This window comes from Ornithodoros turicata, chromosome 2 (assembly GCF_037126465.1).
Source record: "Ornithodoros turicata isolate Travis chromosome 2, ASM3712646v1, whole genome shotgun sequence".
NCBI lineage: Eukaryota > Metazoa > Arthropoda > Arachnida > Ixodida > Argasidae > Ornithodoros > Ornithodoros turicata.
Window position 1 is genome coordinate 27,219,703 of NC_088202.1, and position 144,179 is coordinate 27,363,881.

A 144,179-nucleotide genomic window follows, 5' to 3' on the forward strand; every position below is an offset into this window, starting at 1 on the left:
GTCGTGTTCCTGATTTGAACTGTTGATATTGCGGTAGGCTGCACGCTCATAGTATCGTTGCTGCCGCTGCTTCGCACAAACTGGAAACGCGCGGCAATGACACGGCCGTGCAAGAATCCTCGGCAACCACGGAGTTGCGGTCGGAATCGGTCCGCAATCTGCGTCGGCGGCTGGCGAGATAGAAACGGTAAGTTGTAACCAAGTGCTTGTAACTTTGTACTGGTGCAGTGCGCTTATTTATTTGTTCTTCCCCGTAGGCAATCCAAGCTGTGGTCTTTGCCCCCCTTGTATGGTCTCAGGCATCAGTGGTCTTAGTCTAGTGTCATTGTCTTGACTCTGGGGGTATGACTGAGAAGCACCTGTTTTAGGACTCTCCTCCGATGATTTTTTTTAATATATAGTATGAGGTACAGCACAGGAGTAAAAGGGTGAGAATGGACAGTGTTTTCTAGGTTTGGAACAGCTGTCTTCTGCTGTGAACCCTATTTTTGCGCCTAGAGAGCAATACGTGCGTGTAGTGTGCCTGTGGACCAAATCCTGCGGTACAATGAACGACTGTATAATTTCATGCAGCACTATCTTCGGTACGCAAGCAGCCATGGTCTCAAGGGAATATAAAACTGTAATCGGTATCATCAACATAATTATCGTAATGAACCTAATTATCGCAATACTTCTGAATAATAGCAATTGCGCACCTCGCTGCGTATGCATGCGCTGCGTAGCAATCATATTCAGTTACTGCACTGTCACTGACATCCTGCGTGTTAGATAAAGCTGTTAGGGGCAACAAGCAGGCTCCTACAAAAAAATTGTCACTGCTAGGCAATGAACATGAACACAGAAAAGACTACGAGCTAATTCTCTTCCGTCTCCCAAACACACGCTTCTTCGTCTTGTTCCTTTATTTTTTCTATTTTTTGCTTCATTGTTTTCTAATCGAACGGAAGGAACCGGGTTATGCACCAGCTTGTCTGTGTCCTGCCCTTCGGTCGACAGTTAGGTAGCGGAGTACCGCTATTCGCTACTCCTCTGAAACGCCGCTACTCATTCCGAAACGTAGCGCGGTACCGCTCCCTGAAGGAAATATGTACCGGCGCTACTGCCAAGCTGCCTCGTAAGATATTTTTTGTATGACGAACATGTAACCATGATGAGTAGAGCCCACACAACGCTTAGGCAATAAAATAATGTTTTATGCAGGAACAATAAGCAGGAAAAATGTCGATACCAGCTGTGAAAACTTTATTTTAGGCAGAATAAGAGCGCACAGAAATTAGAAAATATCACTTTGGTCATGCCGGATTATGAGACTTCAGAGTTCGGACACGGATACTGCCTTGTCGAAGTGAAATGGCGTGGAACACAAGTTACTTCTTTTGTCTTGCCCACTAAAGTAGCGGGAAGGTAGCGGTAGCAGCATCGGACACGTTGCCAAAATTTGTTGCGGGATTTATTTTTCCGCTATTGGTTAGAAATTTAGCGCGATCGCTCCTCCACTACTGAAGTATCCAGAAGATGTGGGTTCGATCCCTACAGCTGGCTAACCTTTTCAGTGACTTTCATCTTTCATCGTTAATTTTTTAGCGAAAACAGCTGCGCTGGTAGAAGCGCCGCTGCTAGCGCCGGGCAATCTTAACGCCGGGCAATCGTTTTGCCCGTTCTTTTTTTATGAAACGAGTGCAACACACAAACAGAGTGTTCCAGTAGCCACATCAGTTTTTGACGTGAATATGTCTTATAAATTTTCAACCACACGGTATGGTTTCTTGTAGCTTTCGGACTTTCTCATGAAACGGTTCATCTTGTTGGACAAACTCCTGCTAACCCTGATGGAGATAGAGCTCTCCAGAAGGTAGTTCCGTGCACATTGTCCAGCTGAGTTCAAAGGCTTTCCAAACCGTTGTCATGTTTGAGAAAATGAAAGAGAAAGACAGACACCGAGGTAAAATGTGGGACAGGGACGCTTACAGAGTGCCCTGGATTACTGAGCCTCAACGTAAGAAATGACAAAAATGTGGTGGGACAGCCAAATAAATGTCGACAATTATGTACAGCCATCAAGTCCGCGAAAGAGCCAGGGCACAAATAAGTATGCAGTCCGCTGTTTTACGCGTTGGCTGTAGCACGATCCCCCCGTCCTAACGCCCCCGTCTCCTCTCCCCCACGCCGTCTCCCCCGTGTGTCAATTCCCCCTGGCCGAATTCTCCCGTGTCAATTCCCCCGTGACAGTTTCCGCGTAGTCTGCGTTTCAAAAAGCAAAGGAAGACTTTGTTAGGCGTCAACTGTGACCCATTTAGGGGTTGAGCGGTCGGTATCTAATATTAAGTGATCTCATCCAGGCAAAGAGGTATTTGAGGTTGAAAAGGGTATTTAAATTCTCAGCATAAATACTTCTCGATATGAGTATTTCAATACCAAATATAAATACAGTATTTAAATACCATAAATACTGTGAGGAATATGTCATCTGGAATTACAGAAATAATGACGGTCGTAACAACAAATCAGCAAGGAACAAATAGCATTTATTTGTTAGATTAGATTATCATGGCGATTTTAATATTAGAAGTTTCTCGAAGGCTGCGTCTTCTAGATATCTTCTGTTCGGCCGTAGAATTAGATTCGCAAATGAGAACACCTCTCCACAGGTGCCTTCGTACAACAAGGTAGTCGGGTAGTCCCGACCGTTGTCCGCAACAACAGTGAAAAACTCGCCATCTGAAATGGCTTGTCGCATGTGCGTGCCTGCGAAAACACGGCATAATTGCGCGGTTCATCCAAACTCTGCTTTGCGCTTCTTACCGACAGGTCAAATGCAGGATAATTAGCAGTATTTATAAAGTATTAACAAAAATAAATACCCAAAAATAGGCATTTAAACATAATTATAAATACATTTTTCAAATCTGTGTTGAAATACAAAATATACATGCATTGATATTTTAAATACTATTTTAATTACGATGTATTTAAATACTGCCCATCCCCGATCTCATCAATGGTCAGCTATACGGACCCTTTTTGGCGGTACTCAGCATTCCTTGAGCACGTCTTCCCAGAAATATCTTGACAAAACCACCAATCACATGAAGGTACAGCCACTATGATGATTAGGGCCTGCATGTTTAGGCAGGAAAAAATGTTGGTTTTAGGCGCCTATAAAAGGCAGAACAACAACATATATGTTCTGATGATGAAGCAGGGAATAAAAGGCAGAAAAAGCCCTTGTAAGGCACTAAGAACGGAGTCATAGACATTACAAATTACGTCTCATTTTTTCGTGCTCTACTTAGAGCCCAACTCTACGAATGTGGAAAGCTGAGAAAGGAGTGGATCGTGATATAACTTGAAAGACAAAAATGAGCCCTTCAACTACGGTCGCACCTCTATTATCAGGGCTGTTGCTAGCAACATAAATGACTCGTTGCGTCACATCTGTACATAACACTAAAAATGCTCGAACACATTGCTTTTAACGCCAAGTGACCCGTTCCATCAAATGACGCTATATTGACAGTAAGAAATAAACGACTGACCTCCAATCAAACCCCAAGGAATAAATGAGTCTGAGAAGGCGCGACCAGGTATCGTAAAGCCTTCCACAAGCCTTATCGGTTTTTGCTGCAGAAACGTAGGAATAAAGCTAGCTACAGGCGTTTATGTCAAAACAGGCACTAACGCAGAGAGAGAGTTCCACAACAAAATTCGGCATTTTTGCTGCATATAGGCACGACACGCTTTAGCCTCGCCATTTAAAAATAAGGGACGAGAAAAGTGTTTAGTCTCCCAAGCCATTCTTCTGTTGTAATCTTTGCGGGTCGCTACACTAAGGCGGGGGAAACGCGACGGATGAATTGGGGGCTATGGGGACGAGCCGGTTGCTTCGTACCGGGGGAATCGGGACGGGGGAGTTTAAATCGGGGGAATCGTGCACCACCCTACGCGTTGTGCACCACCCACACAGAGTGCTTGGCTAACAATGTCAAACCGGTAAAAGAAATAGAAAAAGCGCGTCACGGATAATATATGGACAACGACATTCGTCTGTTGGGAATATAACAAGGAAATTTGATTTCAATAGCTAAATTTCGAAACTTGTCCAATCAACATGTTCTCTTCTTTTCGTCACAAACAGAAAGCGCGAGTAGGGCGCGTGTAGGGAAAGACCATGTAACTGTGTAACTGTCGTTCGCCTTCAAATTATATCAAGCAGCCACACGAGGAAGACTCAGTATTATCTTAATGCTGAAGCAAGCAAGGTAGCAAGCAAAACAACAGGTATCTGAAACAACAGCGAGAAAAGAAACGCCGCTCATAACCCTAGTTGCTTCGGGGCGCTAACACGTAATAAAAAAATCGAAAAAATATGAAGAGGACAGGTCAAATGTTTCCATGCTTCGCAGTATTACGCATTTGTCTCTTTCTCTTCTTTCTTTTCCTTTTTTTTTTTTTTTCAAAGGTTACCGTCGCGCTTTCTGATATTGAAAGGAGTATGTCGGACAAATCCTTTTTTATAGCAAGAAGCAAAACAAAGGAAAGAGAGAGAAAACAAGCGATAGCAAATCGTGATGAAATTTACTTTTTTTTAGAAACTGATAAAATTACATGAGGCATATGCTGTGATTGTATCTCATTACGGCCGAAGTCTCAATACGGCCGATAATCCTTTAATCCCCAAGTGTCTCATTACGGCCAAAGTCTCAATACGGCCGAAGGTAGTCTCATTACGGCCGAAGATGTCTCATAACGGCCAAAAGTCAAAATGTGTATTGTAACGTGCATTGACATGCAATGTTGCTGCCAGGTATGGATATACATTCCAGAGGACATAAGCCATGCAATGTGCCCTTAGGGCTCTTATCATATATATAAACATATTGTTTGACAATCAGTATGTTATCGTACCACAGCACAATGCAGCATATTGTTTAATGTGTACACCCCAAAGGTAGTGTTGATGTTGCTGTGAAGCAGCAGGCTACTAGGTGGAGTTAGCTGCTTGTGGAGAGTTAGATGAACATCGGCTTTGTTGTGACGTTTTTGGGAGACATCCTACAGTCATTGGCCAAGAAGGAACACCTATCTCAGTCGACGCCAGTTTATTTCCATTCGCTTTACAATGGTACAATTCTTGCTTCTGGAATGAGTAGACCTGCAATAAGCAAAGCGCAAGCGTGAATAGGCTAGAATATTTAAAAAAAAACAGGCATTTGACTCTACATGGCTGGTTTTAATGTGCACAAACTGCATACATGTTGATATGTGTCTGTTATTTCATACAAGGCTAACATAAACCTTCATCTAGACAAAAAAATGAAAAATATGACTTCCAGGTAAACACAATGCATAGCCATGAGATGAATTTAGTTGCATTAGTTCATTCACTTAATGGAAACATGTGAATATGAAACAGTGATACATTACAATTCATGAAATGATGCATGCATGACTTTCCTTTTCTCGTTTCTTCTTATAAAAGTAGTGCACGAATTAACTCTCGTGCACTACTATACACAATTTTCCACTTCACAACAGAACCGTATGATACAATTGGTAATCTTAACAGCTCACCTCTTCAGCCAAGACTCCCTGGGCAGCAACATCCTGTTAGCCATGTTGTTGTTTTTTCTTTTTCGGAATCCTTCGCGTACCCACATAACATGACTGAAATGGAAAATAGCTATAAATAACAATGTACTTAAATGACTTCCTCTTGAAATATTTATTGTAATCAGATGTGCTTTTGCGCTTAGTACAGTGCAAGAGCCTGCGCAACATTTGCAGATGTTCGCGGTAAGCAATTCGAGGAGATCAAGTATGCCGACTTGTGCTTTTATTTTTGAACAAATATGTCGACAAATTTAAACAAATAAAATATAGCTCACAATGATAAATGTTGCTGTACGGTGCGGCATTATCGGTGTTTTAACTTCGAATGAATTTGTTGTTCCTAAACGCGCAACGAACCACAAACGGTGGAAATCTACTAACACATACCCACCTACATCTATTACAGGCACTTCGGCTGTTTCGATTCAGTCAAATTACTCGTATGAGAATGCAACTATGTGTGATAACACACTGCTAAGCCAGACAGTCTACGAAAGCATAACTCACCAGAATTCTTTGTTCTCGGTCTTAGTCAACACAGCGCGATATACGTTGGGACTATGACGATTCATTCAACTCAATTTTCGCCGGAACAATACGCGCTGCTCGAAAGACAACGACGGAAAATAAAGTGCCGCTTAAGTCCGCTAATTTGCACGTTACAGCACTACAAATCGATAGATAATATTATTGCGTCGTAAACTTCAACTGATCGCTAACACATGGATGGATGGATGGAGCTTAACACAAGAAACGAGATACCCAACGTTGCTAGACACCATCCGAACTTCCGAAGTGAGAGCGCGAGAGTATATATAATAAGATATCAAAACATGAAAGGAAGAGTATTGATCGCCCCTCCAGCATGCAAAACGTGATTAGCTCTGAGATGAACATGTATGTCCATGACGCGAGTGATTTTCACTGATCAAAAAGAGGTCACGTGGGATTGCGTGACGCTTGCGAAATGTGCGGTGAGCATCATGGCGAAACGAAACTTTTAAATCGTGCATTGCACTTCATGGTAGTTGCAGGAAACGAAGCAAACTTAATAATAATTGGGTGTTTACGTCGCGAGACAACTGAGATCATGAGCGACGCCACAGCGGTCGGTCTGTGGATTGCTTTTGCCCACCTGAGGGTTCTTTAACGTGCGATGAAAGCTCATCACACGGCACCCCGTATTTAACGTCCCTCGCGGAAGACGGCGTGTCTAAGCAACTTGCACCCTGCCACCAAGTTGCTGGCGTCCTCGGCCGGGTTCGAACCCGCGATCTCGAGTTCAGAAGGCGAACACGCTACCGACTGAGCCACCGAGGCCGGTCGAAGCAAACTTATGAGACACTGGATTACAGGTATATTGGCATCTTTAACATTCCTGCATATCATTTCACATTACACTATACGTGGATACACGGTGTCATGTCATGGGTGTCATGTCTCACGATGCTGGGGAAGTAGTTGCATGGGGAAGTGTGCATGGTTCTAGAATTTTAATTTTTGATCGCGTAATCGAAATATCGGCACCTCTCGCATTGTGGCTTGCATGTGACCAACCAAGGGCTGTTCCCTTACTAGCGCTTCCTACAAACGACAAAACGAAACATGTGGGAATGCATATTTTTGATTACTCCTAAATAACAAGAAAATGTATCGTTTTCAGGTTGCTGCCACTACTCCATGTGCCTGCAATTGTCTTGCGTGTATGATTAGACTAACGACGACACCCACCACGGCGGAAGTGTGTTGCGCACACGCGTTTCCGCATGAAGCCTGCAGGTAACATCTGATGCTTACCCTTCGGATATTCTGAATTTACGTATTGTAGCTTAGAGGAATTCCGAATGCCCAGAGTGACACACACTTATAACATTGTGACATCAGTGCAGTGGCATAAGCTCTAATGTAGTGCTCCATGAAAATGAACAAGGGGCAGTGGTTTATCCAGAATCCCAAGCACGAGAGGGGTGTTGGAAAAAATTGTGGGGGGAGGTCATCATTATAGTTACGTCATTACAGCTTAACATATCATTACAGACGTATCTGAAGCTGAAATCGCAAGGGCACCCCCTGTAGGGGGTGCACAGGCAAAAAAGTTAGGGGGGTGTAGGGGGGTCTGGATAAAGCCCTGACGAGGGGGACTCCTTCACCCCATGTCAAGCCTCATAAAACACCTCCTGAAATATTTTCCTCGCTAGGTAGCTGCATCATTATGACGTAATTGTCATTGTTGTCCATAATTCTTGAATATGTTTTGAATATATGGATGAATATGCTTGACAGCATACGTCTTATGGTCATCATCAAACAAGAGCATATGTCATTTTGTTCAGTGCTTTATGTACTTTTTTTAAATTTCAGGTGGACGTAAATTGTAGAAGGCAGCTAGTGGGGGAGAATATCATGGTCATAGGTCATGTGGCTCCTGGGAGTGGGCTCCCTTGTGGAGTACTTTTCAAAACACACACACAGTTTGCTCACAGAACCAACGAGTAGGATGTTGCTTGAATACTGAGAGGAAATGGCGTAACACATGCAAATATCGTGTGACACATATGACAATAAAAACATTTTTCACGAGGGATGCATGAAACACTATCGCAATATTGTGTGCATGAACCGTTGTGTGTGACACAAGCCGTGGGGGCACACCGCCTCGGACACATTTTGGGAAGCATAAAACACAGTATATACACAGCTAATATGGTGGATGCTTCTTTTTTCTTTTTGGCCGTTATGAGACATCTTCGGCCGTAACGAGACACTTGGGGATTAAAGGATTTTCGGCCGTAATGAGGCTTTCGGCCGTAATGAGACATCGGCCGTAATGAGATGTTACCTATGCGATTATACTGCCTTAGGCGGCAACCGCATGGAGCACTTTTGCCAACTGAATGGCAGCAGAACTTGAAAGGAACGGTGACCTACTAAGCGAACAATAGACGACGGACCGATGAACCGGTTTCTGCCAAGGATAGACATTTAGTCTGAGGAGAGGAAGTGACACCCCCCGACGGAACCGTGTGCGCCAATGGAAACACGCTTCACAGGAAATGCCACAAGCACGTGACAAAGTCACCTGTGTCCATGCCTGTGACCGCTTTTTCTTTTTTTTTTCTTTTTTTGCGGCCTTTGCTTTCTTCGCCCTGCCTCCTAGAAGGACACGTAGATGGCCCGTCGCGCGGACTTCGACGTGGATATATTAATATCGGAGGTTTCAAGGAGGCCACCCCTTTGGAACGTCAAACTTGTTGAGTATGGACATCAACTTCAAATATATCCTTTGGCAGGAGGTGGCAATAAGGTGTGTGCACGGCGAAGGTGAGTAAATTAAACATCAAAATATTATTTGTGGCACATGGGAAATCGGAAATGTGTGAGGAGATAGCGGTAACAAAAATGCAATCTGATATTTCTTTAGTGAGCATTGCTAGAAACACTCATAAGCCAACATTCTCTTCGTATCTCAAAATTTCTTGTAAACACCTGATTTCTAGATGTTATTAGCACCGTACTTTTTCAAGAACCGCTAAAATATAATTTATGTTACTAAACAATGCGTACAGCAATTTACTACAATAAGCATTGCCATATCGTCTTTTTTCCTTTTCGGCTAACAAATATCTTCCCCCCCCCCCCCTATTGCCACATCGCGTGCAACAAGCGGTGGTAAACGCTAGGCCGACGCTTCCCCATGACAACCTGAACGTGGCGGTTGCGTAGCTTCGATACCGCTCCGTTCACGCTGAGTTGGCGCTCCGTTGGCCCGATTCAGTTGGCAAAAGTTGCTCCATGCGTTGAAGTATTCTCTGAAGGATCTCGCAAACCTTTCGTAAAACGTTCCTTCCGTCTGCCAACGCCCTTGACTCTTGCCTTTGGGAAGGGATAATAGGCTCGTGGGGTAGCCCAAGTCCGAAGGGCTATTTTGGGAGTACGGATTTTCTAGGGAACCTGTTTAGAGAAAGCAGAGTTCCTGCTGGCCGGTCCCAGAAAAACGGTCCCGGAAAAAATGGTCCCGGAAGAAAGGGTCCCGGAAAGAAGGGTCCCACTGGCAAAAGGCGGAAAAAAAGGTCCCGCAGGCATGGAATGGTTTTGCCATCGCTTGTGCACAAAAGCACATCTTTGGTGTGACAGATGATGCTCCTCAGACAGAGATACTTATCATGTCTTGTGAATACGATGTTTTATTTGCTCTTTTTTTTTCTTGCTTTGAATTGCCTAGTTGTAGGACCTGGCTACCCCGCTTGAACTAAAATTCCTACCCCAAAGTCGGCAATAACTCGATCGGTAGCTGACTTCGGGTAGTAGCTTCGGTTGGCGCTTACACTTGACGTCATTCTCTTTTCTGGCTTTGGCCGGAGTTCTTAGACCTAGGTCAGTGAACTTTTTGTCTGTGTAACCTATTCTAGCCTAAGCATGGTACTGGTGAAAAGCTTTCTGTCCTTCGGTTAGCGCTTACACTTGACGTTATTCTCTTTTCCGGCTTTGACCGAAGTTCTTTTTGTCTGTGTAATCTACTCTATCCTAGGCGTGGTCAGGAAGAGGCCTCGAATAAAAGTATGCAGGTTATACCAGTGGGGTGGGTGTATATGTTTACTGGAAAAAAAATACTAATAATGATAACTACAAGGAAAGGTCAGCCAGGTGCGAAGCCGGTTTGCTACTCCTTAAACACAGAATAGAACACGGGAGTGACAATAAAAAACATGTGTACGAATGTACACGAATGCACACGAAAACGAATGTACAAAGAGTATTCAGAAGAATGTGCGGGAGAAAGAAAATAACGGCTGGGTCCGGTACCATTTTTTCCTGTCTTACTATAACAGTGTGACATGTAATTGCCCGCTGTTTTTGATCTTGAATAAATCCAAGCGTATTTGTGCACTAATGTCATCTGTCCCGCAACGATCGAGTTACTGCCAACTTTGGGGTAGCAATTTTAATCAAGAGGGGTGGCCATGTGCTACTACTACGCAATTCACTACGCAATTTATAATTTGTAATGTATTGAATGTCTAAATAAAGGACTTATCTATCTAAAAATTCAAAGCAAAAAAAAGAAACAGGAAAATAAAACACCGTGTTCACAAAATATAATACATATATCACTGTCACACCAAAGATGTTTGTTTAAGCGTTGGCAAAGCTATATCGCCTGCCTGCGGGACCATTTTTTCCGCCGTGTGCCAGCGGGACCCTTCTTTCCGGGACCCTTTTTTCCGGAACCATTTTTTCCGGGACCGTTTTTTCCGGATCCTTGGACAAGCTACCAAAGACTTCCGACGGTGCTGACGTAATTGACACTGGATATCACAACAATCAATTGCAAAACTAGTGTGAGTGTGTTGATAGTTTGGCGGCCAAGCCACGGAGATGACGAGGAAGTCTGGTGCCTCCTCGTGGCACGAATTTTTGAATGCTTAGCTGACGTGGCTGCCGTGGCTAGCTGCCTTCGGATAACAAATCAGTTTGATTGACCCATGAGGTAGTCGTTTCGTGCTCCTAATTTTTTGGTGACCCGGACCCGCGCAATTAAAACTGTGTTTTGCAGCTTTTTTTTTAATTCCGTGTTAGCGCCGCGAAGCAACTGTGGCTATGAGCGGCGTACACACGTGGACAGAGGGAGAGGACAGCAGGAAGGAGTTGTGAGACAGGGGGGCTAGTATGCCTCCTGGGCAAACTTTTGCAGCCTTATTGTTCGCAGCAGATAAACAGGGTGTCGTGTCTTTTGGAACAGGAATACGAAAATATATCAGAAACACAATGAGATACCGCTATTCGCGATTCCAATGAATTATAGGTGGCGCCGCGAACTTCCAAGATGGCGGACGAAAGGAGGTCTCCTGAGCGAAGCAAGCGTAGTCGGCAAGGTGTCGGCCTAATTATGTTATGATCTGTTTCAGTTTTTAATACCCAAAAATGGGCATGTTTCATGAAAAAGGAATTAACTTTATCATCTGGTCATCTCATACTGTGCAGTTCAACTCAGAGAAGTAGGCAAAAGTTCCCGTCCTCGAAGTTTGTTTACAAACGTCGGGAGTCGAGTGAACAAAGGAGGCATTTTAGAATTTAAGAAGGCAAAGCAGGGATATGTTTCCAAGAAGAGTGACATTTCATGTGTTTTCGAGTGTGGATTACTAGTCTGCTCTTAATTATTAATGCTCTTTGCTTACTTGCTTGGTGGCGGTACACATCGATTAACCTTAGAACAATATTGATTGTTGACAGCGTTTGATATGTTCAGGGAAACGATACATTATATTTTTTCTCTCTCTCTCTCTCTGAATGTATCATTACGGATGTGATCTCGCTCCCGGAAGAAGGGAAGCAGGGGTTAGGCAACAACATTAACTCCTAAGTCCTGTGAGACCTAAGCATTGGTGCAGAATGCGAACAGCTATGGTCCTGGCGAGAGCAAACATTATGCCATTCGTTTGATGTTTTCACCTCATGGTAGCCACTTATTGTGCGGTCGCTCGGATTACGCGTGGTCGGTTATCATGGCATTTGCGCCGCTTGATCAGACTGCTGAATCCGTCGGCAGGAAGCAGACGGAAGAGCTTGAGGTTGGGATCCACGGATATCTCGGACAAAATACTATCACTGCAGAAAAATCGTCTTGTGCTTCAAACATTCTGACGGGACAATTCTTAGATGCACACATGCGCTATGTGCATTAACCTATGTCTTAAATGCGCATCATCTCAAGCTCAAGATCAATGTGAAATAATATATATTGGCTGTAGGTAGCGGTATATTTTATATTGTATGTCATCTATGTGAGGGAACTTAAATGTTGCACCTTCTTTAGATACATTCGACAACGAGATGCCTACACTCTTAGAAATGAACTTCACCGCACGACGCGCTCCTAGCCAACCACAAACTCGAATGATACCGTTATCTGCCATGATTTGTTGACAACGCGAGGCGTGCGCCTTTTCTGTGACAATTATGAACAGCATAAATGTCACAAAAAGGCGTACGCCTCCCGTTTTCAACAAATCCTGGCAGATAACGATATCATTCGAGATGATGGTTGGCTAGGAACGTGCTATGCGGTGAAGTTCATTTTTAAGAGTGTACGGTAAGGTGTTCCATAGAGAAGGGTACGGTAGAGGATAAGTAGCGGCATAGTATTTACGTTTCTTTTATTTGGTAGCGGTAGCGGTATCTGGTTACTTTTTCAAATTTGTAGCGACGCTAGCATTGCGTTACTTTTCTGTGGAGTAGCGGGTAGCGGTAATTCGTTACTTAGTTTGGGTTCGGGGTACAACACAGCCCCTGAGAAAGATATACACAGGAGAAACGACGGTACAGGGCATTTACAGATCGAGTAGTAAACATCGTTTCTTTCTTTCTTTTCTGTTTGAAAGTGAACGTTTTCTCACGTCATGCTCACGTATGGTCCTTGAGACCTCGACTTTTGAAGTATTTTTCGAGAAGCATGTGCGGCAAAAGTAGAAGTAACAGACTTGTAATTACTGTTCTAATTAGATTATTCGTAATTAATTACTTCCACAATTACATTCAGTAATATGTAATTGTAACTGTAATTGAGTTACTTTCGCAAGTAATGTGTAGTGCACTCGGAATTACATTTGGAACTGCTTTGCGTGTGATTTGGGATACAGCATCATTTGAAATGTTGAATCTCCTTCACCATGTCCGCGATTCGAAAGATTCAAAGATTTGAAAGACAAGATTATCGCGGCTGTAAGGTGTATACGGATGCAACGCAAGCCAAGAGTCAAAGTCAAGACAATCCGATCCTGGGCGTGTTTGTTGAGATTTGTCGTCGGCGTATGATTGAGTGGCATTGAGGAGGACAGATGACCGATACAAATAATGGGAAAGCGCGCCCGTTCACATTCCTTCGGTTGTTGTACCACCTGTCTAATTGTAAAAGAAAATTGTGGGAGAACGCATAAGACTGTTATTCGAAACGTGTCTCTTGTGTGCTTCCTTGTTTGCCTTTCTCGTATTCTTGCAACGTTTCGTCGGCCTAACGTATTGGCCTTGGATCATAATCGTTGTTGTGGACGAACTAAAAATCGTAGAACCCTATTTTTGCGCCTAGAGAGCAATACGTGCGTGTAGTGTGCCTGTGGACCAAATCCTGCGGTACAATGAACGACTGTATAAATTCATGCTGCACTATCTTCGGTACGCAAGCAGCCATGGTCTCAAGGGAATATAAAACTGTAATCGGTATCATCAACATAATTATCGTAATGAACCTAATTATCGCAATACTTTTGAATAATAGCAATTGCGCACCTCGCTGCGTATGCTGAATCATATTCAGTTACTGCAGTGTCACTGACATCCTGCGTGTTAGATAAAGCTGTTAGGGGCAACAAGCAGGCTCCTACAAAAAATTGTTACTGCTAGGCAATGAACATGAACACAGAAAAGGCTACGAGCTAATTCTCTTCCGTCTCCCAAACACACGCTTCTTCGTCTTGTTCCTTCATTTTTTCTATTTTTTGCTTCATTGTTTTCTAATCGAACGGAAGGAACCGGGTTATGCACCAGCTTGTCTGTGTCCTGCCCTTCGGTCGACAGTTAGGTAGCGGAGTACCGCTATTCGCTACTCCTCTGAAACGCCGCTACTCATTCCGAAATGTAGCGCGGTACCGCTCCCGGAAGGAAATATGTACCGGCGCTACTGCCAAGCTGCCTCGTAAGATATTTTTTGTATGACGAACATGTAACCATGATGAGTAGAGCCCACACAACGCTTAGGCAATAAAATATTGTTTTATGCAGGAACAATAAGCAGGAAAAATGTCGATACCAGCTGTGAAAACTTTATTTTAGGCAGAATAAGAGCGTACAGAAATTAGAAAATATCACTTTGGTCATGTCAGATTATGAGACTTCAGAGTTCGGACACGGATACTGCCTTGTCGAAGTGAAATGGCGTGGAATACAAGTTACTTCTTTTGTCTTGCCCAGTAAAGTAGCGGGAAAGTAGCGGTAGCAGCATCGGACACGTTGCCAAAATTTGTAGCGGGATTTATTTTTCCGCTATTGGTTAGAAATTTAGCGCGACCGCTCCTCCACTACTGAAGCATCCAGAAGATGTGGGTTCGATCCCTACAGCTGGCTAACCTTTTCAGTGACTTTCATCTTTCATCGTTAATTTTTTAGCGAAAACAGCTGCGCTGGTAGTAGCGCCACTGCTAGCGCCGGGCAATCGTTTTGCCCGTTCTTTTTTTATGAAACGAGTGCAACACACAAACAGAGTGTTCCAGTAGCCACATCAGTTTTTGACGTGAATATGTCTTATAAATTTTCAACCACACGGTATGGTTTCTTGCAGCTTTCGGACTTTCCCATGAAACGGTTCATCTTGTTGGACAAACTCCTGCTAACCCTGATGGAGATAGAGCTCTCCGGAAGGTAGTTCCGTGCACATTGTCCAGCTGAGTTCAAAGGCTTTCCAAACCGTTGTCATGTTTGAGAAAATGAAAGAGAAAGACAGACACCGAGGTAAAATGTGGGACAGGGACGCTTACAGAGTGTCCTGGATTGTTGCGCCTCAACGTAAGAAATGACAAAAATGTGGTGGGACAGCCAAATAAATGTCGACAATTATGTACAGCCATCAAGTCCGCGAAAGAGCCAGGGCACAAAATATGCAGTCCGCTTTTTTACGCGTTGGCTGTAGCACGATCCCCCCGTCCTAACTCCCCCGTCTCCTCTCCCCCGTGTGTCAATTCCCCCTGGCCGAATTCTCCCGTGTCAATTCCCCCGTGACAGTTTCCTCGTAGTCTGCGTTTCAAAAAGCAAAGGAAGACTTTGTTAGGCGTCAACTGTGACCCCTTTAGGGGTTGAGCGGTCGGTATCTAATATTAAGTGACCTCATCCAGGCAAAGAGGTATTTGAGGTTGAAAGAGGTATTTAAATTCTCAGCATAAATACTTCTCGATATGAGTATTTAAATACCAAATATAAATACAGTATTTAAATACCATAAATACTGTGAGGAATATGTCATCTGGAATTACAGAAATAATGACGGTCGTAACAACAAATCAGCAGGGAACAAATAGCATTTATTTGTTAGATTATCATGGCGATTTTAATATTAGAAGTTTCTCGAAGGCTGCGTCTTCTAGATATCTTCTGTTCTGCCGTAGAATTAGATTCGCAAATGAGAACACCTCTCCACAGGTGCCTTCGTACAACAAGGTAGTCGGGTAGTCCCGACCGTTGTCCGCAACAACAGTGAAAAACTCGCCATCTGAAATGGCTTGTCGCATGTGCGTGCCTGCGAAAACACGGCATAATTGCGCGGTTCATCCAAACTCTGCTTTGCGCTTCATTCCGACAGGTCAAATGCAGGATAATTAGCAGTATTTATAAAGTATTAACAAAAATAAATAACCAGAAATTGGCATGTAAACATAATTATAAATACATTTTTCAAATCTGTGTTGAAATACAAAATATACATGCATTGATACTTTAAATACTATTTTAATTACAATGTATTTAAATACTGCCCATCCCCGATCTCATCAATGGCCAGCTATACGGACCCTTTTTGGCGGTACTCAGCATTCCATGAGCACGTCTTCCCAGAAATATCTTGAGAAAACCACCAATCACATGAAGGTACAGCCACTGTGATGATTAGGGCCTGCATGTTTAGGCAGGAAAAAATGTTGGTTTTAGGCGCCTATAAAAGGCAGAACAACAACATATATGTTCTGATGATGAAGCAGGGAATAAAAGGTAGAAAAAGCCCTTGTAAGGCACTAAGAACGGAGTTATAGGCATTACAAATTACGTCTCATTTTTTCGTGCTCTACTTAGAGCCCAACTCTACGAATGTGGAAAGCTGAGAAAGGAGTGGATCGTGATATAACTTGAAAGACAAAAATGAGCCCTTCAACTACGGTCGCACTTCTTTTATCAGGGCTGTTGCTAGCAATATAAATGACTCGTTACGTCACATCTGTACATAACACTAAAAATGCTCGAACACATTGCTTTTAACGCCAAGTGACCCGTTCCATCAAATGACGCTATATTGACAGTAAGGAATAAACGACTGACCTCCAATCAAACCCCAAGGAATAAATGAGTCTGAGAAGACGCGACCAGGTGTCGTCAAGCCTTCCACAAGCCTTATCGGTTTTTGCTGCAGAAACGTAGGAATAAAGCTAGCTACAGGCGTTTATGTCAAAACAGGCACTAACGCAGAGAGAGAGTTCCACAACAAAATTCGGCATTTTTGCTGCATACAGGCATGACACGCTTTAGCCTCGCCATTTAAAAATAAGGGACGAAAAAAGTGTTTAGTCTCCCAAGCCATTCTTCTGTTGTAATCTTTGCGGGTCGCTACACTAAGGCGGGGGAAACGCGACGGGTGAATTGGGGGCTGTGGGGATGAGCCGGTTGTTTCGTACCGGGGGAATCGGGACGGGGGAGTTTAAATCGGGGGGAATCGTGCACCACCCTAGGCGTTGTGCACCACCCACACAGAGTGCTTCGCTAACAATGTCAAACCGATAAAAGAAATAGAAAAAGCGCGTCACGGATAATATATGGACAACGACATTCGTCTGTTGGGAATATAACAAGGAAATTTGGTTTCAATAGCTAAATTTCTAAACTTACCCAATCAACATGTTCTCTTCTTTTCTGTCCCTTGACTCTTGCCTTTGTGAAGGGATAATAGGCTCGTGGGGTGATTGTATCTCATTACGGCCGAAGTCTCATTACGGCCAATGTCTCAATACGGCCGATAATCCTTTAATCCCCAAGTGTCTCATTACGGCCAAAGTCTCAATACGGCCGAAGGCAGTCTCATTACGGCCGAAGATGTCTCAAAACGGCCAAATGTGAAAATGTGTATTGTAACCTGCATTGATATGCAATGTCGCAGCCAGGTATGGATATATATTCAGCAGGGTATAAGGCATGCACTGTGCCCTTAGGGCCCTTATCATATTTATATACACATATTGCGAGACAAACGGTATGCTATCATACCACAGCACAATGCAACACATTGTGTAATGTGTACTCCCATAAGGTAGTGTTGATGTTGCTGTGAAGCAGGCTACTATGTGGAGTTAGCTACTTGTAGAGAGCTAGATGAATATTGGCTTTGTTGTGACGCTTTTGGAGCCATCCTACAGTCACTGGCCAAGACGGAACACCTATCTCAGTCGATGTCAGTTTATTTCCATTCGCCTTACAATTGTACAATTCTTGCTTCTGGAATTAGTAAACCTGCAAGAAGGGACGAGCAACCATGAATAGGCTAGAATATAAAAAAAAACAAAAAAAACACACAAGCATTTGTCTCTACATGGTTGGTTTTAATGTGCACAATCTGCACATGTGTTGATACGTGTCTGTTATTTCATACAAGGTTAACATAAATCTTCATCTAGACAAAAGAATGACAAGCCTTAAAAATGTGACAGGTAAACACAGAGCATGACCATGATATGAATATAGGTTCAGTAGTTCATTCCTTTAATGGAAACATGTGAATATCAAATAGTGATACATTACAATTCATCAAATGATGCATGCATAACTTTCCATTTCTGGTTTCTTTTTTATAAAGGTAGTGCACTAATTAACATTCGTGCACTACTACAAAATTTCTCACTTCACAACAGAACCTTATGATGATCTTAACAGCTCACCTCTTCGGCCAGGACTCCCTGGGCAGCAACATCCTATTAGCCATGTTGTTGTTTTTCTTTTTCGGAATCCTCCGTGCAGCCACATACCATGCCTGGAATGGAAAACCAGCTATAAATAACAATGTATTTGAATGACTTCCTCTTGAAGTATTTATTCTAATAAGATATGCTTTTCTGCCTAGTATGGTGCGCGAAGGCACATAAGTACAATATTTGCAGACGTTCGACGTAAGCAGTTCAAGGAGATCAATTCAAGTACGCCGACTTGCGCTTTTATTTTTGAAGAAATACGACGACAAATTTTAACAAATTAAATATGGCTCACAACGATACGAGTAAATGCTGCTGTACGGTGATGCATTGTCGGTATCTCATCGTCTTCGAATAAATTTGTTGTTCCTAACCGCGCAACCAACTAGAAACAACGCAAACCTACGAACAGATACCGAGTTACATCTATTACAGGCACTTCGGCTGTTTTGATTCATTTAAATTACTCGTATGAGAATCCAACTATGTGTGGACAGCACACTACTAATCCAGACAATCTACGAAAGCATTACTCACCAGAATTCCTGCTGCACTTGGTCAACACTGCGCGATATACGTTGGGGTTGTGGCGATTCATTCAACTCGATTTTTACCGGAACAACAGGCGCTGCTCGAAAGACAACGACGGAAAATAGAGAGCCGCTATAAAGTCCGCTAATTTGCACATTACAGCACTACAAATCGATATATGAACACGTCGTAAACAGCAACCACTCGCTCACACAAGAAACGAGGTACCCAACGTTGCTAGACACCATCCGAACTCCAAAGTGAGAGTAGCAAAACAACAAGATATCAAAACACGAAAGGAAGAGTATTTATCCCCCCTCCCTTCTATAGCATGCAAAACGTGATTTGCGCTGAGATGAACATATATGTTCATGACGTGAGTAATTTTCACTTTTCACTGATCCAAAGGAGGTCACGTGGGATTGCTTGGCGTTTGCGAAATTAACAGCAATGAAAATGGCGAAACGAAACTTGTGAATCGTGCATTTGCTCTTCATGGTAGCTGCCAGAAACTCGAATCGAGCTTATGGGACACTGGATTCCAGGTATGTTAGCATCTTTTTCATTCCTGCATATCATTTCACATTACATTATACGTGAATACATGGTGTCATGTCATGGGTGTCGTGTCTCACGATGCTGGGGAAGTAGTTGCATAGGGAAGTGTGCATGGTTGTAGACTTTTAATTTTTGATCGCGTAATCGAAATATCGGCACCTTTCGCATTGTGGCTTGCATGTGACCAACCAAGTGCTGTTCCCTTACTAGCGCTTCCTGCAAACGACAAAACGAAACATGCGGGAATGTATATTTTTGATTACTCATATATAACAAGAAAATGTATCGTTTTCAGGTTGCTGCCACTACTCCATGTGCCCGCAATTGTCTTGCGTGTATGATTACACAACGACGTCGCCCACCACGGCGGAAGTGTTTTGCGTACACGCGTTTCAGCATGAAGCCTGCAGGTAACATCTGATGCTTACCCTTCGGGTATTCTGAATTTACATATTGTAGCTTAGAGGAATTCCGAATGCCCAGAGTGACACACACTTATAACATTGTGACATCAGTGCAGTGGCATAAGCCCTAATGTAGTGCCCCACGAAAATGAACGAGGGGCAGTGGTTTATCCAGAAACCACGAGAAACCACGAGAGGGGTGTTGGAAAAAATTGTGGGGGGAGGTCATCATTATAGTTAAGTCATTACAGCTTAACATATCATTACAGACGTATCTGAAGCTGAAATCACAAGGGCACCCCCTGTAGGGGGTGCACAGGCAAAAAAGTTAGGGGGTGTAGGGGGGTCTGGGTAAAGCACTGACGAGGGGGACTCCTCCGCCCCATGTCAAGCCTCATAAAACACCTCCTGAAATATTTTCCTGACTATGCAGCTGCATCATTATGACGTAATTGTCATTGTTGTTCATAATTCTTGAATATGTTTTGAATATATGGAAAAAAAAGTCTGCTTGACAGCATATGTCTCATGGTCATCATCAAACAAAAGCATATGTCATTTTGTTCTGTGCCTTATGTACTTTTTTTAAATTTCAGGTGGACGTAAATTGTAGAAGGCAGCTAGTGGGGGAGAAGATCATGGTCATAGGTCATATGGCTCCTGGAGCTCCCAGTGGGCTCCCTTGTGGAGTACTTTTCAGAACACACACACAGTTCGCTCACAGAACCAACGAGTAGGATGTTGCTTGAATACTGAGAGAAAATGGCGTAACACATACAAATATCGTGTGACACATATGACAATAAAAACATTTTTCACGAGGGATGCATGAAACACTGTCCCAATATTCTGTGCATGAACCATTGTGTGTGACACAAGCCGTGGGGGCACACCGCCTCGGACACATTTTGGAAAGCATAAAACACAGTATATACACAGCTAATATGGTGGATGCTTCTTTTTTCTTTTTGGCCGTTATGAGACATCTTCGGCCGTAATGAGACTACCTTCGGCCGTATTGAGACTTTGGCCGTAACGAGACACTTGGGGATTAAAGGATTTTCGCCCGTAATGAGACTTTCGGCCGTAATGAGACTTCGGCCGTAATGAGATGTTACCCGTGGGATAGCCCAAGCCCGAAGGGCTATTTTGGGAGTACGGATTTTCTAGGGAACCTGTTTAGAGAAAGCAGAGTTCCTGCTGGCCGCTAACCGACAAGATGAGGATGGTGGCGCCGCGTAGTAGCGGCTGGTTCGACGTGATGGGGAACGGAAATGGTGGGACCGTAGCCTTAAACACTAGATAGCATATCAAGGGAATAGCGGCGCAGTGATATTGGACAAGCGGGTGTAGGAAAAAACTGTCCCAGAAATAACGGTCCCGGGAGAAAGGGTCCCAGAATGAAGGGTCCCATTGGCAAAAGGCGGAAAAAAAGGTCCCGCAGGCATGGAATGGTTTTGCCATCGCTTGTGCACAAAAGCACATCTTTGGTGTGGCAGATGATGCTCCTCAGACAGAGATAGTTATCATGTCTTGTGAATACGATATTTTATTTGCTCTTTTTTTTTCTCTTGCTTTGAATTGCCTAGTTGTAGGACCTGGCTACCCCGCTTGACTAAAATTCCTACCCCAAAGTCGGCAATAACTCGATTGGTAGCTGGCTTCGGGTAGTAGCTTCGGTTGGCGCTTACACTTGACGTCATTCTGTTTTCTGGCTTTGGCCGGAGTTCTTAGACCTAGGTCAGTGAGCTTTTTGTCTGTGTAACCTACTCTAGATTAAGCATGGTACTGGTGAAAAGCTTTCTGTCCTTCGGTTAGCGCTTACGCTTGACGTTATTCTCTTTTCCGGCTTTGGCCGGAGTTCTTTTTGTCTGTGTAATCTACTCTATCCTAGGCGTGGTCAGGAGGAAGCCTCGAATAAAAGTATGCGGGTTATTCCAGTGGGGTGGGGGTATATGTTTACTGAAAAAAAAATACTAATAATGGTAACTACAAGAAAAGGTCAGCCAGGTGCGAAGCCGGTTTGCTACTCCTTAAACACAGAATAGAACACGGGAGTGACAATAAAAAACTTGTTTCAGCACTAGTTCATAGACTGTTCATGCACGGTATGCACGAATGTACAAAGAGTATTCAGAAGAATGTGCGGGAAGAAAATAACGGCTGGGTCCGGTACCATTTTTTCCTGTCTTACTATAGCAGTGTGACATGTAAATGCCCGCTGTTTTTGATCTTGAATGAGTCTAAGCGTATTTGTGCACTAATGTCATCTGTCCCGCACCGATCGAGTTACTGCCAACTTTGGGGTAGCAATTTTAATCAAGCGGGGTAGTCATGAACTACTACTACGCAATTCACTACCCAATTTATAATTTGTAATGTATTGAATGTCTAAATAAAGCACTTATCTATCTAAAAACTCAAAGCAAAAAAAAGAAACAGGAAAATAAAACACCGTGTTCACAAAATATAATACATATATCACTGTCACACCAAAGATGTGTGTTTAAGCGATGGCAAAGCTATAGCGCCTGCTGCGGGACCATTTTTTCCGCCTTGTGCCAGCGGGACCTTTCTTTCCGGGACCATTTTTTCCGGGACCGTTTTTTCCGGATCCCTGGACAAGCTACCACAGCCTTCCGACGGTGCTGACGTAATTGACACTGGATATCACAACAATCAATTGCAAAACTAGTGTGAGCGTGTTGATAGTTTGGCGGCCAAGCCACGGAGATGACGAGGAAGTCTGGTGCGTCCTCGTGGCACGAATGTTTGAATGGCTAGCTGACGTGGCTGCCGTGGCTAGCTGCCGACGGAGAATAAATCAGTTTATTGACCCATGAGGTAGTCGTTTCGTGCTCGTCATTTTTTGGTGACCCGGACCCGCACAACTAAAACTGTGTTTTGCAGCTTTTTTTTAAATTCTGTGTTAGCGCCGCGAAGCAACTGTGGCTATGAGCGGCGTACACACGTGGACAGAGGGAGAGGACAGCAGGAAGGAGTTGTGAGACAGGGGAACTAGTATGCGTCCTGGGCAAACTTTTGCAGCCTTATTGTTCGCAGCAGATAAACAGGGTGTCGTGTCTTTTGGAACAGGAATACGAAAATATATCAGAAACCCAATGAGATACCGCTATTCGCGATCCCAATGAATTATAGGTGGCGCCGCGACCTTCCAAGATGGCGGACGAAAGGAGGTCTCCCGAGCGAAGCAAGCGTAGTCGGCAAGGTGTCGGCCTAATTATGTTATGATCTGTTTCAGTTTTTAATACCCACAAATGGGCATGTTTCATGGAAAAGGAATTAACTTTATCATCTGGTCATCTCATACTGTGCAGTTCAACTCAGAGAAGTAGGCAAAAAGTTCCCGTCCTCGAAGTTTGTTTACAAACGTCGGGAGTCGAGTGAACAAAGGAGGCATTTTAGAATTTAAGAAGGCAAAGCAGGGATATGTTTCCAAGAAGAGTGACATTTCATGTGTTTTCGAGTGTGGATTACTAGTCTGCTCTTAGTTATTAATGCTCTTTGCTTACTTGCTTGGTGGCGGTACACATCGATTAACCTTAGAACAATATTGATTGTTGACAGCATTTGATATGTTCAGGGAAACGATACATGATATTTTTTTTCTCTCTCTCTCTCTGAACGTGTCATTACGGATGTGATCTCGCTCCCGGAAGAAGGGAAGCAGGGGTTAGGCAACAACGTTAACTCCTAAGTCCTGTGAGACCTAAGCATTGGTGCAGTATGCGAACAGCCATGGTCCTGGCGAGAGCAAACATTATGCCATTCGTTTGATGTTTTCACCTCATGGTAGCCACTTATTGTGCGGTCGCTCGGATTACGCGTGGTCGGTTATCATGGCATTTGCGCCGCTTGATCAGACTGATCAATCCGTCAGCAGGAAGCAGACGGAAGAGCTTGAGGTTGGGATCCACGGATATCTCGGACAAAATACTATCACTGCAGAAAAATCGTCTTGTGCTTCAAACATTCTGACGGGACAATTCTTAGATGCACACATGCGCTATGTGCATTAGCCTATGTCTTAAATGCGCACCATCTCAAGCTCAAGATCAATGTGAAATAATATATATTGGCTGTAGGTAGCGGTATATTTTATATTGTATGTCATCTATGTGAGGGAACTTAAATGTTGCGCCTTCTTTAGATACATTCGACAACGAGATGCCTACGGTAAGGTGTTCCATAGAGAAGGGTACGGTAGAGCATAAGTAGCGGCATAGTATTTACGTTTCTTTTATTTGGTAGCGGTAGCGGTATCTGATTACTTTTTCAAATTTGTAGCGACGCTAGTATTGCGTTACTTTTCTGTGGAGTAGCGGGTAGCGGTAATTCGTTACTTAGTTTGGGTTCCGGGTACAACACAGCCCCTGAGAAAGATATACACAGGAGAAACGATGATGCAGGGCATTTACAGATGGAGTAGTAAACACCTTTTCTTTCTTTCTTTTCTGTTTGAAAGTGAACGTTTTCTCACGTCATGCTCACGTATGGTCCTTGAGACCTCGACTTTTGAAGTATTTTTCGAGAAGCATGTGCGGCAAAAGTAGAAGTAACAGACTTGTAAAGTAATTAGCTACAGCTAATTCAATTACTGTTCTAATTAGATTATTCGTAATTAATTACTTCCACAATTACATTCAGTAATATGTAATTGTAACTGTAATTGAGTTACTTTCGCAAGTAATGTGTATAGTACACTCGGAATTACATTTGGAACTGCTTTGCGTGTGATTTGGGATACAGCATCATTTCAAATGTTGAATCTCCTTCACCATGTCCGATTTGAGAGACAAGATTATCGCGGCTGTAAGGTGTATACGGATGCAACGCAAGCCAACAGTCAAAGCCAAGACAATCCGATCCTGGGCGTGTTTGTTGAGATTTGTCGTCGGCGCATGATTGAGTGGCATCGCTTCCAACAAAGTGGAGAGCCAATGTTAGACAAGGATCTCATGACATCTTCTATCGCGCGTTCCAGTTTCAAGATACACCCGTATCCATGTGACAACCTAAAACAGTCTTCAATGACAAATTTTACAAATGCTATGAGAGCTGCAGCTAAAATAGTGGAAGTTCGTAAGTCATCTCATGAAGACGCTACTGAAAAATTTACATTTCACTTTGGCAAAAACAAAAGTGCTGCACCATGAGAGAAATTATTTGAAAGGCACCCGTTAACCCGGTTGAAGCCTTAATGAAGCATAACGTAGGGCTACCCAGCAGTGCCCCAATGTATTCTCTTGGCGGTATGTTCATGGCCAGAAGTCGCAGTGGTATAACGAACAAGAACTTTAAGAATGCCCTAGTTCTGAAGGACAACCGACCATGTATAAGCTGACGCATCAGCAGCACTCCCTCACTACACCAAGTCTGCAATTTCACTAGTGTTTGCATGACTTGAAAACGCAACTTTTCACTAATGTTCCTGCTAAGTAATAAGCAGATTTACCCTGCAATTGTAAGACTGTACAGTTCTATGTACTGTGCTCTATACTGCCACCAGTCTTTTTCCTCTCTTTTATCTACCCCACTAGTCATTTGCCTTTTTTATTGAATGTTACAGTAAAGTTATACAGCAAAAGTATGTATTGAAATCAAAGTCATTAAGAGGAACTTTTCAAAATTAAGAGTAACTCAACTACTTTTTATAGCGAATTGTAGTTATAATTTTGTTACAATTCTTATTTTGTAATCGCAACTGTGATACTTTTATGAACATGTAGTTGTAATCGTAATCCAATTACTTTTGAAGAGTAATTTTTGTATGCCTGGAAAGGAACAGGTGTACTTGACAAAATTCCAATATCACAGTAGTCCGCGAAGGAGTAACGAGATCATGTGCTGTCGAGACCCAATAGGAATGAGCCTTTCTATGTCTGTCAAGAAAGTGACAACGTCATTGGTGGACAAATCAGCACACGGCAGCCCCAGGAGTGTAATCAACCAGATGAAACAACGGAGAGTTTTTACGCGTCATCACATGACACTTTATTAAAAAGACAATGAGGAAATTTGAGACATCAGAGTTCGACGTAGGTGGCCTGTGTGGCGACACCACAGTTGTTGTCCTTCTGGCTCATTAGGACATATCCGTCGTTTCCCCAGTAAGTTGACCACGAATTCTTGACTAACCAATACTGTTGATCATTTTGCACTCCGTAACCCACAGCCAGAACAGAGTGATCCAATCCGTCAGCATCGTTACCTAAAACATGACAATACACTTAGTCATGCGACAACCATTAGATAGTGTACACTATAAAAACACAAAAAAAACACGTAATTTTATTGCACAAGTGAAATGCTGCCGTAACCTACATGCGGCACAAAATTCCTTTGGAGTGCACAATGTACAGTTCCGGACAAGGTTTTCACAGTCTCATATCCCTTTAATGCAAGTGACATACTTTTTGCTTATGGGAGCTGTGCCGCGTGCACTCCAAACAATTTTTTTGCAACATCTAGGTCACGGCACATATGCCGACAACAGAGTTAGCAGTCATTTTTCTGTAAAATTACGATTTTTCTTCTTGTTTTTTTTTTTTAAGTTTAGGTCCTGTTCATTCGCTCCTTAATTTTCGGCGTCTTCTAAGGGGATTAGAAGGAAAACCGCAACTTTCCGTAACGCCGCAGCAAGAAAAGTATATTTTTGGAAAACGGTGGAGATTTGAACTTGTTTCTCATTTTTGAAAGTTTTAGCACTGAAGTTGTAACACCTAAGGCCGGTTCCCACATATAGCGATTTGCTACACAGCACTGCACAAACGCGCTATCTATGTCCTCCTCTCAGTGCAGCGAACCGCTATATAACAGCGCTTGTCGAAGTAGAGTCCCCTTGAACTTTTCCAGCGCTGGTGGTGGCGGTGGCGGCGCTACTTTGAGCGCTAAGTCTGCGTTAACCAATCGGGGGCTTCTTTCAGCGGTGACGTCGCGGAAGCTGGGGTATGTTTTGCTTCTCGCCACTCGAAGCAGCAAGGCGGGAAGGCGACGACGACGACGTGAAAATGGCCACGAGTTTCATCTGTCACAAAAGTGTCACCGACGATGGTGCTGCGGGTACACGACGCGAACAGTAAGCAATCACGGTAGTAGTGGTGGTAGTGGTGCACCACGTCGCAACGAGATTTTCTGTGACCCGCGCAGGATAGCGCTATGTACTCGGTTGTTTGTGAGAACGGCAAACAGAAAAACAGCGCTAGGTTTCTAGTGCTGTTTTCTATCGCTATAGAGCGAAGCGTTGTATGTGGGAGCTGGCCTTGAGAACATGAATATCAATGGTTCTTGTCGCGTGCGAGTCATGTTGAGGACTTACGGCATTTGGGTTCATAGTAGACGCCATTGGAGTAGAAGCTGAAACTCTTGTGGGAGGCATCGATAGAGACTGAGATGGGACCCACATTAGCGAGGGCCTTGCGAAGTTCTTCCACCGTCGTTACATTCACGTAACTCTTGATTGTTGCGATCGTCTTGTTCACTTTCGTATCGTGGCAGATCCCATCCTAAAGATAAAAACGAGAATAAAGAGAAGGCTGATACCTGGGAGTATATACGCACCTGTCCCAGGTAGCTTCCGTAGTCCTCGTCCGATGCTAGCCCATGTGCCTGAATGTAGTGATACGCCCGGAAGTCTTCGCCCCCATCGCAACCGTTATTGCCATCGAGCCAACTGCAGTCGATCAGCTGCTGCTCCGCCAGACGGACCAATCGCCCTGTCTGGAACATCATACGTTAAAGAATGGTCGAATCCCTGAACCCAGAAAGCTTACCTTGACGAAAAGCGCTCCTTCCAGGTGTCCCACTGTACCGAAGCTCCAGCACGAACCACATACCGCTTGGTCCTTTACTGGTGTTACAGCACCTGCACACCCATCTGTCATACACATGTTCTATACAAGTCACGGTCTCACCGAGAAGCCACCAGTTAACGCTCTCCGGCAGTTGGTGGGAAAATTTATCCATGGGAAAGGAACGACCTCGACTTGGAAAGGCTCTGGAAGACTTGAGTTTCCCACGGAGATAAAGTAGTTCTTCATCAGTTTGGTCTGCCAGGTGGTTGACAGCAACGTTGTAGCCCAGGTTAGCACGGTTTGTTGAGTGGATGAATCTGTGATAATCTTCCAGTTACATGGCAGAGTAATAAACGCACTTAAGCGGGATTCCACACACCAACCACATGCAGTTCCCACTCCCTCATTGGTGGCCGTCTGCGGAGAGGGTCTTGAGAATGCCGGGAATTTCGGCTGCATAGCCCCGTTCCTTGCTTTTGGAACATTCAACTAAAGCTAATACGAAGGCGGTATCGCGACAAAGCTACTGGGGCAGTAGCGTCTCTAAAGGGTGCGAGGGGGTTCCGCGTTCATGCAATCCGCGTTCATGCAAGCATTCGTGTTTACAACGACGAACTAATTCTCTGCAAAATTATCAAACTAGAAGCCTGAAGTAAGAAAAGTCAAGCGATACAGAGGGCCTGTGTGATGTGATGTGATGTGAATAAAGAAAAAATGGGGATGTGAGTTTCGACGAAGTCAAACTCGCTACCCCAGTACACTTAATACAGAAAGTTCAATGCGATGATGAGATGATGAAAACGCGAAAGGGTGATGTCCAGAGACGAACAGAGTTGATAATGGAGTTCAACATGTAGGTCAAAAGTTCAAGAGCTGCGCCCAAGTTAGAGTAAAGTGGCGGAATCACCGGGGGCACACACAGGACACATCACACATTCACCGTGTCATAGGATGTCCATAAGCCCGGTTGCATGCAAAAAGTCTTCAAGTGCCCTTAGCGCCTTGTCGGACGAAGGAGGACCTAATAGTTTCGTGATGTCGAAGGCTCGGGAGTCCAAACGAGAGAGGCTTGTCTCTAATGCCCTTCGAGCATCGACGTACTTCTGACACCTGAGAAGGATGTGTTCTACATCCTCTACAACGCCACACTCACTACAGTTCGGAGAGTCTCGCTTTCCGATTTTGAAGACGAGACGTGCGCTGCACGGTACATTGAGCCGTAGCCTATGTAGGACAGGTGTCGTTTGTCGCGTAAAGGAAGGAGGTACTCGAAAGCGTAACCCTGGGTCGACCTTGTACAGAAGCGAATCCCGAGCCGATCCTGTTAACCAGGAGGTATTGCACATTCGTTGTTTGAACTCGTTCAGCATTCGCCCCGCGTCACCCTTGGTGAAATAAATGGGCAACACGTGGGCGCGCCTTAGTTGAAGAGCCCGGCGTGCAGCAACGTCCACAGCCTCGTTACCTGCAATGCCACAGTGGCTAGGGATCCACTGCATTTGGATGTCGTGACCTTTTAAAACTGCTGCATGGTGTGCGTGTAAGACATCTTGTGCTGCTGTCGCCAGAGATCCCGTAGTAAACATGGTAGCTAGGGTCTGTAACGCACATTTTGAGTCGCTATAGATGGTCCAGCGAGCAGCTGAAGATTGTGAGTTGATGAAACTTATTGCCAAGAGGACTCCATAAAGTTCAGCGGCCGTTGCAGAGGTGACGTGAGACAGCCGCACCGCTCTCTCAATATTCACCTCCGGGATAACAAATGCACACGAGGAGCCGGATTATGTCGTAGAGGCATCCGTGAAAATCTGCATCCTGCCTGCAGAGCTGTTTAGTAGCTCAAGACTGAACTGACGAAGAACATGCGTTGGTATATCCTTCTTTCCCGGGAGTCCAGGCATACTAGTTCTTACGTCAGGAGGCTGCAGGACCCATGTTGGGATATCTGGTAATGCATGTGGCTTGTGTTTCGGAATAAGACCACGTTGTGTCTGGATAGCTTGGGTAAAAGAAGAGTGGTGACGACTCATAATGGCTCGAAGCTGAGGATGGCGATGGTGACGCGTTGCCAACCGCACGTAGTGGCGGAACGTTTCTTGCATCCTGAGAGCTGATACAGGGGTTCCCGTGCTTCTGCCATGGCTGAAGCGTTTGACGTTGTTCGAGGAAGGCCAAGACAGAGCTTGACGCCCTTTGCTAGGATAGACTCTAACACCTTCTCTGTGGTAACAGGGAGGTTGTGTAGCAAGGGAATGTGATGCGCAACCATCTGACTTATAAGAGATCGGTGAACGCTGAGCATTGCCCGATGAGATGTGCCCCACCGGGAACCGCATAAGTAACGAAGAACATTAAGACGACTCTCAGCTCTTGCGTTTAGACAGCGCACCTCCGCTACCCATGACAAACTCCGTTCGAGAGTAACGCCGAGAAAGCGGTGATGTGGTACACGACGTACCTGATGATGACCAATTTGTAGCTGAAATCGTTTAAGATGGCGGCGCGTAAAAGGCAGCATTACAGTCTTTTCTGAAGACAGGTCCATGCCTCTCTCCAGCAGGAAGTGCACTACGCGATCAAGTGAAGTCTGAAGGCGACGCTGTAAAGCAGGCCACTGCTTTCCCGATGACCATATGCAGATGTCATCTGCGTAGAGACTAACAAATACCCATTTGGGCAAGAGACGAGGCAGGGCAGCCATGACAGCATTGAAAACTAAAGGACGGAGTACGCTCCCCTGTGGTACCCCTGCTGACAATGTATGCAAACTCGTGTCGCGTTTTGCTGTTCTCACGAAAACAGACCGACCATTAAGAAAAGCAGCAATCCAGCGAAGAGCCCGGCCAGTGACGTTGGAACTGTATAGGTCGTAAAGGACATGGTTGTAGCTCGTCGTATCATATGCTCTCTTTATGTCCAAGAAAACAGCTGCTGTAAGCTCACCCCGAAATCTAGCTTCTTCAATGTGAGTGACCAAGTTTATGATGCAGTCTATCGAGGTCCGAGCCTTTCTGAAACCTGCCATTTCGGGAGGTAGCAGACGCCGGAACTCTAAGAACCACCCTATTCGGCGTAGGATAATCCTTTCCATGATCTTACACACGCAGCTTGTAAGACTGATGGGCCGAAATGACGTCAACTCTCTAGGTGATTTTCCAGGCTTCAGGACTGGCACAACTTGCGACGTCTTCCATGACGGAGGGACAAAGCCGCGTCTCCAAGAGTCGTTGATCAAATTCAAAAGTAAAGTGCACGACGTCGGTCCCAAGGAGGCTATAGCTTTGTATGAGACCCCATCGGGCCCTGGAGCTGACCGCTTCGTGGACAGGTGGATGGCAGCCTCCAATTCCTGTATCGTGATGTCACTGTCCATATAGGGGTCTTCAGCTGGCTGTGTAAAAACAACCGCCCTATACGCGGCTTGTGCCGAGTCCCTGTGGGATGTTGTGCATGACGCATCTGAGGGCCAAATAAAAAGCCTACAAAAGTCTTCCCCAACAGATTTTTCGGTCGTGCCCTGATGAACGGCTAGTGCTCCAAACGGCTTAACTTGGTCAACCGGGGAGCTTAGGCCCTTGATGATCCGCCAGACATGTCCCGTAGGTGTGTATGGAGATAATGTAGAACAGAGTGCTGTCCATCTCTGCTTGGCTAGACGTTGAAGATGAGTGCGAATTAGTGATCGTAGCCTGCAAAGCTCGCGATAATCCTCAGTGCAACCCGATCTTCGCAGTCTTCTTTCCGCCCGACGAGGTATTGTGCGAAACCTTTCGAACTCGGCGTCTACGCTGCGATATTTGATCGGGCACGATATCTTTTTTGTTGCAGCTGCAATACTAGATGGCAGCGCCTCGTTGAATTCGTCAAAAGTGGTGACATTCTGTAGAAGTTCCTCTGTCCTGCGTTTGAATACTTTCGAGTCTGTGACTCTTTCTTGTCGTGATCCGGCAACCATTGGGGAGTAAGATATGAGTATAGGTATGTGATCGCTTCCTAGTGTATCTAAATCCGTCCTCCAGTGCATGCGAGAAACCAGATCGGGAGAGCAGACTGTAATATCCAGGCAGATTGAATAAGAGGGACCCCGGAAATATGTCGGTGAGCCGTCATTTAACACCACAGCACTGCAGTCTTCAATACATTGTTGAATCAGTCGCGCCCTTGAATCGGCATGTTGACTTCCCCAGCTGTTGCCATGGGCGTTGAAGTCGCCACATATGATAAAACAGGAAGGAAGTCGCTGGAAGAACTCCCTCATAGCATCTTCCGGGATGCGAATAGAAGGGGCGATGTATACACTAGCCACAGCAATCCTTCGTGTGCGGAGGAGAACACTGCAGACAACAAACTCGAAGTCCCCATAGCTAGAGGTGCACAAAAGGCTGCGCTAGGAATGTCCTTTCTAACACAGAACATAGCCCGGCTGGACCCCGTCGTCGAGGCAGAGACGTACGTAACGTAGTTTGAAAGCCGGGAAGAAGGATCCATTCGATGCTCGCTGATAGCCAACACAGGGAAATTGTGCCTATACACAAAATTGCGAAAGTCGCCTAATTTAGTTCGCATGCCATTGATATTCCATTGAAATACAGTAGTATGTTTGTACCTATCGCTCATTACTGGTCAGTGTGGTACGCTTGTTCAGCATCGGCTCCAGGGAGAGCAGAGCTTGCACCTCCGGAAGTTTAGATGCTCCAGGTATCGCTTTCAAGATTGAGTGCAGAGCAAGAATGGTCAATGGCACGAGCATCTCAAGATTGACATTCGCTTGCGTCTCAGTGTGATGGGAGCTCTGTTTGCCGTGTTCCTGTTGGAGCGCAGGAGCTGGAGTCGCTGGCGTGGCTGTTGCTATAGGCTCAGAAGGCACTTCTGGACTATTCTTCCCCTTCGCTGCAGCTTCAGCAAATGATTTTTTCCCTTTAGGGCGTGTGTGTTTCTGGTCACGTATGTTTTTGTGCACCTCTGCTGGAGGAGGAGTCTCCCTTGGTGGCTGCTTAACGTAGGTAGCATTTGGACGAGTGAATACTTTGGTCGCTTCCGTAAAAGCCCTCCGAGCGTGTGTAGCCGCCGCTGCCCGTGCAACTCTACACGCTCCGTACGACGCTGTATGTTTCTCTCCGCAGTTAACGCACCTTGGTTCACGACGCGCCGTGCAGGTTTTAAAGTGGTGCGCTCCTGCGCATATCTTACACTTATGTGTTCCCCTGCAATCCTTCGCATAATGGCCTAATCTCTGACACTGGAAACATCGAATCGGAGGAGCCACGTACTCTGTTACCACATGCGTCGTAAATCCCAGGCTGACTTCCTCCGGCAAGGCCTGACCGGGACCAAATGTGAGGATGACACTTGACTTATGGTAGGGCGTGGACGACCCATCGTCTTCTCTCTTATAGACAATTTCCCGTCGTACTGCCGTAACTCCGAACGGCTGAAAATATTCTAGTAGTTCTTCTTCTGAGTACCACCTTGGGATGTTTTGGATCCTTCCCATTGATCTCAAGTAGGAACCCGGTATCGAAGTTTGCACCTCGATTCCAGCCACGGTTGACAACTGCAGAAGACTTCTGGCCGAGCCTTCTGAGGGTACACTGATGACGAGATTCCCTTCTCTCGTGATCCGGTGGGATAAAATTTTCTGCTGCGTCGCATGAACAATATCCTTCGCAATCAGATTGGGGTTGACTTTCCAGAAGGATTTCTCTGGGTTTATAGGCTTCAAAATTATTGGGATTCCTGTAGGCCGATTCTTCTTATATGTTACGACTTGGAAGGGTCGAGGGTCAACTTCGATCTCCTCTATTGCTTCAGGATCTAGAAAAGTTTCGTCTTGCGCATTAACAATGGTGTCCTCAGAAGAAAGATTGTCGTCCTCCAAATCCTCTCTGGGGCGCTTACACCCTTGCTTGTCTTTCTTGAGACGTGGGGGTTCCAGCGCTGGGGTGGTAACCTTTGGGGTGACCGGCGTTGCCGGTGGCTCAGCCATCCCGGACGCCAAACAGAACGCAGACGCCAAGCTGCGATGACTCAATCGTCTACGATGTGCGAAAAATCGAAAATGAGCCGGTAATTAATTGGATCTACGGACCAGAAAAATTAAGTTCGTTCGGCGCAAAGACTTCTGCTTCCTCCAGAGGGCCTGTAAACATGGGCGTACCCAGAATTTGTTCCAAGGGGCGGGGCAATGTGCTTCCCCCGGGGGGGGGGGATTCCACGTCAAGAGATCCAATGGGTCAAGAGATCCATCGAGCCAAGAGTCCATCCACCGATGGATCTCTTGACTCGATGGATCTCTTGACCCGTTGGATCTCTTGACCCGGTTGGATCTCTTGACTCGTCTGAGGGTTCCCCAGGCTTGGATCTTTTGACCCCTTTGTGTTACGTCGTTAACTCTAACATCGCTAAGCAGAAATTACCCGTATCGAACTTCGAGGGACTTGTTTTACGTGAGGTATAAATAGAATACAAATGCAGGTGGCAAAACAAGATCTCATTTTTATTGACTTAGTTACTTACTTTGTAACACATAGCGCAGTCAAAGAAAAGCCGACAGTTCTCTTATGTCATTTGTGTTAAAAACAGGTGGTTGCTTTGTAAGATCGACCTGTTTGTAACACAGGATTTATAGGAGTGCTGTCTTCTGTTTTGTTTTTTTGTTTTTTCAGCGCTTCGTGTTAGAGATTATTTCTATAGTTAGCGTGGGCTACGTACACTCACATTGGGTAGGCCGGCTGCTGTTTCAAACACGTTGATTATTCAAACACTTCTCGTATCACAGCACGCTCGTAGTCGAAGAGCCAAGTCGCTGTTGTGGACACACGTTCTACATGGCGGAACCGTCTGATCATGGACTCTCTCAGGGTACGAAAGATAGCTTCATATGCCCGAACATCTTTCTTTGTGTGTGTGTGTGTTTCTGTATCAAGTTTTCCCTTAATTTTTCCCGCCGTCCACAAAAGGACAAAGACAAAGCACTTTGGGGCTGGGCCCATTATTATTGGTAACAAACTTCAGTCCTGGCATAACGTGGGGACGGCTGCGCAAATGGACACAAAAGTACAAAGACAGCTCTGAGTCCAGCAGTATGCCCTGCATTTTGGGGTTGAGGTCAATGAACGTGACAGGTCAATGTTGATTGGAAAGAACAGTCAGACAGTATTTTCCCGCACGGTCAGTAAAAGAATAGAATAACGTGACAAGGGTGGGGACCAATGAAAAGAACGCTACAAGGATAAGTTTTATGCTCTGCGGCCTACGATTCTTTGTAAGTTGAGCTCAATATTCTTGGTAACAAGCATCCGTTCTGGCATAGCGTGTTACGGCGCTAGGAGCAATGGACATAAACGTGCAAAGGCAAAAGGGGGACTCGACTCGCCGCCGTAACCTACAGCGCAAGCACAGGATCTTCTCGCTTACTTTTTTTGTGCGTGTGTGGTAAGAAGAGAGAAAACACCGAAAAATCTCCACTGTTACCGGCCATATTACTTCCTAACTTAATACTACGTACAGCGCAATCGTTCTGCAATGAACATGGTAAGGGATAGACTTTCTTTTCTGTCGGGAATCCTGACCAGTATAACGCTTTGACTGGTTGGATCTCTGTACTCGCCTGTCATGTGACCGGTTGGATCTCCTGACTCGATGCATATCTTGACTCGTTGGATCTCTTGACCGGAAGCGGGGGGGCTAGCGTGCAAACCCCCTACCACCTCTTTTTCTGGAGGCGGACGTTGCGGACTGTGCGGGCGTTTAGAGGTTCCTATTATGACATTTGGACTAAAGAACGCACTTTTTCACAAGCGACCCTGGGGCTCCAGGGAAGGGGCACGGCCCCATTTGCACCCCTCTCGGTACGCCCATGCCCGTAAATGAAGCTTGTGCTGTGCACAAAATCGCACCAGTCTTTTGTTTTGCGGTTGCCTATTCGACGTCATGTAGTTACTCATGGCTCAAATAACCTTTCAACTCAGCAAATAGGAGCTCGGAACTTTATGTCTATCTTCATCGTTTCGCCATATGGAGCACGCAATGCTACCACTTACATGTGGTTAGCTTCATGGATCGCTGCCCTCTACATACCACAATCCGGACGCGAATACGTTGCAATTGTAGCTATGAGACACGAACATAAGGACAACCAAATATCGAAATTGCGTCTCATTTAACTCAATTACGAAGCTTGATAGCTTAGGGACAGCCTTAATTAAGTGCTGCTTCGTTTCCCTGATGAATTGTCAAATATCGATTCAGAAAATGCTTTTAGCAGTATATATATGGCAATATATTTAGCAAAAATATTTTTTCTGAAACATTTTTAGCTCGCACTGATATATTTAGACGCCACAGAACTCAAGCTTCCTCATCAGTCTCCTGATATCCTCCAATGCGGTCTTCAATTCAAAAGGCATGTACTTGAACTGGTGTAAGCCACTTGTGGTGGCAAAGGCTGTCTTTTCTTTTGAGGAATCCGATTCCTTACTTCTCATATCCCCATTGGGACATTTTTATTCAAAGGTATTAATTCACATATTTAGTAACGTATGTCTGTAAATCAACATCAGTAGGCAGTCGTCAAAAGTGTTGTTTTTTTATGAAAAAGCTCCTGCGCTATTTCTTTTGTTTCTTTTGAGCGAAGCATTCCGTGAATACCCACTATTTCATGCCATTAAATTCTGGAGGGGAAAAAATTACCCCTATTTTTCAATTAGCAATTCCTTTGTTCTTTCGTCGGAGTGAAAGAAGAGGACCACCTTTTTTGCTTACCTGTCCCCCACTCCTTCCTGCTGACCTCTGTCCACGACTGGACACCACTCGTAGCCATAGTTGTTTCGCGGTTCTAACATAAAACTTAAAAAAATACTTTTTTGCGTACCTTCCTTAGCTATCCTTGTGGTCGTGGACCTACGTGCGCAAATTCACCAAGGAAATGAGGCAAGCGGAGCTCTATTGATACGTGATTGGAATTCGGGGAGAATTCGGCCCGAACATGGGGCAATATCAAGTTTAAGCGGAGTAGTACCAAAGACGCATTTTATGCGACGGGCGGGCACTGACATTCCCGCTTTGCGCACCTATTCAACTTGATGTCGACAACCAGAAAAATCGCTTGTGAGTACGAAACCTGAGGTTCTGGCGGAAGATGTTCATTCGCTTCTCGTGTTCCTGAGAGTCAGTGTATCGCTTTCCGTGCACCTCCTTGAATTCATCAAATGCCTGATGGACGTGGGCGTCGTGGTTGTTCATGAACTCCGCCATGGGGTTGTGGAGTGCGAGGCTCTCGGCTCCCGGACCCGGAAACCCTCGGCACTTTGCCGCTGAAAAGAACGCAGTCGAATTAATCTCAATGTCCCGTACTTTAAGAAACCACACAACGTACACGCTGCAACAGTGGCAAAAAAAAATTCGGCGCAAGTCTTTCCATCAGGCTGTTGTGTCATAGGAAGGGAAGCTTCGTGAGGACACTTTACCAACGTGTCAAAAAGCGACATCAAGAAGGCATGAGACAAGAAGAATTCTTGCTAGCACACCATCACGTGACACGCCTACCGAACGACGAGTCAGTGCGTAAGCACAGCCCGGTGTACAAGAGTAGCGCTCGATGCCGAGCAGGGCAGTGTACAAAGAAGGAGAGGAAGAAGCGCTTACTGGTGAGAGAAGAGATATTGAAGACATCGGGGTTGAAGGGGCCCTTCTGGAAATTGCTGTAGAGGACCTCGTACTTGTCGTAGTGGGAACCCAGTAAGGTATTGTAGCCGTGCATCAGGTACCGTCGCGGCACCGCATCGCCTGCTTCGTCTAAGGACACCCATAAGGTGTACCTGTTTACTTTGGCTCCGATCGTTTCCACGAGGTCGTAACGATCGCAAACTTGTGTGTCTCTTGACCACTGGCCGTCACTCATGCAGGGTTCACTGCCAGAGAACTGAAGCAAAATTGGAATAGTTTTAAGTTCGTTTCCACACCTGGTACAGACACACCTGCCTACAATACAGAGACAGGGTGTTTCACTTAAAAGTGACCCCTAATTATTAAAAGAAATGTACTTGAGATCAAAATTAGAAACCTTCTGCGTCATACTTGTGAAGGTTTTTGCCGCCCAAACAGGTGCCCCCCCGTTTGCAATCTTGCCATCTCTGCAAGTCCGTTTCCGGATTTCATCAGTGGTGGCGCTATCGGCAAGGCCAGAACAGTGCCGTGTATGCCAAAGGGAGTCTGGCCATTAATGGGACCTGCCTATACCTGGAGCTCCACCTACTTTTTGAGCTCTCTGGCCAATCACGATCCAAAATACAGTTCGCTATAATCCCAGGCTATCCAAGCTATATATTACCTGTATTTACTGGGTGCCGACATTTTCAGGAAACTGGATTGGATTAGATTGAATAGGATATTCACTGACGACCTACCAACATAACGGATTTTGCGTCCACTTTTAAAGGCGCCATCTGGGTAGAGAGGGGCATGTCGGGAAAACTCAGAATAGCAGAAGTGCTTGCTAGCAGAACTGATTGGCCGGAAGAACCGCTTGTTGGAACAGACTGCCGGTATTATACATATTTTAACTATGAAACATAACAAGATTAAATCAAGAACGGGCAAAGGTGAATGACATGAAGGTGACATGAATAAAAGTATGTCATAAATGCATATTTTTGGCCATCCGTAGCGTTTTTGTTTTGTTTTTTTTTTTGCAATTTGCCTGTGATCACTGTCTTTACTAGGCCTAACAAGGACGACGAAACATATTCTTTTCAGGTAAACATCAACACTGGAGCGTAATTTAGAGGTGATTTGCAAGATAATTGCAACAGAATGTACACTTACGGAATAAAATTGAAGTAATTTGTAAAAAAAATTTGCCATGAAATCCTCGCTTCGCCGTTCCAAGCTACGCCGCCATTTTCGGGAAAATTTTGGTGTCATGGTGGCCCGCATAGAAAACGGCAGCCAATGAAAAACGCTCAATTTGATTGACAGGTCGAGCCTCTTTTTTAGGCTCCTCCTAATGGCCAGACTCCATTTCGCATACACGGCACTGGGCTAGAAGACACTCCCACTGCGCATGGAAAGAGCATGAGAAAAACAGAAAAAAAAAGGAGGGCGGGGACCGGCCCAATCACGTATTTTGTCATCGCAAACTTGACTGTTCGCAACCATCAGTTACCGATAATCACCGACATAGGATGTTCTGTGCTGTTTCCTGTGTTGTCCTTTCCTCCTCCCCATACTTTAGGCGGGGCAACCTGAACGAGCGCGCCTTCATGAGCGACGGTTTTTCGGGCAGTTTTTACGTGTTTTCGGGTGTCAAATTTTTGTGGAAAGACTGTGAAACATCCTGTAATTGTGACTGAAATGGGGTGTTGTGGCCATGGGGTTTCTAATTAGCGAAAAAAAACGTTACCTTTCCTTGGGAATTTTTTGAGTTCAATTAAGCTAATTAGACAAATTAGTGAGGTACACTGATGGAAACCGCCTGTTTGGGCGGCAAAAACCTTCACAAGTATGATGCAGAAGGTTTCTAATTTTTATCAAAAGTACATTTTTTTAATAATTACTGGAGTACTCTTAAGTGAAACACCGTGTATAATTTCAATTTCACGTGCGTTTCCTTTTTTTTTTTTTTCGAATGGCTTTTTCTAGATCAGTGAAAGCGACCACAGCCGCGATACTCACGGTAAAGTTCCGCACGTCTGGCAGAACAGACTGAATCGTGACGGTGATGTTCTCCGTTCCATTGACCTGAAAGCAGGTGCGCTCGGGTTCCCAGGTCGCCTTGTTAGGCATGTAGGCGATCTTGTAGACGACACCGTTGCACAGCGTACTGCAGTTTTCCCGATTGCCAGCAACCTGCACTGTCTGGACCATATCTGCGCAAACCACAACAGACTTTCATCCATTCTACTGTTCACGAGGCCATCAAAAGTTATGTCCAATATATTATACCGCCGTAGTAGTCGACTCGGCTAAGGTTCCTGGTCGCATCGAAATAGCCCATAAAGGGTTCTTTGATCTCTGCATAGGGAAGATGGAGAACTCCCTGGACGGTGTATGTCGAACCCCATTGGACCTGGCCGGAGCAAACGCCTGTGGGGAGAATCACCAATCCATGTTACGTTATCTGTTATCTGTTGCAAATGTTACCATTCCACAAGAAGCGATCCAATTGCGTGGCTCGATCACCACGAATTTTGTTGAATTTCTTTTTACAGGTTGGAAGAGTAGTGAGATGAATTGTTGCGCCTCTCTTGTTCTTGAAGTATTTTCGCCGGAGGCGGCGGCATTCTCACGTTAGGTGGCGCTAAACGTCGGTGGTAGTCAGTGCCGTGTATGCCAAAGGGGGTCTGCATTGCCATTAATGGGACCTGCCTATACCTGAGGCTCCACCCACTTTTTGAGGTATCTAGCCAATCACAGGTCGAAATACAGTTGTCTCTTATTACATCCATCCAGTACTTATACATCACCCTTATTTACTGGGTGCCACCATTTTGGAGAAACTCGGCGATTGATTTGGATTGAAATTGATATCACTGGTGACAGACCAAAACGACGGATTTTGCGCCCACTTTTATCAACGCCACCTGCATGGAGAGAGGCATGTTGGGAAGGCTCAGAATTGCAGAAATGGTTGTTGGCAGAAGTGATTGGCCAGGAGAGCGGAACAACCGCTTCTTCGTAGCAGACGACTGCCGGCATGAAGTTTTACATCACGTAATGTAAGTGGATCGAATCAAAAATGAGCAAATATGTATGTATAAATAAAATGCAATTATATAATGCAAAGTTTTACGTATAAGGTTCGTCCTTCTTCCTATTTTCTTGGTATGACGGTCTTAACTAGGCCTAATGTTAGCGACGAAACATCCCATACATCGCGTAAATAACGATGGCGGAGCGAAAGTTGGAGCTGATTTTGCCGATGTGTACATGAGGATATATACTCACAGTATGAAATTAAAGTAGTCTGTGAAATTTTTTTGTCACGAAATCTCCGCTTCGCCGTTTCAAGCACCATCCTCCATCTTGGAGAAAATTTGGTGTCATGGCAGCTCCCATGGAAAACAGTAACCAATGAAATGCGCCTAAGTTTGATTGACAGGTCGAGCCTCTTTTTTAGGCTCCTCCTAATGGCCAGACTCCCTTTGGCATACACGGCACTGGTGGAAGTCTCCAAAGTTAGGACTTTCGATGAGTCCTCCACAGAAAACGGCGCAATGTATTTTATATCAAAAAACGTCAGGGTGTTCATAAACGATGACTCGTTTATTGTAAACAAAGCAGCCGTCGCTTTGACGTGTTGTTGTTGTTGTTGGTGGTTGGGTAAATAACAAGGGGAGGTTGAATTCGCGCAAGCGAATTCTGCTACCCCACCTCAAAAAAAAAAAAAAAAGAAACGGTACGATCGCACCACGGAAGGTGCGAGCGCACCGCAAAAGTTCACCGGGGCGAGCGTCTGGACCGCGACCACGCAGGACCGAGCGCGCCGTTCACGTCAAGGATCATAGTAATGTCCACGCATAGTCTAGTATAGGGTTTCCAGTCCAGATTTCACAATGGAATTGACAAGAGCATTGAAGGCCGCGTCCCTGTGCTTAGCGTCCCATACGCCTAAGGCTTTCTCTATGCTGAAATCCCTGCTGTCGAGATGGCCAAGGGTCTGCCTCAAGGTGCATCTTTGTGCAGCATGTTTTGGACAATGCATGGCGATACGTATGTTCAGTGTTTTCTACTGTCCCGCACAGTAAACAGTCGGCCGCGTCCACCTTCCCCCCTTTATGAAAAAACTGGCGACCATAGAGCACATTTAGGCGTAGACGATGCAGGAGAGAGAGAGAGAAAGAAATACATGATGATGATGATATGGGGATGACTTCCGCTGATTGAGCAGAATGCTACCACATTGCTATTGGGGAAAAATGAGAGGACGGTGATGAGGATGATGCTGACGACGCTGACAGGCAGTTTTAGAGAGAGTCGATCAGGCCGGTAGTTTGCGGGAATTTGATGAAGGGTCTCAAGACGGATATCTGCTTTCGTGGGTCCCATGGTCCCAAAATGAGTCTGAGGTCAAGGGGTCGGCTGTCAATCCGCGCAAAGTCGTTTGCCAACAAGTGACGCTCCCTCCTATATGTGGCACATGCGATGATCACATGGTCCGCGGTCACTGGCACACCACACTCCGGGCACAAGCGTGCCCGGGCTCCGGGCACAAGCATTCAGCCGTAAGCGATGTAGGAGGGACTTAATGACGCGCGGTAAAGATGTCGGTAAGTGACACGAGAATGTTGGGTCCACAATTCCCAGCATGGTACTGACCGGGACATCCCGACGCCATTGTTCGACGGATGAGGAGGCAGCCCAGTCACGAAGAAGGGACCGTCTGTCCCCCCTTGGGAGAACAATCGGGACACACTTGCCCTGGTGGTGAGCGGCCGCTGCCGCAGCGTCGGCAACTGGGTTGCCAGAGATTCCGCAATGACCCGGAATCCATTGAAAAACGATGGTGTGGCCGTGGGCAGTTATGGACTTCAGTAGGCGTAGAATGTTTATCACAAGTGTGGCCAGTGAGCCTGAGACCTGAGGTTTTCAGGAATCGAAGAGCTGACTTGGAGTCCGTACAGACTACCCATCGCCTGGGTCACAGGTGGCCGCATATTGTAAGAACAGCAGGATTCCGTACAGCTCGGCTGAGGTCGAAGAGGTGCGATGGGACAACCGGCAGCCCCGGGTGAGCTGTATCGAGGGTATCACAAAAGATGAGGATGACGAAGTTTTCGTTGAGGAGCTATCCGTGAAGACCGTGCAGAACCCGTCATATGCGGTGCCGATGAAATCCATAGTCAGTTGCTGTAGTACGAGGTCGGGGTAGCTCCTTTTGTTGTCCGTGATCCCTGGGACAGAGGCGGTGACGCTTGGCAACGGAAGTGTCCACGGGGCCGAGCTTTCAGCGGCGGGGCTGATCACGAATTTCGGAACGCGGGATTTGAATGACATTATACATCCGTGGATGGGTAGAAATCCAGCGAACCGGTAGAGATGTAGGAAGGGAGTTGCCTCAGGACAGAAGCCGCCGATATTTCGAACAGAGACTGTTCTTCTTCTGGGCACCGTCCTCATCATTGGCATGGTATTTAAAGGGTTAGGTGTGACGTGTTTAAAGGTTCATGCGAATTGTGGGTCAACAGCCCGGAGGGAAGAAAGGTCCCTACGGGTTTTTACGGCGGGAGTGAATGGCTGCTTTGTTAGAGTGTGGAGGGGATTATGTGAACGTAGTGATCTAGGCTACAGACCGGTTGCAGAAAAATGGAAGGTTCACGAACACGTGGACGAAACGGGACAACAGACAAGAATTCGCAAGCATAGCGAAAGATAAGGAGGTTAGTGGTTACGTGGGGAAAATTCCAGAACGAGCAAATTTTTTATTTTTTTTTAAATATATATTTGTAATACAAAGTTGTGGCATGCAATAAAGAGAGCAGAAAGCAGTGGCCATGCAGAACATAACAGATGATAATGGAGGTAGATGGGAAAAGCATATTTTATTTGTGAAGTGTTTCTAGGGTGCCTTGTGATTTGTTGATACCGGACGGGTGAAGAGCGTTGAACTTGTATATGAGATAAGACTCCCTATCACGTCTGTCACGTGTGGATCTAAACCCGGTTTCTAGAATATATAGTTTAATGTTGTCAAAATTGTGACCAGGAACGTTAAAGTGTTCGGCGACTGCTTTGGGGAGTTTGTTGGACGTGTCGGTTCTGTGTCCGGTAAGGCGGTTGTTCATTTGTTGGCCGGTTTCACCAATGTATTGCATAGAGCAGTCGCCGCATTCAATGCAGTATATAACATTGGAGCTTGTGCATGTGAATGCGTGGTTAACGGGGTGGGTGTAATTGCTCGCAGTGCTTTTGATGGAGTTAGCGTGTTGAACGTGCTTGCATGTTTTGCAGCGCGGGAGGTTGCAGGGTCGTGTTCCCGTGTACGGGGCGCTCGTTTTGCTTATTTTGGCATTGACCAAGGAGTCTGCCAGGTTTCTTGCGCGTCGGTATGTCACCTGTATGGGATTTGTGAATATGTTGTTAAGTCGGTCACTGCTTTGGAGGAGGGGCTCGTGCTTCTGTAGAATGGCTTTGATGTTTGGAAGTGCGTTGGAATATCTTGTGATGAAGCTTATTTGGCACGCGTCGGGATTTACATCCGTGGATCGGCGTGCTGCGCCTTGCCCGAAGTTTACGGATGAGCGCGTGGTGGCGATAGTGTGCAATCAGGCGGAGATACTGGCGCACAGTTTCTGTGTTTCGGAGAACTTCAAAAGGGATGTCGCGGGCTTCCGCAACCAGTAGCCTTGTCTCGGCCCCGCGGGGGACACCGAGGCACACCCGTAGGCTCGGTGCCAGCATAGCGCGGATCCTCTGTGCTAAGGTGCTGGGGAGATCGTGAAGCACAGGCAGACTGTAGGCGACTGTGGCCCGAATCAAGGCGTTATGCAGCATCAGGAGGTCCTTCTCATCGCGTCCCCACCTCATTCCAGCGAAGTGACGGATGACAGCGGTCCAGCGCAACTTTCTTCTCCATGCCATCGATGTGGCGTTTCCAAGAGAGGCTAGTGGTTAGAGCTACGCCGAGGAATTTGTGGTGCTGGGCATTTATAAGTGGCCTCTCCCCAATGTGCAGACGGCATCGCTGCATGAATTTGCGGGAGAAGGCGAGTGCCGCACTTTTCTCCGCTGATATTTCCATCCCTGCTCGGAGCAGGTAAGTGTGAATGTCGTCCAAAGTAGCCTGGAGGCGTTGTCGAATGGCAGGGCGAGATGTACCAGTGGACCAGATGCATATGTCGTCGGCAGGAGAGTTTCTATGTGTCTGGGCGTTTTTGAAGGTATGGTGAAATTCAGCTCCGGGTCTAGCGTGCGTAGCAGTGACGGACCACTGTTGGCGTGGTACCATTTTGTCCTGCGGATGTCATCAGTCATAGATTTTAGGAGAGATTTGATGTCCTGCTTAGAAAACGTGACTAGAGCACTGCACGGGCCGACTTTTCCGGGCCCGACCCGGCCCGGGCGCCACTAAAAATGGCCCGGCCCGACCCGGGCCCGGACCTTCATATTTTTATGCGCCCCGGCCCGGCCCGGCCCGGTGACCCAGTGACTAGAGCCCGGCCCGGCCCGGCGTCTAAGCAAATAGAGCCCGTCCCGGCCCGGTGACCCGGCGAGTAGATCCCGGCCTAGTATTTCCAGCCGCGAGGTACGCGTTTCTGGCGATTATCAAACAAATTTATAAGTAAATTTATAAGGAGAGAAGACAAACATACAAGTGATGGCGGTTTAACACCGTAACCGCACGAGACCAAATTAAATCCAGAACGCGCGGGGCGTTATCGTTACACTGTCAAGATTTTGCGGAGATAGAGCATGCTGTCGACAAACTGCTTCTCCCAGTCCCTATCCCTCTCACCAAGCTTTGCCATAGTGATTGTGAAATATGTGAGGAGCAATGTAGAGTGGCTTGGAGAATGTTCTAGAGGGTCGAATCATATGCATAATGCAGTACCCTTTGCTTGTCTTTGCAAAATATGCACAGGAATGACGCAAGCGCATGAAGATATGAACTAATGCATCTCCAATGTGTGGAATTAGCTGCGTGGCCCGGCCGGGCCTGACTCTCGGGAACATATTTGTCGGCCCGGGCCCGGCCCGGCCCGCGGTGGTGGCGTATTTTAACGGCCCGGCCCGGCCCGCGGTGCTGGCGTATTTTGTCGGCCTGGGCTCGGCCCGGCCTGGAGCACACAGCCAATAACAAGCCCGGCCCGGCCCGCGGGCCGGGTCGGGGGCCCGGGCCCGTGCAATGCTCTAAACGTGACTAGATGTTCTGTCGATGACAGGTGTGCGATGTTCGCCATTTGGTCCGCCTTCTCGTTACCACTTATGCCAACATGGCCAGGCATCCACTGAAGAATGACGTCGTGGCCGATATCTGTGCACTTGCGATACGCTAACAGGAGGTCTCGTACTGTTGACGCCGTACGGCCTTTTTCCCAAGAACAATGAGATAGCTTCAAGGCCGGCTTTGGAGTCGCAGTATACACTATCCATTGCACAGGCAGCTCGAGCGTGGCAAGGTAAGTCATGGCTAGCTGTACGGCTACCAGCTCCGCTGTCGTCGATGTGTCGCGGCTTTGACGTGTCTTGTGTGCTGTGCCATAGGCTTGAACATGTTTTTGGTGCATGTTCCATTTTTTGTTTGTCCGAAGTGGCTGCACGTAGATAGTTAAGATGGCCAGCCATGTGGCTCGTTGCGAAAACTTAAAATATGTTGTGAAATGTACAGAATATGAGAAATTTGCTGTGCTGCGAAAAGATCGATGTGGCCAATACCATACGAACATTCTGTCAAAGTTAAAATGAAGACGAATCTGTCCACTTGAACATAATGAAATTAGAAAAGGTAACTTTTCGTTTCGTTTTTTAGTAATGAGTTTTTATTTTTAAGGTCCACGTGGCCATCACCATGCTAACATTCTGTCAACGCTAAAATAAAGATGAATCTCTCCACTTAAATATAATAAACGTAGACAAGGTACTTCTTGTTTCTTAGTAATGAGTTTTTATTTGTCAGATCTGTGTGGCCGCCACCAAACGAACATTCTGTCAACGCTAAAATGAACATGAATCTGTCCACCTAAACATATAAAAATAGAAAAGGTACTTTTTGTTTTGTTTTTAGTAATGATATTTTCATTTATAAGATTCATGTGACCATCTTCGCAACATTCTGTCAACGCTAAAATGAAGATGAAGCTGTCCACTTGAATATAACACAACTAGAAAAGGGTGCATTGTGTTTGTTTCTAGCAATGAATTTTTGTTTTTCAGTTCAGTGTTAGCGCCGCGAAGCAAGTGTGGTTGTGAGCGGCGTACAGACGTGGGTAGATGGAAAGCGTACAGCAGGAAGGAGTGGGGACAGTGTGGTTCGCTTGCGTCCTGGACTGACCTCAGGAGGGAACTGTGCCGACAGTTTCGTTTGGAAAGTCGGCCGGAAATCCCAGGGAAAACCTCGGACAATACAGCCGCTGACGAGATTCGAACCCGCGTCACGTGCAGAATATGGACGCTTATCGCGCCACGACAGTTAAAAATTATATGTTGAATATGATTCTCGTATTTGACGCGGTGCTCTAGAAGATCTGGGGCATATTCTTCTTCATTGCCCACACTACCAACTTTCAAGAACCGCACTCTCCGGGTTTCTTAGTCAGCTGGACTCATTATTAAGCCCAACTTTCTCTATCAAAATTTCTTGGTCCCTGGTCGAATCCGGCGCTCTGCGCTCAAAGCTCTTTTTACCTTTTTGGACACAATAGGACTTCGATCGTTATTGTGAAGGGGCCCCTGGCGATGGAACTTTCCAATCATCATCTTAAAATAAAGTTGTTGTTGTCATGTTTGACGTCTGTTCTGAGCTTATATTGACACAAGGTAGCACAAGGTACAAGGTGGCAGCTCCGCAGCAAAGATACCAAAGTCGTAAACCAATTAGGCAGGCCACTTCTGGAGGCCGTGTGAGCCGTTCTCTCTATGTGTCTGCTGGTGGGAGAAGTGCCCGAATTTGATGGACTTAAAAAAAATCCATCTACGCTCTACGCATCTACGCTCTAAGCTCTACGCATGCACATGTAGGTGCTCAGGAGCAAGATGAGCCACAATGAAAGGCCCGATGCAAGGCCGCCCAGGATTAGGTTACTGACATCAGCACAGGGAACAGAATTTGTACCATCAACGGCACCGTTTTGTACGGACGGCACGTACTTTGTACCATCAGATCGACCGCCCGCAACCTTAAACCGGCAAAACAATTCCTTTGACATTCTGCAGGCTTCCAAACAGCCAAGGTGCACAACGTGAGTCTCCGAAATTACTTGCAATGTAATTATTTAAGCATTTTCCGATCACTTGATTGTTTTAATGTCACCGCTGCAATAAAATATATTTTTCTCTGTTGCTCCATGTATGTTTAATCATTTTACTGAGGGAATATCACAGAGTGGCACCAAGCTCGTTCAGCGTAACCACATGTTGCTCTGAAAAAAAATCATTACTAAAAGCAACGGTTACCCTTTCCCATTTTTATCATGTTCAGTTGGAGAGATTCATCTTCATTGTAGCGTTGACAGAAAGTTCCTATGGTGATGACCGCATCAATTTACTTCGCTGCAGTACAACAGATTTGTCGAATTCTCATTATTTCACAAAATATTTCCAGTTTTCTTTTACAGACAGAGAAATATTTTTTTCTACGCATTGATCACGCAACAACAACGACAAATAACTCGTGACTATGACCTGGGGTGATTCACCCCATGACGAGCAGTACACTACCCCATTACGCGCGAAATATTAGATGTCAGATAATGTTTCGCGCAACGAGCTCATAGCTAGCGATTTTTGTATCTCCACGTGTGCAGCGAGTCAGAAAATATACGAAACGGGCACCCAAAACGTTAATGTTTAAGCCTATATGGTATAGTATAAAAGACACATCAAGTTATTTAGAATAAAGCAAGCGTTCTTTATGGCCGTCCTGACGTTTTATGATCTAGAATACCTTGAGACCTAGAATACCTGGAATACCTCCGTGAAGTAGTAGTCAAAAGCAACTCGCTTTGAAAACAGACACAGGTGTTAACCGCAACGTCACTTGGGAATACACTGCTCTCGGCGAAAATACTTTCTAAGCTGTTATCTCTCTACAATACCATCCATTAAACAACACGAAAATTCAACAAAATTTGTGGTGGTCGAACCACGTGTTTGGGTCGCTTCGTGTGGGATGACCACCACCACCAATTTAATCAACTCAATTGTATTTCTGGACATATCATTACTACAAAACTCGAAGCGTGCAAAACTTTATGAAAAAGGATTCATGATATGATGTGTATTACACGCAGGCGTATAGATATTTTTTTTCGACAAAACTCCACTAATCCATCGAGTTGTGATGTCGCATTCCAACTGTTCTGTAAGCACGTGACCACCTCACTGTCACCTGCCATCCCACTTTGCTGTAGAACATGGGCTGCTAGAAGCTGTGTTTTCAGTTTGTGCGTAATATAATAACATGAATCACAGGCCCTTTAATATCATCCAGTCATCGTTCATTTTGATTGAATTAGCAAGTACTAAATGATTCCATTATATAAAGTCAGATGGAGTGAAACTTACGGGTGGCGACGACGGCCAAAAGACAACGCAGCAGTAGCGTCTTCATACTTGAATGCGGTGACTGCTGACGAGTTGCTGTTACTTATCGGGAACGGCATTGTGGACTTTGGTTTGGAAGATAGCACGTTCATACAGCGGTGTCATACTGAATGAATGCTTAGGAAACCAGTTTCAAAATGAGCTCTGCTACGACGTTCCCTCCCACACATCTCATACGTGGAATTTTTAATGGGTGCTCGAAAATTCCGGGATGGAAAATCGTGAGACCGGGGAACAACCCTTTTATCCGAGTTGTCTTTTCCTGTATTTCTAGTAATTTTCTGTGTCTCTGCTGCTTCATCTTCGTTTCTTTTTTTTTTTGGGGGGGGTGGAATAGCAAGCCTACATCATGGCTGACCTTTCCCTTCTTTCTCCTTTTCTTTTTTTTATCAGCATATCCCCCCCTCTTTCAACCGCGGCAAATAAAGCGGCCGTACGCGTTATGAAAGAAATGCTTTGTAATCCAGCTTCCTAATTGTGCTCAGTATGTGTACGCATCCGACAGTTATACAGGGTGTTTCAAAAAACGTGTCATTCGGACTTTATAAAAAAACGGGGCGACCAAAAATACGGGGTAAACGGCACTTGTGTGGCAACTGAATTTGCCATCTTGCAAAAATATTTTCATCTGATTTTAATGAAAATAAATTGAATTTCTTTAATTGAACTTCAAAATTTCCCAAGTCAACCTAACGTTGTTTTTACAGAATTAGAGAGCCCGTAGCGAACTTAGTCAGATCCACCAAGAAATCCGCTCGATATTGCAAGTGGAACTGCCCAAAAAAAGTCCCGAAATCGAGGCTTTAAAGTTTCGGGTATTCAACGGCGCACGAAATCAGACGCAAAGATTCGTGGAGAGGAGGACATGCTCCTGCCCCCATGAAAGATAGAAGGTCGAAAAAAAACAGGGCGGGAAAAAAGAGGCGGAATCATTTTCCCAAGCAGCACAATGTACTGAAAGTCGGGTGCAATAGGGGTGGACGGTATGTGTCTTATCAGTGTTCTTTAGTTTCAGGAGTTTGTTCAAGGCCTTCCACCTACCCGTCCACCCCTATTGTACTCTACTTTCAGTACATTTTGCTGCTTGGGTTTGTTTACCGCTTATCAACGTATGGTGGAATGTCACCCGCCTTGTTATCGGCGCGTCTTGTGCTGCACACCGGTCCGGCGATAAACTGTTCTAGCTTCATGGGGGCAGGGGCATGTACTGCCCTCCGCGGATCTTTGAGACTGATTTGGTGCGCTGTTGAATACCCGAAACTTTGAAGCCTCAACTTCGGGACTTTTTTTGGGCAGTGCCATTTGCAATATCGATCCTTGGGGCATCGGCTATGAACTGAGTAGTGAGCGGCTCATTTGCATACGCTCACGAATTAAATAAACATGGTATATTTTAAATTATACTTCGCACGCTTACAGAACCTCTGTTTTACGCATTGGGGCCTTCAGCGAAAAATATTACAAGGAAGAAAAAAAAAAACGCGTCGCGTCGACACTTAGTGATTTTTCCGAGTAATTAAGTGGTTTCGGTTTACATATTTCTTGCGCGGAGCAGTGCACCAATGCGCTCTTTGGATCAGATATCTCGCTGTCAATTTCGTGCTCATCCGCCTGGTTCACGCACGGGGGTGAAGGAAGATTAGGAACAGCCGCAAGAGCTGCTTTAGTATTCCTTATCAAAGCGACTGGTAAACAGCGCTGGCGGTTCTGTCGTTCCGTAGCTGAGATAGCGTCCTCTTATCGTGGATAATGACGAATGCGCCGCGAGCGCTGTGAACTAGTGGGGTACACTCTTAAAAATTAACTACATCACATAGCACGCTCCTAGCCAACCATCATCCCGAATGAAAACGTTCTCGCCCAATTTGTTGAAAACGGGAGGCGGAGCCTGTAGAGAAGGAGAAGGAACACCAAAGCATCTCCTGCGGTCTTGCGGCTGTAAACGGCTGCGGCGGCTGCGGCTTTTAAATTCTGTCATCCCCGTGTGTCAACCAGGCGGATGAACACGAAAATGACAGCCGGTTAGCTGATCCAAAGAGTGCCTTGGTGCATTGCTCCACGCAAGAATTGCAAACCGAAACCAATTAATTACTCAGAAAAATCACTAAGTGTCGATGCGTTTTTTTTCTTGCAATATTTTTCGCTGAAGGTCCCGATGCGTAAAACAGAGGTTCTGTAACCGTGTGAAGTAAAATTTAAAAGTTGGGATGTTTATTTATTTCGTGAGCGTATGCAAATGAGCCGCTCACTACTCAGTTCATAGCCGATGTCTCAAGGATCTTTCCCAAAAAGAAATTTCTTCGATGGCGCCACCTGTTCACGAATTATTCAGCCAGGGGATTTTCGTGAAACACCCTGTATATATACTGTTGCACGCTACTGTGAGTTACCACCTGTAATAGAAATGATGGTTAATAACTATTGAGACGCTGTGTGCGTTGTCCTCCTTCGTGTTCCTAGTCTCGACGTTTTCATTATGAATGATACCATCTGTGCCAAGAGGACAGCTAGCGATCTTCAATTTGTTTTAGTAAACCGTCGTAATTACCATAATAAATCTACGATCGTCTTCAGCGCTTTTTTTTCTTCTTCTTCTTTGCGTTCATCGTCTACTGTCTTGACTGCCCTTCTACGTCTTTGCACTATACGCGGTTCATGAGGGAAGTTGTAAGAATGAGTGCTATGCAAGGCTGAAGTATGTTCCCCCGTAAAGACTGAAGCCAGGAATTTGTTTAAAATTGTGGAACACAGACTATCCGGTATAAGCAAACCGCTACGATCATTAATGCGTAAGAGAGAATGAGTGAACGGGGAGATCGTTCACCAAACTTTTCTGGGTTTGTTCACAAGCAAGGATGGCAACGTGCTATGGTAAAAAGTAACTGACAAGATGGCGTATATAGAGTGGCCAGAGTGGTGAGTAATAAATACACCGAAACAACAAACACGATTACATCCTCGTGTTTCAAAACCTGCTTGTCCTTTTGCTGCAGTCTTCAACGGCATTGCCTCAGGTGGCAGTCTTTCGTCATATCCCTGGTGGCAAATGCGACTGCTCGTTGGAGAGCCTTACACTGGTTTGCGTTCCGATCTGGCGTTGGCCTCCGATTCAAGTGTTCAGGTAGGTGTTCGAAAGGCTAATGCGAGCGTCCCGCCGCAGACAGGGGCAGATGATTTTTCTGAGGAGTGGGTCCAGCCATGCATGCTGGACACGCGATCTAGGGTCAATTAAACTCTATGTGAAGACAGAAATTGAAGAGGCGGTCAGGACATCCGGACCCCCCTCTAGGTCCGCCCATGGCCACATATCAGCCCTATAGGAGCGGATGGAATATCAGACCATGCTGTGGCGCATCTTGTTCATGTAGCCCTTAGAATCCTATTACAATTAATCAACAGCCCTTGGATTCTGGGTACCGTACCTGAATTTTGGAAAATGCCCCAAACAATAGCAATATTTAAACCCGAACAGCACGCGATAGATTAGTTCCATCTGAAAATCTTGTGTATATAGTTGCTTATGCCAAGTTATGGATTGCCTGGTTCGAACTCGAATCGAGTAGTTCGAACTCGAATCTCACAACCGTCTTCCCAAGGTGATGGCCGGTTTTAGGAATGCACGATGCACGATAGGCCATTTAGGTCTTGTTTCAACAGTTGAGGACGAACGTGCACATGGAAGGAAAGACTACAGCCGTATTCCTTGGCATAAAGAGGGCGAAGCTGGCCATGCTCGTGCCTGGCAAGGATTATACCCTCTGGGAATAGTAGGCAGAGCATTGCGGCGGGTAACCATGCAGTTATCTAAGCGGAATAACGGCGGTTCATGCGTACCAGTGTCGGGGACACAAGTCAAGGTACCAACCTATATCTTAAGCGGTGGATTTGACTCCACCATCTGCACCACGACGTCAGTAATACGTCTCTCCTAAGGAGGGAACATGTCTCCTGATTCCACATTGCTTAATTCCCATCATGCTCTGTCACCTTGACTACTAATCTACTTCTCCTACTAATCTCCCACTAAGCATACTAGAATAGGTTGCGTCTAGACGCAGAATACTTTCTGCATATTTTAAGTGTTTCCTCAATGTGTGTAGCTTCCACATATTTTGGGGGTCTTTTGGGAATCTGCGGAATGACTTCCCTTCTTTCCTAGAACAGGTCGAGGAGATGCTTTTACGCTAGGTTTCCCTTGAACCTCCAGCATACAAGCACCTCCCAAGGTAGATTTAGCCAGGTAGCGAAGGTGGGGAAAAAACCAAATCTGACCCGGCAACACTGTCATCTCCGTGACTCGAGCGATCCTGGGTGTTGGTAGCACAGGTACGATCGTAAAAAAAAAAAAAAAAAAAAAAATTACGACGCGCGCATGGGTCTTGTATGTACTAATAGTTTATTCATAATTGAAATATAGGAAGAGCTATATCTTGTCGCACTAGTACGCATATACGAAATCACCTACCACCCGAGTACGTTTCCGTATCCTGGTCCACTGCGCATGTGTAACAGTAGGCTCGTTTGTCCGTGCATCCTTGTATCCGTACATTGTAATGCGCAGTTCGTACACTTGGAAGCGACATTCACATCTCGATGCTGTAGATCAAGATTAACACGTCTGAACAGATGAGTGCAATGCATCCCCTGTTGCTGGCCCCGCGAAAAAGGAGAAAGGTTTCGTCATGGCGAGACCGGCCATGATAGCGTGAGTCTTAGCGAATCAGATGTGGACCAACGATGCCATGTTCGCAACGGACCCATTATGACCACTCATTGAACAAATACAAATGGCTAATGTCTACGTGTACGTTTAGCTCTAGGTGACAAATGGACATAAAGTGGAACTTCCTGTTGATTTCTGGTTCTCCCGTACCCTTCGTCAAAACCTACGATAACTGTATGCATTTCGAACTGATAACCCTGATATGATTTCTTTCTCGTCTTCTCGTCTGGTATTGCTGCTCTGGGTGATTAGTATGGTTCGGTCAGGAAAGGGGGAAGGGAATACAACGCAAACGAAGTACGCGAATGCAAACGCGCCATGGCTAATTATGCACTGCTTATTCTTCATACTGCTGACTTCATAACTGACGTCATTTATATACAATCGTAGTAGTCCGCGCAACGGATGGATGGCGCTGACGGTCTCTATCTTGGCATCATTCTGTAGACGCAGGGGCCTATGGGAGTTTCGCTACCTGTCTATACAGGGTGTTTCAAAAAACGTGTCATTCGGACTTTATAAAAAAACGGGGCGACGGAAAAATACGGGGTAAAGGGCACTTGTGTGGCAACTGAATTTGCCATCTTGCAAAAATATTTTCATTTGATTTTAATTAAAATAAATTGAATTTCTTTAATTAAACTTCAAAATTTCCCAAGTCAACCTAACGTTTTTTTTTACAGAATTTGAGAGCCCGTAGCGAACTTAGTCAGATCCACCAAGAAATCCGCTTGATATTGCAAATGGAACTGCCCAAAAAAAGTCCCGAAGTTGAGGCTTCAGAGTTTCGGGTATTCAACAGCACACCAAATCAGTCGGATAAATGCGCGGTGGGCAGGACATGCTCCTGCCCCCATGAAGCTAGAACAGTTTATCGCCAAACCGGCGTGCAGCACAAGACGCGCAGATAACAAGGCAGGTGACATTCCACCATACGTTGATAAGCGGCAAACAAAAATGATTCCGCCTCTTTTTTCCCGCCCTGTGTTTTTTCGACCTTCTATCTTTCATGGGGGCAGGAGCATGTCCTCCTCTCCACGAATCTTTGCGTCTGATTTGGTGCGCCGTTGAATACCCGAAACTTTGAAGCCTCAATTTCGGGACTTTTTTGGGCAGTTCCATTTGCAATATCGAGCGGATTTCTTAGTGGATCTGACTAACTTCGCTAGGGGCTCTCTAATTCTGTAAAAGAAACGTTAGGTTGACTTGGGAAATTTTGGAGTTCAATTAAAGATATTCAATTTATTTTAATTAAAATCAAATGAAAATATTTTTGCAAGATGGCAAATTCAGTTGCCACACAAGTGCCCTTTACCCCGTATTTTTTCGTCGCCCCGTTTTTTTATAAAGTCCGAATGACACGTTTTTTGAAACACCCTGTATATACCTTGCACCTCCTCGGCCTGGCCAAGGAAAGAACGGAAGTGATTTGGAAAGCAGCCCTCAGGCAGGGTTATCTATGAAAGTAAAGCGCAACACTGAAAGATGCCCGATTGAAACCATTGGTGACGTGGTGTTAGAAGACAACATGAAGGATGTGGTGAGAAAAGGACCCAAGTATGTCCTCAAGCCTGGCTTGGATGAAGTAAGCTTGCTAGGCATGGCTCATGATGTCGCTGGTAGACTTCGTGAACAGGCACAACAACGCTCAAAGTCCACGGCGGAGGAAGCCCTGCAAAGACTTAAACAGGCCCGTTCTGAACAAGAAAAACAACGCTGCAAGTCGACGGCGGTGGAAGCCATGCAAAGATGTGAACAGGCCCGTTCGGAAGATAAGCAGATTCGCTCGGCGACGCAAGATCTAACAGGAAATGGGGGGGGGGGGGATATGTTTACTAAAAAAAAACGAGGAAAAGAGGAAATGGCTATCGCTTGCTGCAGGCCGACAAGGTAGGGAGTTTTTGCGTCCTGGATGCAAGGGCGTTTGACGAACGTGCTAATGCTGCGATAGAGAAGAACTTCACGACGGTAAAGGGGCGACCTTCAAGGTCTTCGAAGAATGAAGTAAAAAGAATGTGTGAAGATTGGGGACTGAACGAGGTGTGCAAAGCAATTTCAAAAGCAAAAGACCTCTACCTAAACATATTCCTCACGGTAAAAGCTCACAAGATCGGTCTCCCTTTCAGACCGATCATTAGTGAAAAAGTGACCTGGCTAGGCGCCTTTAACTTCATCACGCAAAAGTGGTTGGAGACCCGTTTTTGGTGAGGAGTTCCTCCGAGGTTGTCAAGTTTCTTGGGAACCCGGACTCGGGGAAGTGGTGCGCCTTTTCCTTGGACGATGTCGATCTATATTCCAGTTTGCTCACTTCGTGGACATGCGAGGAAGTCTCAGAAGCTGTAGACAAGTTCGGGACCGTACGGTTCCAGAATTCCACAGGTTGCGCAGTGGACCAGTTCTTGTGGTTGATAAGGAAGTGTCTAAAATCCATGCATGTACAATTTGAAGATAATGTTTCTGTGCAGTCCGATGGAGTATGCATAGGATCGAGGATAGCCCCCATTGTAAGTGATTTGGTCATGGCTCGTGTTGACCAAAAAGTAGCCGAATATATTGGGGAGACCCAGCTTGAAGTAAAAAAGATTTTTCGCTACGTAGACGACCTCTTAGTAATTGCACAAGAGAGAGAGGCGCGTTCCTTGGACCGAGTGGCCACTTCCTTTGAGCGAGCGGCCCCGGGACTTAGTTTCACTACAGAAAACAACGCCAATGACAACTCTAATTCTTAGGCTTGGGGTTAATCGGCAAAGTTCAGCACCTTTGCTGGATGTATCAGCTGAGATTCCAGAAACCACACCCTTCTACTCTAACATTTCTAAGACAATCAAAAGAGCGATTGCAACAAACGCCGTGAAATCAGCTCTAACCAAGTCTTGTCCTCATGAAACTAGCAACAGTTTTGCCGCTCAGGTCGGAAGACTAACAAGCGCCGGGTACAATGATAATTTTCTGACCAATATTTGCCACAGAATCCTCAACAACGCAAAGGGAGAAAATATAGCAGAGAAGGACAATGCGTCGATAGTAGTTATTCCGTGCGTGCATGGATACTCACACTATTTGATGAAGCTAGCAAGTATAATGTTAAGTGAATGCGCGATTATTGGAACATAGACACGCGGATGAAAACAAGTCCGGAAACTTGGCCTTGCATGTGAGGGTGTGTAATTGTCAAAGTTTGTTCGGCGGCACCGAGATCAGGGCACGATACGGGTCGCAAAGAGAACGAGAAATCCACTAGGCTTTTCTTATCAGGAGGACGGGGGACAGGTGCGTGAGCACAGCTTGGGTCCTATAGACCCCGAGCGGAGCTAACTCTCGCAGGCATGAGCGCCGCCCTGTCGGCGGTGGCGTCGTCCTGTGTGGGGCCATCCGACGCGTCGTTCCTTTGGTTCCTTTCTGTGTCACATGGATGGTTCGCTCGGCGCATGGGATGATTCACATTAAAAGAAGCAAAGTAAATTTTTGTATCGTTAAATGCAACAGCTGCTATAGGAATTCTCCAGGAGTCCACTTTTACTCATTCCCTCGCCGGTGGTACGAGATAGGTCGCCGGGAGAAGTGGATATCCCTTGTTCGTCGACAGAAGTAAGTAGGCGCGCGTTGCATGGATTTATGTGCATTAGCGTTACTGCCATTTTCGCGCAATTCTCCTCGTTTTAATCCTGGTCATAATGAAGAAGGTGAGAACTGGCAACCGACTGCGAAATCCAGGATATGCAGTAAACACTTCATCGGCAACAAAACGTCGGACGAAACCGACAGCCCCAGTTATAACCCAACGATATTCCCTGACGTGTACAGGAAATCCAATGCATCATGCATCGCAGAGGGGCACGAGAGGTTAGCTGCAGCACTTTCAGAACATTTATTGTCGACATTTTTCTTGTGTCCTTTCCATACAGAAGCAGATACTTGTTTTACCGTTACCCGTTGCACCATTAGTTCTATTATTTGATAACTTCTGTGAATGTCGTACAAAGTGCGCATGTGAATGTAAATTGAGGGTCACGGAACATACTATGTCAATACTTCATGCTCCCTAGCATGTAGCAGAATTAAGATTTGTTGCCTGAATGCAGCTTTTTTATTACAACAGGAGGAAGAGACGAGGACGCATAAGGTCCGACCATGCAGATGATGTGGAAGCTGTGCCGGAGTTTAACCTATCTGTATTAGGAGACCATCAAAACTCATCGGACAGTGAAATGTCACAAATGGTGAGCCTGAGCACTCCTAAACGTCTGTAGGCCTCACCTCGGCAGAGGTAATCACTGCAGATTTGTGTTGCAAGTACCAGTGCTATGTTATGGGCCTGTTTGGTTGTACTGCATTGTTTACAGCGATATTCATTACAGGTGGGCACCATGTGGTCACCATGTGGGCACCATTACAGGTGGGCACCATGACAGAAGATGAACCACCCGCATTTGGGCTACTTGCTGCATTTGTTACGTGCTGTAATGGAGCAGATGCTTCTACATATGTTTCCCACAAAGAGTTGAAGGCTGTGGCTACATACACACAGGATTTGATGAGGACGGAAGACAGTGCCTGTAGCACACCATAGAAAGATCCTTTCTTTGGAGGGTTCAAGTGTGTGGATGAAGATGAGCGTCGACTGCATGCCCTCACAGTTGTCTCATGTCAGGTGTTTGCACTGCTGCTCAGCTTACTGCCAGATGTGGCTAGAAAAACAAATTAACTGTCACTGCACGACAAACTCTTGCTTTCTTGTGAAATTGAGACATGGTGTCCCATTTTCATTCCTTGCTGTTATGTTCAGTGTGCATCGGACAACAGCTTCTAGGATACTCAAGACTGTTTTGGAATGCCTACAGTGTGCAACCCGCAAGTGGCTCGTTTGGCCAATCAGATTTGCTGTACAAGCGACAATGCCACCAAGTATCCGTCTGTACTACCCAAGTTGCAGGGTTATAATTGACTGTACGGAGCTGCGGACTGAAATGCCACCAACAGTAGAGCAGCAAAACACATGGTACTCACATTACAAAGGCAGCTATACTGCAAAGTACCTTATAGGCATAACACCAAATGGTCTTGTGACATTTCTGTCATTTAAATTTGGAGGGAGGGCAGGGCACACTGTTATCACAGTGGAGTCGGATCTTTTGCCTCTGCTGCAGCAAGGAGATGAGGTGCTGGCCGACAAGGGTTTCCCTGGCATACGGACTGGACTTGGGGGCCGAAATGTAACACTTGTTATGCCACCGTTTGCAAGCAGACCACAGTTCAGAGAGCTAGAGATGGAAGCGACGTACAAAACAGCCAGCGTAAGGATTCACGTCGAAAGAGTCATCCAGTCTTCGATATCATCAATCACCGCATACCCTACAGCCTACCCCTGGTACAGCATCTTGCGTGCCTGTTTTTCTTTCATTTTTTTCCTTTCCTTTATTTCTTTTGTTTATTCTCAGTTCCTTTCTTTTTCTTTCTTTTTGTTTCTTTTTCAGTTTCTTTTCCGGAATAGCAAGCTGGCAATAGCCTGGCTGACATTTCCGTTTTTTTTCTCGCTCTATTAAACATATCCCCCCCCCTTGACAAAATCATGCATGTAGTTTGTGTGATTACAAATGTGAGGCCCTGAATATTTGAAGACACAGAAGGTTGACGTCTGTATCACCAGTCTATATTGTACAGCAGTGTTTCTTTTTATTTGGAGTTACATGTCCACCCACGGTGGTGTACAAGAGCACATCTTGTTCTCCTTCTGAGTTCTGCACGAAGTGCAGATGGGGAGGAGATGTTCGAAATAAAATCTTCGGAGTCTTGGTACTGCTGCACTCAGAAAGGTATTGTCTCTCACAACTTCTATTCTTTCAAAGTCCACTTTTGTGTAAACGAAAAAGCTACATGCTTTCAAATGCAACACATGCAAGTTAATCTTAACCTGAGTGTAATATGTGTGTGTCTTTCGAAGGTACAGCCCATTCTCATCTGTACACAGGTAGCTTAGGAGTGGGAGTTCCGACACCTTCTTTTGCTCGCGGCTCTTGGGGCATGTGATTTCCAGCAGCGGAACCGTACCATCAGGTGACCTAGAGCAAACAACACGTGTACCTGAGTGGTACTGTAAATATGTAATAAATTATCATATGCAATTATATTTGCCTGTACACTTACCTGAACACACCATCAGGAGAGCTTGCCAACCAGGGGTCGTCCGATGCAACAACAAGCCCAAAACACTGCCCAGAGACCCCATGCGCTCACTCAAATTTTCTGCGTGCCTCTGCCTCTGTACTGATTCCATATGAAATAGCACGACAAGAAAACTCCTTGTTATCGAGCAGTGCTTCAGCACGTTTTCTCGGGTCTGTCCTGAGCTGAGGATCCTGAGCCTGCATACAATCATTTGGCAGATTAGTTCACATGTTTACGAGCAATGCAGATGTTTTAGAAAGACAAAGTGCATGCCTTTGTAGCTGTGACTCGAAAGGACCGTTCTAACTTCCAGGATTTGTAACTACGGCGAGTCTTCACACATAGTTCTTTTATTGCTGCGTGTCCTAGCACTATATGTGTGTTGTAGAACAAAAGGAGACAGGGCATCAGCTGTGCAATACAACTATGAACTTTTAAATTGAGTCCATTTGGTGTGCAATGTGATGTGTAACAGGGGTAATGGGTGCCTGTCCGCTCCCACTCAAAAAGAGCAATATCTTCTTTTTCTTCTTCTTGCAGTGGGGAACCTTCTGAAGTAGTCGCAACTTGTTCAGCCTTCAGCATTGGCAATAATGGGCACTTGATGTCCCCAAAGTGGTTCAAAGTGGTTCAAAACCACCGTAATGTCAACTTCTGGGACGGCGCCTAAGTAAAAACCCGACAAAATGATTCCAAGAAGCTCCGAACAAATGCTGCTGACCACTTTTCAGTGCTGCCACTTGACAATGCGCTGCACAAGTCAACAAAGTGTTTACAAAAAGGTGTACGTACTTTCCGCCGGAGCACAGAGTCTTGCTGTTTTGGGGTAGGTTTTTCGTTGTGCAGGTATGCCCCACGTTCTCTGGCCACATGTCTTCATTACAGCAGCGTCTTTCTTCATGTAGATAGCAACTGCCGCCGCATGTTTGCACTTTCAACAAATGCCCGCTCTGCAATCGCAGGACGCACTCACAATAGCTCTTTCGTTGTTCACCTTCAATAAAGACGTCTTTGTTTTAGCCAATGAAGTAATGTATCATCTCATCATCCCTTACCTTGAGTATAACTTGTCTACTGCCATCGTTGACCCGTGTATGCGGAACACACTGCCCATATATATCGCTGCCGTGGTCGTGTCTGTGCTCACTCACACTGTGAACGTGGCCTGAGCGGAACAGGAGCTCGCCCTTGTTTATATTTTGGCCACGGCAGAACGCTTCGATCTTCACTAAGTCGTTAAAACCGGTTAATATCCTCAGAACGGGGAGATCCAACGCACTACCAACGGCCATCGTCGCCACCGTCCACACAAGTAACGACGAGCTTGCAACGAGGGGGCACTGACGCGCATCCGACAGTGGCGGCGCCAAACAAGTGCTCGGGGCCTATAGGATGTATTCACATGACGTCATAGAAATCATAAGGAGAGGCTAAAAGCAAAGGTGGCGCTGGCTCTGCGTCAAAACGAGGGATGCGCCATATTGTGGCGGCCAGGGTTGCCATGTGCCAGTGCTGTCTGCGCGCTATCCTTGGTAGCTCGGTTTCAATTTTGAATATTGTTACTGTAATCAATTTACCAGGAAACAAATGTGCAGTAAGCATAAAATAAACATGAAGTAAGTAATACTGCGCCCTTCCCGTGCTGTAATCACCTGTTCTAGAAAGAAAAGGCGGCCTTGAATGCAAGGGGAAGCTAGCAGAGTTTCGGTACCGGAGTTGCCGCAGCCGGCCGCGGTTATCGGCTAAAGCTAATGACGCGGAGTGCGACTTTGACGCTCGTTGCATCACTAAAAACAATGCGGCTGAAACAACTGACCAGACATCCTTCACTAGAACGTTAGAACACGTGGAATTAGGGGAAACTCCGACAGAGTAATGAAACGATTGAAAGACTGGTTTGACCTTGGGGATGGTAATTCTGGCGGTCCCTCCTTTGTGGGACTGCCGCCACAGCCGAAAAATATTCGTCTCTCCCGGAAGAGCCTCGTAAGCCCACAAACAAACATACCGTCTCAGGTGCATTCTGTCGTCGCTAAAGACATGAGGCCCTGACACCACAGAAATCATAAGGATGACTTCTCCTTATGATTTCTATGCCCGACACTCTTACGTTCAACTTTTGGGTGCGACGACTTGTTTTCTTTTCTTTTTACACAATTAATACACATTGAAAAGACAACATGTGAAAAGAGGAGTGTCACTGGAATAGCGAAGACAGCACAAAGATTACATAATGTGAATTGGAATGATTTACGGTCTCGGCGCCCCCGGGGAAGAGGTGGTACCTCACAGCACAAGCTCGGCGACAATTCTTTGGGGCTCTGATTTTCTTTCTTTTTAATGTAATGGCCTGCTTCCTGGAGATGTGGATTACAGTTTTGAAGCCAATGCAAGGAAGCTTCCCAAGTCGCAGGATCGTGGTGAATATTGTTCTTCAATGTATACACCGTCAATACCCACTGTTCCCACTGTTGTTGTCATGTCAGCATTTCTTCATTTGTAATAAGGTGTTTGGTGTTGGCTGGTGGACTTGCGAACCTTGCTGCACTGTATCTGGAGTTTCGTTTCCCGAATTGTGTTTGTGCTTCGGGCACAAGTCATGCCCATGTCATGCGAGCTTCCAAGGTGTCACACAAGACATTCTGCCATATCTGGAGTATCTTTCCACAAGTGAGTGTCATTATTCACTAACATTCCCTAACACCTTTATTGGAGACATAGTGGCTTCAAAGCGTATCAAAGCGTACTGAGCAGTCTTTTCACCCTTCTCAGACTCAAGGGATATGTTCCAAACACTTCGAGCCCTCGTGCTTTTACTTTATCCACAACAAGAAATGGCTGAAGCCAGATGCTATCCCCACTATTTTCTCCTGGAAACAGGACAGCAGCACGGTAGTATATTAATTTCATTTTGTGATGCAGAGAGTTCAATACACACTTTCGGGGTATTGGCAGCGTTTGCAACTGGTCGGGGGTCCATGATGTTCATTCTACACTTGTCCATGAAATATGCAGGAATTACACTCGAATAAGATGTGGTACATTACAATTTATTTCATATGCAAAAAGTGGTATGGCCTTTGAATAACAGGACGGATGAAAGCAATCTTGGAGCAACAATGAGGTCGTGTACACACACGATGCCTGTCAAGAAAATAATTACTTACATTTGTTTTCTTACTTACTTACATAATTACATCTTGTCACCTCTGGCGGGAGTAGGCAGTAATAATCAAGATTTGTATTATAGTACAAGTAAGTAACAGTTGCAGAAAAGTACTAATGTCACAGATATGCAATAGCTATAACTGAGGTGTAACTGACGTGCAAGTTCAAAATCAATACCTGAATTTCGAGCATTATACAGCGAATGCTCTTTCAGTCAAACGTCACATTAGCTGAAACTTATGGTCAACTCAAACACACCATGATATTCACTCTGTTGTAGAGTGCAGTCCACTAGTCGAATTACTGCTTTGCTCAAACAAGAAGTACTGGATACTGGCTGTTGCAGTTACTAAGTGTTTACTGTAGCACACAGTAAAGTGCACCTAAGAAATAGGTATTACAATGATTAAGCAAATACTGAAAACTGTTTAGTTGTACTGTGGTACTAAGCTTTACTATTAATGCTTGGCTCCACACTCTGGCGATACCTTCTTCTGAAGGTGATGAAGCGCTTTCACCTGTTTGCGAGGCACGGTGCCACATTCATGTAATTCCAGAGCATACGACTGCAGTGTCCACAGCCTGTGAAATTAGGATTTAAAAAATTGTGAAAATGAGCGCGCGCAAGCAACATATTTGAAAACACAGTCTCTACATGCATATACGTCCGGTGAAATTCCGTCAAGTCAAAATGAATTGAGCAGAAGTCTGTTTTGGTTAATCACATTGTCATGAACATTGTAGTATAACTCTACCATAAAGTCCACTACATAGATCAAGAACATCTATTGCACCACTACAGCTCTGAGCCCGAACATATCATCTCACTGGTGAAAGTGATCATGAAGCGGTTCCTGCTGTTGAGGCTGCACGAACTGTCCCGCAAGGTAACAGAGAAATCCCAGAAGGCCTACATCATGACCAAGCTGACAAAACAAGTGCTCTTCGTGAACCAGCGAGGCGGAGGTCACGACAAGACCAATAAACGAGTTCAACCAGTCATGTTCGTTACATGTGCAAATTCTCCTTTAATATTTAGGCGCCAAGCGTCCTACGTTTACTCAAAATTTATGCCACAACTATGACAGCACCTATCACTTTTAAGGCCTCCCATTTTCGTGTGTCTGTATGTCTGCTTAGTGAAGGACGCCGAGCTCAATGGAGGTCACATACGAACCCAGGTCACCGTTCATGCATTTTTCAATATGACAGAGTAGCTTACAATATCTAAACTTCTTGCACAGACCAAGTTATATCGGTAACACGCACTGAAAATTTGAGTATTGACATTCCATCCCCGTAAGAAATTACACAGCGTACGTGTTTACAGACGTTACTTGTCATGCTAGCACAATCTGTGGTTGAAACAGGTGTACGAGACCTGACATAAAAGGCTGGCATGACGTTGTAGCGTACAATATTTGGAGGGGCACATTCGGGAGGCAGAAAAACGAATACGTACCTGCACCAGCTGTCATTTTTGTTTTTGTTTTTGTGGATTGGCTTTGTTATCTGGCGCTCATGCACTTCCGGTCGGCTTCGGCTACTACAATATGGCGAAGCCCGCGCTTTGCCGTTGAGGAGGAAAGTCCCTCCGTTCAACTCCTTTGCTCTCTCTCATTTTCCTCCTCAGGCCTTTGCTTATAGCCTCTCCTTATGATTTCTATGCATGATGTCAACCGAACGCGTTTGGCCGCCATGGTTGTGGTCACTTTTTCGGCGCAGCTGCCAAGTTTAACTAGTGTTTGCTGGAAAAAAAAATCTAGAATTATGTATTGAAATCCGGTCGCATTCATTCCCTTCTTTTATCTCGAAGACACTTCGTCATTGTTGGTCTCACGTTTTCTTTTGCGCAAACCACTGTTGCCATCTTGAAAGTCGCACAGTTTGTCATCTCTCAATGCCGCTACCACGAAAACTGACGACCAGTGGGAGGAGCTTACGCGCACGCCACATCACAATGCGACGTAGGTGAATACTCTCTATTGGGGGACAATAAGATGGCTTTCCTTTCGACTTGATGCGCGGGGATTGTGAATAAGCAGTTGAAAGTTGGCGCTCGGTGTTTGTGGTTCCTTTCCTTTTTATTGATTTTAATCATATCAAAGGCAGTTTTAAATGGCTCCGATAGCAGACAGATCTGCATTTGTGTCATCTTAGAATATTAATACTACTGCGAATTACAGTAATCTCAAGGAGTGACCTATCGTCCGCATCGCGTACACGTGTTGTAGTAGGAAGGAATACGACTAGAAATAGGAATAGGACTAGTAACAGGATTGGTAGGCAGGAATAGGAGTATACTAGGAGCGGGGCTTGCAGAGAACAACGGAACAGAGCGAGATGTTTTCCGCAACTTTATCTTATGTTTTTCTTTGTGTGTGTGTGTGTGTGTGTGTGCGTGTGGTTCATTTCGTGAAAGGTAAAGTATATGGTTTTAATAGACACTTCGGTACTTGGAGTCAGCTACTGCTACTGCACTGCGATGCTACTGCACAAAACTGGGTGTTCAATATGGCCTGCATCTGATGCCAGCTGGCAAGAAATATCGTGTATCCAAAACACCAGCGCGAACTCCACCTTCTACAATATTCTTCAGCGGGACATCCTCAAGCATCGGCTAAATATGGTTATGTCAAACAACTAATGCGAATATGTATATCTCAGTTACTGCGGACAGTCGGGCGAGTTGGTACGTACCCAAAAAGTACCTGTATAGCCTCCCCCCCCTTCCTTCTACTTTCTCTCCTTCATTTCAGCACCTCTGTTTGTCTGATCGTTCTTGTCCTCGTTGTTGCACTGTATCGTTTTGAGTGCATGTATATCTTTCGCACTTTCAACGATCCTTTGTTATAGACGTACCGGATTCTAATCTCTCCAACACTATCGTAGCTGACTACATGCGTTTCAACGAACCGAAAGTGTCACGAATGATGCCGGATGATTCATTTTACATCACAACGTTTTAGAAAGGCAGAAGTATTCGAGTCTCCGTTTTTGTTCTTTAAATTTGAGACAGACTTAGCCAAGGGCCTTGAGAACTTTGTAAACGCCGTGAACATGACTACGGGGGTCAAGGAACACAGGCTGTACTACAACAGGTTTGGATTCATTCAAACATCGTTTGACTTTGTATTTCGAGGGAAGTACTTTGATAACGCTGCTGTTACTGATGAATTTGTCAAATTCGCCGGCGAGTTGTTTCATCTGGTGATGACTGCTGATCGACTTGATGAATCGGTGATCCTTTTCAAGCACTTCACGTGCTGGACGACTAAGGACCTATAGTTGTGTTTGAAGTCAGTGCCCACATGAATATTTACAAGGTTCCAGTGATGCCGCATGCGACGGGGAGACTGAAAACTCTAAACAACGTTGACCTGCACGTTGAGAATGTATCAGCACTTTTCTGCGGTTGTGGATGAAAAAGTGAGAGTGAACCTAACATGGCTGAGGAGGTGTGAGAACTAAGGAAGTTGCAAGAGAAACATCACCATATTTGCGTTGGAGTCGAAGTCGCAGTAAAGACTATACAATACAATACGATACAATACAATGTTTAGTAACCTTTCCCCATTTCTTTATTTTTAATGAACATATTCCTCCCCCCCCCCCCACAATGTTTAGTACTGAAACAAAAGTTATGCAAACAACCTTCTAAGAGACCGCAGGGATGTCCTGTAACTCATACAAAGAAGGGAGGAAGCAATAAAGTGGTAAGTTCGAAGCTGAAGAGTGACAGTGGGAGATACTGTCATGTGACGACGAGTGGCATGCAGCTGCATGAGCTCATTCCTGATAGGCAAAAATAATTAAGACACAGAGGTGTGCAAAAACCGCTAGCTAACTTAACCTATCGACCTTGTCAGGTTACTCTCAAACCACTAGCAACCGTGCGCTCCTTAGCATCGTTCCCAGCGACTACATAACACGGGTGGACTGCCAAAATCTCCCTTCCCATTGGGATAAATACTCGTGGCCGCCGTCTTTAATGATTATGACTGGCGATAACGCAACATTCCATATAACTAGTCATCCAGTAAACATCTGAGTAGCGTATCAACGTTCGAAAGACCAAGGAAAAAGACGATTGCCTGCTTCCGCGTGCGATATGCACAATTGTGTCGTGAGGGGCGCTGGCCGATGCGATATCTGTTCTACACCCGTTCCCGAACGAGAGAAAATGAACCGGCACGAAATGAACACGAACGGAGACGAAAATGAACGAAAACACACACGGGAAAATGAAGGAACTCGGCAAACGGCAGTCCACACGTGCAGTTCCTGAGACTACCACGGGGTGGCAGCACTAATGGCGGCGCCCATTCCTTCAATCGCGTTTTTGTGTAAAGTTATGCTTGGGATTGTTTTGTATTTATTTGGCGGTGGTGGTGATTTCGAGCAGATTTCCTCATCTATCATGCACGCCACCAGTCAGTCAATCAGCGTATTTGCATTGGAATTACTGGGACTGGGTAATGGTAATGACTGGTAATGAGACTGGGTAATGACTGGTAGTGGTCCTACAAAAATGGAACCCAGATTTCTCCATGGTGCAAACGTATCTCGTAAGCCTTCGTGCGTGCCTCGGCGTCCCCCGAGCAGCAGAGACCCGAGCAGTTATTGCCGAAACGAGGGACACCCCGCTGGATGTTCTTCGCTACGGTGAGACCTGCCGACTTTTCCTCCGCCTTTTATCCCATCATCGGCGGCACCCGCTCGTATCGAAGATCTTGAGGCGCAAGCACTGCAAGGTCCACTCGGTGATGACTCAGCTGAAGCCTAGCGTCCCGCGTTTCGTAGTGAAGACAGTGGCTCCCAGTGCCCCTCCATGGTCTCTGTCAAGTCCAGTCACCCGCCTAACTGTTCCTGGCCTGCATGGAAGGAAAAGGGATACAGCTGCTTACCCTGGGCATGATGAACGACAACTACACGGCGTCAACATCAGTTTTCACTGACGGGTCATCTACTCGGGGTGGATCGTCCTCGGCATTTGTCTTTCCAACTCAGTCAGTCTCCTGTGGTCACCGTCTTTCTCACAGAACATCCTCTACGTGTGCCGAGCTTTACGCTATTCTATTTGGTATGCAAAAAATATCAGCCAGTCAGGCTCAGTCCTGGGTCGTCTTTAAAGACTCAAGACCCGCGCTCCAGTGTGTGGCCAACTTGGGGATACGTGGGCTCCACCTCGTCTTCCCTTTGCCCCACTTGTGGAGTACACGGCGACCTCAGCCACGTCATCCTGGCTTGTGGGCAATACCACCACGAGCGTGCACTAATGGAAGTCTCTATGCAACGCATTGACAAGCGGCCGTTCAACCTAGCGAAGAGCCTCGGTCCGTAGTCGAACGCTGCCCACCAGACGCAGGGCCTTCGTCTTCTGGCGGAGTACTTATGCTCCACCGGTCTGGCGGCGGCTCTTTGAAAGCACCCATCCCTTCACCCTCTCCCAACGCGAAATAGGGCAGTGTACCGCCTCAGCGGCGGTGAATCACCCACCCCATCACCATCCAATGTATGTGTGTGTGTCGTAAGCTGAGCTGGTAAAAAATAAAAATGAAAGCGTGATTAAAAGAGAGAGCGTGAGGAAGAAATAAAATGATCGAGGCTATGGAATGGCTGATGTCCTGCCAGCTTCAGGGATGTACACATACAGGATCATCCGCAAGAAAGCTGACGCCTCCTTTGAAGGTGGCATACGAAGAACATTTCCTGCAACACCACTCGCACTGTATATTCATCAATAAGCACTTAACCTATGGGTAAAATGCTTAAACCGAATCGTTTGTAATTTCTTTTGTAGTTTTTATTTATTCTTTTTTTACTTACTCTCCTTGTGAGTAGTCGACGGTCACATCTGCAGGTTCGGTGCCTTTTTGCTTGACGCGACAGTCCTGGATTGGCTTCTTTGGTTGAGTCATTTATTGCAATGAATGTCGAATGGGGCAGGTGCGGTTGGGCTGCTCGTAATTGGCGGTTCCGTAGAAGGGGAAAGGGAAAGATGATGGTGTTACAGAGAACGGAGGGTGTGCAGTACCCTTTTACCTGCTGTACCTTTTGCTCTGGGATTCGGATACTTCCGCAGAACTACCCACAACAGACAACATGTGAGCATCCCTCATAAGCCTTCATTGCGATGCTCCCTGTACCACGGTAAGCGCCGCACAGTTGACAAAGTTACCCCATGAATGTCGAAGGAATGATGTCAGGGTTTTCAGCAATAGATCTCATATAGGACAACTGACTCCCTTCTCGATGTCGCTTTCGGATTCCGGAATGAAATGCTGTGTCGTAACAAAATATCACAAACGATTGTGCTAGAGATCGGACGAATCCATAATTTTCCGAATGCGAATTCGAATCCGAATCTAAGGAAGGTTCTGCGAATCCACGAATCTGACGATAATCGAATCTTTCCAATCCCTCCTTAGAAAGAGTTTGAAAATCCAGAGAGAAAAAAAACCCTTCTACTGAAAAGTGTTTTGAAGCAGAATATTATGTATTTGTTTAATGAACAACAAATTCAATAATAGTTGATTTTCATGACAAAATATACCATATACTTCCGGTTAAGTGTAATTTTTTTAACGTGCTGTTCACCGACTAGAGCAAATACATAATTCTCGAGTCTGAATTGTTTTCACGTAACAAACCACAAATCAAAAGCAAAACAATGTTACTTTTAAAAATTTTAATGTAAGAGTTCCTGCCTGAACTCTTTCAGTCCAGAACAGCAACAACAACAACAGATAAATTAATGACGATGATGAATGGGGAACTTCGCCACATGAGAGCAATGTAAGCAATCAAACAAGAAAACACACGCCGACCAATCAGGCTTTCGGCGGACTCCGGATGTGCCAATTTTAGAAAGAAACAAACAAACGTGGCTGGTGGATTGGAAAGATTCGATTCGCCATTTTGGACACTGGGATTCGGATTCCCGAATCTTGAATCCCTGCCTAGGATTCGAGGATTCGGTTAGCACATCCGTAGATTATGCGCTCATCGATGTACGGATAACTCGTTGGAATATTGAAGTGCGTCGTGCTACAAGTCGCGAAAAGCCGTAGTTCAGCGAATATGTTGACTATCGCTGTTGTGAAGCGGTAAACTGCCGTACAACTGGGACCCACTTTCCAAGGCAATAATGTGCTCGCTGCGTCCTTGAAGAGTACCAGCTGTTAAAAAAAGTCAATTTTTCTATTCAATATCGAAATTCGATTCCTCTGCCATTCCGACAGGCTCATCCTTCCTCTATCGTTTTGGTGCAACTCTAGTTAAGATCGACCCACACGTTATTGTTTTATGCCCAGTGTTATATCACCCAGTAAAGTTGCCGTTTTTTAGATATTGTTTACAACTTCTGGAATAGTTTTAGTAGCACGTAGTATCTCGATAAAATTGAACTTCATATTTCTTTTGCCTCTATACTAAATAGAAAATAGTTGAAATTTTACAAGCTCATATACCCAGGAAAACCAGCAGCTTCAGATCGAATTCAGGATCGTGGGAGGCGCAAAACGGCTCTATTTCCGTTCCTGGGAAATAATTCAATTCTTTCGTTAAAACAAAAATATATTCTCACGCACATCATCCTGGAATGAAAGCAAAGCAGTTCCGACTGTTGAGCATAATCCAATTGTTGGAGAAGGTCGGCCGTTCCTTGCGTATTGACATATCTTTAGCAAATGTTCTGCAGAATAATACGCTTGAAAGCACAGGGTATCTCTCCTGACGAGATAAAAAAATATATAAAAAACTACTTGTGTGAACATTTGGGGGAGCTTTTGCCATTATTTGTAAGCACTTTAATTTTTTTTTTTTTTTTAAATCGGTATAATTCGGGGTGCTTTAGTGCAGTGAAACAAGTTCTTGCACTAAGCACTGTGTGATGCACATGCACTAAGCACTGTGTACTGATATGAGTGGTATGAAGGGAGTTGCCTCAGGACGAGAGGCGCCGATATTTCGAACAGAGACAGTTCTTCTTCTGGGCACCGTCCTCATCATTGGCATGTTATTTAGAGGGTTAGGTATGACGTGATAAAAGTTCGTGCGAATTGTGGGTCAACAGCCCGGGGAGAAGAAAGGGTCCGTAGAGGCTTATACCAGGGAAATGAATGTGTAGTATATATCTATTGTTGGGAAAAACTCACGTGACCTCTGACGTCTGGCCAATCGTTGGGCCTCGGTAGAGTAGTTTTTTGCTTTGTTTTATTTGTCTCCCTGGGTGACGTAAAGCGACGCTGCCGAGGCGTTCTTTTTCCCTTTCCCCTCTGTTCTCTCCCCGCTTTGGCGGTTCTGGATTTTCGTTCGCATCCAGTGAAATAAATAAAACGCGGAAGCGTTGGCTCTTTCTGTTGCACAAGGTGCTTTATTTTTCGGGGTTGGTATTTCCAAATCACGCATATGCAGTCTTCTGTATCTGCGCCAAACACGAACATGACAAAAACATTGTTTCTGAAGTTCGAGTAATATGCCGAAGCAACTTCACATTCACTGTTAGCTGATGTCTCACGTGGAAGACTTCACAGTAGATCAGTAAATTCACTGCACAGGCACACACATTCGCAAATCCAGCACGACAGGAAACATGTCCATATCCCTTTGCTGCTTGTGTAGTGTCACATGTCAAGGCTGACCCGTCACAAAGGAACCTGTGCAGCTGCTAAGCCAAAAGATGATGTTCCAACCACTCAGAGTGGCATATCCATTCTATTGCGTCATGCAGATGCTTTTCGGAAGCAGATATGAGTTGAGCAGTACCTAGTTGATACCTGAGCAAGAAAGACCAGAACAGGGATCAGAAAACGTGAAAACTAAAAATTCTACCGTCCGAAATGTTGCGTATATGCCACAGGTGCGGTGCTATGCTATGCTACGCTAAGCGGCAGAATGGAATAGGAACTGACTTACCTGCCATCGAGTGGAAAAACACAGTATTGATCCCTCTTGAATCGTTGTCGCGCCAAGCAAGCGAAGCAGACCTGCGCCTTCCACTTATCTATCACTGAATTTACTTGCAGAAGTATCCAAGAGGATTCGAGTTTTGCAGAGTCGGTATCGACGGGCACTAAAAACCATCCAAAGCGGTACCGGCAAAGATGCTTTGCGTGCGTCCCTGCTGCACCATATTTCGAAACTTTACGGCGAGCTGCTCCGGCACCCCAGACACGGCGGTGCCCGCTTTCCCGCGCCACGAAAAGGTTATAATTTCAAACCGACCAATGAGCGCTCGCATACCAGGGGAGCGGCCGCAGGAGCCAATGGGATGCTTTCGGTCCAGAACTCGCGCTTCGACGTAAAATTTTGACGTTTCATGACGTTTCATGACGCGAAAGGCTCGCAGCGCCTCACTTTAGTCCGCAAATGAACTCGCGAGTTTCATCCCCTTGCTTATACGGCCGGTGAGGATTGTATCATATTACGGCCGAAGTCTCATTACGGCCGATGTCTCAATACGGCTGAAAGTCTCAATACGGCCGATAATCCTTAAATCCCCAAGTGCCTCATTACGGCCAAAGTCTCAATACGGCCGAAGGTAGTCTCATTACGGCCGAAGATGTCTCATAACGGCCAAAAGTCAAAATGTGTATTGTAAAGTGCATTGACATGCAATGTTGCAGCCAGGTATGGATATACATTCCAGAGTGTATAAGCCATGCGGTGTGCCCTTAGTGCCCTTATCATATATATACACATATTGTGAGACAATCAGTATGTTATCATACCACAGCACAATGCAGCATATTGTGGAATGTGTACACCTCAAAGGTAGCGTTGATGTTGCTGTGAAGCAGCAGGCTACTATGTGGAGTTAGCTACTTGTGGAGAGCTAGATGAACATCGGCTTTGTTGTGACGTTTTTTGGAGTCGTCCTACAGTCACTGGCCAAGAAGGAACACCTATCTCAGTCGACGTCAGTTTATTTCCATTCGCTTTACAATGGTACAATTCTCGCTTCTGGAATGAGTAGACCTGCAAGAAGCAAAGAGCAACCGTGAATAGGCTAGAATATTTTAAAAAAACAGGCATTTGACTCTACATGGCTGGTTTTAATGTGCACAAGCTGCATACGTGTTGATATGTGTCTGTTATTTCATACAAGGCTAACATAAATCTTCATCTAGACAAAAAAATGACAAGCCTTAAGAATGTGACTTCCAGGTAAACAGAATGCATGACCATGAGATGAATTTAGTTGCATTAGTTCATTCACTTAATGGAAACATGTGAATATGAAACAGTGATACATTACAATTCATGAAATGATGCATGCATGACTTTCCTTTTTTCATTTCTTCTTATAAAAGTAGTCCACGAATTAACACTCGTGCACTACTACACAATTTTTCACTTCACAATAGAACCGTATGATACATTGGTAATTTTAACAGCTCACCTCTTCAGCCAAGACTCCCTGGGCAGCAACATCCTATTAGCCATGTTGTTGTTGTTTTTCTTTTTCGGAATCCTTCGCGTAGCCACATAACATGACTGGAATGGAAAATAGCTATCAATAACAATGTACTTAAATGACTTCCTCTTGAAATATTTATTCTAATCAGATATGCTTTTGCGCTTAGTACGGTGCAAAAGCCTGCGCAACATTTGCAGATGTTCGCGGTAAGCAATTCGAGGAGATCAATCCAAGTATGCCGACTTGTGCTTTTATTTTTGAACAAATATGACGACAAATTTTAACAAATGGCTTATGGCTCACATATGGCTCAAATGGCTCACATATGGGCTCACAAATGATAATGATAATGAAAATATGGCTCACAATGATAAATTTGCTGTACGGTGCGGCATTATCGGTGTCTTAACTTCGATTGAATTTGTTGTTCCTAAACGCGCAACGAACTACAAACGGTGCATATCTACTAACACATACCGAGCTACATCTATTACAGGCACTTCGGCTGTTTTGATTCAGTCAAATTACTCGTATGAGAATGCAACTATGTGTGGATAACACACTGCTAAGCCAGACAGTCTACGAAAGCAGAACTCACCAGAATTCTTGGTTCTCGGCCTTGGTCAACACTGCGCGATATAAGTTGGGACTGTGACGATTCATTCAACTCAATTTTCACAGGAACAACACGCGCTGCTCGAAAGACAACGATGGAAAATAGAGAGCCGCTTAAGTCCGCTAATTTGTACTTTACAGCACTACAAATCGATAGATCTAAACACGTCGTAAACTACAACGGCTCGGTAGCACAAGAAACGAGATACCCAACGTTGCTAGACACCATCCGAAGTTGAGAGCGTGAGAGCATATCAAAATAATAAGATATCAAAACACGAAAGGAAGAGTATTGATGCCCCTCCTTCTATAGCATGCAAAACGTGATAAGCGCTGAGATGAACATACATGTTCATGACGCGAGTTATTTTCACTGATGAAAAAGAGGTCACGTGGGATTGCGTGACGCTTGCGTAATTGTAGCAATGTGCAGTATGGCGAAACCAAACTTGTAAATTATGCATTGCACTTCATGGTAGCTGCCAGAAACGAAGCAAAGTTATGAGACAATGGATTACAGGTATGTTGGCATCTTTTTGATTCCTGCGTATCATTTCACATTACACTGTGACACTGAATACATGCGTGTCGTGTCTCACGATGCTAGGGAGGTAGTTGCATGGGAAGTGTGCATGGTAGACTTTTAATTTTTGATCGCGTGATCGGAATATCGGCACCTCTCGCGTTGTGGCTTGCATGCATGGTTGCAAGTGACCAACCAATTGCTGATCCCTTACTAGCGCTCCTTACAAAAGACAAAACGAAACATGTGGGAAGGTATATATTTTTGATTACTCATATATAACGAGAAAATGTATCGTTTTCAGGTTGCTGCCACTACACCATGTGCCCGCGATTGTCCTGCGTGTATGATTGCACTAACGACGTCGCCCTCCACGGCGGAAGTGGTTTGCGCACACGTGTTTCAGCATGAAGCCTGCAGGTAACATCTGATGCTTACCCTTCGGATATACTGATTCTGAATTTACATATTGTAGCTTAGAGGAATTCCGAATTCCCAGAGTGCACACGCTTATAACATTGTGACATCAGCGCAGTGGCATAAGCAGTAATGTAGTGCCCCACGAAAATGAACGAGGGTCAGCGGTTTATCCAGAATCCCAAGCACGAGAGGGGTGTTGAAAAAAATTGGGGAGGGGGGCATCATTATAGTTACGTCATTACAACTTAACATATCATTACAGACGTGTCTGAAGCTGAAATTGCAAGGGCACCCCCTGTAGGGGGTGCACAGTCAAAAAAGTTAGGGGGTGTCACTGAAGATTTGGGGGGTGTAGGGGGGTCTGGATAAAGCACTGACGAGGCGTACTCCTCCACCCCATGTAAAGCCTCATAAAACACCTCCTGAAATATTTTCCTGGCTATGCAGCTGCATCATTATGACGTAATTGTCATTGTTGTCCATAATTCTTGAATATGTTTTCAATGTCTGGAAAAAAAAAAGTCTGCTTGACAGCATGTCTTGTGGTCATCATCAAACAAGAGCATATGCCGTTTTGTTCAGCACCTTATATACTTTCTTTTAATTTCAGGTGGACGTAAATTGTAGAACGCAGCTAGTGGGGGCAAAGATCATGGTCATTGGTCATGTGGCTCCTGGAGCTCTCAGAGGGCTCCCTTGTGGAGTAACTTTTCAGAACACACACACACAGTTTGCTCACAGAACCAACGAGTAGGATGTTGCTCGAATGCTGAGACAAAATGGCGTAACACATACAGATATCATATGACACAGTATGACAATAAAAACATTTTTCACGGGGGATGCATGAAACACTGTCGCAATATTGTGTGCACAAGCCGTGGGTCACACCGCCTCGGACACACTTTGGGAAGCATAAAACACAGCGATTGCTAATATGGTGGATGCTTCTTTTTTCTTTTTGGCCGTGATGAAACATTTTCGGCCGAAATGAGACTACCTTTGGCTGTAATGAGATTTGGTCGTAACGAGACACTTGGGAATTAAAGGATTTTCGACAGTAATGAGACTTTCGGCCGTAATTAGATGTTACCCCGGTGAGAATTGCAGCTTTGTTAGAGTGTGGAGGGGATTATGTGAATGAAGTCATCTTGGCTCCAGACCGGTTACAGAAATGCAAGGTTCGTGGAATGGAAGAAATGGGACGAAACAGGACAACACGCAGGAATGAGCGAGCATTCCGAAAAATAAGGAAGTTAGTGGTTACGTAGGAAAATTGTTCAGAGCAAACAATATCTTTTTTTTTTATATATATATATATTTGTAATCCGCTCCTTGCACCACGCAAGTGGAGCCAGCGTCGTATGTCCCCTACCGCCGCTGTGCAAAATGTTGGGTAGTAAGAGTGCATATCCTCGCTTGCTTTGACTACACGATTTGACTGCGTTGCGGCTATTTCTGCTCTACTTGGCCTTAGAAATATCTAAAGTTGCTGATTGTTGTTATGACACGGTTTCTGGCCCATGAACTTCCTGAACAAATGTTTGGACAAAGTAGCGCTGTCAAAGGGTCAAGGATCTGTGAATGCACATAATTCGGCTAGTGCTGAAGATTTCGCGGGGCATTGTCGCAACGTGTGCTGGCTTGGAAACATGCTAAAATCCCTGACTTTTGAGAAATTCTATTTCCGCACGCACGTAATCTCAGTAGTTGTCGGTTTCCCCAATTGTTATGTTGTGGTCGAACGGTTATGGTATTGTTATGGTTGGGGGGTGGGGGTAGGTATGTAGAGTTAAAACACGTGGAGAGGTAGTTCACAGCTACGTTGGTCACTGAGTTTGCATACAGTATTCACAAACGGTACAGGTGATAATAAATTTAGATTACAACTGCCATGGATATTGAGCTGGCGTTTCCTTTGCCTGGTGCCTCTCTGGCAACAACGAAATTATGTCTCTGAGAGTTCATTGCACAACTTTAATAGTATACCCTGCAGAAACGTTTGAAACGAAAATGAAATTTCGAAAATGCAGAACTACACAGCAACTTTTAGACATTATTTCATTGAACAGTAGACATGACTGCACCTTTAGATTAATAATTACGTAAGGTCTCTTTAGGTTGCGGTTTAGAAAGCCCTGTAATGAGAGGGGTGGATTTCCGCGTATTTTGCTGCACACTTAATAGTGAGTTTCAGTATAACGTACCCTGTCGCCTTTGCGCACGTAAGGGACAGCGTTGGCGGTTCGCACGCGCAAGACATAAGCAGGGCTTTGCTCATTGTGCAAAACCAAGACGCTATCCCTTACGTATACGCAAAAGCGACAGCGTACGGTATGCTAAAACTCACTATTATCTACTACCGGTTTTTCCTATAAGGATGATCGTGTAGTACCGCAATTTCACCTCTCCCTCGTATTCCACAAGGAATGTATCAAAAGAGAACACCAACCCATCCGTCAGAAACCAGGAAAACTAAAATCCACCGCAAAAAATAAAAAGGAAGGAGAGAAAGGAAACCGTAAAAATGTCAAACCCACGGAAGAAATTTCGGTGAGGTTTGCCTGGCTAAAGTCATGCCTAGCAAGCTCGTCGCGTCTCATACATGTTTCATTACAAAAAATTACGAACGTGCAGTGTAACTTTGTCTAACCTAGACCCACTAAATAAAGGTGCGCTGTACTGAGCGCTTGTAATAAGCTTCGCTTTAGTGGATACCATTTAGCGAGACAAATCTAACCGAAGGAAAGCAGGAGACCCGCCCGGAAGTTACTACTCAAATGTTAACACGTGGCTCGTAGAAGGCGCTCCAGCTGCTGGAGAAACTCTACTGCAAGGAGCGGATATGGGCAGTTTTCTTTAGTAGTTGAACTGAGGTTCCATCACGGCCAGCGGACTTGGTATTTTTCAGGTTGCTGACAATAGTGATGAACTTATTTGGGTCTGTAGGAGCAAGAAATGCTCAGGTAGGATTGCGGATGATCGGTTTTATTTCAAGAGAGGCGTGTACGTTGTAACACTCAAAAGTGGTGGATAAAGAAGAAAAATGTTCGCTTAGTACGTGGGTAACAGATCGTGTATTGTGAGTGTGCCATCTGAGCTCCCAATGGCGTGAGTTGCTTTATTTCTGGGTTGCTACTTGTTCAAAGCCTCATTGATAATCTTCTCAACGCAGATTAGATGTACACGGTGCTAAATGACGCCTAACCCGTGATGAACAGACGCCCCATACAATCGGTCAGCCTGTGAAGGGGCACCGTGCAAGTACTAGCACTTTGTTCTCTGAAACAAGTGATACAGCATAGCATTGAGATAGCATTGAACAGGCTGAAATGAATGCGGAACTGATTAGCCCCTTCAACACTCTTCAGCTCCCAACCAGGACATCTCAGCGTCACTATCTTCGAGTAGTGAGCATCGTTAAAAGGACTATCGCATCTGGAAACGTGTGTATGAGACCGATACGGAAATGAGGGCTCAACCGGAGACACGGAAGAACGAAAGCAAATTCTCTGATACAGCAACTGTTTATTACGAACCCAACGCTTGTATCCCCAAACACTCCCTTCCCTCCCTTTTTTTTTTCATGTGTTCTAATAAATATATCCCCCCCCCCAAACACCTCCGAAAGGATGGAAGCATGTGTTGTTTTGTTGCTCATCCCCATCTCTCTCTCTCTTCCATTGGGGGAGGCGTCTCCCTTGCCACGTTTCCTATACGTGTTCACATCATTACCATCGCCATTAATAGCGAAAGGCGGCATTACCAAAAGACAATATTTTTTCTAAATATCAATACTGTTGATATTGTGCGCTCACAGTGACTTTTATACTTTTATTTTGTTGTGTTATTACTATATTATTACTTATTAGTTACTTCTTATTTTCACTATATTATTTTGTACGGTATAGCCTTCCGACTTTTCGTTGTGCAGAAGAATGTTTCGTGCCATATGCGTAACAACAACAACAACAACGTATAAGTAATGATAACGCGTAACGTGGATTGTGCATCTCTCCATTTCTTCACACAATGCATGCATGTGCTTTCATAAATATTTTCTGTATTTTATTTTTTATTTTGTCAGTCAAACGTTTGAGCTGAAAAAACACATCAAGCCAAGCAAACTATAGCGACACATGCCTGAAAAAACTCTCCTTTCCTGGTTTTACTCCTTGCAGTTAGCATGAATTTACTTTTACGAGAAGCGCAATGATATAGAAAAAAAACTTTCATAAATCACACAGAAACCATGTGGTATTTACCGCTCTACACAAGTGATTATCGTCGTAAAGGATCGTGTCCTAGAGTAGCAACAACAGGGGCCAGTTAAGAAAATGGCAAATAAAACTATTGCTATCCCATATATGCATTGACATTGTTGTTTATATGATGTTGGATTTGATCCAGTCGACGTAAGAAGACACGCGGACAAAGTAGGCGGGTAAGTTTCCGCAACCGCCATTTCCCCCGGAGGAAATACCGACCAGCACGGCTGATTTTTTCTTGTACTCCACTGCACCGCCACCGGAGTCACCCTGAAAGGAAAGCAGAACTTTTCAGGGCAATGGGGGAGGGCGGGGTCTATTTATTTTCACAGGAAAGGTCAGCAGTAGAAAGAAAAACTACAAAATCCATGCTAGTCATGCAGATGTAACATGTAACATGGTGGTTCTCCGTGAACGGGAAACGGCTCGGCACTACCTCCGTTTGCGTGCTCACATTCCCCGCCACCCGCTACTCAGGAAAATTCGATACCGCCCTGGAAGCGACTTCTATCGAGTAGCGCAGAGGACACGCCAGACTCTCACTGGCTTCATAACTAAGGACACTATACCGCCGGAAGCCCCCTGGTCTCTCCCGGTACCGCCCACGTTTGTACGCCTCCCAAACCTTCTGCAAAGAAGAGATCACGTCCCCCCTCAAGTCCTCCGAGCCCATTTTCATGCTCTGGTAGACGAGAAGTTTTCTACGTTTACGGCAGCATATACTGATGGCGCATCCCGAAACAACAAGTCCGCCTCAGCCTTCGTCATTCCATCCGAAGGCGTCGTGCACGGAAGACGCCTTTCACATCCAACCTCCTCCACAGCTGCGGAACTCTATGCCATCCTTTTCTTTCTACAACACATCGCTGATTTTCCACCCCGGGAATGGGCAGTCTTTACAGACTCCAAATCTGCACTTCAAGCAATTGAAACTTCCGGCATACGAGGCCCATCCGCACCCCTAGTCACCGACGTGTTAATGGCTTACCACACTATCTACGCCGCAGGCCACAGGCTAGTTCTCCAGTGGGTTCCAGCCCACTGTGGTGTCGTGGGGAACGAGCAGGCCGACAGCGCCGCAGAAGCAGCACTCTCGTCTCGGAACCGGACCCGTATTGTTCTGCTCAGAGGAGACCGCCGTTCAATTCTGCGACGTCTAGTGACACCCCTGGCTTCCCGCCAACGGACAACCGACATTCTTCCCCCCTCTATGTTGAACAGAGTTGATCCCATGCTCGCTTTCCGCATGCCACGAAACACATCTCGTCAGGATGCTGCATTAATCCACCGCATGCGCCTCGATGTGGCCTTTACAGCTCAGTGGCGTTACCGCTTGAGACAAATTGATTCTCCCACCTGTTGCCACTGTGGTGCTCTTGAGGATCTGGAGCACATTCTTCTTCATTGCCCTCACTACGAACCTTCCCGAATGACACTCTCCGAGTCTCTTCGTCAGCTGGACTCTCGCCCTTTCTCCCTACCGAAATTGCTTGGTCCCTGGCCCAATCCAGCCCAGCAACGCTCTGCGCTCAAAGCTCTTCTGACATTTCTGGACACCATCGGACTTCGATCATTATTGTAAAGGGGCTCGTTATTTTATTCCCCCCATTCCACCAAGCACTGGGGTAGAGTATCGCCTGTTGCGATGAAACTCCCCACTCTCCAAGGCCGAAAATAAAGTTGTTGTTGTTGTTGTAACATGGCATGCCATTTGAACTTGATGCAGATTGTACTTGCGCATGCGAGAACATGGTACAGCATGGAAACAGGTCAATGTTTGCAATTCCATGAAAGTTTAATCGCTTGAATGGGCGAAAGGATGGGTCCATTACTTTATGATCTTTAAAATCTACAAAATGCTTTCCTGTCCATAGTATTTCTCTCTTTCTGTCATATTTCTATGACAGAGGGCACGCTAACTAAACAAATAGCAGAAGCCACTGCATGGGACTAAGGCGTGGGTAGCAAACTGCTGCTTGTCAGAATTCCTTAAATATTTCGGGATTAAGTAGCCTTTATTCTATAAGTGCTCGATATACGACAAAATACACGAGATTGATCAAAAGCCTGTATCACACCAACGTAAGTTGTAAAGTAAAGGAAACACTGGGGGCTACTGCTGTGCAGAAGAAAGGCAACGTATTTCGTGCTAAACAGTCTGAAACCGAAAATGGCAAATTACGGAGCGATCACAAAAGTGATCGCTTCGTGATATCTTGGCACCATTGCCGCAGTGGCTGGATCGTCGCAGGCAAGAGTGGTCTCTTTCACCTCTCGACAGCACATTGGGCACAACTGCCCAGCACAATGGGGAGCTACTGAGTACTCACTGCAGTACTTCTATTTTGTACCGCACGATGACCTCCGCCGCCCAGACGTTGGCCTTGGTGGACGGTGGCTGTTGGAGGATGAGGGAGGGCTATGAGGGCTGCGACCCCACGAATCCCCATGTTTGCCGCGTACTTAGGCCACAGCAGCCATCCATTTCGCGTAGACCATCAAGACCCGCTGACTACCATGCGATATCCTTCATAAAACCGACAAACTGTCATGGAAGTCTGTCAGTCCTGGGATGCGGTACCGGTGTGCTTCTGAGTTCGTTAGGAAGACAAAAGCAGCCGATAAGCATGACGAGGAGATGGTTCCTTCACAGAGGACTGTAGTGTGGTCAGTGTACCCAGAAAAATGCAGTCGCCTGACGCGTCTACCATTTGTTTCCCCTTCGGAAGTGTATCGTTGGCAGGGGTGGGTACCTCCAACCCGATGCGATTTGTTCAGCTGCTGATACCAACAACTCAAGCTGACTGTTCCTTGCGATTGTCTGTGACATTCACATCTCACAAGTGTTGACACAACAAACACAAAATAAGCACAAAAAGGCAGCTCCAGCACGCCGCGATGTGCTTTGCTCAACCTGTGGCATCCGTGTTCCGGTCAACACGTCACCGTGCAATCTTTCCACTACAGAGACATTGTAAGAGCTTTACTGTACTGATAACGGTAAGGAAAACTGCCGCTTCAAGGCTGTCCTTAATGGGTCCAGTGGAATGGTTCGTTCCTCGCAGGTGCAGACACACTAACAACCTTGAAGTTCCAGTCCGCCACCATGCACTCGCACTATGAGTGCACTGTGCCTCATGTGTCGTTTTGTGAATCAAACATTGAATATTACCCGACAGATGCCTCTTCCACCACCTCCCGCACATAGATTCTTCTCAGAGTAGCAAGGGAACCTTGTGGCGCATGCGCTGTCATCAGCCACAGAAATCGTTGCATACCGCAGAGTTGTTGACAGTTCCGTGTCTGGAAATATACTACGCTGACTTCTATCTCCAGATTTTATTGCAAAATACGCTCAGAAAGACGACCACGGGGGTAACCTGGTATATTTTCTGTCCCGCGGTCCTTCTTTTGAAGAGATATGTCGAGGCTTCAGCCTACCTGAAATTCTTCCCCATCCTGTGATGACGACTTCGCCGTTCACTTCGTGCTTTCTTGGGGGCAAATTAACAGTGCCGACGGTGCCGTTGCTCCCTTTGATGTCGAAAGGAGCCTTCAGCTTGATTAGTGCGATGTCAACTCTGCAATGGCCGGAGGTTCTCGGATGAATCTTGAACTTTTCTGCCTTTCAGTCATATGAAAATAAAATGCATAGGTTTTTACACGGTAAGGAGGTGCCTACACATGTGCACTGCACTGAACTGAGCGAGAGAGACACGGTGAGAAACTGTACTGTTAGAATGAAATATATTTTTATGATTATTGTAATATGTGCCTAATATGGGGGGGGGGGGTTACTTGTAAGACGCGGACAGAAATCATGCTTGACGGCTGCACGTAGTACAGTCATGTCTCCATTATCCAGAAACCTCGGGACTCCTCCCTTTTTGTCCGGATAACCGAACCAAGCAAACTTCCGGGGAAACCCAAAAAAATTGGGAGACCTCCTTATAGCTCCAGAAAAGGAAGCAAGGTAAAGATTGTTACTTCAAAAATTCATGCGAAGTGAGCTGCCTGAAATTAGTTAGTACTCGTATGACGGAATTTGTTCGCAGCCGGGGCACCAGCTGCGTCACCCTGCTGTTCAAGGAAGGGTAATGTCTCAGAAAGTTGGTCCTGCGCACATGGTTTTGTCCTTTTGCAAATGTCTACAGCACAAGACATGCGATACTTTCGGACGACCTGAACACTGAAGTTCACATGGGGATTTCTCGCGCGCAGTAGATACAGGGCACCTCTTGCGCTTATCTCTACCGTGCCCCCGCACACCAAAACGCAGTATGCACGCAGACCACTGCAGTGACCTCTGAGGAATGGGGAGACAAACAGTACAGAATGCCCCGGTGAGATGTGACCCTTTTCCGGAACAATGCGGACGTTAAAGGGGCCGTAAACAGGTACAAAAGGTGCACATTTCTTTGTGCTATATTATTGAAACTTATGCAGTGAAAACTCCTTGCAATTACTAACGCTCAAAAACAAAAGGCGCTTGCATGCGGATGAAATATTCACTGCACCCTTTCGCATTTTAGCTCCGCCCCGCGCTCTAACTTTACGTCATTTTCACGTAGCGCTTTCCTCACCAATTACGATCGAGTGTTCCACGTATGATTTTATTTCAAATGCGGAATTAGACTAGATGAACGTGAATCCTCTTCTATTCAAAATCTAAACAGTTACAGCCTCAAACTGAAAAAGAAATGCGTTTAATTTAGGTATCATACGCGCACTACGTTTTCTGGGCAGTAGCACGCAGCACACCACGAGCGCGAATGAATATCCGGGACTACAGTTCCGGAATCTTAGGTAGGTGAGCGATGGAACATCTTCGTCATTTTCGAATGGTTCCGACAACTGGGCTGCCGTACTTTGATTTGAGCCACGCGGCATCGCGTCACCAGCTCGCGTGGTACAGTTAGCGTGGTACAGTTGGATAGCGTGCTGGCCATGTCACGTCGTGACTGGGAGGAACCCGGGTTCGAATCGCGATGTGATAGCAGCCCAACTGTTGACGTTTGCGCCAGCCGGAGATGTTGAAGATGTCATGACGTATTTCGGAACCACGGAGCGCAAAACGTCGTTTCACACAAACAAACTGAGCGCTCCGACTCAATGCTGATAAAGAAGTAGGTTTATTGGCTGGTAATTTGAAACGTCATGTGCGCAGCTCGGACCCCCCCCCCCCCCGATTCGACGGGAAAACGCTACGTAGCCATGTGACGTATGCGTGGTGGACAACAACAACAACAAAATCATGACTATGGCCTGGGGTGATTCACCGCTTGAGAGCAGTACACTACCCCATTACACGAGAAGCATGAGATAAGAAATATGAAAATGAAGTTATGTGCAAGTAAAACTCTTGAACTCCCGTCCTCTGGTTGCGCAACGCTACGTCACACAAAAGGAAGAAGCACATGAAAGAAGCGCCAATGGTCCTTGAGATGCAGGGGAGGACCCTACAGCGTCTGGAGCAAGCCAGTAGCCAAGAGGAACTCCAAGAACATCAGAAGACATCGACGGTGTTGCACATGACTCTGACATGGGCCAAGAATTGCAGCCAGGTTGAACGTCTGTCGGCTAGCACGACTCAGCTGAGCACAGAGTTGCTGCCTCTCCGTTTCGTAGAGCTTACATTCTATTAGGACGTGCTCAATGTTCGCTACAACGCCACATTTGGAGAATAGGCAGCTGTCACAGTATCCGATTCGGCACTTGAATTGGGGAGTGAAGGCTACGTTGAGACGAAGCCTGTGCAGGAGGGACGTAAAATAGCGTGGTAAACGGTCAGGAACTGAGAAGGACATAGTGGGATCCACCGAATACATGAGAGATCTGTCAGTGATGTCACGACTCCACTGCTGGCGAGCTAGTGGCTGAATGAGCTCATTCAGAAGTGATCTCCTGTCTCCTCTTGATAACACCGTTGGTACAACAGTCCGAGACTGTTGGGCAGCCGTTGCCGCTCTGTTGGCTTCTTCGTTTCCGCTCAAACCACAGTGACCCGGGATCCACTGCAGGGATATATGATGACCGTGATCGCTTAGACGCTGAACCTGATGGAGGATATCAGTGACAACCGGGGCGAGCGATCCACGTATTCCCATGTTGGCTATACATTGAAGAGCAGCCTTTGAATCTGAGTAGATGACCCAGGCCCGCGGATCGTCACAGGACGTCTTACGTAGAAACAACAGGATAGCATATAGCTCAGCCTACGTTGATGATGTGCGGTGTGAGAGACGGTATCCATGTGACACACCGTCAGTTGGAATAACAAATGCAGACGATGAACATTCATGACTGGAGGATCCGCCAGTGAAAACTGCCGTGTGGTCAGAATATCGACTGTGCATCATATCCGCTGCAAGCTGTTTCAGAACTGATGTAGGCACATGGTTTCGTTTGATATTAAGACCAGGAATTGACAATGCGATCGATGGTACTGGAAGCGACCACGGAGGCGTCGTGGACACCACTGATCTTGTAGAAAACGGGGGAACCTTAGGTTTCACTTCCATGAAACAGTTGTATGCGTTACATTGCTTCCGGCGACAAACTTTTGCTATTAGTGCTATTTGATTAACCTTGCATCTCACTTGGTCAGCGGAAGAAATATGCGGCTCCTGTAATTGGGCAGCCGTTAGGTCCTTCCGAACACAAGCACAGTCCTTGATACGCCTTGGCTGCCAGATGTAAATACGTTGTACCCGCTGAGTCTAAAGTCGTCCTTAATGTACGCTTCGCTTATGGCAAGTATGGGAATGGGATATTTTAGAAGGCACAACTTGAGGTCGGGGAACTTATTGCGAAGGCTCCTCGCGTTCCACTGCACTGTGGCTCTGTGGCGCACTGCGGCTCTCCTATAAAGACTGTCCATGCAGGGATGTTAGCACTCCTTCCGCAGCAAGAAGGTGCTGTCGGGTAAGGACGCAGCAGCAGGGAAAGAGGAGCGTGGTGGAGAGAGGCTCGCTGGTTACTCATCTTTGAAAGCAGTTATATGGGTCAATGAGCTGGCATAAGCCGAACGAAATGTATATTTGGGTATTATGATCTGCGTTCTTTCATGGGGTATCATTATTTCAGAAATGTTTGGTGGCCTTTTTACGGCCCCTTTAACGTCCGATATATCTGATATATCGGACATGCGTTAGGGGTATCACACCTAGGGAACACATAGGGAAGAGAGGTTAGATAACCTAGGACATACTGTAGGGTCTGTGCGAATGATGTTCGTCGGTCTCTACGCGGGTGAATATAAGCCGAAGCTCAATGACTTTACGCAGTGCATCGGTTTGTCTGTCATGCATAACACTATCACAGATGCTCGAGGGCTTCGACTCATTCACTAGGACTTTTCTGCACAGGAAACGGCACGCTTTCGTCAACAAGTAGTTCACGGAAAAGCAAATAAGTGCCGGCGCCGAGGGTTGAACCGGTCAGGTCCTTGGCAGAACCTGATTACCGGCCCAGAACGCTACCTTTACACCACATTGGCATGCCTTCTTGTGAACTGGGGAGCCTCAAGTAATCGGGAAGGACAGAAAGATACATTCATTTAAACTCACTCTTACATATGTTTCTCTCACTCACTCAACATTCATACACGCGGCAGGTGACTGATGAGACACGGGGCAACACGCGACATTTTTTGCGCGACGCCTCCTGTCTCAGAGACGCGTTGCTTCATGCGCTTGCGACTTTACGTGTAGGTGTCTCTGAATGTCCGCTTTATTACACGTAAGAATTGTCCGGATTGGTGTATGCGTGGAAGAGAGAAAAAATCGGTTACTTCTGCCTTGAACGTTAGGACCCGCCATAGGTGCGATTTTCTGTAGTGCTTTTCTTGTCATCTGTGCAGCAGCATTTCGCAGGCTTATCCTATCAATGCAAGTTCACATTCTATTTCTTCGTTCATTCATCGATATACATGCAAAATATGGGCCCTCTTGGCTTTCCGGTGTTGAACAGAAAACCTAATTAGTCGGGCAATATGCGCGGGGCAAGACGCGACAATTTAATGTAATTTAGAAAGAGATCAAGCCAACTATTAGGTGGCTTTATGCTTGTTCCTCAGATATTTAATTTTTGCATATTGCCAAGGATTTTCCAGCAATATTTCCTGTTTCCTAGCATATTTCCAGCAAAGCAGAGGCGTGTGCAAAAGCGAGCGACGAGCGACACATCATACTGGCGGTGCAAAGGACGGTGGAGCAAAGCAGCACCGGGTTCAGTGTGGTTTCATTGCGCAGCATGTGGGCGGTGGGCTCACGGGGATTTCGTAGGGCCCCACGGGCTTTGCTTTGTCTGCTTCTACTGCAAAGACTAACTTGTATAGGCTTCGTGCACTAAAGTTTCGAAGTACTGGTAGCGCCCCTTCCCATGAAGGCCGTTTCACACTGAGTAGGTGGTAGACACATGGTGGCCATGTGGGGCAATGGAAAACTTATATCCCAACACTCAAAAGTGTCAACGAAGGATGGTCACAACAGGAGGTACTGTTGCTTTGTTCGTTGTGTTAACATTGAGGGCGATGTTGACAACGTAACTGGGAAGCGTTTGAAGTTTCACTGCTTCCCTGTTCAAAACAGTGAAGCCCATCGCGACAGCGCTGGGTGTCTGTCACGCGAAATAATTCAGACGACAAGGTAATACTTGTGTTTGATTGTTTAAACAAGCGCATCATTCTAAATTTCAAGAAGAATGGTAATTCTTTTGTCACAGATAGATGGGAATCAGTGTTTCCCGTAAGGCAACGCAAGCGTCTGTTGCTGAACTTCGGAAAATTTGGCGGTCAACAACTACGAACCCCAGCAAGACGTGTCCTGAACTTTCGTGTACTGTCACTTTAATATCCGAAAAACTGCAGCATGATACGATTGTCAACACATGTTAAGCGCATACTAAGTGCGACAAGTCTGAGCAAGCAATCTTGCCTGTGATTCACCACATTCCTCAAATCACTCAAAACATTTAAAAAACAGGAAGAAGAAAGAAAAACACAGAGTAGATTGAAAGAAATACACGGTCACTCATATAGTAATGACTGATTTGTGATCTACAACTCCGTTGTTACCTACATAACTAGCGCATTTTCCACCTCATCCCATAACCATTCATGTAGCTGTCGTTGTTAGCGCATTTTCATTTGTGTCCTATGTTATTCTGGAATTATTCCACTTAATGGAAGTTTCTCATCGGTATCTGTTCTTGTAAGTAGCACGGTATCCTGAAACTGGTTTTAACTATGAGACCATTTTCTGGATATGTTCCGTAAGTATACTATTTTGTTAAGCAAAAGAAACGTAAAAGCCTCTAGTTCATTACAACGGCGTGTCTCATCTTTCCCCGAGAGATGGGGCAAGATAAGACAATCTGAATTGTTGAATTAATTGTTCTGTGTTTACCTTACACCTGCTACGTCCCTTCTGCATTTACAGGTCAGAAACCTTTGAGAATGTGGCTTTGGGTATTTCTTTTTCTTTCTTTTTTCTGAATGCTGGGAAAATAAAAATTTCATATTCAGTTACAAATTTATCTCTCAATTTGCCCCACTTTACCCTAACAGACAGACAAACGAGCCGAGACGAGCTCGATCTAGGGAGATACACAACACATTAGGTGCACTCAGACTTGTACGTATTTGGAGTATTGTATTTAAAATACTGTATTTTAAATACAATTTGCGGTATTTTGGTACTCTACGCAATACTTTTTGTTTTGTGTATTTGTATTCTATTTAAAATACATTTTATGGTATTTTCTACTCAATACTCTAATTACATATTTTGGATCTCCCTCTCAAACTTTCTGTGCGTCGTCTTTCCATTATCTTGCTTGGTCAGTGGAATTTCCTGAATTTTTCGGACTTGACCCGGACATTGCCCTTTCTTGGAAGTCTCCAGAGATCTTAGCCCGTGTGTACTAATCCTTTGCGAGTCAGGGTTCTATTATGTGTGCCCTGACGCGGTAACGCCGAATTCTCACCTCGCCGAGCAGGGACCTGCTTGAAGTTTGCTTTGTTCTGGGTTACATATACTTAGTGGAGTTATGTGGTGTCTCTTTGTCATCTTTTTGGGACTTTGTGTTTAGATGACTCCTATCACACAGGGACGGCTTGCGTAGTACGCGGGGTTTAGATGATCCATGTCACATAGCGGCGACATGCCGCATTGACCAGTGACTGGTGACTTTTTGCGTTCAAGGGTAAATAGTATTTTAATTGTATTTCAAATACTTTTTGAATTATTTCGTGCTCTATTTTAATTACTTTGATATTCATGTATTTATACTCTATCTTAATTACATTCTAACCTCAGTATTTATTATCTTATCTTAAATACATTTTTGAGTATCTTGTACATGTCTGGGTGCACTCTACTCTACTCTACTCTACATGCGTGGTGTTTGTCCCTAGATAGACGCTCGCCTTGGCTCGCTTGCTGATTTGGGGTTGCAGAAAACTTTGTCTCTGCGCGAGAGCGTTCGGTACAACAACGAAGTGTTCACAAAATTATGCTCGATTCATGAAAGCTTACTTTTCGGTGCTGCACTGCACTCGGTGGTTCATCCCACTGAAGACCTCCGATGACGGTTACATCAGGTGAATCCCTGCAAAGTTATTATTTCTTATTTATTTATTTTTTCGCGTCCAAGGTTTTGTGGCGTTGATTTCGTTTTCAGTTTACTGGCCTGTTCCTCACGAATGCGTACATGCATGCTCTATTATGAGCAAGTGGCAATACCTCGTCCTGCCTGAAGCCGAAGCATATTTCCTTCAGGGTGTAGTTTTTGTGCTATCTGAGGCACACGCGGTTATGTTATGAAAACGTGACGTTTGGTAAACGGCTGTATGGCTACACATTATGGTTGTTGATTCAGAGGAGACAGTATAAAATTAACACTAGTTCGTCGTCGCCGATGACAGAACGACAACATTCGCACTCCTAACGGAGCTTGCTTCAATCGTGTCCACTACCTCCCAAGCGGCATGAGAGAAGGTACTTGGGAGTACTAGAGAGTCATTTCTGCTCGAACCTGACGACCGACTCCGCTGGTTCGAAAAGCTTAGAGGAAGGGAGCAAAGTGCATTTTAGTAAAACGAGCTGTGAAAACCTGTTCCTGTCAAAATCTACTTCAGTTGGGGCTCCGATTAAACTCTCCCCATAAATGACCTGGATTTCAGTGGTTTTGAGTGAGAACCTCCGAATCGCGGTGGATCATTCGCACGTTTTTCTGAGTAGTTAATGCGGCATGCTCCAGGGTACAACTTTCTCATTTTAGGGTGGTTACACTCGGACGAAGTTCAGGACGTTTGTCGTGGTACCATCAACGCGCTTTCAGGCAGACGTCGACAGTTGGGTGAGCTGATCTCGCTATAATGAGTCAGTAGCATGTAACAGAAAAGAAAAAAAGAAAGAACTGGCGGTCGCTGCTCATGCAACGAGGCGTAATCCTGTAGAATTACTTCTGATTCGCAAAACTGCTACGAAATTACGCTTATAATTTAAAGTTCTAGGAGTGCTTCGCTATGTAAAATTATTACTATTATCATTAAAATCATTATTAGTACACAGACGCCCACTAAACTCACACCTTCTCAACGTCATCGGCGACTCATAAATGATCACATACTGAACCGTGCGTTCCAGATGGTTCGGTCATAAATGGCCGTCGAAACTGAAAAAAAAAAAGAGTTTTCGTCGCAAGGGAATATGATCCTAAGCTTGTGATTGCAGTCCACAGGCTGCACCTTGTGAAAACCAGAGTTCGAGGTGACTCGTTACTGTAACTAAGTTCCTTTTTTTGTAACTTTTAACTTAACACGGTACTTTTGCGCCGTGGTAACTTTCAGAGGAGCTCGTTTCTTTTTCAGGTAACTTTGCCAAAGTAACTTAAGCTAAGTTCCAAGTTACTTCTAACTAGCTTTTCACTCTCGTCCACATATTTTCTTGCTTTCTCTCCGTTTTTTTTTTTTTTTCATGCCATTTTATGCCATAAAACGTGATATTCAATCAATAACAGTACTCTATTCAGGAAGTAAAAACTGCTTCCGTTGAAATGATGCTGAACCATTGTGCGCCCACAGGGAGTAAGATGTAAAGCGTTCAAATTGTTTGACATAAACGAAAAAAAAACGATCTAAGCGTGTTGCTCTCCTCCACAGGCACCTCAAAGTCTGACTCAACTGCTCACGCGCGCTGCACCTGCGTAGTGCTATTTTGTTTCCGAAGTAACTTGGAAGTAATTCGTTCGTTTTTTTAAGTAACTCCGTAGCTGCGAGTTACATTTCAGGCTGAAGAACTTCGTTATTAAAGGTACTGTAAAGCAGCACCGATCAAATGTCATTTAGTGTGGCTATTCGATAGTCCAAGCCACCAGGAAGAAAACTGTGCAAGTTTCATTCCAATCGACGGTGCAGTTAATTAGAAAATTACAATTAAAGATTACGGGCAACACTGTACTAGGTATTCGAAATGAATCCGTACTTCTGACACATACGGCGGCAACCACATAGCATGCGTATAACACTGGGCCCGACATAACAATCCACCACACTCCACCATAAAATCCGCCCCTGCAATCCACACAACGATCCACATCTGAGGTTAAACGGATAAGCGAACTGAAATGAAATGCTGAGCCGTTGAAAAAAATCTGTCAGACGTTCAAGAAGCCAGACAGCGTCGGGACTTGTTTGTTCACAGAGGTTCACATAGAGAGTTTGTTCGTTCGAAAGAGGCCGCGAACAAAAGGAGCGCGCAGGCGCAGCAGAGAAGTAGGGAGAGCCCCCATCGAACAGCGGCCAGCACTGGGTTACTTCGCAAAAACAGGGGTTAAAAGTTTAAACTGTTAGCAGGGGTTTCAGAATGCATAGGTAAACAGAAAAACTAATAATATGGTTACTAAAATAACGAAGTTCCGATGTAATAGTGTGCAATACCAATTTTCAGTGTTGCCCGCTGTACAGGGGGTTGTTTGACACCAGGCGTCGCACCGCTCCAATACGCCGCATCTTTCATGGCAAATTAAAAATATTTATAGCGCGTTGTCGGTCGTATGGTTCCGCATATGGTATTTAGAAGCAACAAAGTCTCTAGTCACATCACCGGCATATCATGCTTGTCTACTGCTTTACAGTACCTTTAACTTAGTTGATCTATGGTGAAAACCTTGTACGTATACGGTAAAATTACAGACTGTCTGTCGCTCTCTCTTCGTCTTGGAGGGCTTCCTTCTAAACCCCGGTACATCCTTTTTATGTGTCCCTTGCAGGTATCTTTCCGGTTAGTCGTCGAATCCGAGACGGAATGGGATCAAGACTTCGGCAACTACTTTGAGGGATGGTTGTGTGTGCTACTTTGGGCACTCATGGACAGGGTCGACCAAAATAGTTTTTCTTCACCCCCAACCCTACAGCGCGTTATCGTCTCTAGCATTACATCATAAGTGATTGCAGTTATGCTCCTACATTTGACCGGTATGTGCAAACCATTACGCGCGATTTTAAATTATGCCTCATTGTCTTACTACAGTTGAACTATTGTCATCGCATTACTTCTCGTTGCATCAGCAAGGATTTTATTTTATTTTTCGCGGGCAATAAAACATGTGTCAAATATTGAACCCCCTTTTTGGTGACTACAGTCAGCGATACCTCATGATCGTGGAAGTAATCGTGGCCTATGGGAACCGTTCGCAACATCTCTTGACTCCATCTATCACATGCATTTTTAGGGCGGGTTCTCGCGCGTTGAGCATAAGAAGAAATGATGAGGCACTTAAGGTGCACTGCATTTGAAGTAACATATAGCCTCCACCCCTTTTTTAAAGTCGTCTTCTGTAATCCATCTCATCCGTCTTTCACCGTGTATCCTTTATATTCCCCACCCCCTCCACCCGTTTCCTGTCTGTTGGTTCTTAATGAGTGTTGCGGTATACATGTTAGGAATGTGGCAAAGTTATTGATACCGTAGGTGTCAAGGATACAGGTCGTGCTAAATACAGGGTTGACTGGCTTCAACGAACCCGAAAGTCTCAACCTCATACGTAGAGCGCAAGATGGCCTACTCTGGAATTAGTCAGGAGGGAATCCCGAAAAACAAAGAAACGGAAAGAAATGCAGAAATACGAAGCTCATCACGGAGGGCCGCTCGATCAACAACCACAATTATGGTGGGCTTTGCCTTACCTCGGTGTTCCAAGCAAGCGCAATAGTTGCTTTTCGCACCTTCACACACCCCTGTGTGAACAGTTTTGTTCTTTTTTTAATTGGATGAGGAGAGGTGAAAAGTCGCACATTTTTCCCGTGCCTTTGTTCCTACCACAAAGCACTCTACCTCATTCACTCGTGTAATGTTCATAAAGCATACTCACTTGTCTACGCAGTGGGCTGCTGTGACGACAACGGTTGGTGTTATCAAACTTCCCCCGCACAGGAAACTCGTGTCCTTCACTGTGATATGCAGTCTAACCTAAATAGATATAAAGCATGAAAAACTGTCAGGTCGTGGTCAACCTGCACAAAAAAGGCTTCAGTATCTTGGTAATCAGTGTTGTCAACGTGTGCTAAGAGGTACTGGCACATTCTCCTCACTTAAACTGTAAGAGCTTATTGGAAGATTATTTTTGGCTTAATTTTACCCGGCGCTTCTCTTTAACAGCCTCACGCAACCGAACCAGCACTTCAGCATAATATCGGCTCCTATTATCGTATAGTATCGGGTGGTAGGTGAAACCAGGTATTTAAAACCAGTGAAAACCTTGACTACGGGGTACTTAAAAACGGGCACACGCAAGGTAGGTGGTCAATTAGCAGAATGCCATCTCCATCCCCAACAAATGTCGCCACGATCATTCTGCATAAAAGCCGTCTCGAATTTTACGGGCGCAGAAGAATACTTGTATTTCCAAGCCATGCTTTCCTGCTTGCTTTTGTGGTTTCAGTGGTAGGTCCACGTCTTCTCCGGTCACCAACTGGTATAAAAGCAGCTCTGAGCAGCGTTTATCATAGATTCATGGCTAACAGTTCATAACGTTCAACTCGATTTTTCTTTTTTTCATCTGTCAACATTTTGGGCACCAAACGCTGACAGACCTTGGGCATACCCAAATGTTAGTGCAAGATCGGTTCTACCGGCCCACTACTAACGTCCACTTCTGTAGCAACATGAAGAATCGTCAGACACCTGGTGATCATAACCAGGGTTGCAGAGATGTCACTCAAGAGTTGGAAGGATCGATGCAGGAATCATTCCAGCTTTATCAGGAATGGAATGGGAATGGAATGGCTGCAGCCTTCTTAGAGATGAAAGGGGAATGGAATGAGCCCCTCCTCTCAAGCGGAATGGAATAGGAGTGGAATGGCCTGGTTGTCCCTATGGTAGTTTCGGTTTCGACCCAATGGTTTTTGCCCTTGCGCCCCTAGAAATTATGCCTGCGCATCGGACCTGCCACGATGAAAAGGGAAATAATATTGTCGAATTTTTTCTGTATCGCTTCGCGGTCACGCACAACATAATTCAAGAATGCACGGAACTACGAAAAATGCTGAAACGGGCAACAGGGGGACAGGCGTGCAGTTAGCCGAGTCAGGAAGAGGCAATCATATATATAGAAAAATAATGGGCGCATGAAGAAATTGCTGCCGCCGAAACTGTGCGCAAGAAATTGGCCTCTGCAAGAACTTACGGACATGATCGCCACTTCTAATTCACAAATTACAAAGAAGCCTGCCTCACTCTATTCAAGCGTTGTAAATTTCGTGATGCAAATCAAGTCACGAAACAAGACTAGGTTTGCTACACATGAACAACTTTCGGGCGTCTCTCCCGCGTTGCGTAGTTCCGAAATATTGTATATTGTTTTTAATTCGAAATGCTTTTGGTAATTCATTATAGTTCAAAATCGTTGATTATTTGTTTTATTTATTCTTTACAATTTAAGGAATGGAATGGGGTTCGCAAACCATTCCAGGAGTGGGAATTGACCATATCTCGATTCCTTGGAATTGAAAGGAATGGAACTAGCACACATCTCTATTCCTCGGACAAGTGCGACCTACGTTTCCATTTTTTCTTTCTATTTCTATTCTACTCCTCGGAATGTAATTGGAATGGAATGGGAGCCAGGGAGCCCCCATTCCGCAACCCTGGGTATAACCATGCCTTCCGTTTTGCGGCACGATTCCTCAGTGGTGACGCGAGATGGAATTAGAGTGGAGAACCACCCATGACTATCCTAGAGGGCAACGCACTATATGAATAGATACGTGAACGTTCCTCCTATACGCTGTGGCGCCGTCGGCGCCGTATACTGAGCGTGCTTTGTACACGCAATGTCGCATAACATGCCTTCTCTGTGGACGGACATATTTCTGGTGCTTTTTTGTATGTGTGTATGTGCCAAAGTAGACGGAACATTGAGTGGAACCTGGAAAATAGTGCACCTGTGTGTCTTCATGCGTCTTCGAGGAAAAACTTCGAATACGAAAAGAAAGCAGTCGAAGTAAACGTAAACACAAGTAAACGTTACAGACACCAAGTAAAGCAGGCTACACGAAGAAACATCGTCGCGTCTGCTTGGTGCTGATCACCCACGTTCACGCTTTTCTTATCATATACACCCTGAGAAGAGAACTTCACCGCTCTTACGTTCAAAACAGACTGTCATTCAGAGTGACAATTGTTCTCATTTCTAGTTTGTTGGAAATTAGATGTATCCGCCCTTGTGTACCAGTTTCTTAAAGGGGCACTAAAATGCAGAAACAAGTTCGCTTCAGATCACGTTCCACGCTATCTTAATTCTACAGAGAGGGAGCCGCAATAGAAATTATACAGGGCTCTTTCTTGCTTCGGCGCTAAGCACTGAACGTCGTTCCAGTTCGCGCATCGGTGTTTTTAGTGCATGCTGGGCGTGCCACACCATGGAGCAGTCTAGGTGAAAAATGTAGTGCTCGTTGCGAAGCGGACTGGCGTCGCCGTCCGAAGGCCGTGAAGATAAATGTTGTCAGTGGAATATTCGCGAGAACTCTTGTGGGCTACAATTCAGTGAATCGGTATTGAAGAATGAAGCAGTGCGCATCATGCCACGCATATACGGAACACTACGATCGGACCCGTTCCAAATCTACACGGCCACGATAGGTAAGCGCGCGCTTCTCCTGTTGTCTCATTGGATGCCGCCAGTCTTTGCTTCCTGGGGACCCCATTCGTTGCCGCCAAAGACGGCTCTGTTTTCATTGCGTTTTTCTTCTTTTTTTCTCTTCTTTTAAACGGTAGCGCTGTGTGAGCTAATTTTGCTTGTATTACACTAATTGAAACACGGACTTTCATTTGAGAGCAAGGTGTTTTTGCACTTTAGTGCCCCTTTAACCGACACAAGAACCGTGGGCTTGCCACGATATCCCCGCGTTCAAAATTCGTTCTCCAAATCCACAATACCTGAAACACAAATCGCGAAAATCAAAGCTTATATCTGCGAGGTCTAACAATTGCCGTGTTTCAAAGTAGGATCTCACTGAGCCAACGTACTAGCTTCGCGTGTTTTCGATGTTCATCGAAGTCGTTTGGTCGAATGAAATGCACATTTTAGCGACGTTTAGGCTCAGCGCAGGGCGGGCGCACTGGGGCAACACAAAACAAAGCGACGTTGGTTAGTTTATGGTCATGAGAGACCTATATAAGTACCGCAGTGAGACCAAAGTTAATCCATGTTCGTTGACTACAGGCCCCGCGCGGGTTCCAGGCTGTGCAGCATTAAGACTGTGCCGATTTGAGATTTTGAACGTTTCTGAGCATGTGGATGCTTAACTACGGGATACTCCCCGAGCCCGCTGTCTGCTAAAGAGAGCAGCGGTAACTGTATCATTCGACACAATGGTACAACAGAGACCATCGTCTTCCCCCTTTTCCCTGTTTCCCGCGTGTATTCTTTGAGGAAACGGTTTGCGACGTATATACTGATTATCACACCAGCGGAAGGGCCGCCTTGTTTGGATGGATATCGATAATCTACGCATATCTTTACAGTATCTATCGTAAAAGGTCCTTACATGCCATGGGAATTGCCCTGGAGTGGCGTTTTTTCCACCTGCGATACCAAGTTCCACGTCGCTGTACCCTCCACTTGGTACGGCTGTTGCTAAACAATATAACAGAACAGTGAGACGACGTAAAAAAAGATATTCTACAAAGAATTTGTGTGGTAATTTTCGAGCAATGTTGTAAGTGCAATGTGTATATATCTCAATTTTCCTTTTCTCTCTCTCTCTCTGTCTTTCTCTCCCTCAGAAAGATACAAAGTTTTTCTAGTCGTATTCCTTGTCTAGTTCAGTGTTTCCCAAACTTTTGGCGGTGATGGACCCCTGTAAGCGATGAGAACCAATTCACGCCCCCCCCCCCCACCCCCATCCGCACCTGCAAACACACACCGTCACAGCCAGTGCATAACCAGCAACCTCGTCAGCTGCTGCGTCCTTTCGATACAGCTTCAGAAGCGATTCCGGACCGGTTTCTTCTTCTTGTTTGTATGTGTATGACGCGGACAAACGTGCATTGCAGGACTTTTCTATCAGAAATTAGAAGCTAGCCGTTGAAGCATGCTTGTAGCAATTTTGGAAGTTCTGGGTGTTTGGAAATCGGGCAGCATGTACGAGCGCGTGTTTGCGGGGACGAAAATCCTCACTGAAATGTGAGAGACGGTCGCGGACTCCCACGGACACTCTCGCGGACCCCCAGGGGTCCGCGGACCACACTTTGGGAAACACTGGTCTAGTTGTCATGTTTTCATTAACGAGCTTGCACAGAAACACCTGGCTAAATAAAGAAAACTAAATTCAGTTGTGTTATGCGTGACCAATGTGTTTTGTTCCTGTCGCTAATGCGAAACTGTCGATGGCATATCGGATAAGATTTTAGATCAACAACACGTTCGTGAATTAGGATACCCTGTCTCCTGTGGTACTTCGAACACCCACGACCTGTACTTCAAGCTCATTTGCAAATGAAGTACTTTCTTTCTGTGTATCTAGCAAGCAGAAAACAGAACTGCGCAGCTTTTGAACTCTCTGGTATAGGGAACTGTCCACTTCCCAATTCTGCCTTAAAGGTACGACGTAAATAATCTTTTACTGCCCTACAACAATTTGCTTTTATAGAATTTAAACGAAACGCCTGTACGTTTAGTGCTTATCAAAGCGCGAGAGTGTATTCTTGACAACAGGTCAAAAAGTTTACAGTAGGCAGTTCAGTGTTTTCTAGTGGCATCCCTCCTGTACCCGTCTTTGTATTCTTCCCAGCACTGTGGTATTTTCCAGATCTAAATGCGTTCTAGTACTCAGCATTAACTAATAGAATAATGAAGGGGAAGTACGAACCCCCAGTAGTAAGAGTCACTAATGCCAAGGCAGCGGTTGCGATGCTCCGAGACATCTTGTTGACGCATCGAGTCCTTCGTTCCTGGACCTCGATGTTTTTTATATTCGCACACTAGGGTACTTTGATCGTCATCAATTCGTTTTGGATGCGCTGACTATGCGTGCAACCTTCGCCTCGTACTTACCTTCGTCTAAGCATCAAATCCCGCTATGGGAGGCGCGGGGGCGCAAGAGCAAAGGTAGACACAGTGCCGTGTATCAAAATGGAGTATGGCGATTGGGAGAAGCCTGACATCTAGAGGCAAGACTTGTCAATCAGACTTTAGCGGTTTTCATTCGTTCCTGGTTTCATTGTGCCTCTTGGGAGGAGGTAGCGGGCCGCACTTCATGTGACGAATTTCCCAATTCACCATCATAAATTTACTGTTGAGGTGGTGGTTTCTATGGTGGCCGACATCACACCAAATCTCCCCAAAATGGAGGTGCAGCTTGGAACGGCAAAGCGAGAATCTCGTGGCAAAAAACAAAAATAAAACGAAAAAACAATTCACATCTTACTTTTATTTCGTTTTGTGAGTATATACCCGCTTGTATCCATCCAATCAAGTCAGCTTTCCTCCGCAATAATTATTTACGCGAAAATGACATGTTTCGTCGCGGATGGAAGGTTAATTTAGACCGCCTGCCGTTGTTTTGACGTGCGTCGGAAGTCTCTGACCCATGGTACTGGAAGCAGTGTTTACCTTCCCCACATAGCTACAGGCCTTGGTCGAGATCGAACCCGCGATCTTGAGCTCAGCTAGCCAACACGTTACCAACTGAAGCATCGACGTCGGCTACCAAGAAGCGGTTCTGCCGTCCTGCAACTTCCTGTCTCCCTCCATCCAGATGGCGTTAATAGAAGTGACTTCTTGTTGTTGTTTTTTTTTTTTTTTTCTGTATGTCACTATGGATATCCGTTTCAATCCAGTCCAATCCAGTTTCCCCAGCATGGTGGCATATACAGTAAGTAATGATGAAATATAACTCACGATAGCCTGCAATAGTACATGAACGTATTTCGACCTTTGATTGGCCCGGCACCTCAAAAAGTGGGTGGAGCTCCAGATATAGGTAATCACTAAGTCACTGGTGCCGCTAGAGAAGACACAAGCACACAGAACTTTTTGAAGGAAACGCTTTCGTCCAGCTTGTAAGTACAGCATAGTTCGATTGATCATACACGGAAGTAGTGTCAACCGTGTAAACGACCAGTTGGATAGGACAGCGCGACACGCAAGCCACACTCTAGAAAAAAAAAGGAGTGAAATGTGGAGTAATTACAGCTTCTAGTCCAGTACATTGCAACTACTCCCCATTTTAGTCCCCTGACCCGGAAATTTACTTCCCAGGAATGCAAAGAGTCAACGAAATCTGTAAGTGGTCTCCCGAATGCGGCAGTCCACGTAATTATGTGCTCTTCGTGATTTTGATGAACTAAGGCTATATAACTTAGCTAACTTAGGAATTTTTCGCCCACACAGAAGAAAAATAGTTCGCGGTTCTTTCTTGTGAAATCGTGCCCTATGCATGTCAAGACTTGATATTACTCGACACGGTTGACGGTTTAATTCAAAGTACGTGGTGGTGGTGGTGGTGATAGGGCTTGCCGTTGTCGGCCTCACGTATGTGGGCAACGTCACGACTCACGCCCTGGGGGAATGTGCGTCCTGGGCCGACTTCTAAGGGAACTGTGCCGACATATGTCTGAAAGCGTCTGAGGAAAACCAAAGGAAATTCAAAGTACGTATTTTCATTCATGCGCATGAACTATGTACCTGTGATTTTTTAGCACAGAGCGTGAGATGCAGACTCCACTCTGTGACATTCATTTACTCCCGTGCATTTACTCCCTAAATTTTTAACTCATTTAGTACACAACGCAACGCAACGCATTTAGTTCCCAAAAGGACTAAACTTACTCCCTTTTTCTTAGAGTGCAGGAAATTCTTGTAACTGTCACGCAATCAAGTGGTTTAGGAACCGTTTATTCTCTGTAGCAACACCTCCCACTGACGGCTGTACAGGCATACACATGCTCTTTTATCACGCAAAGGGGAGCGGGCGCAAACAAGATGGAAAGGGAACTTATCGAACTTTGGTAACACTGCATCTTCCCTTACAAGTGCGTTCTCACAATGCATCAATGAAAGTATACCAACTACAACGATTTAATAAGAATGACACTCAGTCATCTTACAACTTAATTATCGCAATAAAGGTTCAGTGCTCTGGTCTTGCATATCTTCGCGGGCTTCGACACCGACGGGAGCTTCACCTAAGCGTCGACGCCGCTGATGGTTCTTAGCCGGGATCTTGGGTAGACAGACTGGGTTGCAGAGGTTCCGGTGTTGCACGAAGGTGTTCCCAGGAGCGACGAAGTTCCCGTCCATCTTCCGTTCTGATGAGATAAGACCGGGGTGCCCCAGCTGGGTCCAGTACGGTAGCTCCTGACCACGCACGAGCTTGTTGTTCGTATACTGATATGGGGTCGTCACTGTGGAGGTCCGGTAACTGCCTTGTATGCCTCTATTATAGAAGCACCGCTGACGGTGACGTATGTCGCGCAGACGACCAATGACATTTTGTGGCGGCACGACTTTGGGTTCGAGATGTCTGTAATGAATTTGCAATAAAGTGCGCGTTTGTCGTCCCATTAGTCTTTGCGAGGGGGACTTGAGGGTTTTGCCTCGGTGTGTATTCCTCCACACCAATAGTGCACATCGAAATTCATCACTCTTATAAGGGTGTTTCCTTAGAAGCTTCTTTACCTCCAAATCAGCTCGCTGTACCATTCCATTGACACGAGAGTAATGAGCACTTGAAGTTATGTGTGTCACATTGACCTTGTACACATCTTCTTTAAATGTATAGCAACTGAACGGCAGACCGTTATCTGTGACAAGATTCACGGGAATTGCGTGTATACTAAAAACCTCCGTTAGAAACGAAATTACGATGCTGGCTGTCGTCGTGAGCAGCTGACGAATCTCAAAGAAAAATTAAGAGAGATCCACGACAATAATATATTCCTGTCCTGCATGGGAAAAGAGGTCGCATCCTACCGTTTCCCAGGGCAGACTTGGTAAGCATCGAGTGTGCAGACTTGGAATGTCGTGACTCATCGCCGGAAGCCTTACGTTGCGGGCTTTATACTTCTCGCAGCTCGAACAGCTGTTGGCTAGCTGCGCGATAGCAGAGTACATGCCCGACCAAAACATTACTTCGCCGAGCCAGTTCTTTTATCTTTTCTTCACCATAGTGTACCGTGTGCAACAATGTCAATGTTTCATATCGCATAGACCTCGGTATGATGAGCCTGTTAGACTTCAACACGAAGCCGACATGGCTGTGAATGTTTTCCCTGTGCTCCCAGTAACAACAGCAACTTTATTGTGAGATGATGGATGGGGAGTTTCATCGCCAGGTGCGATACTCTACCCCATTGCTGATAGTGATGCGGGGAATGAAATAATGAGCCCCTACACAATAAGGATCGGAGTCTTATGGTATCCAGAAAGGTGAAGAGAGCTTTGATGGCAGAGCGTTGGTGGGCTTGATGTGGCCAGGGGCCAAGCAATTTTGTGAGAGAGGGGTAAAGGGGGTACTAATGGATCCGGAGAACACGGTTCGGGAAGGTTAGTAGTGTGGGCAATGGAGAAGAATGTGCTCTAGATCTTCTACAGCACCACAGTGACTGCAGTGGGGAGAGTCAACTTGCCTCAGGCGGTAACGCCACTGCGCTGTAAAAGCCACATCTACTTCAAACCAGTTGCAACAGAAAATAGTTGGAACTCACTTCTCCATAGTCTCCAGGATTTCCATAGACCATGTGTAGCACCCAGCGGTCTGGGCAGAGGAAGAAGGCTTGACATACTATGCAGCATTTTAGAAGCTTGTGGCTGTGGCTGGCCTTCAATGGTTTCCATCAACGATGTCCTTTCGGGGCTTCAACTTGTCTTTGGGGCTCTGGCTAGAGATGCGAAGCCCCGAAAAAAAAAACGGAAATTTTTTGGGAAAAAAAAATTTTTTTTCCTCGTCTCCGGAAGAATAGCCCAAAATTACCAGGCGACAAAATTCAAAAATGTAAATTTTCGTGCCTTTGATGCGTTCCAACCCGCCAACAGTGCCTTAGATGCCTCTAATCCGCCAACAACCGCCAACTTAGAGCTCCGTCTGACCGCTCCAAGCATAGAAATCTTACGGGGAGAGGCTAGAAGGAAAGCTGGGGAGGAGGATCGGAGGAGAGCAAAGCACTTGAACGGGGCTCTTCCCTCTCTCAATGTATGCGCTCGGAGGCAGCAACATTGAATCAGCCGAGGAAACGTCGTGTATTTCCAGCCCGTGAAAGCAGCCACAGTTCCAAAAGCTGTTGCAACACTTGCTCGGTTGCTCCTCTGCTTCCGTCGGCTACATATTTTGTCAGTGTCCGCCCCTATCCAGGCGTGTAGTCAAGGCTGGTTGAGGCAGCAGCAGCGGCGGAGATGGCGTCCCCATGTGGCGTCCGTGTCGTGTCTGTTTCTTCGTGTGTGTGTGTGTGTTTTCATATATCTTACGGTTTCATGGGTTCTGGCGGTGTGTTACTGTTCCAAAAACATTTTTGGCGTTATGTTTGCTGTATGCTTACTGGATTCCTTTGTTTGCATGCGCCGCGGCAACAGTAGCTGATTCAATATGGCGCTCCCCTCGCCCGTACGTCCCAGTTTCGGAGGTTTCCTTCAAGCATACTCCTTAAGATTTCTATGGCTCCAAGCGATCGCCATTGCGTTCACGTAATGCCGGAGTTCTGGTCGGAGTGGACGGGTTGTTCTAATTTCCTATCGCTGAGTAGACAGCAGCCTCATGGGACGCTCTGCGCTGCATTTACGCCTAGAGGATGAGCACTACTAATGTTTCTATCTCATTGTATGCTGTGGTTTGGTCGGCAATGCTTCGACTCAGCAGTAACCGCGTTTGTTTCAATTTTTTCAATTTTTCGGGGAAAAAAAAACACGAAAAAGACCGTTTTCTTCTTTCTTCTTTTTTTTCGAGCAATTCAAAATTTCCGGAAATTTTGCATCTCTATAGCTGTGGCCCATGACGCGTTGCCACCATGTCACGCATTCAAGCAATCTAGAAACAACGCCTATTCACTAGTAGCAACACCGCCCACTGACGGTTGTACTGGTGGTGGTGGTGGTGGTAGTAAGTCGTAGATGCGGAAGCAGAGTAAGGTCTGCCTGCACTTCTAAAGCGGCAAGTTTCGATCTGTTATAGAAAAGGGTGGGGAGGGGCGGGAAAAGAAAAGAAAGGCAAGATAGTAGAGGGGTGGAGGCATCATGATAGTCCCACGATTGCTGCGAAGGCCAGCAGCTCGTCCCTGGCTGCTCTACGGCAAGGCTCTGACCCTTCGAGATAGAGGACGTCTTCAAAAGTGTCACTGGGAAGTTTCAGGGCTTTGTACATGTGCAGCATCGCCTCTCTGACGGTCTTGTGGTTGGCGCAATGCATAATGACGTGCTCGAGGTCCCCGAGAACGGAACAGGAGCCGCAGCGCAGAGAGGGAGCGAAACTCATCTTGTGTAGGAGTGCTGGTGTTAGCACGAACTTGGGCCTTAGTCGATAAAGCAGAACCGCATGTCTTCTCTTTACGTATCTTGTCAGCAGAGGCTGGAAGCCGGACACTATGAAGGTATCTTGAAAATCGCCTTCTGTTGGTGTCAGGATCGTTTGACGCCGGCGTGTTCGGTGGTTCAAGGTACAGCCCTGCACCATCCGCGGATGGAAGCGGATATCCGCAAGATACTTGCGGATTCGGATGAAAATTTAGCACGTTCGGCCGTGTGCGGGTCGGATGCGGATGGCGCGAGGTCGGATGCGGTTCGGATGCGGATACGGAGGCAGCGGATCGGTAGCGGATCGGATGCGGATATACCGCGTGCTGTCATTTTTCCACCAGCAATTTATTCGTATTGCGCGCCGACAGCCGACAGCGAGCGCATGCTCGGGTTCACCTTTGACCATGCACGGCGGCAAGACGGGAGAGGAGGCATTCTGGTGTCTCGAACCGCGCGAGCACCGACGAGGTAGTAGCGTTCCACGCGTTCCAGATGTCTCTCCATATCACGTTTGTTGAAAGGTTTACCTTTGCTTGTCGTCATGACTGAGTCCTTCCGTGGCAGCATGGAGGCATCCGAAATCATACCAACATGCTTCCGGCGGTCTTTACACGTCTTTCGAAACGTGCGGATTTTGCGGATCGGATGCGGATGGTGCGTTTTGCTCAGCGGATCGGATGCGGATGTAAACTGTTGTGTATGGTGCGGATGCGGATCGGATGCGGATAATGTGTGCGCGGATGCGGGTCGGATGCGGATGCCAAAAATTTCATCCGCGCAGGGCTCTAGTTCAAGGTGGGCAGCAGCGGCAATGGAATCAGCCTTTTCATTCCCATCTATTCCGACGTGTGAAGGGATCCACTGGAATTTCACACTGGACCCCTTTTCTTTTAAAAGCCTGAGGCTGTTTACAATCTTGTGCGCGCTGGTGTCCTCCTGGCGGCATCTGGTGATTCGTTGAAGCGCACATTTAGAGTCTGATAGAATAAGAACGCCTTGGGTATTGATGGATGATATGAAAGCCAGTGCTCTGTCTATTGCTACTTGTTTGTCCAGGGTTGATGAGACGAAGGAATCTAGGTGGCCTCCCCAGAAGTGCTGAAGCGTAGGTATCCAGAACGTCGCTGTACTACCCTGCAGATTTTCGTTACTTCAGCCATCAGTGTACACGTGGAGACCTGCGGCATCTGGTGATTCGTTGAAGCGCACATTTAGAGTCTGATAGAATAAGAACGCCTTGGGTATTGATGGATGATATGAAAGCCAGTGCTCTGTCTATTGCTACTTGTTTGTCCAGGGTTGATGAGACGAAGGATTCTAGGTGGCCTCCCCAGAAGTGCTGAAGCGTAGGTATCCAGAACGTCGCTGTACTACCCTGCAGCTTTTCGTTACTTCAGCCATCAGTGTACACGTGGAGACCTGCTCCATATTGTTCGTGGATCAGTTCCGCCGCCGTCGATCGGATGACAAGGTCCGGAACTTCCGTCTTTTTCTGGAGGCCGTATATCGATAGTGCTACTTCAGGATCTTCGACATTAAAAGGCGCAGGTGGTGGGCACATTTCAGGTCCCGGCAGCGCAAGCAGCCTGTACGTACCTTCTGCCATAGCCTCGAAACGGGATCCTCGATGTTCGTTGATCCGTCGTATGATGTTTCTTCCGGCCTGTGATTTGTGCAGACGGCCAAGTTGCCGCAGTAGGTGCTCTGTGGACTGTAGACGAAGGGGCATCGACTGGGATTCACCGTAGACCATCCCGCAAGACGTCCGTTGGGGTAGTCCTAACGCGGTTCGGCGTCCCACGCGATGAGCCGCTTCCAACTCAGACAGTCTCGTAGCAGATGGGAGAGCAAGGCGCTGGGAATAAAGTATTCTCTGGAGGACGAGCGCGCTATGTAGGGAAAGGAGCGTCGCTGGGGAGCAGCCCCATCCTCTGGTTGGTCAAGGTTATACTTTGCGGTGGCCTATTACGGTCAGGGTTTTTGCAGTCTGTGCCCTGGAGGCGTCGGAAAACATTCTGGAACGATCGGATGGATTTCTTAACGGCTGCAACCTGTGAGCTCCGATTCACCCTGTCATCAATACTGACCCCCAGGAACCTCTGGCGCTTCACAATCGGCAATGGGCAGCCTCGGTGCTCCACGCTAGCTTCTCGTCGACGTTCGCGATTGGTGATCATGGAGCACGACTTTTTCGACGAGACGCTTAGTCCTTCCTTTTCCAAGTGTGCGGAAATGATCTGCAGAGCTGCTTCCATCTGTGCATTTAGCCGTCCCATTTGCACCATATGCACGACAGCGCTACATCCCCCGCGTAGATCGACATAGAGATCGTCCGTTTCGATGTGGTGAGACATTTGTGCAGGGACGATATGACCAGGTTACATAATATAGGTCTTAAAACGCTGCCCTGCGGGAGGCCTCCAATAGGGCTAGCCAACCTCATCACAGTGTCAAGGCGTACACCTGCCCTTTGCGATCTGTCAGAAGGTCTCCCACCAGTCACAGTGTTCGTCCTGTTATGCAGGCCGCAACGAGGCACTCTACTGCCACGGGTGGTTAAACGCTGTCGAAGGCTAGCTTTATATCCAGGAAGACGGCGAGCATCGCGATCCCTCTTTTTTGGGCGCTATCTGCTGCTGAACAGAAATGCAGGACGCTGTCGACAGCGCTCAGACCCCTTCTGAGGCCTATCATGCAATCCGGGAGGTTTCCTCAGGACTCTAAAAACCAATGGGGCGGGCCTGTATCGAACGCTCCATCAGTTTAGCCATATATGAAGTGAGGGAGAGCGTTGTGTAAGACGACAGCTTCTGCCAAGACTTCCCATGTTTCAATACCGGTACTACCACGGCGTGCTTCCATGATGACGGGGCTCTACCTGCTTCCCATATCATGTTCAGGTATTTTGGAAGACGTCATTGGGCTGTGTTCCCCAGGCTTCTCAGGGCTTGGTACGATATCTTGTCCAGTCCTCGCGCACTGCCCCCATGGTGGCATTCAAACTGGATGCGACCGTCCGCAACACGGCGTGATCTACCTCGAGCTCCTTGGCATTAACCGGACTGTTCAATGTGGGCCACTTGTTTAAGGGAGCTTGTAGCCATGGCGGCCCGTTGCACCACAACTGCGATGCAAGTCATTGCCTTGGGGATATTCCTCTAGTAAGCAGGTCCGCTGGGTTCACGTCAGTGGCCACGTATCGCCAACGATCTTGTGTAACGGTGCGCCGTATCTCAAGTACCCTATTGCGCACAAACGATGTCCAACAACTTAGATTTCCTCTTATGCAATGTAGTGCAATAGTTGAATCTTCCCCAGAAGCGATGCTGCGTTTTCAGTTTGAAGTTCTTTTGCAAATATTTGGGAGACGTGTGGACATTAGTGCGCCCAGGAGCACCAGCCTAGCCAGCGTCACTTCCTTTATGGGTGCACTCTAAATCGTTTCACACCTTTAAAGGTGTAAAATAGGTGTATTAACAAAGATTGCACCCCTTTCACACCCTACAACTTTGTTTTGGAAGTTCCTGAGGGTGTAACGTTGGTGTATTCCACCCTCAGGTGAAATATGGTGATAGTGTGTCGCCTGGGTGTAGAAAGGGTGTATGTTTGTTTTCGTTCACATGAACAACAGTAAATATATACAACAACAGGGAACAGGAAGTTACATTACAACAGTGCATGGCCTGGATTTACAACAAGTCTACCATCTGGTAATGCATGCAGATTTAGAAGATCTGTTGAGATAGTGCTTAAATTTCTTAAACACGTTGCTCCTCATTGCAAGACAGAACAAATACATGATAGTGCTCATCATACTCAACTGTAGTTAATGTTTGTATGAGAAAAAATGGTATCAGAGTTAATAACATGTATGCCTGCAATGTCAATGAACACGAGTAAGTCCTCCTCTGAAGATTCTTTGGCAACAACAGCCAACAGCAAATGTGTTATCATTATCAACTGCACTTTTCACATATACTATAGATTCTGCGTGAATCTCCTTGGAACCATCAGTAGATGTCGCATTTCTGATGAAAGGCTGCGACCACACATACATTTGATAAAATTGATGTCTTCTTGCTAATGAAAGGGTTATATTCTTAAAATGTCGAGTTTTTCTAGCAACATCTTTAAAATGCTGGTGTTTCCCTTCGAAACGCGTACAACCATACAGATAGGAAAGGACCAAACATCGTGATGAGTCGCGGATACGGTGTAAGATAAAGATAAGAGGTGATGACACTCTCTTGTCTCGCCATGCGAAGGCGGCGTCCAGATATTGTTCGCTTTCCAGGCCCCCTCGCCTGATCGCCATCCGACGGTGCGCAAGCTGCCGCACATGCACACAGCTGCATAGCTGCACGGTGCGCATAGCTGCCGAGGCCAAGAGCACAAGACATTCGCTTGCAACGCCGGGAAAGGCATATATAAACTTTGGCGGTCCTGTCAGTCCTACTACGCGCCGAGAGATGGCGATCAGGCGAGGGGACCTCGAAAGCGAACATTATCTGGACGCTCCGCTGCCGTGGGTGTCATCACCTCTTATCTTTATATTACACCGTGGTCGCGGATAATGAACAACCTAATGCATTTTACAGGGGTTAGATATTTGTGGGTACAACACTGCAAAGCCTTGAAGAAACGAATAAATGCAGCGTTCTAAGTAATGAACATGCATGTGGGGGAGGTGTCTGCTCATGAGAAGGTCTACAGTTTCACGAAAAGCTATATACAGCTGCCATGCTTCATTGCCATGCACAGCTGCCACGCCATACATGATTGTCTGTATGTCGGCTGTGCATGGTTACACACATATTTAATCACCTTGATGTGCATACATATATGGACCTCAATGTGATTATACGCAATATGCTGGTAATTGTGAATACACAGTTACCAGCTTATTGCCACAAACCCGGCAGTCTTATTCGGCGTTACACCCTTTACACCCCAGTTGCAATGAGGGTGTTAAACTACACCTTAAAAGGTGTGCGCCATGAACATTTTGATTTACACCCTTTAAGGTGTAAAACGATTTAGAGTGTGCGATCGGTGTTCTTGCCGTCAGAAGCTGAACAGAATATGTGTCAAGGCCAGAATTTAAACGAAGATAGACGACAATTCCAAAGGCGCCGAGACTAGCACCCGAAAAGAAGTGTAACTCCGCCTCTGTGTGATCAGAAGTAAACGAAGTATCGTGGGATTCCAAAGTCTTGCATAAGAGGCAGGTAGCTGTATCAAGCTCTCTACTGGTGGCACAGGAGGTAATGGAGTGTTCCAATCCAGTTCTATTTTCCATATCAACTGGAGCAGCAGCTTTCCAGAGACGGTACAGGGTAGAAGGAATCCTAGAGGGTCGTATATTTGTGGAATACGACGCAAGACTTGGCGTTTCGTGATAACGTTTTGCAGTTTGGGTTTAAGACTAACCGTGGCAGGTAGTGATAGTGTGTCGCATTCTTGATTCCATGTCACCCCAAGAACTTTGGTGGTAGTGGGAATCAAAATGGCATTTGGTTCTGCTTTGAATTTCTCACGCATTCGATAGCTGGGTGATTTCACGCCGAATCAGGTAGGATGGTCCGGTCGACCTCTCCAATTTTTTCTTTCAGACATATACTAAAGCCTTGTCCCTATGAGGCATATTGGCGCTCAAAGTAGTTTAAAATAATTGGTGGTTATTTTTTAATGAATTATCATTCAGCTGTGAGTATTTCGACCATTGCGCTTCCTACGATGTTTGACGCCACGTATTTTCATAATTATTTGACATATTCAGATGAATTTATTTATTTATTTATTTATTCACATATTGTCAGGGGTGGGTAGCATTGCATCCTAAGTTCTGAAGATTCTAGGGTTTGCCTTTAAGGAGATAAAATATCGCAAAGTTGCCTCATTTGTAAAATATGGTACGTTTTGGGAACCTTACTAGTCGTCTCCCATTTGTGATACCCGAAAGTAATCAACACCATTATGTTCGTCTCGAAATGCCCTTTCTTCTCATAGCAAGTACATCGTATTGTGGTTTGGGGCAACGCACTCAACAGTCTTTTTGTGAGGGGTGTCTACCGAAAATGCGAAAACTGGACAGCGCGCATCCCATATATTCCCACTCGCGACATCGTTCATTTTACTCACAAACGTTCTTCATGACGACTCAAAACAGCACGTTAAAAAACATTGCTTCAGAGATGGTCGAAGTTACGTTCGTAACGCAACGTCGCTCGCAACGTAACTTCAACCATCTCTGAAGCAATTTTTTCTTATCATGTACTTTGCATAAATGTAAACTTGTCTGCAGGAATGCACGGGTTCTATGTCTGCAAGGCTCTTGAGATGTTCTTGTATTCAGAGGTTATTGTTGCCAAAGCTATCCCGCAGAATCGAAACCGCAGTCTCACAGGTATCTGCAGACAACTGAAGCCCTTTCACAGCACTTGCTGCTTCCCCTTGTAATGCGGCCATAAGGTAGTTCATTTTGTCGCTTGAAGACAAGGTAGGATTGTTGTCGATTGTTGATTGAGATCGAAGAAAAAAAAACTGCCACTGGTATCTTCGGCGGTCGAATTTGACTAAGTCTAACATAAGAAGCTTCATTGAGCTGCCAGTTGACACCGCCGACGGGGAAGTCGGGCTAGTTGCGGCAGGCGTGGACGACGCATTAGCCGTTGTAGTCAATAATTTCTTCTCCTAACGTGACAGTACCAATTTACCAAATTTTCGTCATCGAGTTATCGAGCTGTCGTGCGTTCTCATCTTCGAATTCGTTTTTCTGTCAGGAGGAGCTCAATTTGCCCATCCACTTCACTAAGGGGAGTGTTAACACTGTTTACTTTTCCTAAATTTCCATAAGGGCACCACTAGGCAGTCGCTCTTCCCGGTAATGCGTTGTTAATGCAGTCGCTCTTCGTCTGTAATGCGGATATGTTGTTGGGTACTTTCCTATAGCGGTTCCTGGAAATTCTTGTCGGGATCCGGAAGCTCAAGCCCGGTTAAATGAAGCTAGAATGCTGATGGACTGAATGGACTGAAATTTGTTCCCACGATTTTTGTCCGGATAGCACAGGATCCCGATGAGTGAAGTCTGGATAAACGGGGTCGACTGTACTAATAATATTCATTCCGTAAGTACCTCTTGAAATGTGTTCAGGAATCGAGAACAGATCTATAATTCAGAGTCTAGTTACCAGCAAACTGATCTGATCTATTCACCTTGACCTTCAGCTGAGAGGAGAGCGCAAAAGTATCCTTACATCACTTTCACCATTGTGTGCAGACAATCATCCGAGACAAAGCACGCAGAATTGATAATGTAACGTTTATTAAGCCTGCATATTTCCCTCCATGAATTAGTTCACCTTGCAAAATCTCCTCAGACGTCACTGCAATGGAAAATAAACGCATGATGCGGTGAAGAAATTAAACACAAACAATGCGATGCACAGAGTTGATTGTTCCGGAATGCCATACCTTTATCCGGTTACGGGATCATGGTTGACGCAGGTGTTTTGAGCACACGACTCCTTCAAGCTAGGTCTAAGCCGTATTTTAGACTTGGAGCCAACTATTTCAATATTATAGTGGATATATCAGTCCGGAACCCGAAGTCTGAGAGTTATGTACGCAGAGTGATCTGCAGAGGACTAGAGATTGCATTACGCACAGAGAGTGGGCGGTTAAAATTGGTTGGAATTGGTTCGTTGCTTGTCTCACAAGTGCATTTGTGGCCTCGGAAGTATATCTGCAGTATGTGTTTCGCGTGTTGAGTTGTGGTACAACTCTACGTTACATAATTTTGAGTACGGGGTGCAACGCTGCCCGTAAGTGTCTCGTCGTAACATCCTCTGATGACATGACAACCTACGATTGCATAGCCATCCATAGATGTGGGTCAGTTGTTAGTTGCAGCATTCGAAGAAGAGATGCAGAAAATGAGCAACTGCTGTTCACACGTATCTCGTTTTACCTGATTATTTGTAGTTTTATGTTGCCATTTACCTAGACTTTCGTTACAACGCTTATAGAGAACATCCCCCTCGCCCCAAAACAAAAAGATGTCATCCAATTAATGGACCTTATCAGGCTGGAATGTATGGTTACACGAGCACTGCGTCGAGTGGGGAGATTCTTTCACGTGGTTTGAAATCCTAGAGTGTCTCGTGTTTTGAAGCCCATGCTCAGAGCCAGTAACTAAGAATGTTTGCCTTTTCTGTCTACTTACCATTCTTCCGCATGGAATTGGTTCTATGTCTGCATGAGGTCCGACACTACCTCGTTCCTTTGACACCAGAAGAAGTGACGCTGAAAGACGCGAATGTTGCTCTCCCGTCGCTTTCACGTTCCCTCTCTCCATTACAGACCACGGATATTACTTCTGTAAGGTCACCCTTGCAGGAGCTTGAGGTTGTCGTGAAAATATGTTCGTTTTCTAACACATGCTCCGGCAGAAACTCTTTCGTAGAGGTCTGCATTTTGTTCTCGTCTTCGCTCTCAGGTTCGTTCGAATGCCAACTCGATGAAAGGAATGCTTCCAAGAGATAGGATGGTTTGTAGCCAGATGGTGAGCAGCTGGATGGGGAAACAGAGTTCATGTTCGAAAGCCCAGGAGGCGGAGTTACCCGATTCCCAGGGTGGGGAGTGTCGACAGGAGATGACGCCTCTGTTTTCCAGAAAGATGGCACGAGAGAAGAACTGCTCATCGGAGACTCGTTGGCCGTGGGGAACAGCCCCCTCTCGTTCTTAACGTCGGATGTGCTGCTTAGAGTGCTCAAGGTATCACTTAGTGCGACGTTGAAACCGTAATCGGTAAATTTAATTTGGGGCTGCTCTTGACGAGCAGTGTCGAGATGCTCTTCAACGGTTGACCTCTTGGCGCCTTCCTGCGCAGACGTACGTTCTGTCTGTTCGGGTGATGCCGTAAGAAAAAATCTATTAGTCTGGTTAAACGACTGACCCTGAGAACAGGTCGGCCACAACGAAATGGTTCTGCTACGTCTCAGCGGTGAAGGTCTGATCAACTTTATCATGGGGTTATTCTTTAAGAATTCATCGCGTTGATACGCACAATTAACGTTTCTTCGACGTTGGTAGGACACTATAGCTCCTTTTGTCTTATCCTGAGGGATGCTACAAAAATTGTCACAAACCGGGCTCTCCGCACAGCTAGATAGGCCGCCGAATCCATGCAAACATGTGTCCGACTTGCTTTTTCCTGTCTTATCTTTCAGTTCGTGCTGGAAGCCACTTCCGTAGTTATCGTCGTTTTCTGTCCAATAACCGTTGATAACGCCACGTACAGATGGAGACGATATGCAGCTTCGTGGCATGATCTTGTACTGTGTTTGGTTCGAAAGGTCTCGATACGTGGAGCTGAGTCCGAATCCGAGACTTGGAGAGTAGCCTGGCGAGTGATTTTCAAAGCCTCGGTTGTCCACGCCTACTGGCACCTCAACATGCCGGTCGCCTTGGTCCCGTACAGTCATGAGTCTCTCATGGCTAGTGTGACGTTTGACAGAACCAGCTACCACTACAGATCCCACTAGCATCGTCGACGCGAACAGGAGAACGTATGCGATTAACCCTTTCCACCACCCCATTGTCAAGGCAGTGGCTATGAAGGCGCAGATGACGAAAAGCATTGCGATGAACACATAACACTTCAACAAATCGCGGTGATTGTGTTCGAGCTTCATGATTCAAACACCTAATACAAATTCTCTTGCTCTTCTTCCTCTTCTCTGCCTCCACCGGCGGCATGGCGGAGCGGGACCATGAAATTTTCGCGAATTCCCGAGTACTCTGCAGGAAACCTTTCTCATGATCCCTTTACTAGCGTACACACATCGACTTTTAACCGTATTCACTTAAAACGGGGGCGCAGTTAATTATCAGACAAAAATAGCAGGGCGTGACCGCTGGATATATGCCTTCGAAGCGGGCTTACGTCATCGCCATCCAATTTTCTCAGCCAACTGTGAACGACGAGGAGGACACACCCCGCGGGACCATGTGCATGGTTTCGGTTTGGACAACAACGACGTCGTATATCTGCCGTCGAAATCACTTGAAATATAGCGAAAGGCGAATTGTCAGCAATGGAGGAAGAGATCATGCGACACACACACGTCTATGGATCGTTCGGTACTCAGCAGCTCGTAAAATGTCACCGACGGAGGTATGTTCTGACGAAGAAGACGTTCAAAGAGGAAAACGTTCTCCAGTAACCATGCTGACAGTCCACGGCTATATTACATTTCTCGTAGGATTCTGTATCAACGGTTAGATACAACCTTGTCTCCAGGTCAAATTAAAACATATTTCACGGCTAAGTATGCAAGCTTGCTTGCAAATTTTGCAGTTTGCTGGCAAAAGCCCGTCGACGAATCGGCAACATGTTCTGTGTATGATGTCACGGCCAGTTCTCCTCGGAGGCGGGCCGTAGCAGCTGCCGTTCACGCCCGTGGTTAAATTATAATATCTTCGCAATTTGAACCATTTTCAACTTCATATTTCACAGAGTGAATGTTTTAGTAGAGGGGAACAAATTAAAAATGATCGTGGGCTTGTCAAATGTCCTTTCATGGTCTGTTTAAGGTGTCCCGCTCGTTGATGGTAGCCAAGGTCGTGCTGAAGACTGGGAGGTCGTGGGTTCGAATCCTACCACCGGCTGTGCTGTCTGAAGTTTTCACTGGGTTTTCCAAACACTTTCCAGACGAATGTCTCGGCACAGTTACCCTTGAAATCGGCCCAGGACGCATACTAACCCCCCTGTGCCCCATTCCTTCCTGCTGTTCTCCCTCCATCTTTCCATATCTGTAGGCTGCTCATATGTGGGCACAGCACAGGTACAACACATGTAAAATGTACAGACATATCCTGATGAAGCGCAAACCCTGCGCGAAAGCTTGTCACTAGTAAAACCATTTTGATATGTTTCATTGTGTAACTTAATTTTTCGTTCACAGTGAACAGAAGCTCCTAGATGCTTTTGAACCCAGTCTTTGTCTTATTCTTGATAATTTGCTATTGCTATGCATGTTAAACCTACATCGTACATAAGCCGTGCTGCAAGTATAAGCTAAAAAAAATAGACACCTTGCTACTAATTTACCACTAAGGTTGCGACAAAGTTCCCACTAAAGCTAATGAAACTGCTTTCTTTCTCATACACGAAGGTATGCTAACTAGACTTGTGTTGCTCTCGTATGAATTTGAATTTGAAGAAAATAGCGGCTCGTATGCCTACTGACACGCACTGTCCCGCCACTTCTCGCTTCATATAAATGCAGTTATGACTCCTGATATTTCGTCTACGTCATTTTGCTCCTCCATTTAACGTGAGTCAAGCTATACTTGGTATCGGAGTCGTACCAGCAGAGTCCGCAAGCGCCGCACACACAAAACAAGCACTCGAACAGCTATGCGTCGTCTGCTCTCGCGGCTCGCATCCAACGCGTGACGTCACTGGCTACTCCACGCAAGGTGGTGACAACAAAACATCTCGAGGCGAACACGGCATGAAGTGGAGGTTTGTTTAAAAAAAAACAATGAGGGTTTGTTGTCTTAAATTGAGTTGCTGTTTGCTTTCGCGACGTGGGCTTTCCTTGTTGTAATGCGGTTGTGTGATAGAGAATGTCAAGTTTGGGTGTCTGACCACTCGGGGGAGGGGTCTGGCCCCAAGCGCCGAAGCCCGTGCGCAGTCGGCGCATATGGCAACACCATATTCACTTTGTGGAATGCAGAACTACGTCTGGTCTCTTCGCATTTGCTAAGCACAGACGCTTAGTATACCTGCTAACGTTTTTACTGAGTGCTACGCTCTTGCTAAGCTTAGACGCTTGGTAACCGTTCTTACTGTGTGCTACGCCCTTATCCACTGCGATGTATCACATACGCTCTCGATGTTTATGGCTTCACATAGCCAGCAACCTTCAACCCCTTCTCCTGACCCAGAAGAGGGCTCTACGGATTATTCTCTTTTCCGGTCCTCATGAGTCTGTCTCGTTCGCTTTTCCTCTTTTGCGCATCCTCAACACACAGCAGCTTGTGAAGTATAGAGCAGGACGATAAAAAGGACTGCCAGGTACACAAAGACAAGAGTAAAAACCGGTACTAGCGTACCCAAAGGGGGAAATAAGTGGGATGACGATAATTAGGATACTTGACGTTTCGAGCGGACGCGCTTCATCAGAAAAAGATAATGAAGGTATCTTTTTCTGGTGAAGCTGTCCTCTCGAAACGTCAAGTATCCTAATTATCGTCCTCCACTTGCCCACTTGTGAGTTTCATCCCCAGAAGTACACTATAGAATGCTTGCACAAGTAGCACGAAAGTTGGGACATATATACTTGTATGCCAGCTTCTTTGGCAGTTTTAACTTTGCAACTTCTAGTAACTTATGGCGTCTTCCTTGGCGGCTAAATGGCGTTTGCCGGTGCCATGCCGTTATGGGGAAACTTGCAACAACAACAACACATTAATTAATTATGATGAATGAGGAAATTCGCCACATGAGGCGCGGCCAACGGTTGCTTCGACTTGGAAACGCAAATGTGGTATGTACATCGCAGAGAAAAGCAAGACGCAGCAAACATTGGGCAGAGCAAAGCCCAGGACGTCCAAGAATAAACGGTGCCCAAATCATGTTGGGATGCCTTCGGGGAATATTACTGTCTGGTGTGACATTAGAAGTACGAACCGAACAGGGGATCAATGCTGGGATTGCAAAGGCTGGTCACATTGGGATTGTAGTAACCTGTTATACGTTTGCCTTGACCAGCTCCTGTGGCATAGTGGTTAGGATGATCGCTTTCCACGCTGAGACTGGGAGGTGACACGGGTTCGAATCGCCGTGGCTGTGTTGTCTGATGTTCTCTCTGTGTTTTCCGAAGACTTTCCAGACGAATGTCGGCACAGTTCCCCCTGAAGTCGGTCCAGGGGCTCAATCTTGATGTGCACATAGCGATCGTTATAGCTATTTTTCAAAATTTGCGCGCTCATTCCGTCACGCGCATTGGCCGTCAACCGGGGAGCACGAGCGCTTAGCAAGCGTTACGGGATAGCGAAAAGTTCAAACTCTAGCCCCAGGACGCATACTAACCCCCTGTCCCCCCCTCCTTCCTGCTGTCCTTTCTCCATCTGTCCACGTCTGTACGCCGCTCATAGCCACAGTTGCTTCGTGGCGCTAACACGGAATTTCAAAAAAATAAAAAGTACGTTTGCCATGACTGCACGGCAAATCCCTGATTCCTGTCCTGAGCAATACCCAAATGGTTGAACATACCCGTAGCCTGTTGCTACTACGTGCCCAAGGGAGGGGCATATTGAAACACTCTTCCTCCTGTTGCATATTAAAAGTTTTCGGCCATAATGTCACGAAATATTCGCGTAATTTATATTCCACACTATCCAGAGGGATCAGCAGTGCAGCTAGTGCACTGAAACGCCAACAAAGTTCGTTTCAAGTTAGGACGGTTTCTCAATGAATGTTTCAACTCCCCCCCCCCTCCTCTACCATGCCAACAAATATGAATGTGCGCCTCGCGGTTCGTTGGTCGCGTTCGGCAGCTCAGCTACAAAAAAAAAAAAAAGAAAAGAAAATCTTGCTTGTGAGGCTACCTTGTAAGAACGTACCATTCTGCAGTCGCTGGCACCACGCAGTTTAAAACCACCACAGTTGTGCGTATGGACACGAGACACCTGTACCATCACAGCCGTTTTAGTGCTCGTCATATGGAACTCGTCGCGCGCTTCAACGAGGTCGTCTGCTAATATCGAATTCAGCAAAATTGGTTGTTTTCGTGCAGAAGTTGCACTGGCTCGAGGGTGCATTTTCTGCTGCAGACCTACTGCATATGATGGATGCTATGGATGAGTCAAGTTCGACGAGCAGACAGCTTAAGCAATAGCAGCAGTTACACCTCGCTTTATGCTGAGGCGTTCGACGTTCTTTTTTTTTTTTCCTTTGTCTTCTTCTTTGTATGGGATGAGAGTGGTCACGGGCGATGCATCCGAAGATGGAGAACTATACGTTGTGGACACTGCTGGGACACTGTGGCGCTACGCGGACGATTAGGTATGAATGTGGTTAGTAGTTATGAATGTGGGTTGTGAATGTGGATTCTTGTACTGCCATGTGCTTTATGATTAAAGTTGGTTATTAAAGCGGTTGTCCTACGGCTCCATCTTGTACATCATTTGCGTGAGTCATCCCGCTGCCGTATTACCAGTGCGCGCAACGATGGTTGAACGCAGTTTCGCATTTGTGGCCGACACTAGCACTGTCTAGCATGATCGGCTGGGCGGATCGGTGTAAGCGGCAATGGCGCGGTTTTCCTGCACGCGCCCTACAACGGCGCACAGCACTGCCCTGCAGTCAAACGACCAGCTGAATTCGCTATAAGAGTGATGTCACACGAACGGAACAGCGCGAGCAGCAGCTTCGAACGTGCTGTGGGTGCTGGACAGCGCGAGCAGTGACGCTGCCTCAGCATGTTGTCTACTTGGCCAGCGCTGGCAGCGTCGCTGCTCTACTAGAAACGGTGTTGCGGATTTAAATCCATCAAAGGGCTCGTGGATTTGGTTTGGGATTTGATTTACGGGGAAAATAAGACAAGGATTTGGATTTGGATTGAATCACATTTTTCACAGATGATTTGGATTTGGATTGAATCACATTTTTGACAGATGATTTGGATTTGGTTGAATCACAATCTTGGCAGATGATTTGGATTTGGACTGAATCGCGTTTTTTTCGACGAAATTGGATGTGTATGGTCGAGCTCCTAAAGAGAAATGGCTGGATTTTGACTGCTGCGAAATTTGACGTTGCCGTGCAGGCAGATTCTTTGTCAGTCGTATCTGAAGCCGTCTCTATAATTACGTTTCTACAAGACATTTGGTTGAATTGCATTTCACATATGTTTGCACATGATGCAATGCAACTCTTAATGAGGAGAAGGTTTAAAAAATTTTCGGATTTGGGATGGCTTGCCTTGCATCCCGCCATCTCGGTTCCCAATGTCGTACTGGAAGTTCCGTTTCGTTCAAAAAGAAATCCCGTGATTTTTTTATTGCGTGAAACCGTCTACGGACACTGTCTGTAGACTGCTTCAAGCTTAAGAGGTGGTCTGTCTGTCAGACAGACAACTGAGGCCTATAGACATCTTTCCTTCCGAGGACTAAGGGTACGTCAGGCAATACTCTCACACATAATCATATGGGCAGTTCGACGTTTAATTCACAACGGTATCACAGCTTTCTATGATTTCTTAGAAATGGAACGTATTGGAGAAAGTGCACCACTGGGTCGATGAGCTCAGGCAAAGTATGTTCGAGAAAAGGGCTACCATACACGCATTATGTCTGTTTTGCTGGTTCTGAACTGCGACTGACGTCGGGTTCTGGTGTCCCAGAGATTGCTAAAATAAGTCCCGAAATGTGCACATGTGAACCAGTCGTATGAGGTCATTGTGTCCAGGAACAGGAATGTGAATGTTGGTAGCCTTTTTTCATAGTGGCTTGCTTATGGTCAACTTGATGCCACCGCAAAACTTGTACCGCAAGAACGAACGACGAAATATTCCTCTATTTAAGCGAGTGTACGGTAGATGATGATGTTTCCCCACTCGGCTATTGGATGTCCGCAGCGGCCCGCTACCTGCTGCTTTCGGAAGTTAGCGCAACATGTATTTGCAGTACGTGAAAGTTCTGGAGCAGTTGAACGAGTGTTCTCTGCAGCCAGCCTGATCAAGACCGCGAAAAGAAATGTGGACAGGGCAGAGGTGACGCCCGACGTCGTTCGGGCTGCATCCAGGCGAGACTGATGCAGGGAGCCCCTGCGGTGGGTGGCCCGGTGCACCTCAGGACCTGGCACGTCGGGCGCAGGATCCGCTTCTCTTCAGTGGTCAAAGGCTGGAGTGGACCTGGAAGGGTGCCTGTCGCCTAGTGTGAGATCCCTGAACGGGACGGGTCTTCTTCGGTGCAGGACGGGTCTGTCAAGGCTCGTTCCTGCAGGGATCGTCCTCTGGTCATAGAGGAAGGGATCTAGGGCTCGGTGGGACGACTCCGCATTGTATTTTACGGGGGTTGTCACCCAAACCTGTTGCATGCAGGCGTTCGACACAGGCGGCTCCTCCCGACCACGCGCAGAGCGGTTCCAACGCCAGCTCCGGGGGCGGAGGGGGCCGATATTCAAGCTGTGCCAGGAGGTCGCCTTGTATTGAACGAGCCTCCTGGGCCAACGCCTCAAGGGTTGTAAAGCGATGGGCTGTTAAGTAGGGCCGGAAGCGCGGGCGGAACTGACGGATATCCCGTGCGACGCGCTGCTCTATACGGTAGCAGTGGGATCCACTCTGCTGTACAGACCTTGCAAAGCCCGAACGAATTCAGATAAGCTTTCCTCAGGATGCTGAGTACGCTTATGCAATTCCTCTAGGACACGGTATTCGTAATCCGGGGGAAGAAATTAGTTTTTGAACGGCTTCTAGAAGTCCTGAAAGTACGGAAACTCCGATTGCAACCGAAGCCAGCGGGCGGCGTCTCCGATCAAAGCAAAGCAACCTGCAGGATGCGTTGGATTAGACCTTCGTCCGAAATTCCCAAACCGGTCTGATAGGCGGTAAGGTCGTCCAGGAAATCGGCAACAGACTTCTTATCGGTGTAACCTGAGAAGGTAGGCACCGGTAAGTTGAGTCGTAGAGGCGCTTGTGCCTGCGGCGGCAAAACCGACCCGGCATAAAGGCGTTGCACCACTATCGAACACAACTCCGTCATGCGTGACAGGAGTTCTGCCGTTGCAATGGCGTCAGACTGCGGCACTGCAGTTACCTCAGGCGACGTATCTTGGGACGAAGGCACTACATGTGCCTCCTTGCCCTCGGCTGGTCCCTTTGGCTCCGAAGGCGCCGAGGTGTAGGAAATCAGCCTCTCTTCCGAACGGGCGCGCTTCTGCACAGGGACCTTCGGTCCGCTATGAAGGTCGTACCTGCGTAACGGCGGTGAACGCTCCATCCGCTCCGGGGCACAGGTACCGGACGGGAGCTGTAAAAACTCAAAGAAAGAAACACACACGCAAACACAAAAAAAGGAACAGCAATAAACTGCAAACTAAAACAACTACTATAAACTACGCGAATACTAGAAACAAACAGTGCCGCGTGTTCCCAGCCACGGAACAGACGAGCTCGAACCCCAAACGTTGGGCGCCAGTTGTGGAAACCTATGTTCCCACAACCCCGGGGCGTTTAACTATAGGTATTGAAACAATTCTTTGTTATGGCTCTTTACATGTAATCATCTTTGGAGCTGCTGGATTCCGACAGCAACGACGGGTTAGACGACGGGTTAGACGCACGCACTCTCTGCTTACGCCAAAGGGAAGGAAGATCGCAGTCGTGTTCCTGGGGCTATATCACGGCAACATTGTGGGCAGATACTACTAATACGAATACTTCTTGTTTTTCCTACTCGGACCATAGGTGAGAGGGGAGGCGGGGACAAGCCCAAACTTAACCCAACTTAATCTAACCTAACCCAGATCATCCTTGATGTGCTTATTACAAATGACTCGTCCATGCAATCCGATCGCGTATCGGAAGGTCACCTCCGTTCTCGACTGTTTCTTGATATGTGTGCGATGCAATACCAGTTGCAATGTCGCGATAAACACGTGAATACCGGTAATGCGGTCATATCTGGGACCTACCGAGCGGATGATTCGAATTTTTGCCTGCACGGGAAGCATATTGTATTTGTCTTTACCGTGTTGGAAAAATGCGCAACCCAAGCAAGCAATGGCCGATGACCGACGGTTGGCAAAAGGTCGGATGACAGTTGGCCAACGACTCTCTCGGCCATCCAACGTTGGCACAACATTGCATAGTGATAGGCAGAGCGAGGATTGGAGAGCCGTCGGCCAGTACAGATCCGTATCAAGAAACGAGCTCGTTGGCCAAGCACTTGCCAAAGCTTAGACCAATCTCGCCTGGGGGAGAGGGTAACGAGGAATGGTGTAGCGCTGCATAAGCTCGAATTTCAACGGATCAAGGGAATTTTTTAAACCTAAAGCAGTAGGAAACAGAAGCATTACCTTCATGGCGAGTTAATACGACAAGCAATTCATCATTTCAGTGTGGTTTCTCTACGCGCCAAATTAAACTTTGACACCTCACCCTTCATTTTGACACACACACGAACAGGACTTTCGAATTTGCGGAAGCTCGGGAGACAAGCTATGTATAGTATCTGTTTTTCCTCGGGAAACACATGCCGTTGTGAGTTCGGTCGTACTGTGGTCTCGGGCATCTTACGAGCTTTTTTTATATACTTTTAAAAAGCTCTCAATTTTTTGCATTTTGAAACGTCGTGGTCACTGTCCGTTGTGGGAAATACGAGCAACACAAACAAATAATGATATGTCGTTACCTTACGCCGCGAGACAATTGAGTATGAAAATGAGAGGTGTGTACGAGGGTTGTTCCATAAGTTTCCGGCCCGACCAACGTTTAATAGTCATAGAGACGAAACAAGTGTATCACTTTTCGACATAGTCACCCTTAACTTCGATGCACTTTTGACACCTTTCAACGAGCATTCTTATACCCTTGAAAAAATAGTCAGAAGTTTTGTCCGCAAAATGCTGCCTCTTGCACCCCACTGTCGTTTTGAAATATCCGTCCCCTGAGATCCCTCTTCAAGTTTGAGAACAGGAAGTAGTCACTCTGTGCCAAGTCTGGACTGTAGGGTGAGTGGTGGATTTCTTCGAAGCCGCACTCCTTCAGTGCAGCCTTGGCAACAGAAGCCGTGTGGACAGAGGCATTGTCCTGGAGCAACCGGACACCTCGACTCAACCTGCCGCGCCTCTTTTCCTTGATGGCGTCTCGCAGTCGGTGCAGGAGTGAAGCATAATATGTCGCATTCACTGTGGTGTTCCTCTCTTTGAAGTCGATGAGGAAGTTCCCGTGGCAATCCCAAAATATTGTTGCCATGATCTTCTTTGTGGATTGTGTGACCTTGGCTTTTCTTGAGGGTGCTTCTCCTGGTTTGCGCCATTCGATCGACTCCTTTTTCGAAAGGGGATCATAGTAGAGCACCATAGTCTCATCCCCTGTGACAATTGACTTCAATATTTCTTCTTCGCTCTCTTGACAGAGCTCCAAAAACTCTTTGGCACAGACGACGTGCTGTTGCTTTTGAACTGACGAGAGAAGTCGTGGAACCCATCTCGCACTGACCTTTTTCATGTGAAGGCCCTCGCTGATGATGCGAAAAACGGTTGTTTTGGAAAGCCCCAGCCTTTCTGAGATTTCCTTCACCTTCAGACGCCTGTCGCTCAGCACTACCTCCTCGACAAGAGACAAAATTTCTTGTGTCACCACTTCCACTGGACGACCATCGCGTGGATCATCTTCAATGGACTCTCGCCCCAGTCGAAACTGCTTAGCCCGGTCTTTTACCGTTGTATACGACGGAGAGCCTTCCCTGTACACGTTGTCAAGTCGCGCTTTAATTTCTGTAGGCGAAAGTCCCTCTTTTGTCAAGAATTTTATCACAGTGCGGTACTCGATTTTTTCCATTTTAAATTAAGAGTGCTCCCTGGCTGTTTGAAATGCCGCTCTCCAACCGACAAAAGCATGGAGAGGGTTGAGCGTGGTGCTCCGGTCCTCCAACAGATGGCGCCACGCGTCCTTAATTGCATTTTCAGATTCGCGCGCATTTTTTACCTCGGGCCGGAAACTTATGGAACCACCCTCGTATCTTGGCACAAGCTTGTCACAACGTAGGCTGGCCAATGCTTGGCAAGTCATTGGCCAGGGAACAGATCCGTATCAAGAAACAAGCTTGCTGGCCGATGATGTACCAAGCAAGGCCAGATAGGCCAGCCTAACTATTGCCAAGCTTGGCCCAACCTTTGTTTGTTGCTTGGGAAGCTTTGGAGCGGCCGATAATCTTTTCTTTGTTTTTTCATAAAAAATATACAGAAATGAGGGACCGAGTAGGAAAAACAATACTCCTATTCGTTGTAACTTCCCACAATGTTCCGGTGATAGCCGGGAACACGAATGCGATCTTCATTCCATTACGCGCAAGCAAATGGAATGTATACGTCGTCAACTCGTTGTTATGTTGAAATCCAGCAGCTCCAATTCTGCTTACGGGTACAGAGCCAAAACAAACACTTGTACCGACGTCTATAGTAAAGCGAATGAAACACAACTCACGCAAACAGTATACATGAAATGAAAGACAAGCGGAAAGAACACGGCAGTGGCCGCGGTGCCCGCAGCAGACCACTAGTTTGCGCCTCAGTCGGCGGCACACACTCTTTCCACTACGTCGGCAGTCCCCTGAACTAGTTGAACATGAGAGAACTGATGTTCAGGTAGAGCCCTGGACCGGTAATCCAGAAGATGTGGGTTCGAGTCCTACAGCTGACCAACCTTTTCAGGGACTTCCATCTTTCACCCTGAACTAGTGCCGGTCGTGCAGGCCAAATCGAAGAGACCTCTTGTTACATCTTGCTCGGGGGCTCGCCGTTACTTTTACAGCCCAAAATGGAAACTTCGTGTTGTTGGACGTCAAAAATCGCGTACAAGGAAGCCTCCAACTGCAACAATGAAGACCCCGAAACTGAATGAACGCACCAACCTCGCGCACTAGACCTCTCCCTGTTTGTAAACAAATGACGCCATAGTGTTCGACAGCGCCACCAATTTGGTAGAGTTGAATTACGCTCAAAGCTAGGGGCGAGCAGGGTCGCACCCGAAAGCCACGGTCTTGAGGGGATTACGATGGTCTCTGAAAGGGACGTGACCTTCGGTCCCACCTTTCTTTCAATCGAAGGCAGCGAACAATTGTCCATTCGTGGAACCCAGCCCTCCCCTTCCGATTTGTTTCGGTTTCAGACTGTCTACTAACGTCATGATGACGTTTCTCGGGTAGAGAAGCGGCTCAGTCCGCGGTGTGAATGGTATCTTCGATTTGGCTGCACTTCCTGAACTAGTTCAGGCGATGCCGCACTTTCGTATTCGTTTTGCAAGTGCTGTGTTGGAAGTTGTGCAGCACTAGTTCTGCACGAATTCCTGCACTTCCTGGCTTCGCTATTCGTGGCCTGCCCTTGTTGGATAGAATTTGCAGTACTAGTGCACGCGGAGTAGACGACGCGGGTCCGCGTCAGCGGAATGGATGTTGGTACGCTGACTGTTCCTATACCTGCGGCAAGAGTGGACATGTGTGCGAGGCAGCAGTCCAGTGAAGTTGCATGGTCGCGATAAATACGTGAGATAATGCGGTTATATTATGAGACCTAACCCAGCGGGTTACTCGAATTCTTGCCTGCACAGTGTAGGTATTACGCTTGTCGTCACTGCGCCGGCAAATGGCGCAATCCAGGCAAAAATCTGTAGTGGGGCCACTTCAAAGTGGTTTATTGGACATGTCCCGCTTTGATTGTGACTTAGTGACTGGGACCAGTTGAAAGTGGAAGCAGTTTCACGATGGTCCCACTTGAAGTGGAACCAATGGAATCGATACAGTGGTCCCCTCTGCTTAGTGGTCCAGGATGCGGCCACTTAGCTAGCAGCTGGGACCACTGGATGCATGACCGAAAATAATGCGTAGAAATGCACATATTGCTCAAGTAAATACCGTTTATTCGGTTAAAAACATACACTGAGCAGAAATAAATATAATCAATACATCTCTACATGATACATAGTAAGTCTGATCACTCACTGTGTCTAGACAAGGCATATGTCTGATTGTGCGATGGACTCACGGACCACAGGGAGCATTCGTTCTGTTTGGCCACCTCATATCTTGTATTTTCTTAGAGAAGATGACACATGACACTCCTGTTTTCCATGCAGTTCGCGACATACACCCCCTTTCTCTTCATACGTTCGGAATCTTCTTATCCTGTTTCTCTTCAAGTTCCTCTTAAGTTTCTAAAATGAAACATCTAATTAATAGTAATAGACCTCTACCTGTTTGTAAACAAGTGACGTCATAATGTTCGACAGCGCCATGAGTTTGGTAAAGTTGAACTACGTTAAAGCTAGTGGCGAACAAGGTCGCGCCCGAAAACCACGGTCTTGAGGGGATTACGATGATCTCTGAAAAGGACGCGACCTTCGGTCCTACTTTTCTTTCAATAGGAGGTAGCGAACAAGTGCCCATTCGTGGAACTCAGCTCTCCCCTTCCGATTTGTTTTGGTTTCGGCGTGTCTACCAACGTCATGATGAAGTTTCTCGGGTAAAGGTTTATCAAAACATCACGGTCATCACTCATACCTGCGAACATTCGCGACGTGCAGTCCAATTGGCGTTTCACAGTGCGTTCTTGCCCCTACGCCGCTTACGTCTTCAAAACTCGTCGTCAAAACTCTTCCGGGAAACCGACAGCGTGTTGCACAGGAACCATTGTCATCGCATTGTCTTAGAAAGCACACTAAAACACACGCAAATACTGCACAGAAGATACACCATCCTTGCGACGGCATCCGAAGACAAAACCAACTTGCTGCGACGCGTCCAAGTTCTAACTGCCGCTCTCGCCCTCTCCTCTCCCACTCGGCTCTCGCCGTTTGAAGTTTGAATAGACGAGTTCAGAAATTCCCAGAGTGCTTAGCGTCTTGAACTGTGGGAGTTTACTAATACGAAAGAAACGGGTGCCCTCAAAACTGTTCCGATTTGTCCCCTACTGGTCCATTGTCCACGACGTGTCAAGGTCAGCGAAAGCGAAATGTGAAGGATTATTCTTCGTTCCCCCGCTCAGCAAGCGCCCAGGATGCAATGCGTGCGCAAAGAGCACTGGGATTTTCTGAACTTGGCAATTTGTAGTCGCCGTTGGCGCCTTCACATTGCATCAGCCACTGCAATTACCTTTTCTTCCTTTTTTTTTTCGTTTTCTTTCTTGTAGTTATTTAGCTTAGTTTTTGTTGTTGTTGATATGTATTTTTTCCTTGTAATTATATTCACATTCAGATGAGAATATGCGCACGAATTGAAGTTACAGGGATACAGCACATATTTGATCGCAGACGCGCGCACCTGGATAAAAAGCAATAAAAGAGATCATGCATGTGCTAAAATAGATCAGAGTAATAGATCAAACAAAATCAGAAGGATATATGGCTAGTGTGGACAAGATGAAATCTCAAAGGGGGAAGCTGGGAAGCTGCCCGACGTGGGGTCTGAAGTGACCATTCTGGGAACAAAATGGTACCTGTGAGGCTCCAGCTGGAACCATCTGAGACCAGAGCGGTACCACTGATGTCACCAGAGTGGAACAAGCCACCCCACTTGGCAGTCCAGCTGGGACTATCCACATTCAACTGGATCCATTCCGGGACCGTCAAACATCCAAACTCAGGGGTGGGTAGTAATACTATTTTTTCGTATTATAATACTAATACATAATATTCCACAAAAACACGTATTATAATACTAATACAAATACTTTTCGAAAACGTGTATTATAATACACAATACTAATACTGTATTATAATACATTATGGTAATAAAGGAATACATAACTTTTTGAAAAGCCCAGGGTGTACACAACATTTATTTCACGACTTACAGTGCCTGTTGTATGAAACAATAGATGCATTACTGATTATTTGGCTTTAATAACATTTTCTCAAAAATTCAATCTTTGAGTCAGTGGTGGATCCTGGGTGGGGGCAAACCAGTCAGTTTATACATTGAGTTTCCCTCTCTCCCCTCCCCTACTACGCGCCCCGACAAAGAAACCGCCCCCCCCCCTCCTCAAACCTAGGGTCTGGATCCGCCCCTGCTTCGAGTGCTCTCCTGTATGGTCGAAGCAAAGAAGCAAGACGTCTAAGACATGTCCCTTCTAAGCCTAGCCAGGGTTGAGGGCAACTGTCCCACCTGAGCTGCCCCCCCCCCTCCCAGTGTGGGAGGGGGGGCGAAGATTTCCCTTATACCAGAAGTAGAAGCCTGCCCTGGTGCGTACATTAACCTTGGACACAGAGCTAGAAACACTTACGATTGTTCCTTTCTTCCTGGGGAATTTTATGACCAGAGAGTGTACACTGACTAATCCCTAAAGAATAGGTGTTCCAAGAGATGACGACCAAACACGTGTGGTGTGCTGACACACCTGACCGGATTATCACCATGCTGATAGCGCATTCGGGGTGAACGAACACATTAAAATCCGAGAAGTATTACTGGGGTATTATAATACTTGCAATACGCGTTTCTGCGTATTATAATACTAATACAAATACATTTTTAAGATATGTATTATAATACGTAATACTAATACAAAAATGTATTACAGTAATACTATTATAATACAAAGTATTATAATAGTGCCCAGCTCAGATCCAACTGGAACCAGTCCAGATTTTCGCCTGGGAAGCTTTGGAGCGCTCGGAATATTTTTTAACAAAAATATACACAGATAAAGGACCAAGTAGGACAATCAGGGTACATCGTGTTCGTAGTACCTGGCACAATGTTCTCGTGATAGCTGGGAACACCCTTCCCTTTCTTTCGCGCAAGCAAGTGGAATGCATACGCATTCACTCGTCGCTTAAAACTAACGTGTCATAAAAAACACTTATCCCAATGCCTCGTTAAGTGAATGAAGCACAACACACAATAACAGTATACATGAAAGGAAAAGCAAGCTATAAATTACATGACAGTGGCCGCGGTTCAGGCAGTAGACGACTAGCCTGCTCCTGCACTCGCATCTTCGTTTTGGAAGCGACCGTGCATTGCTAGTGCTGAACCCACGCTATACCTACAGTCGGCGGTGCACGCGCTTGCACCACATCGGCACTCTCCTGAACTAGTGCCGGAGGTGCAGGCCAAATCGAAGAGACCTGTAGTTCCGTTCTCTCACAACGCACATTACGTGTGAACCGTTTCGTGAACCGGTAACCGCCTAATTTATTACCGTTCAGTTCCGATTCGGCTCAACGCGAGAAAAAAAATATTTTGGTTCGGTTCCAGCACACAGGTTTGCTCAGACATCCAAGCAAACCTGTGTGCTAGCTCCACTGTGGAACCACCACTGTTGAACCAGAATGGAAACGGCGTCCCAGGCTGGCCTAGGCTGGCAAGGGCTGTTTCCACGCTGGGTATAGTGCAGTTTTAATTTCCATTCTGAAACCATCCAACTTTCATTTGAAATCCAGGATGATATCCTGCTGGAGCCGAGCCGGAAATGGGATGTTCCAGAGCGTGCGCTGAATTGTGCGAGATTCCTGGCTGTGAAGATATAATCTGGGGTTCTAAAAATCAACAAATGCGCACATTATTTGCACAAATGTGTGCAATTAATTTGTTCCCAAATATCATATTAAAATAAATAAATCAAATAGTAAAGTTACAAACAAAATAAAGGTACAAATTATGCACACAACTCCCTGACAGTACCGACGTGAGCTTTCGCAGTATTTGAAACCGAAACTATTTCCATAATGCTATCACTATCATCGTCATATGCGACCAAGCACCATCGGCATCAACTTATCTTTGGTCTCTTTGGTAGCGGAAACCAAAGCGTGGAGGCGACGTATGGAAGCAAAACCAGCTTTGGAGATATACAAGAGAGAAAAAATGAATATAACAAACGTAATCGGCATTTATGATAACACGCAGGAGAACAGTCGTCTTTTGGGGGCAAGGTGTGGAGTATTACGAACGAAGCTGTGGAGAAGTAAATTCGAGGACACTGATGCACATTACGACCTATGTAAGGACTACCAGGTAGACCATGCTCCATACAAGAGGCCCTCAGTTTCTGCATCGCCGACGGACAAGACTTGTCGCTGATGGAGAAGGAGCGGAGACTAAAACAATGTACTACACAAAACAGACAGATGCAGAGGTGCCAGGAAAAATCCCGAAAACGAACAAACAATGACATCGAAAACATAGCAGCTGATTCTGAAACAGGACCAAGTACAACGCCATCTGTGGAAAAGGCAGCGCCTTCAAATTCAGCTCAAAAGGAAAATCGGGGCTTACTGCACACCACGTCAGTAAAGAGGAATAATTTTAAACCGGAACAAAGCCTGGCGAAGAAATATTTTAGCATGTCCGCACAATTCGCTGTTTTTTTGCTGGACCCTCGTTTCAAAGAGGCCCACCAGGGGTGCACCAACAATCCATCCATCCATCGAACTTGGAACTTGAACTTGGAAATGTTTGTTGGCAGCCTGATAATTAGGTGTTCCCTCGTGTCTTTCAACTCCTCAGACCGTCTAAAAATGTGAACGTCTGTTTGTGTAGTGAGGTGCTCTGTTGTGTATCTTGTACCTGAACATGTGTACTAGCTGTGTACCAGCTCTATTTACGGGGTAAGCGGGTGCGTGTACGACGGTTGTGAATATCCTCGAGCCCCAAATCTGAACGAAGTGTGTAGTAGTTTCCTGATATTTATATTTACGTATGGAAATTACCTTTATGATGTGTCATCGTCTAGCTCTCACTGGGCGGACTTACTGTTGTCAGAAAAATGAGAAAGCGACTGATAAGTGACCTTTGTGATTTTGCACATGCATGTATCACCAAACTTTGCATTAAATTTTGTGATATCACATTATTTTCTCACAGTGTTGCCACTAGTACCGCGTGTCAACTGAATACATATAGCATGTACCTGTTATTATACGTGTTACATACAGTATGGGGTGTTAGTGATGCGCATTAGAAATTAATGAAGCAGAGGGGCGCGTTCATTGTTTTAGCTACCTTCTTTATCGATCTTCCTTTGTTGCTGTCAGACGAGCTTGCACTGTCCTCGTTTGCAGCCATGCTGTCTCACATTCTTACAATAAATCTTTGAATTTATTGCTCATTGTCATTTGTTAATTTGCTAGCATATTTTCAGTGTTCTGTGCTTCTTCGTGCAGCAATTTATCTTGTGTCAGTTATTTCAATGTTATCTGATGTTGCCCTCTGCCACGTAGGTTCCAGCGGAAGTCAACATTGGCTCTTGTGGAAGCCGCCCCTATACATTGAGACATGAAATTCCAACTGGAGACAGGCTGTGTAGCCAGCCTTCTTCCAGCCCGCGTGCATTGTGGAGCTGGTTACAGAGCACACTTTTTCGGACTGGAACCATCGTGTTTCCACCCAGGGTCAAGCGTGTTCCCAGCCTGGATCTACTTCAAAAAGTCATGGCTGGATCCAGTCCAATAATTCAGCCTGGAAATTCCGGCTGGATCCAGCCTGTTCTTTTCTTACCAGGGATGGCACTGGCGTGTGCAGGATTCGCAGGTTACAAAGTGTGTTTGGTCTCTTGAGCAAGGGACGTCAAACTGGGTTTCGCAGAACCCTGGAGTATTCAGATGTCTTGCGAAGGGTTCTGCTGTTGGCCATCCAGTGTTATGAAATGTGCACACGGGTGGTGAACGTTTTGTCGGCTCACATTCTTGCTAATTTTGCAAACAACATTGGGAACCTTTTTAGTCACCAACACATTATTCAAAACATAAAAGTGACTGTTGTACAAGGTATATCGTAACATTGATTAAAATAACGAAAAGCCGAGAGACACGTAGACAAACATGAAGAACATGTGTTTTTTTTTTTGTTGTTGTTGGTGTGTCTCACCGTTTACTATTGAATAATGCAAAGCACAGGCTTAAAGCTTCATGAAATGACCCCAAGGTGTGTTGTTGCAGTGAGGTTTTAGTGAATGTCGAATTAAGCAGCTTGCGATGTAAACTCCCGATTGTTTTTACTGCGCCAGCTGCTAGTTGTGATGTATGCTACCTTATTTCCTGGACCTAGAACAACATGCTGCAGGTCCCATAAAAGGCCTGGATTTCCTGGCCGTTAATAGTTGATGTGCAACGCTTCTGTTAGTGTCATAACAGCTAGATCCATTTTACATTATTGCTCATTCGATGATTTTGATGTTGTGTTGGTTTTTCTTTTTTATTCTCGCATAATTCGTTTATTCAGTCCTTATTTTAGTGCTCAGAATTTACAGCTACTAACACGTCCAGATTTTGCTGCATGTTAACTTGTTTTCGTATTATAGTTAGTAAAATTCATCTTTATGTTTTTTTTTTTTAATGAGCCAGTATTGTGCTACACAATGTGTAACTACAAAAGATTTCAAAAAGACTGGCTTGTCAAAGTTGCCCTGTCACAAGGAAATTAGTGTTTAATCAGTCACACAAATGTGGCACACATAGCAAATCTAGCACTCTACAAATGCATACGATCCATTTGTCCTTACATGGCATGCACGTGGCTTTGGTGGGAAGGAAATTTTATAGCACTAAGATCCTTGACATTCAGCTTGCTGCACGTGATATAGTGTGATATTGACCATTTTTTCATTTCTGTTCTATATTTCTGGCAGGTGCTTGCAGCATTGGTGCCGCCTGAAGTAAAACCAGCTGCTCATTAAAGTTGCTGCACGGGAGTGCCTCTGCAACAAGCCATAGTTTTAGCCTTTTCCGGAAAATTCCAACATCTAATGGAGTAGCAAAAGTGCAGTGTCTTCGCAGTCATTCCTTACAATGTCACTGCTGTGGATAGTGTAGTTCTGAGTTAGCTGACATTTTAAAGTTTTATTTCTCTCTCACATTTTTCAAAACATTCACCTATTCATTCTTAGGTTTCTACTTTCTAAAGTTTCATATTGTTTTGCTTTGCATATTTGCAAGACATTACACCAGTGTTGTTTTTATGCAGTGCTGACTGAACCATTTGCTCTTGACCATGGCTTACTAGACATCTCTTCAGGATATAATATGCAATGCCCAGGGGAAGCTGCAAAATGTAGCATATTAAATGTCCTCCTCCAAAGACAGTGCATCAAAGTCCTATTCTTGTGTGTTGTCCTCCCTTCCCCCCACCCCCGAAGCTCTTTCTAGAGATTATATAATAGCCGGGAAAACTTCAGGTGTAGGATGTGCATGTGTGCTCTGTATCTTTAGCTACACACACATGGCTGGTAAGTCATTCTATCGCAAGAATGTTCCACATAACTTTAAAAGTCCACAGAAAAATTCTAAAAAACAATGAAAGAAAAGCTAAATTTTAAAAAACTTCAAAAATCTCAATTCCGAATTGTGTAGTGAACATTCTCTCAACCCTCACTTTATTGCATGACTTCACCTGGTTCTGTGACCCCCCCTCCCTCCCCCCTTCGGAGTGCACCTGGGGCAGCTTCCCCTCTCTCTCCTGTCTCTGAATGTTTTTTGGGATGGGGCCCTTACTTTTGAGTCTAATCGGAATCCCTTAACTTGAAGGACAGCTTACATTCGCATGCAGTGTGAACGAACAAACTGTTTGTACATGTCTAAGCCACAGTGTGAGTGTAAGACATTAGAAATAATACTTTATGTGCTTCATGTGCAGTGTCTCTTATTCTCTAGCTGCTCTAGCAGACCTGGAAAATCTGTCTAGGTCAACAGAGTACTGGTCGCGTGTCAGCTTTAGTGGCTGTGGACCTTTGCTTGTCCTTATTGTTTGTTTCTGCTCGATAGCTCAAATTGCTGCGTGCATGCATCACCCTGGTATGACGTCATACGCTTGACATACATCATTGACTGTGTTGGACCTCCAACCTGTGACTAATGCTGGTGTATGCTATTGTTGACTCTTTGGCACTCTATCTTCATGTCAAGGTTAGAGCAGCGCACACTTTGTATGCCTGGTCATCAGTTTACGCTGAAAGTATTTTCTTCGGAACGTTTATCCCCAAATTGCTCGGAATAAGCAAAAAAGGTGTTAGAAATCCACGTGCAGGAAATGTAACTTGCTTCTAAACATGCCTCAGTCATCAACACATAGAAACTGTTATGTTTACACATTTTACGCGTTATGCCATTTTCATAAAAACACGCTTGATGGTGACTCATTGTGTCAGTTCCACTTGACTTAATTTTTTTGCTGCCCTTCACGCAGGTACAAAGCCACAGCGTGGGAAACGTGGCGGTCTCTACGAATGCATGTACTGTCCTTACTCTACCAAGGACAAAACATGGATGACAAGGCATGTGAGAACACATACAGGGGAGAAGCCTTTCCAGTGCACCATCTGTCAGAGGGCCTTCGCAGCTCGATCAAACCTCCTCAGGCACGTTCGCAGCCACAAGGGACAGAAGCCACATGGGTGCCCAGTCTGCTGCAGGGTGTTTTTACTTAAGCACCAAATGTTGTTGCACTTAGCTGGTCATCAGGTCATCAGTGGTGTAATATAAAGTGCCATTGCAGAAGGAAGCTTGCACGGCACAGTGCTACTCACTCCAGTGGTGTTAACAGTCTTCAAAGTCTGTCACAGCAAATGTAAATGGATGTGCAAGAAGGTATTTATTCTGGTGTCAACCCTGCAAACATATCATAGAAAGGCCGACTGACTGACAGGACAACGCACTGCTTGCTTTTGCATGAAGAGTTGAGCAAGCACATGCGCTCTATTTGGGTCTCTGTGCACTGTTTCTCTTTTATTCCGACTTCTGCTTGAGTTGGGCATAATCTATCAAAAGCACAAAAAAATATTTTGTTTCTGTAACGGGGTTGTGCTTGGTCATAGTTTGCATTTGAAAAGTGTTATGATGGGGGCTTACACAATTTGCACTCTACAGTTTACTCTACAAAGGTGTTATTACGTTCTTGGTGATGTTACTGCTTTCAAGTGGCAGATCCATGCAAAGTAAGAGTCCTGCATGGTCTTTATTTTGAACATATCTAATAGCTAGGGTTCCACGTTTTCGGTTTTAATTCTTTTTGCGGATTTGGCATACGTTTCTCTGTACTATTTATTGATTTTCACGAAATCAGCATTTTTCTATGTTTTTCCTGGCATGTACACGGTTTAACCGACAGTTATCGGCGAATAGAAATCACAATGTAATTTCACCATGATGCTTATTCAACATGGCGTTGTTCGCTGCAGTGGCGTTCTATGGCGAAAAAGTAAATGGACACTTTTCACAATCATTGTATTTCTGTATGGTTTTCTGATCTGCATCAACAACTTGCTGGGCACGTGCAGAAATTTATCTCTGTCATCGTTCCTGGAATGCCCGGTCCCTTTTTATTCTTAGCTGTCCGCTAGAACGAACAAAATGGTAGAGCAGTCTTGTAAATCTCTGTCCTCTGTGGTAAATTTTCAACACAGATCAGTCTTCGACACAGTCTTTCTAGATCAAAGGATGGTTATGTAAAAGAGGAGGGGTTTCTAGAGTTTAAACCCCAAATTCTAGCTTTGGCAAGGCATTTCGGAGAGGGGAAACGATGGTGAAATCTAAAAGACCGCAATTGATGAAAAGTCAGAGAGTGTCAGTGGCGGGATTCAATCCCGCACACCTCTAATTGCAAGTCAGGCTGACTTTTCGTCAACTGCCGTCTTTCAGATGATTTTTTGGGCATTGTTCGTTCAGCCTCTATTTTTTACATATTACAAGGCTTTCAGCTGTAACACGAGCGCATAACGTTGTGTCTTTACGTGCACTGTTAACCGTCGGGAATATCCTGCGACGCAGCCACAATATATTCCGTGGCAGACGACAGGACAAGATACTGACGTTGTCATCTGCTAAAGTGTTGTCTGCAATAAGTGCGCGCAGTACGCCATTCCCGATATTCCGACTGCTCAATGGGACGGAACCTCGGCTTTGTGAACTATGTTTTCGATTTTTGTTCCTCTACAATCTTCCGTGAGGACGTCGCTCGTGTGAACACAACTGTGTGAACAATCGTGTGAAATACCCGCAGAACCCCACCCGAAATACTTTTCTGGCTAAGCGACTCTCCTGTTCCGTCCGTTTTGTGCAGATTGCATCACAACCAGTAATGTATATTCCATTAGCGGGAAACGTGGGAAATATTAAAACAACACTTTTTCAATCCCAGGGTGCTCCAGTTCAGATAAATCTTGTTTTCAGGGGTAAATGAACCAGCATTGCAGAACCGAAACTGTCGTCCTGAGCAATACGAACACAACCTTTTCAGCCATTTCCTTCAATTTCCATTCCCTTTCTCTCTCTCTTTTTTTTTTCTTAATAACATATGTCCCCCATTTCGCTTACTTTAGCCCAGAAAACTTTTATTTCCCCTTCTACTTTCTGAGGTACCCCAACTCGTAAGCATCCTCTGTAGCTCAGTCGGTAACGTGCTGGCTTGCTGAGCTCAAGATCGTGGGTTCGATCCCGGCAGAGGGAGGTAGCAATGTGGGGGAGGTAAACATTAACAGAAGGTAAACATATAAACATTGCTTCCAGCACCGTGTGTCTGAGATTTCCGGCGCATGCCAAAAGAACCCCAGGTGGTCGAAATTATCCGCAATCCTACCCTGCGGCACGCAGGCTGTCGAACCGAAACGTTTTTCGTTCCGGTTTTATCACAAACAGTCCGGTACCGGTTCTGCTCCGGAGCAAAAAAATAACGGTTCATACCGGTTTTAAACAGTTCCGCTTCTGGTGTGCATATTCATTCAAAGAAAAAAAATCAATGTTGCAAAATGTAAACCCGTTTATTCCACATATATGGTATATTCAGTATTAATAGGCAGCTGAGAAATTGGTAGCTCCTGGTTCCTGTAGGTGACTGTCTGTCCAAATAGGCTTTCTCCTTCCTTGAAACGCATGATACAGACGGACTTGTTTGTCGTGATGTCATACGTAAAGTACTTTCTTGCTGGATTGATGCGATCGCGTCCCATCCGAATGTCTGCTGCCCTAGCCAGCAAGCACCACCGCACGAGTACGACGCAAATCGAGGAACACCATCACTCACAAACACGCTCGACGGCTCCGTGTTCTTTTCTTCGTGTTCTGTCCACAAAAGAGGCGGCACTTAACACGCGCTTGCCCTCGCGGATATGCAAATGTATTCAACTCAAACAAGGGACGCGTTGCGCGACATTACCGACAGAGAAACCTTTACGCAGCCTCCTTGGGTCACTGTTTAGTTGAGTGTGTTTCCTCTTAAGGGGAACGTAACCAGATAGAAGAGTTTGGGCGGATGAAATTAAAACGAACACAACAGCACATTGGGAGAGAGTCACAACCGGTCACATGTACCTCTGAGTCTATGTGCGCGAACGATAAAACGTTACAAAGGGAGCCTAAGGGTCATAGTATACCGACATACATTCCACCGTAACCGTAACCCTGGTAAAGTATCCAGAACATGACTTCAGAACACGCAACGTCAGTTTCATTCGCGTTTTCGTAGTCCAAACCGGCAAAGTTTTTTCTTGGACCGAAAACCGTTAAATAATTTTTTCGGTTTCCCTCCTGAGCGAAAAAAAGGTATACGGTTTCGATTCCGTTCCGGTTCGCACCAAAATAGCGTTTTTTTTTGTTTTTTTTTGTTCGCACCGACACCCTGCATCAGATTACTTGGATGACTCATTTTAATGAGCGTGTCAGTGGCTTCCATTTTTATATTGTCGCACTGCTCAATCTATAGAACTCCATACACAGTAGTGCTCTCCTCTCGGTTAGGTTAGGTTAGACGTTAGGGTACGTTAGTTATACGCTGGGTGTTAGTGCCCGCCACGGGACACACAAACTTCACGTTGTGGTCAACTGCTGCATACTGCAGATTCATGTGTGTCCCGTTGACCTCGCGCAAGTACCTTATGCACCTGTAGTCCTGTCGTTCGTCTGTCGCTACTTTCGTGCCCGGTGCGACGCCCTGCCGAATGAGTGGGCCAGGTGTAAAGAAATCAAGAGCTGTACTCAGATATCGTCAAAATGGTTTGAACATTATCAGAGCATTCGATTGTCCTCATGCTTGTCCTGCCCCCCGCCCCCGTGAATATATTACTATGCCCTACGCTGAAAAAAAGTCGCACGGACGCTCATTGTACAGACGCAGAGGCGAAAAGAAGCGACGTTGTGATCACTGTCCCGCAATGTTTGTTTTTTTGTTTTTTCTTCGCTCACTTTTGCAGACAGTACAAAAAATACAAGATAGAAATGCACAAGTAAAGTCGCGTCCCATCCGAATGTCTGCTGCCCTAGCCAGCACGCACCACCGCACGAGTACGACGCAAATCGAGGAACACCTTCACTCACAAACGCGCTCTACGGCTCCGTGTTCTTTTCTTCGCGTTCTGTCCACGAAAGAGGCGCCACTTCGCACGCGCTTGCCCTCGCGGATATGCAAATGTATTCAGTTTCGCTGCTCTCAAACAAGGGACGCGTTGCGCGACATTACCGATCGAAGCCGTTACGCAGCCTCCTTGGGACACTGTTTAGTTAAGTGTGTTTCCTCTTAAGGAGAACGCAACCAGATAGAAGAGTTTGGGCGGATGGAAAACACCACGGCACATTGGTAGAGAGTCACAACCGCGGTCACATGTACCTCTGAGTCTATGTGCGCAAACGATAAAACGTTATAGAAAGGGAGTCTAAGGGTCATAGTATACCGACATACATTCAACCGTAACCGTAAAGTATCCAGGACATGACTTCAGAACACGCGACGTCCGTTTCATTCCCTATTCCTAGTCCAAACTGGCGAAGTTCTTTCTTGGATCGAAAACCGTTAAATATTTTTTTCGGTGTCCCTCCTGAGCGAAAAAAGCTATACGGTTTCGATTTCGGTCCGGTTCGCACCAAAATAGCGTTTTTTTTTTTTTCGGTTCTGGTTTTCGGTTCGCTCCGACACTCTGGCGGCACGTGCAACATGTCGCCACACTGCGCAGACAAACCTTACGTGTAACATCACAGTAGCATTACCCAACTCATAATTCCTCTGTCAGGCCTCAGGATTCCTACTGACACCGCTCTGCACTCATCTAGCACAACGGCACAACTGGCATAACGCATAACCGCACAACCATTGGCACAACTCTGTCGGCGTCTGGCAACAGTGTGTTCACGGAGCCAGCATGGAAGAGGTGGGTTTTTCAAGTTTGTTGCGTTACATTGTGGAAATCCGGGCTAGTTGGTAAGCCGACATAACAAATTAATATCCCAGCGCAATTATAGACAATACAAAACAAGACGAGACGGTGTTTGTCGGCGCTTGACGATGAGCGCTTGTCCTGTCTCGTTTTGTTTTGTTGTGCCTCTATTTGTTATGTTGTGATAGTTTACACGCTAAAAACTCCGGCACTCAAGCGTCTGAAATGAACAGAATAGAATATGCGTTAGCAACATAGAATTTGTCATTTCATGACTTTCTGGAATAATTCTGGGCAGGGGCGTGCAAAGGCGGCAGCGCCCCCTCCCCGTGAACGGTGAATGATCATTTTTGGATAGGTGCACGAGTTTGTTCAGTTCACAAAAGTGACTCGTTCAAACTGAAGGAATCATTCACGAACGACACATCACTGGGCATCTATACATTGTCCCCCCGTAGCCATTGCATTGCAATTGTGCCCGCTCATTTTCTTGTGTACTTGACAGAGGGACACGTACATATCTTTAAGAATGATTAAAAAAATGATTTGTTGCATTTGGTTAACTCTACTACACAGCTACAAAAATGCTAAAACATGAAGAGATCACTGGTTATAGGTTGACAAGGTTCTGACCCTGAAAAAACCGTCTGTAGTGCCCAGTCTGCATTTTAAGTGCTATAAACTGTGGCAATTTCGTACAGGTCAGGATTATCTGGCACAGGATTGTTTCCCAGGCCTGCAAGTACTGCAGACTTGATCGACCAAGCATGGTTGGCACAACCAAACATAATCGGATTTTGCTGATTGTAAAGCTTCGCAGTAACTCAAAATAAAAAGTACTTTTTGCATAAATTTCAGTGACACCAGAACAAAAAGTTGCTTCAAAATGCTTTTGCATTTTTGCAAACTGGCACGGGGCAGCATTGAGCAAGCAACAATCTTTTGAATAGTTCATGATGCTGTGTTGTCGGTCCAGTTCCCACTGAAGTCTGCCCAGGATGCATAATAACCCCTCCCTCCCTGCTCCTTCATGCTGTCCTCTCTCCACCTGACCACATCTGTATGCCTCTCATTGTCACAGTTGCTTCGCGGCGCTAACCTTGATATAAATTTAAGGAAAACATGATGCTCTGAAGCACATTTTATATTCTTAGACACACCCCGTGTTTAACATGAAAGCACGTATGGGTACCCAAAGTGAGCAAGCACTTTGAACAAGTAGCTTGGTGACGGGCTTTGTGAGTAGTGCCTGCAACAAAGAACCATGTCCAGAAATTTTGAAAAGTTCTCTTAATCTTATTATAACCAAAATACTATCATCATTGGTTCAAGGATATCGGGCAACATTGGATGGATGGATCACATTCAGATGGACAGCGACTAAAGGCTGCCAGCTTGACAAGGTTTCGGAGTCCAGTACTACAACAAATATGAGACATGTATACGAATCAATTCCATTTTTACGAATTATGTTACAGTAGGTTTGTTCTGCATTGGTTTTTAAAAAAATTGAAACAACTGCTTTGTAAGCTTCATGTGGGGGCAGTCCAGTGCTGAGCCTTGTTTTGTCAAGTTCATGTTTTGTCAAGTTCTTCTGTCCGCAGTCTCTCCCAAGCTCAATGTCATGTAACCCGCTTCGCCAATCACCTGTTGCCCGAAATTTGTTCTAGCATGCAGTCAGTAGTACCTTTCTAGGTTCTGCATGGCATATTCCTTCTGGTTAAGTGTGATGCCTACATTATTTATACTATTTCGATGTGTACAATTAGGGTCTGACATTTTTGGGTTAAGCCAGTTTTCTTCCTGAGTTCCAATAGTGTATTGTGAGCAAGAGAACGGTTTGTGTTTCTGTGTAAGAAACTACACAATTGTCCACGGAGCGAATGGAGCAGGCGCATCATCCAGGGAGAGCATGGGAAGAAGAACACGACGATGGCAATGGACGCAGGCCTGTCTCACAGTATCATGTTTTACCACGTATCATGCACAGTACTTGCTAGCAGTGTATATGGATGTGCGATGTAGATATTATTTGAGTGCAACAATAAGTATGTGAAGCACATTTAATGGTACAACATTTAGCACTCATTCCTATAAATTGTGAGGTATGTATGTATGTTTGGCCAATGTATGCACTTTAACTGCGTGCAGCTAGCTCGACAGAAAGCGAAACGTAGTGGCCCGCTAACACCAGAATGTATCCGTAGCACCGATTTCACCCTGAATTACAGGTTTGAAAATAGCACCTGATTTTTCCCTCCCGAATCCAGTAAAGGCATTTAACCCGAAAAAGTCAGACCGTACATATAAGTTCCCAGTTTGGAGTAGTAAAGTTTCTTTACTAGTGTGATGTTGTGCTTGCACAGTATGTGTATTGTGGGTGTGCAGTAACTGCAAGGTTTGAATGCCACTGAAGGGCCCATTTCTCCAGCAACTCAATGTGAACGTCATTAAGGGCAGGTTGACATTAAACTGGAAGTAACTGTCACTTTCGTGCATCTCGTTCAAGTTCTTGCATAGCAGTAGAGTATTCATATATTGACACTAAGTCACCTATCTCACACGTCATTTGTCTTCATATGTGTATCATTTTGGTTTTGCAGCCTCAAGTGCTATGCTTAAGGCTACCATATGAAGGATGATATTTTTGTCATATGTGATGTCCTCATGGAGCTTGGTGAATGCTGAACTTGTTCAACGTGCTTCTGTTGCACTCGACTCTGGAGGTAGGACTGAGGAAAACTCTGTGAAGGTGAGTGGTAAGAGGACACAGACAGCACTGCAAGGTAAGTTTGTAAAACTCTGTCGCATGCTAGCTGATGTGACAAGGTAAGAGATGGCTGCAAGCATGTAATGGCATCTCATTACATGGAAATTGTGGGTATCCACCTCTAAATTTCACGTGGGTCTAAAGCTCGACCAGCCTAACACCCAGCCACAGGTTAAACAACAAGGAACAGGCTTAAAGCACTTACAGAATAGCAAGCACACTCTCTGACAGTCCCTGTTAGTTTCTGATGCCTTACCGGGTAGACTGCAGCTGCAGCGGTCAAACAAACCGACAGAGGCCATTCCACTGGCTTGCGTGGCTGGTATCCCCTCGGCCACCCATATGCCTGTCATCGGCGATGGGCTCCGGATTCCGGGAACCCTCAGCACACGCAGCCCTCATTTGATCTGACACGAGACGAGGCACTGGTTGACACTGGTTGACTCGAAATAACGACCGCGGTCAGTACGGGACAGTGTTCCCTGAGAGCCGTATCATCTTTCCTTATTTATGGCCCTCGTGTATGTGGAAACGTACAGCACATGTTCCGGCCCATCCATACATATATGTATATATTTGTATTATAGTGTGTGACGCGTCCTGGAGTTTGTCATGAATGTGCAGTTTGTGGAATTCCACTCGCACATGACTGGGTGTCATGTGGGAGGGTGGGAAAAGGAAGATATAGGGAACCACCACATTGGTTGTAGCGGTCTTTGGATTGGGAGTGCTATGGAATAAAGATCATAGTCTCCTAGGCCTGGCCTGCTTTCTTGTGACTCTGCGACAGACCTGCGGCAGCACTTGACCACCATTCCATCACCACTACCACCACCCGTTGTGGGAATTTTAACTGTCCCAACGGGCAGTTCTTCCATTCCTGTGTCTGCTGTATGAACCACTTACGCATGCTCTGCTCAGTTAAGGGAGCCCTACTTTCCTCATTTCCGGGGAGAGAGTGAGAGCACGTGCCGGGCCAAACAAGTGATGTGGGAAGTGATAATGTTCGGTATCACCGTGACACAGATAACTAAAACATGGGCATTAATTGGTGTGCAGGACAGCAATATTGGCATGATATCTTGAGGTCCCCTTGCACTCTTACTCCTGCGCGCCATTCCTGATGTCAGACTTGCCGTGTGCCGTTTGTGATCATCCTGCACAAATACGATAGTGTGGTCTTTTACTGTGGATGGTGAGATAACGGCAAAAATAGCAGGACACGAAATAACACCATATGATCATGAAACATCTGTCAGTTATATGCCAGGTAATGCAGGAAGTATTACGATACTTCAGTATGGTCTTTTAGCTCCGTGTAATACCCGAATTGCGTTGATGTGTCAGGTGGTGGACACCTTCTGGTCAACTCTGAGTTGCGGGTAGATACCATCAAGGCTGATGTCTTGAGATATTCTCTCATAAGCGGTCCGCACGCCGTTCCCTTGCCTTTCGTAACATTCAGCTGACTACCAGACCACAACTTTATTGTGAGATGATGAATGGGGAGATTTCACCATAAACGTATAAGAACTGTGCTGCTTCAATTTACTCTATATGATTTACTTATATGCTATTCGTCAGCTAACTTTAGTCCGCTTCGTTCAGCTTCGTTTCATACATTTATCTCAATGATATGGTAAAGGATCCTAATAATTTGGGTCCTGCAGTAACCAAATTATTGCGATAAATTATCTTCGTTTGCGTTGTCAAGGTCTGGGGTAACACTTCCTTTATTCAGCTCAGCAGTTATTTACAAGAAAAACTCTCAGGCGACCCTTCTCTGCTTTCACATGTCAGAATCATCCACATGCAAGTCCGCGTCTCTCCGCTGTTCTCTTCTCCTTCCCTCTCCCTGTCCTCTCTCCCCTCACTCCCGCTCGTCACGTGGCCGCCCTCCTCCACCACCTAGTGACGTTTTCCACAACTCGCTCCCCTCTTCCCAATCACTGGGGCGACCCTTACAGCCCCCCCCCCCCCCTACAAACTGTGCATTAAAAGTCAGAGTAGAATGGTGTGAGCTGGTCCACATTTGTTATTCCACATGGTCGGCGCGAATGGACGTCCCTGAGTTTATAGACATTAGGTCCCATCTTGGCAGCAATCATGAATGGTCCTCTTCTTGGGGGGGCCAATTTGCCCGAGATGCCCTTGCTTGCATTGCTTAGGGTATGTCAGTCTCTGAGGACTAAGTCTCCCACAGCGAATTCAAAGGGCTGCCGGCCTTTATTGTACTGCCGTTCTTGAGCCCTCCGAAAGTCCAGGGCATCTTGTAAGTTCTGCAATATCTCCACAGCATACTCGTGGTGGGCCGATTCTTGGTCCCTGTGTGGGAGCC

General features: G+C 45.8%; 4 protein-coding genes and 3 long non-coding RNA genes across 10 annotated transcripts; 4 read left to right on the forward strand and 3 right to left on the reverse strand.

Moving 5' to 3' along the window:
- Positions 1-25,803: 25,803 nt before the first annotated feature.
- On the reverse strand, positions 25,804-48,949 carry LOC135385251 (digestive cysteine proteinase 2-like). The gene is made up of 10 exons (XM_064614456.1): positions 48,850-48,949; positions 39,574-39,714; positions 39,304-39,497; positions 37,276-37,552; positions 36,752-36,944; positions 27,751-27,947; positions 27,610-27,701; positions 27,398-27,556; positions 27,156-27,342; positions 25,804-26,048 (listed from the first exon to the last, which is right to left on the reverse strand). Exons 1-10 carry the CDS (start codon positions 48,893-48,895, stop codon positions 25,864-25,866), a joined length of 1,671 nt encoding a protein of 556 aa, XP_064470526.1. The 5' UTR covers positions 48,896-48,949; the 3' UTR covers positions 25,804-25,863.
- LOC135385254 (uncharacterized) lies at positions 45,722-57,874 on the forward strand. The gene is made up of 3 exons (XR_010420372.1): positions 45,722-45,746; positions 51,882-52,009; positions 57,711-57,874. It is a non-coding gene; the product is annotated as an uncharacterized LOC135385254 (long non-coding RNA).
- A 115-nt stretch (positions 57,875-57,989) lies between these two features.
- Positions 57,990-60,243, forward strand: LOC135384443 (uncharacterized). The gene is given in 3 exon segments (XM_064613644.1): positions 57,990-58,007; positions 58,182-58,339; positions 58,341-60,243. Coding segments are annotated over 3 exon segments (990 nt in total). The 3' UTR covers positions 59,155-60,243.
- A 5,633-nt stretch (positions 60,244-65,876) lies between these two features.
- Positions 65,877-92,819, forward strand: LOC135385255 (uncharacterized). Its single transcript, XR_010420373.1, has 3 exons — positions 65,877-66,045; positions 90,477-90,554; positions 92,469-92,819. It is a non-coding gene; the product is annotated as an uncharacterized LOC135385255 (long non-coding RNA).
- Positions 78,967-98,671, reverse strand: LOC135385252 (U21-ctenitoxin-Pn1a-like). 2 transcript variants are annotated; one of them, XM_064614457.1, is made up of 7 exons: positions 98,569-98,671; positions 97,246-97,334; positions 93,570-93,667; positions 89,732-89,804; positions 82,635-82,818; positions 82,366-82,496; positions 78,967-79,463 (listed from the first exon to the last, which is right to left on the reverse strand). In XM_064614457.1, exons 1-7 carry the CDS (start codon positions 98,621-98,623, stop codon positions 79,311-79,313), a joined length of 783 nt encoding a protein of 260 aa, XP_064470527.1. In that variant the 5' UTR covers positions 98,624-98,671; the 3' UTR covers positions 78,967-79,310. The 2 variants fall into 2 exon arrangements, with proteins under 2 accessions (XP_064470527.1, XP_064470528.1); XM_064614458.1 differs by lacking the exon at positions 82,366-82,496 and having other exon boundaries at positions 79,378-79,463.
- Positions 98,672-111,524: 12,853 nt separating this feature from the next.
- On the reverse strand, positions 111,525-113,914 carry LOC135383258 (uncharacterized). Of its 2 annotated transcripts, XM_064612796.1 has the most exons (3): positions 113,354-113,914; positions 112,429-113,107; positions 111,525-111,589 (listed from the first exon to the last, which is right to left on the reverse strand). In XM_064612796.1, the coding sequence occupies exons 1-2, from the start codon at positions 113,897-113,899 to the stop codon at positions 112,475-112,477; spliced, it is 1,179 nt and encodes a 392-aa protein (XP_064468866.1). In that variant the 5' UTR covers positions 113,900-113,914; the 3' UTR covers positions 111,525-111,589; positions 112,429-112,474. The 2 variants fall into 2 exon arrangements, with proteins under 2 accessions (XP_064468866.1, XP_064468865.1); XM_064612795.1 differs by having other exon boundaries at positions 112,429-113,914.
- Positions 113,915-129,748: 15,834 nt separating this feature from the next.
- On the forward strand, positions 129,749-135,071 carry LOC135385256 (uncharacterized). 2 transcript variants are annotated; one of them, XR_010420374.1, is made up of 2 exons: positions 129,749-130,603; positions 131,159-135,071. It is a non-coding gene; the product is annotated as an uncharacterized LOC135385256 (long non-coding RNA). The 2 variants fall into 2 exon arrangements; XR_010420375.1 differs by having other exon boundaries at positions 129,749-130,546.
- The last annotated feature ends 9,108 nt before the right edge of the window (positions 135,072-144,179 follow it).

Bases quoted from the DNA above. Each gene is read 5' to 3' on its own strand.
- LOC135385251 (XM_064614456.1), bottom strand. From the start codon at position 48,895: ATGAAGACGCTACTGCTGCGTTGTCTTTTGGCCGTCGTCGCCACCC. The intron at 39,715-48,849 runs GTAAGTTTCACT...TTCTCCCCACAG, and splicing joins TTTGGCCGTCGTCGCCACCC to GCGTTTGCTCCGGCCAGGTC. The intron at 39,498-39,573 runs GTATAATATATT...TGGTTTGCGCAG, and splicing joins CCGAGTCGACTACTACGGCG to ATATGGTCCAGACAGTGCAG.
- LOC135385252 (XM_064614457.1), bottom strand. From the start codon at position 98,623: ATGTCTCGGAGCATCGCAACCGCTGCCTTGGCATTAGTGACTCTTACT. The intron at 97,335-98,568 runs GTTCGTACTTCC...TATATTGTTTAG, and splicing joins AGTGACTCTTACTACTGGGG to CAACAGCCGTACCAAGTGGA. The intron at 89,805-93,569 runs GTGAGTATGCTT...ATAACTTTGCAG, and splicing joins GCAGCCCACTGCGTAGACAA to GGATTCACCTGATGTAACCG.
- LOC135383258 (XM_064612795.1), bottom strand. From the start codon at position 113,899: ATGAAGCTCGAACACAATCACCGCGATTTGTTGAAGTGTTATGTGTTC.